Here is a 144,179-nt window from a genome sequence, read left to right as displayed (position 1 = left end):
TATTCATAATGCTTTTGGACTAAATGGCTACTACAAGTATATAATGGGAGGCCTCAGTACGATAATCAGTTTATATGTCATTTGCCATTTACTTGCTGTGTGTACCAGGCTATTAAAATTTAACACTTAGGGTACTGTTTACCAAAAATGAGACCACTTAATAGGACTTACACAAAAAATGAAACCCATTTTCAGATTCCTAAGAACTTCACATAAATTGAGGGGACAAAAGTGTGAGGCATTTGAGATTAGAAGAATCTTTTATTTAGAGAAAGAATGATCCTAACAGGGAGCTTCTTGACTGTAATACGTCACTTATCCCAAGGAAAAAGGTGGGATTGCTGTTTTTTATTTCCAATCAGAGAGGTGATTTGAAAATAACTCTAAGAGCTTAATGTGTCCCTTGAAATTTGGAGGAGCTAAAGGGGTTAAGTTTTGAGTCACACCTGTGGTAGCTAATGAGGAGAGAAGTTGAGAGAATCAGCAAGGGGACTTCAGAATAGAAGTCTGATATATAGGATGTAGTAGCTACACTCCCAGATTCTTGTGGGAAAATGAGTGCATAAATGTTCTTGGTGGATTGGGTGTAAGTCATGCATATGCCTTGTGAAAGAGGCATGTTACTCAGGGCTGAGTAATGAGGAGTAAGACACAATCAAAAGATACTGCGGCATTCACTTCAAGAGTTCAGCAGATGAGAACTTCCAGCTAATGCGGGGAGGGGGACGAAGGGGTGTCCTCAAATCTCTACAGGAGTGATTCTTGAGTGAAGGAGTAAGCTTAAACTCCTGCTTAATACAGATGGTGAGACGCCAGCTCTGGACATTACCAAGCAAGAAAGAATATTGTTACACATCATTTTTTTCTTCTTGCTCCAACTGTGAAAAGGTAAGAACGCTGAATCTACAAGCTGGGGGAGAAGCTGAAACACCGAGTGTAAAATGAAAGCGGAATCAGTTTATAGCAGATCTATGCCTGGGATGGGAGGGAAGTCTCAATTTTAAACCAAGTTCTAAATTTTGAATCTTGCATATGACTAAGCTTTGTAGTCACTAAGTTGATATTTCAGTGCCTAAGAGTGACCAGAAATACCGTGGAAATAGCCAAGTTTTCATTGCCAAGGCAGGCTAATCCACTGAGTAGCTTTAAAGGCAGAATGGTCTACTGAGTAGGCAGTTCCACTGAGATTAGAGCTCATAAGTCATTTCTTGTTAAGAATTCCAGTTACACAAGTTGTATGACCTTGGGCAGGTAACAATTGTTTTGATCCTGTTTTATATCCATAAATGGTGACAAATGTCGTGACAAGCCCCAAGATCTGGTGACAGGAAGAAAAAAGCCTGACAACATTAACAGAGAGACAAATTAAATACCTACAAAATCCTTTAAAAAATTATATTTTATAATAGAATAATCTGAATGAATTATAAACAGAAATTTCAAGCAAATAAAAAATATTTTACATTTGTGTTTTAAATAATTCATAAAAAACATTTTTACTAAATATAACTTAATACAAGTCATGAATCTTATAGTTCAAGCAATTCTACTCAAACTATAATCTTACATAGGAAAAATCATTTTTGAAATAAAATGCAAAAATATATAAACATTTGAGTACTGTGAGAAAAATTTAGTGAAAGTGTTAGTACAGTTTATATCTTATTCACCAACACCCGAATAATTTGAAAATCATATTAACAGCAAACAACATACCACAATATATAGCTCTGTAAAGAATTATGTCCTATGAATCTGGCAAAAAATAGTGGTATTGCTGCATGCACATGACTCAGGAAGTCCATCAGCAAGGTAATTTGGTTTTAGTATTCAGAAGTAAAGATAAAGTTTCCATAGAAATGTCTCACTGTTGTCACGCTGTTGCCTATAATCAGGGATATAATAGAAGCTATTATATCCCGTTAAGAAGGGAAACATGATTGTTTGATTGTGATAGATACAAGTGACTTTTTTTTTTCTCTTTCTCTTTTTTTCTTTAAAGTGAGCTAGGTATATGGAGATAGGGTTCCCCATTTTTTATTGGTCTTGACTACTGATAATTCATCAGTAGAACAAAAAGCTGAGTTCTCTGCTTTCCATAGGAGACAGTCAACTGTATATCCTACTGAATAGGACAACTGTAAAATTTAGAGTTCTAAATATGAAACTATAGAGTGACAGCTAACTTTATTATTGGAAATTATTGATGGAAAAGAGGCACTTGACAGCTTAGTGGAAGAATGTATCAAATTTCAAAAATATCATTAAAGGAATTGCTAAAAAATTGTGATATGTATGAGTACAAGGCAAAAAATATAAATATAAGCTTACAAATATAAGGAAATTCCGTTATATTTCAACATCTAAGATAGTTTCTAATATGTATATGTAAATATGGTATTCATTGTGAGTATTCAGCAATGTAAAAATGTTTATTTAGGGCTTCCCTGGTGGCGCAGTGGTTGAGAGTCCGCCTGCCGATGCAGGGGACACAGGTTCGTGCCCCGGTCGGGAAGGATCCCACATGCCGTGGAGCGGCTGGGCCTATGAGCCATGGCCACTGGTCCTGCTCATCCGGAGCCTGTGCTCCGCAATGGGAGAGGCCACAACAGTGAGAGGTCTGTGTACCAAAAAAAAAAAAAAAAAAAAAAAAGTTTATTTATTAAAGTGTAGTAATATATACATTTAAAATACAATATTGTGAAAAATCTCTGTACCTTCCTCTCACATTTTGCTATGAACCTGAAACTGCTCTAAAAAAATAAGGCCTAAAAAAATTGTGGAGAAATCTAAATATTCTGGAACTGCAGGTTCTTTCTATTATCATTTAGGATTCCTTTGATAACAATGGTAAAAAAATCTCAATTGAAAATATTTTAAAGAAAAATATTAATATATCTTCTACTGGGGCCATTTCATAAAAAGGTGGCAATGACATGGACATAAGGGCCTGGTTATTTTATTTCTTTGGGCTTCTCCACTTCATCTCCACTCCATGGACAGACAGGGCATATTTGAACAGGGGTCCTCCTCATGGATCAATAAGACAGCTGCAGTTCCTGAAAATTTCTTTGTTAAGACCTGGAATGCACTGTTTAGAGAACAATGGGTCACGTGTCCATCCTGGACTTAGTCCATCACAACAATGGAAATCTGGAGTGCTGATTGGCCAGACTTAGGGACCTATGTTTTACACTAGAGTTGAGATTTAACCCAAAGTACATGGCCTGAGTGTGAGGAAGATGTGTGTCTCTAAGAGAAAGTCATGAAGCAGTCAACAAATAAAAGTCAATAAGTAAAGGGGGCAAGGAAAAAACTGTAAAGCAACAATTTACTGCTCCAACATTTTAAAAGTGATCATATCATTGGTATGCATTGGTCCAAATAGTTTATGTATATTCATGTAAGTTCTCTCATTCTATCCTAGAGAAAAATAAATGAGGTGGGTCTAGGTCATTGTATTATCATTTTTACAGAATGGGAAACTAAGGTAGGAGCATTTGTGTGGCTTTTACAAAATTAGATAGCTGGTTGGCAGCAGAGGCAGGATTTTAGTCAAGTCAGTCTGAACTCTATGGAATAAGCACTTTATATTACTCTGTACTCCCTACAGTAGGCATTGGATAAATTGCAAATGAAGTAATGAATAAATGAATAAGTAACTGCCTGAACTAAAAGGTTCAGTGTTCCTGAGGCGAACAGGAAGGCTACTGTCATGACCTCACCTAGCCCCTTGTTTGGTCATGAACTATATACTCCTGAACAGGACTGAATTATCATAACCTCCATCTCATTATGTGTGATCACTCTTGGGAGGGCATGAATAACTAAAGTTCTGTAGGATTGCATAAATCATCATGACTGACCAAAAACAAAATTGAAGGTCAGAATGTTAAGAGCTCCACATTAGAAAAGCTTTGAGAGAGAATTCTGCCAGACACAAATAATGAGAATATGATTATTATATATATTGTTTTTTGTCAGCAACATAAAGTAGATACACACTTATCCTGCCAACACTTATTTCATATTAATTAAGAATGTCAAGGTAATTACTCAAATAGAAGTTTTATTTACCAGATTACATTTACTTTCTTAATTTTACATTGTCAACAGCTTTGACCCAACAGGTCTTTGTACTACGATAATAACATTTAAAATGTATTGTTATATTGAGTATTTATATATGTACTTCCCAGCTTTATTTTGTTGCCATGTGCATGTTTTAACATCTGAAAACTGTAAACTGTGAGAATGCCTTGTACAATCTTCATTCTATTAATATCCTAACAAAGTTCATTTTCCATTGCATGTTTTAAAACTACTGATTTTACTGATTCCAATGTTTTGTATGTTTTTATCAAGTTCCATTCATGTTTTCTATACACTCAGACACATCTTACTTGCTTATCATGTAATTATTGGAGGGTGTTTATTTTTTCTCTATATTTCTAGACTTGCTTAATAGCAAGGGACATATAGGCACATTTATTAGTTAGTATAATGTTTCTCATCTGAACCATGGTGTTACCAATGCTGTTCTCACTGAGTTAATTTTGCATGAGGTGTTCTGTATGGTGGCAGCTGGCAAACTCTCTTGGTGCTCTAAAGTTGCCTAGTGTCCATGGCTTTTCCTTTCTTTCTATCATTAGATGAGTATGCATGAAACTTGGTGGCCCTTCATTTCTTATCTCTAATCTTCTTGTCTTCGTGTTTATTTTTCCTAGAACGGGAAATTTGATTGGATCATTTAGTGTTTAGACATTTCCTATATGTTAACTCTGTGTTTATTTTCACCTCCCCAATTGCAAGGTGACCAACCTGACAAGAAGGACCTTGTCTTTCAATAATCCCCAAAATCTATCCATGTACAGGACACCAAGCAGGGTCTCAAAATCTTTAACAAATGATTATAGACACAGATATTATAGGCTTCATAAACATTAAAGCATTATTTTAATATATCTTAACTTCTTTATGGGCACAGTTGTACTTAGAACCATGCTTTTGATTTGCCGAGAATCTATCTGGTAGTTTCGATGCTGCCTAGAGATGACAGTCTCTGAAAGCTTAGGAAACAAAAGCTTGGTTCTTAACATCAAAAGAATTTTTAGAACTCTAACACAAATGCTTAAAAAACAGCTCTGCAAAAACAATATAATTTCAAATCTAGTTTCTGATAAGGCCCATTGTCCAACAAGCCCTCCTCCTTTGCTGGAATATATGACTCTTGGCTTACACAAACCACCCAAAGAGAGATATAGTGCACACATTTTAACCTCTCATTTTCTTTCCCAGAACCTTACCTGAAGCTCAAAAGTATCATCAGAAATATTTGGCATCAATACTACTCAAGTGACTGATAACAAACTCCCTTAATGTCAAAAGTCATTCCATTTTTCTATCAGGAAGAATAAGGCCATACCTAAACATATTAAAATATTATTCACTTTGACAATAGAACTAGTTCCAAGACATGAACTATTGCTATATTAAGAAAGGAGAAGCAATCAGTATTTTTCATCGCCCAAGAATCTCTATACTGCAAAAAAATATCCATCACTTCTAATGAAATTGGTAAGTACCTAGGAGGCAAATGTCTTTTCTTATTTCTAGTGTGAAATCTGGGTTGAAATGAGCAGTTGTAGTTAACTCACATTTTCATTAACCAGAAAAATTCAGCCAACAGTGAAAACACTTATCAAAGCTTTTTGAAAATGACATGAAATTTTCATTAAGATTGCAAGGACTATTATTGTTCTATTTTAACTAGATCTGTAAATTGTTCTTAGTATTAAAAACTGAGAATAGAGGTAAATTTACTTTTATTTAAATTATACTGATTAATCAACAAAATGTTCCTTAGATCCATTTATCTAAAAGATAGTTATATAGTTGGGCTTATATGTGGTTTTTTTGTTTGTTTGGGTTTTTTTGGCTGCGTTGGGTCTTAGCTGTGGCATGTGGGATCTTCGTTGAGGCATGCAGGATCTTTCGTTGTAGCACACAGGCTTCTCTCTAGTTGTGGCGTGCAGGTTTTCTCTTCTCTATTTGTGGTGCACGGGCTCCAGGGCAAGTGGGCTCTGTAGTTTCAGCACCCAAGCTCAGTAGTTGTGGCGTGCAGGCTTAGTTGCCCCGTGACATGTGGGATCTTAGTTCCCTGACCAGGGATTGAGCCCTCATCCCCTGCATCATAAGGTGGATTCTTTACCACTGGACCACCAGGGAAGCCCTATATGTGAGTTTTTAAAACACAAATAGTATCTTTAATTCCTGCTTTTAAAATAATTATGTACTACAATTTATGCTTTCTTTACTGTGTAATTGGATTATCATTAGCTGGAGTGTCAACAGAAGATCAATTTTCTGGTGCATTAATCTTATATATTTTCTTTTTTGACAAAAAATTAAAGCCACATGACCATTTTAAACAGATTAAAATTGGATTTAAAGTTTTCATTAAAGTTTGTATGTATTTCTATAGTAGACAAATATTAAAGACCAATATTATATGGATTCATATATATGCTTGCAACTCCATTATTTTAAGATATTTATTTAAAATCAATTATAACTATCCTTTAATTGTAATTTTGACATAATTGGAAATTGCATGAATATTTTCAGGCTGATAATGTTCCTAAGGAGCAATTTACCAAAAAGTAAAAATGTCTTCAAGTATTGTTTTAAATAATAAAGTTAGTAGAGAGTAAATATTTATTAATCATTAAAACAAGTGCATTTGAAATAGGTCAAAATATAATATTTTATAATTTTTCAGAGAAAATAAATTGGCTCTAGATTATGCTTTGCGTGGCTAAATTTCAGTGTTTTAATTTTCCTTTATAACATTTATTTCAATTTTAAATAATACATTTACTGATCAATAACTTGATTAATTTCAGTCTTCTCATTAGTAAGAAAGCTACATGAGAGACAAGAACACATCTTTTTGTTCTCTATTTACCCTCAAAATTACACTCTACCTGTCACGTGGAATTAGTTTAATATATTTGATGAATAAATTAAAAATAAATGGGTAATATAATCTGAAAAACTACCTGACTCTCATTAAATGACTTGTGTATGACCAGAAACTGGTCCAATAGAAACAAATGTAAAACATATCAAAAGACAATATGAGTTTAATGAATTAATGAAAATATTACAGACAATTTTATGCTCAATATTATGTTTAAAGATAGGTGGATGGTATATAATTTGAGGAGAGATAAATAGATATAAATATAGATCAATCAATCTTGACACTTCTGGCCCAAATTTTCCTAATTTCACTTAATTTCCTAATTCCATTCTAATTTTTCTAATTTCAAATATGGTTTGAAATCTTGATTTTCTGTTTTTTTTTTTTTTTTTTTTTTTTTTCTTTTTTGCGGTATGCGGGCCTCTCACTGTTGTGGCCTCTCCCGTTGCGGAGCACAGGCTCCGGATGCGCAGGCCCAGCGGCCATGGCTCACGGGCCCAGCCGCTCCGCGGCATATGGGATCCTCCCAGACCGGGGCACGAACCCGTATCCCCTGCATCGGCAGGCGGACTCTCAACCACTGCGCCACCAGGGAGGCCCTTGATTTTCTGTTTTTATCATCCTTTCTGTACTACTAACTAGTAGTAATCTACAACAGTACGTTTTTTTACCTGAATGAGATTTTGCTTTATAATTGTCTCATATAAAACATAATTGTCTCTTATAAAACTTCAAAATACATTTTGATAACACAGAACAAGAAAAGATTTTATGGCAACTCTTTTATTTCATCATATTTGATAAAGCTTAAAATGTAGTATTTGGGAAAGATTTACAGTCTAGATGGATGTCAAAACTAAATAATTAATAAAATGATCATTTAATCATATTTGTCATAGATGGTCTTTGAACTATAACTGGTCTTTAATAGTGAAAAAAGTTATCTTGTCTTCTCATAAGATCTAACATTTACATATTTATGTAATTTATAAATAAGTATTTTTGGAAGGATATATGGATATAATTTACTTTGTCACATGTTTTTTACAGTCACATTGGGGGTTAGAACTTCAACCTATGAATTTTGGAGGGATATAATTTAATCCAGAACAATATTCAGTTAGCTTTATTTTCCCAAGGGGTGGCTTGTAAGGATTTCAAATGTGGTTTTTGTTATGGACGTTCTGTTGTATCGTTGTTGTTACTGTTTGAGTATATACATTTCAGCCACCTAGGTGTAGCTATTGACCTATAACAATATTATGAACAATGTTTTTCATAGTGCAGCTGGCACAGTTTAAATGAGTTTGCATTTTTTTTCAAATGACAAAATATAAGTTAATGCTCTGTTTGCTGATTTCATGACTAATAACATTTTAGTGTGAAAATATAAACACAGTCTAACTTGGCATGTAACTAAACCATTGCTATGGTAATGATATTATGAAATATGATCACCAATGTTTTTTAAAATCATTAGTCCATTTATTAAATTCTATAGTACAATGTATTTCCAAGTCTATTCATATATTAATAGATCACTGTTGTTTTTCCTCTGCTGTGAGGAAAATGGCAGTCAAAGAGGAATCACAGAGTTTTAACAATATTTCTAGTGTGACATGGAATTAAAATGATCAATACAATTCTTAACACTATATTTTCACATTAAATGAAATACTAAAGTTTCAATTCTTGGATTATCTCCTGACAGTAATGGTGCCAGATTGCATTCTGATAATTTTCCACCATGGTGAATAAATATTGTCAGTCAAAATGCTTCAAATGTTTCAGAAATTCAGAGTTTTATGACAGGGTGTGTCTACAGGATGTCACAGTTTCTATATCATATAACTTGGTTCTGTTGACAGTATGCTGCTTATCATTCAAGTCAATATGTAAAGGGTTCCTGGAAGCTGGGCTTATGAATTTTTTTCCTGCTATGTTTTTTGTTATGGCAGAAAAGCATTTATAATTTATTATATACTTTATTAATATTATAACCTTTCCTTATAGCTTATGTAGAATTATATATTTTGTACTACATGAAATCATTTGACAATGACAGTATTAAAACATGATTGTCAGATGTCATTATAAAAATCTTAGACTTGAAATGGACTCTAAATATCATTTATTGAAATATGTTATCTCATGAACAATTAAACTTCATAACACTTGTAGTATGATGTCATGGAAAGAACAATGAACTAGAAATAAGGAGAGCTGAATTCTATTCCTTCTCTACAAATGATTAAGAGTAAGACTTTGGGGAAAATGGTTTAACCTCTTTGAACCTCAGTAACCTAATTTATCATTAGTATTACCTAGTTTTCCAGCTCTCAGTATCAGTAAACTTCATAGCAATGATTTTCTATATTCATACCAGTCACTGATACAGTATGGAAACAGTCAGGGCCCTGGCTTGAGATCAGTGTGTCTTCCCTTCACTACCCCATTCCCTTTTACCAAGAGGATCTTCTTTCCTTCTTCCCACAAAGGACTTCTGGTTATGAACACACCTTGGATTCCACCTGGAAAGGCCTCTTGGGGTTCTAAGAGTTATTTGTTACTGCCAGGTATTCAGTGTCATATGTTATAAAGATATACTTCAGGTTAAAAGTATAGAGTATGTATGTCTTTATGTATCCACACAAGTGCATGTGATTTCAATATCCTGTTATCAATTGATCATTAAGTGGACAGTGAGGTAGACTGTATTATATCAGCTGGGACAATTTTTTCAAGAAGAGAAATAAATAAATCTTTTCCTTCAATGTTTCAACTACTGAAAACTCTGAAGAAGGGAGCCTTTCCAAGAGCAACTATTTGGACAGTAAAAATTTCACACCCTAATTAGGACAAGTCAGGTTGTTTATTAGAATACCTCAAGCAGTTGAGGATGATGTCAGGAGGTTCACACATTTTGCTATTTTTGAAAGAAGAGGCTATTTCAGAAGCAGGAGACTAAATGATGTCTGTATATCTCTAGGGGGAATTTGATGTGTTTTAAAGTCTGTGATACCTAAATATCACTTGGCTTGTTCAATCCTCCAGAATTAATTACTGTGAAAGTGAGTGCTGTAGACATCAAAGATCTTCCTGGAGAAGTCATTTCTCTCCTCAAAACATCTGTAAATACATATATTTTGCAATATTGACCCAAATATCTTTTGGAATATTTGGCAGTGATTCTCCATGTATCTTAGAAAATATAGTCATTTGGAAATTTTTTTTTTTTTTTTTTTCCTTTTTGCGGTATGTGGGCCTCTCACTGTTGTGGCCTCTCCCGTTGCGGAGCACAGGCTCCGGACGCGCAGGCCCAGCGGCCATGGCTCACGGGCCCAGCCGCTCCGCGGCATATGGGATCCTCCCAGACCGGGGCACGAACCCGTATCCCCTGCATCGGCAGGCGGACTCTCAACCACTGCGCCACCAGGGAGGCCCTGGAAATATTTTTTAGAAATTATTAGGTTTATCACTTAAGAATGATGAAGCTTGAGCATATCTTTTTCCTAAAGAAATAATCAATGTATTCTTAAAGAATGCTTTCATTGACACTTTATATGCTAAAATGTCAAAATAAAGCAAAATAAACCAAAAGTTTCAAAATTGAGAAAGATCTAAATGTGATATTAATGTTCTGAAGGTACTGTAAAAACTTCAGATACAATAAATCAAATATTGGACCCCCCAATTTTTAAGTCATTCAGTTGTGCATGCACGCGTGTGTGTGTGTGCATGAGCCCTGCACAATATGAGGGTAGTCAGGTTTTTTTTAATAACAAAACTTGTAGCTCTCAAAACTAATGAAAAATGGATACTCAAATTTAAGAAATCAATGTTTATTGGTAGAAGAAACAGAAGAGACAACGACTGCTCTTAAAAAGACAAAATTGTGCATAAAATGTCAAGGTGAGTAGAAAAATGCAAAACTTCCCCCTTTTCCTGCTGAAAAAGAGGCACTTAAACAACAGTTAAGGGTTAAAGGAGGGACAGACTATGTTACACACAGAGATGACATGAAACCCAGAAGAAAAAATTTTACAGAAAGTGGAAGAAGCAAATGAACACTATGAGTTTTATATGACAAATGTTGAAGAAAGATGAAAATTCTAGAAAATGCCAAAAATAAAATTTATCACAACTATGGGATATTATTTTTAGTGTAGTCTTTCTTTAAAAGCAGTTATAATTAATCTCTTCCTGATACAGCATGTGGAAGACGTATGTCTTCTATTAGTCAATCTCTCTGTGATTGAATCTAATTTTATGCAGAATTTATTAGGACTTAAACAAACTCTGAGATGGTAAAGTTTATGAGCTTTTAAGTCAACACTGAGCCAGAGATTACTATGTATTTACTATAATTGGTTTCCTTCTCTACTTGGACATACAGCTAATGTGCATTTCCCAATTATTCTTGCAGTTTGGTGAAGTCATATTACCAAATTCTGCAACAAAATTTCAGCAGAAGTGACATATACCACTTCTAGGTTTAGCTGATAGAAACCTACCCCAGACTCATGTAGTACTCTATTTTTCTCCATGTTTGGTTAAATGTAGGAGAGTTTCATGTCATAGAAGATGGCAGAGCTCATAATGGAAGGAGCATGGGTTCCTGAATGACTTCCTTGAAAATAATATTTTCTACTAACCATCATTAGACTAGCAATGATATAATTGTGTAGAATTTTGGATAACCCAACATTAAGATAATGGTGGTTTATCAATCAAAGCAGTGACATGTCTATGATGCAGAGTCCAGGAGGAAGCAGTGAGTTGAAGCCTTTGAAATCTCCATTGTCAAGTACAGGAAATTATAATTATATTAAATATAGTTATAATTAAATATAATTATAATTTCCCAAAACATTTTCAACAGGGACTTTATCCTCTTCAGATGACCTAGATGGAAACATGAGTATTGTAGTCTGGCTTAAACATTGTGGTATCTGAAAACCACATCCCTCTGAATCACTTAGAATAACTTTGTCCAATTAATCCACAAACCCATCAGATTTGTTAGGTGAAAAACTTTGAACTTTAACCCACTGCAGAGAATTTTACAAACTAGGAGCAGAACGTGAGGACATTTCTCTCTCTCTCTTTCCCTCTCTCCCCCCTTGCACGCTCGCATGCACACACACACACACACACACCACTAAATTGGAAAATTTTGCTGTTCCAACAGCTATACAACAAAAGAACTGAGTTGCCTAAACTGTTAAAATTTATACGGATGTAAGCTTTAAACCATCAAAAAGTGTACTTCAGAAAGAAAATAAAGATATGAATGCACTTGATTTCTATCACGTGAATGGAATCAAAGTAGTAATAGTCCAGGCTCTTGAAATGGATAAGATGTAGTAAAAATGTCAGAATTTAGTGCATATGATATTAGTGATGTTTTAAATTGCACATTTGTCATATTTTAATAACTTGTTTTTCCTCGAAGTTAGGAGTCAAAATTCAAATGCAGAATTATACAGGAAACAAGATAGCCTTAAAGCTAAGAAACAGCTATATATATATATATATATATATATATATATATATATATATATATATATATATATATATACAATGAATTCAACAGTTCTTATTAAAATTGAAGAAGTTCTTTAAAAACTCACAATGACAAACTCTAACAGTCTTCAAAACCTTACAGTTCATTTTTCTCAAGTTTAAAAACAAGCAAAAAAAGGAACTTGACACTTGTTAAAAATATTAAAATAATATTGGGCCACATGTGATGTAACCATCCACTACTCAGTTATAACTTTATCACTCAACTGTCAAAATCAAGTTAGATTGCTGAAGCTTCTTGTAATTTGTTCTGATAAAATCCTTGATGTGTTTTTCAGTCAATTGTGATCCTACTGCCAGATACTTAATGCTCGTTTCCTATACTTTAATCATCATCGGAAGAGAGATGCCACACAGCATAGGTAATCATTGTTATTTTTTTCTTCAGAGACAAGCAGCCTAATAACTCTTATTGCAAACAAGATTTTCTACAGCCCTAGATTATTTGTGGGGTTAACTCACAAAAATCAAAATACAGGAAGCCAAAATACAGGAAAATGTTTCTCCAGTTGACACTGTGGCTCTATTTTTGGACTGAAAGAATTAAATTTATCCCATCAAAAAGAAAATAGATGTAAAACCAATAAATAAGTAAAATTAAAATATATAAAATACAATGATCAAACAACCAAACTTTAATTGATATCTGACAATAGGTTACTTTACCTAAGGCATTTTCTTGTGAGAAACGGCAGCAAAATTACAAATCTAATTTCAGATATTTGTGATAAGTATCCTAGTATTTGAGGAGTTGTTAGAAATCAGTCCCTTCTACTATTGTGTTTTTGATAGGATGAACAGACTACAGAAAATTTTAATTAAAACAAATATATTTGAGATAACTTCAAAGTCTGCCATAATTTTGACCAGTATACTCCAGAAAAAATAGATAGAATGAATTTATTCCAGTAGAAGAGATCCAAGAACACTAATTGCTGCAAGCTTGGTCATCTAGAAGCTATGTAAACAGGCTGAACAAAAATGTCCTAAAAAAGTCCAAAAATGTCCTAAGACCTTCAATCATGCTAGGAAGTCTAGAATTATTTTTTATGATTATTTTCATTCTCATCTTTTTTACTTTTCATATAGAATGGAGAGACATTCTCTAATCTCCTAACGAAAAAAGCTGTTCATCCCAATTTTCACTATCTCAACATTCTATCTCATGTATAGATTTTCTTTGTTTGCTTTCTTAGCCTTTTTTTTTTCTTTTGGTCCCATTGTGGGGCATATGGGATCTTAGTTCCCTGACCAGGGATCGAACCCATGCCCCTTGCTTTGGGAGCCCAGAGTCTTAACCACTGGACCACCAGGGAAGTCCCTGTCTTTTTAGTCTTAATATACTTACTGCATGTAAATGCATGTGATGTGGTATACTAAAGGGTGGAGGCCATATCTATCCCGTTCATTGTAGTAATCCATACAGCCTAGTAAAGTATCTGACACATAATAAGCAATCAATATTTGATGAATGAATGAATGCATGAGTACAATAAAGATAATCTAAATGAACACAGTGTAGCAAATGTTAAAAAGAAGTTCTAACATTGTAAATAAATGGAGAAAAATACTCAAATCAGGAGAAAGGACCTCTCTTTGTAAATAACTACAAAACAAAATCATTAGTTACTACTATGTATTTTTGGTCACCCAAAATGCATTACATATTAGATAACCACTCATCAATTTTCCCTTAGGATCCATTATTATAGGATTATTCTCACCCCATACATAATTTACTTTCTTTTTCTCTATGATAATCCTTTCTTTCTTTAACTCTGATAACTTAAATATGTTTCAGTTTTCAGGTCATTGTACTATCTACAATTTATTTGAAGAATACTATGTAAACATCAACTAATACAATTATTCTCTGTTCGCTCTTTTCTCTACTCCATTTAAGAGAGAAAACCTGAAAAGGGTTTGAAATAAAGAAATGTATGTTGTCATTATGTTTCAAAAGGCAGCTCATTTTACTATCCACACAAACCTACTGATCAGGATTGTTTTTTCATCTCCATTTTGATTACATATGAATATTTTTCATGTATAATAACAGCTTCATCATATACAGCACACAGTAATTACTGCTTGAGTCTTTTTTTCTTTTTATACCTGAATTTATTTCTCATACTAAATTTTTCTTTTTTTGAGTAAAGCATTATATTCAATTTTTATATGCTGGCACTGATTACTATTTTCTTTGTAAATTGTGTATCCATAATATGTTAGAGATGGTTCTCATTTCTTCCCAACAATAATTTTTTTCAAATTAATTCTTTAATTAAATTTTTCCTACTGTACTGAGAGTCTACAATGACTTCATACATACATGAATCTGTGTGAATAGTAGTCTCTATTTTTTATACTAAATGCAAACACACACATAGATACTGGCTTATAGAAAATCTCAAGGGGAATGATTGATGAATAAACAGGGTTAAATGCAAATTAAATATAGAATAATAAGCACTAAAGTTAACACTATAAATAATTATTCAAACCCCAAAACATCCAAAATCATTACATGGACCACATCTTTCTCATTCATTAAATTTTGATGGTGTAGGAGACATATCCATTTTTATAGAAGTAGCTTTCATACATCCCTTTTCAGCCAATTCAGCTGAAATACAGTTGTTATCCATCTGAAAGAAAATTGTTTCTCTTATATTATTGTTAGTGCATAACTAAATATTTTTCTCTGAAAGAAACTATATTGGAAGTTAATTGACATACACTTATTATTATGATCAAGATTCTGTATGTGAGATTAGTAAGTGTTTCTTAACTATAGGACTAAGAAACCTGTCTAGGTTTCCTAGTCTTTTGTATAGCGAGAGTTTGAAAGTGATGCTTATACACCTATTTTATTCTTCCCTATTCTATCCCTATCCTGGAAAAGTGACAGATGCTTTGTTTCAACTGCAAGATGATTTTCAAGACCACAAGCAAAAGGCAGTCTTCAACTTGAGAATGACATTGCAGCATCATTTTCTCTTATTTAACAAAGTTCTCTTTGGCAGAGTTTCATGACAATCACAACTTTGTTTTTTGTATCTTTAGATGTGGAAGTCTGTTGAGTGACAGCGTAGAGAGATAGTAGGCAGCCAATAAAGATGAATTTTATCTGTCAAACTCCTTTACAAGCTGTTTAGGTAAGGAGATATGAATGACTTAAGCAAGTTAACAAAAATAAAAATTTAACTCAAAGAGTACCTTTCAATGAATATAATGTGGAAAGTGACAGAGTAACATTACATTAATAAATCTAATGTATTATATGAAGTGGAATCTAAAAAAATCTTTGAAATTAAGGAAATAAAATTATAAATGGATGTATATATGTATAGATATAGAGATAGAAGTATAATCTGTGTTGTTTTTACTGAAAAACCAGCCAGAACATGAGAAGGAAGTGCATGAGAATGGGAAATTACCCAGAAATTCACTGGGCTTGTACCTGCAATCATGACCATTATCCAAGGGAATGTAATGAATTTAGATCCCATTCATACGTGTCATTAAACAAAAAGCTCAGTATCATGGGTGAATACGGTAGAACCTCTCAGGGACAGTGGCAATAGGTTAATCTTTTAATAGGTAAAATCACAATTCTAGAGTAGTTTGTCAGAATCAAATGAGAACACAGCCAATGGCTTTGGGATAAGGACACAGTACAGTTCCTTGGAAAGACAGTAGTTAACTAAACAGGTTGCAATTCTTGGAATGGCTATTATACTAGTAAAAAACTGAAATGCAATTTTGGATGTAGGTTAAAAAATAGGCACATATAGATTCCTTATTTAATACATTTTTCATTCTGGCAAAATTTTTTAAAGATGTAATATCCGAAGTCTCAAAAGTTGTGAAGAAGTGGATATTCTAAGACCTGGGAGAATACAAAATATCATAAGTTTAGGGAGAATCATTTGGCTGATCTATTTAATGCTTTTAAATAGATATAGATATATTTTAAAATAGTTTTAGATTTACAGAAATATTGCAAAGATTGTACAGAGCATTCCCACATACCCAACACTGTTTCCCTTGTGGTTAACAACGTGCATGAGTATGGGACATTCATCAGAACAAATGCATCATTCTTCATCCATAATTGATCCAGAACTATTAACTAAAATCTATGTTTTATTCAGATTGCCTTAGTTTTGACCTAATTTCCCTTATGTGTTCCAAACTCCCAACCAGAATATCACATTACAGTTAGCCATCATGTCCCCTTAGATTATTCTAGATTGTAACAGTTTCCCAGACATTTGTTACTTTTGATGATCTTGACAATTCAGAAGAATACTAGTCAGGTATTTTGTAGATTTCCCTCAGTTGGTAATTTGTCTGATAATTTTTCTCATGATTAGACTGGAGTTATGTGTTTGGGGGAGGAAGACCACACAGATAAACTGCCATTCACACCACACCATCACAGAAATACATACAAATTATTGATGCTATTACTGTTGATGTTAACCATGATGCCCTGGCAAAGGTAGGGTTTGTCAGGCTTTTTTTTCCACTGTACAGTTGATCTTTTTATCCTTTGTCACACTCTACTCTTTTTTTTTGTAAGTAAAATCAATTTTATTAATAACGATCTTTCCACATGTCCAGAGCAAATAATTAATGAATTCCGAGGAAAAAACCTACATACAGTGAAATTAGAAATATCCCAGGATGATAAAAAATAAATAAATTAAATATGTACACCCACCTCCGAAAACCTTTTTTCTTCTGACCTTTCTTAGGTATCTTCTTCCGCTTCTTAGTACACTCTACTCTTTTAAAGAAACATCTGTATGAAGTTCACATTAAGGAATTGGGAGTTATGCAATCTTTTTGAGAAGGAGTGTTTATATAAAGTATTTGCAATTCTTCTGCATGGGGGATTTGTCTATTCTCCCCCATTTGTGAATATATCCAATCATTTATTTGTAATAATATGGACTCATGGGTATTTATTTATACATTAAGTTATAATTTAATGCTACTTTATTATCTTATTGCTCATATTGGTCTAGCTATGGCCTTTGGAGGCTCTTTTCATTGGCTCCTGTGTCCTTTTGACTCATTTTGTGTGTGTGTGTGTGTGTGTGTGTGTGTGTGTATCACTTCCTTACTTTATAGCACTATGGTATACTAGACACTCATCTTGTATATTTCTTTCCCTGACCTAAAATCAGCCATTTCTTCAGGAAATCTGATTCATTTTTTGAAGAATCATATTAGAGTTGGTATTAGAAACAAGTATCTGGGAACTGATGGTTACTACTGGGATGTTGTCTTGGGTTTCTTAGCAATCTGAGCAAGGAAATAGATGTGGAAATTACTAACTGGTGTATGTACACCTATCTATAAATATTTCTATATGTATCCATCTGCAAGTTTATTAAGCACATCATGAGTTCCTCCCATCTCAAATTCTATTCCAACTCCATACACATCATTCTCACCTTCTTCTCTGGCTTTTCTAAACCTCTAACTACAACAGTGAGAAACACAGGCCTCACCATCCAGCATCCACGGACTTAATTGTCAAATTTAAGAATACATATATAATGGTACCAGAATTGTTAAGCTGTACCCTATACAAAACAACTTTACAACTAGAGGACAGTGTTTATGGACAGATTATTTTGCCGTTAGCCTTACAGTTCCTCACATTTCCAAACTTACACAGCTCAGCATCTGTTCCCCCACTTCTTTCAGTGAGTTATTTCATACATTTGTGATATAGATTGTTTTATACAATTATTTTCTCCCAGGGAGTGACTGGCCTTTTCATTCTCTTAACAGTATCTTTTTCAGGGCAAAAGTTTTTAATTTAAAAAAATTTAATTCTACCAGATAATTTAATTTTAAATAATTTAATTTTAATAAAATCCAACTTATTTTTTATTCATGGAATATGCTTTTGGCATTGCAGCTGAAAACTCACCACCAAATCCAAAATTTCTCCTATGTTTTCTTCTAGAAACGTTAGAATGCTCCGTTTATAGAAATGGAGAACTGACCACTTTATCATTATGTTTTGCCTTTCGTTATCCCTGATAATCTTCATTTTTCTGAAGTATAGTATGCCTTTTCTTAAATCAATATAGCTATTCTAGTTTTCTTTTTATTAGTGTTTTCATGGTACAAATTTTGTCATCCCTTTATTTTTAACCTGTTTCTCTATTCAAAAGTCATTTATTGGTGCCTAAAGACTAGGTACTCAATTTTATTTATTTATTATTTCTACATGTTCACCAATCAATGCATTTTCCTATGAGCAGTCAGGAAGCATAAACTCCCCAGTCTCTTTGCAACTGGATGGATTCATGGCACTTGTTATGATACAGGAGACAAGGATAAAAGTAATGAGTGTAACTTCCAGGTCAGTCCATAAAATGTCACATATTATTCCCTAAGATTGTTGGATAGGTAGAAAAGAGGTGACTTCAAATTCCTAGGAAATGGTATAGCCATCTAGTCTACATATAATAAAATATCTAAATATAGACATTCAATTTTGCAGTGACATCCACATATAATACATTTGATACTGTCATATATGCCATAAGAAAGCTATATTAAGATGCTATCTGTCTCGGGCTTCCCTGGTGGCGCAGTGGTTGAGAATCTGCCTGCTGATGCAGGAGACACGGGTTCGAGCCCTGGTCTGGGAAGATCCCACATGCCGCGGAGCAACTGGTCCTGTGAGCCACAACTACTGAGCCTGTGCATCTAGAGCCTGTGCTCCACAACGAGAAGGAGCGATAGTGAGAGGCCCGTGCACTGCAATGAAGAGTGGCCCCCACTCGCCGCAACTAGAGAAAGCCCTTGCACAGAAACGAAGACCCAATACAGCTATAAATAAATAAATAAATAAATGTATTTAAAAGAAGTCAGGAGACACTTTCTAAAAAAAAAAAAAAAAGATGCTATCTGTCTAAAATCTATGTGTAAAGTTGATGCCAACGTGGTTATTTGTAAGCTCCTTTCTACCATATGATTTTAGCCAAGGCATATACCTTCCCTGGCCATTTGTTCTCATCTGTTAAATGTTGTAATTAGATGATATAATCTTAAAGTCCTTTCTAAAATTATTAGAAATTATAGTTTCAATTCTCTTAACAATTTCTTCCCACTTTTCCCCTAAATCTGCTTCATGGTATAGCAAGTTACTATGTCTGTGAACTTTGCTTGTTTTCTATATTTCCCAGCCAAACTATATAGCAAAGCAATTATTATGTAACAGATTTCTTCAGCAGGCATTTTTAACATTTTTATTTACAATGGTTTACAAGGGAAGCCTCAGAGAAGAGGGAAGTCTGTCGACTATTATGGCTGACTACGCCTATTCAACATAGCAATTTTGTTCTATAGGAGATTTAATTTTTTAATGATTTTACCAATAAATGAGGAAAAGAGAAAGTAAAAGAAAATAAAAGAAAGTAAGGGGAAACAAAAACGAAAAGTAAATTGAAGAAATATGAAAGAAAAGAGGAACAAAGAAAAGTTTGTATTATACCTTGCCTTGCTGCTTCCATATTTTGTGGTCCAATCATAATTTTTAAACTCTAGATCTTATTGGGCATGTAGATAAGATGTAGTAAAAAGGACAAAGATATCTTCAAATTGAAACTTTTATCAAATATTGACAAGTTCTGAAATTTCACTTTCTAATTTGTTAAGATAAATTTCCCATAGGATTGGTATATGATACACAATAGTGAGGGACTTCCCTCATGGCGCAGTGGATAAGACTCTGTGCTCCCAATGCAGGGCCCTGGGTTCGATCCCTGGTCAGGGAACTAGATCCCACATGCATGCCGTAACTAAGAGTTCACATGCCACAACTGAGGAGCCCACCTGCCACACCTAAGGAGCCCACAAGCAGCAACTAAGGAGCCTGCCTGCCGCAACTAACACCCAGTGCAACCAAATAAATAAATAAATAAATATGTTTTTTAAAAGGGCATACTAATACGTTTAAAAAAAATAGTGAACCCAAAGTGATGTGCTGTAGATATGTAATAAGTGTCCAACATCTTTAAGATAGTGCAAAGAATGCAGGACCTAATTATAATGACTGGCTTATATTCATGACTCTCACACTTGACTACAGTCTAATTTTGAATAATTTATTTAACTTTTTAAACCCAGATGGATGATTTATCAAATCTGAATAACGCTACCAAATCTAAGTCACCTTGATATTTTGAGGTCTTACCAAATGATCCTCAAAATTATGCACGTGACTATGCTTTATTCACTGTAATGTGCTATATAAATGCAAGATATTATTACAACAAAGCCATCATTTCAACTATGTACATGAACTTATTATGCCCTAATACATTTCAAGATAAGTTACAGCTCACAAACAACAGTTTAGCTGTGGATTTTTGGTTATTCCAAATCTTTGCTTTATAAAAATTACCTTTCTACCTGTTAACAATCCTTACCAAATATGTGTTTACTTAAATTTATTTCCTATTTAAATTAAAAGCAGTAATTGCCAAATTAACATCAAGACTGAAAAATTTGGCCATTGAAATGCACATAATACTTTATCTTTTTCAATGTTTCTTTAGTCTGTCCACCTAAGATAATACTTTTTGGTACTTTATGCTATGTGATTTCTTGCAAGTTAATTGTAGATTATTAATAATAATTAGTAATAAGCTCTTTGCTGACCACTTCTAATTATTTTGACTTTTGTTGATATATCTGAATTATAAAGTTTTCATGGGAATTGGGAATTAGAATATAATTAACTTTTTGCTTTCTCAGCAGGTCTAAACAGATAAAGCTGAATAGAGTTCAAAATTCATGGAACTTTTCTTTGAGTGATAGTTATTTTAAAAAGTAAAAAAGAACATCCAATTGAATGACTTTTTTGAATTTCTTACTATATTCTGTTCCTTAATTAAGTGTTCAGTCTCTTATTTTTCTGTGAAATTGGTATAATAATTTCTTTTTTGTGGTGATTCTTTAAGACAATGTCAGTAGAGGGTTTAGCACACTAACTTCACAGCACATTGTAAGAGGAAATGGATACATCAGACATTTGGACAAATAAATTAACTTCTGATAGATAATAAAAAAAACCCTGTTCTTGAAGACCTTGATTCTAATTTTCTAGTTTTCAATATTTAATACAGAAATATGCTTGCTATTTCTCACTCTAGTAGAAATATGGCAGCAAGACTGCTTTATATATACTTTTCTAATTAGGATATAAAGGGACTGTTCAAAATTTTGACAACCATGCAGAACAATAATCAATATATGACTAAAAAGTGATCATCTTTTCAATAGAAATTACAAAATATATGCTTACAAAACGTATTCAATGAATTAATATTGCATTCACTTCACAAGAATATTTGCCTTTTTTGAGTCTTCAATACCATACAAAGAATCATATAAAACACATATTTTTAAATTGCAATTCAAGTGCCAATATAAACCATAAAAAATAAAAGCTTATTCAGGATCATATATTTAAGTATTTAAGAAAATGAATCAAAATACTCTCCTATTCAGTGAATACTGTATAATAAGTTAACTTTAGTCAAATCTGTATTAAATACATGAAAGCCAACAGTAGCCTTGATCAAGATGTAAAACGCTACTTGCAAAATAAAATGATTTTTGCACTGCTTTTTCTAGATGCTGCAAGTACACCATGTCGTTAGTATATCCATGAGCACTGTGGTAAGTAGTAGTATTTATTCCAAACCCCTCCTCCCCCTCCTGCCCTTGCCATGCTTTCCATGTGGATGTAGTCCTTGCCTCATAGCCCATTGGGTCTGTACATGAAAGTTGTTTGTCCAGTCAAATGACAGAATGACAGAGCACTATTTCTGAGCATGTCTTAAAAGACATGCGAGTTCTGCCAGCCCTCTTTTTCTCCTACCATCCATTATAAGAAACCTATGCCATAAGGAGCCATTGATCCTTCAGCATGGGTCACAAAATAAGGGATGTGTGGAGAAGTCCCAAGCATAACCTGTGGGCTGCAGTCTAGAGACAATCCAAACTGACCCTACAAACTACCTTGAAGTCACAGATGACTCACAGACTACCGAGCAAGAAAGCAAAAAGCCGTGTGCTGAAAGCCCCATGTATGCGGGTTGCTAGTTATGCAGAATTATCACTGCAAAAAATTGTTTATACAAGTATTATTTTATAAGTTGAGAGTATGACGAGAGATAATTCTTAGAGAGTCTGGCTGAATATTTTAGTGGAGCTCACTGGGCAACACTATTAATGGAATCATAGTAGCACTGGTTCACAGCTATGACGAATATTAAAATTAACTAGGGTGGTCTTGGTGCAATTTCTGATCGCCTCATGGTGGAGTAGCTTCAGCCCATCCTTACACGCCCTGCCAACAAATTTATTTTCATTATTTTTAAAGAGTTCCAGGGAGGGGACCTTCAAGATGGCGGAGGAGTAAGACGTGGAGATCACCTTCCTCCCCACAGATATACCAGAAATACATCTACACGTGGAACAACTCCTACAGAACACCTACTGAACACTGGCAGAAGACCTCAGACCTCCCAAAAGGCAAGAAACTCCCCCACGTACCTGGGTAGGGCAAAAGTGACAGAGAATTTGTAAGAATATTTAATCCACTACACTTTCTTCCTATATTTCAATTTTACTAGAACGTAAGCTCCAATAACTTTGGAGCATAATAACTCCCTTTTATTTACTATTGTCCTAGAATAGTAACACTACATAAAAGACACAATGAATTTGTTAAATTGAATTTTTTAACATATAGAACTAATCTAATGCACTGGTATTGAAATTCTTGTTTAATTTTTAGAGTTATGATGATTCAGACTTATATCTAAGTACTGCATGTTACAATTTATGTAATATAATATCTAGAAGGTAAAATCTACATATGCAGAGTTGGAGATACTTCAGACAGCCACATGCAGTTATGAAAGTCATCTTCTATAATTGTGTAATGCCTAACTTTTGATGTATATGTTGGTAAATAGCCCAGGGTTTAAATAAACATTTGCTATTCATCTTAAGAAATTAGACCATTGATTTATAAACGTATTTATACAGCAGAGCTGCAAAAGTCATGGGTGAGTAATTGAAAAAGGTATTTGTTCTCTCTTTATTGAATACCATAAGCCATACATACACAATTCTCATGATTGCATATTTCAATTTTCATGAGAATATAAACAGAGAGATAATGAAATAGAATTGATCATTATATGTATCACTACTACTGCTTACAATAAACTATGCCGTGTAAAAAGAGGGAAATTTCCTCCAAGAAATAAATATATATAATTCCTTTAGAAAAGCAAATATGACACTTCCAATTTTTAATGTTTCATGTTTACAAATATGCAAACATTACTCCATAACCTCTACATGTTGTTTCTAAAACTGCAGGTAATAGCAATATGTAATTTTTTTTCAGGAGAAATACTAATATTTGCTTATTTTTTTTACCTTGGTGTATTGGAATTTATATGTATGTAAATGTATATATATGCAAATATATTTATGTATTCACACACATATACACATGCATACATATGTACCTATGTTCTTGATATACTTCTATTTATATTTACATATATTAACATACACACTTAATGAGTGAGAAAAGATTCATCACTATAGATAACCACCTAGGCAAAAATTCACCAGTATAGATAACAAGAACCTGTTCAATTAAAAACAATTCCTAATGTATACAGAATGAAATTAATGGAATTATTCAACAGCTGACTAAGAGAGACAATATTAGCATTAGGCAATGGAAAGAATGGAATTAGGACTCAGAGAACTTAAATTTCCTTATGTATAAAATGGAAATATCCATCTTCATCTCTCCTATTTAATGAGTTATATTAATAGGAGTTATTTAACAAGGCTATTTTAAAAATCCAATTACCAATGTGTGATGTGTGATAAAGAAACTTTAAAATTTTAAAGTTGTCATCAGACAACTGAGAATTAAGAGACATCTCCAAATGACTCCTAAATTAGAATGTACATCTTTGGAAAGATGTTTTGATTTGCACACAAGGCTATTCACCTTTTCACCAAGTCACTTTTCATATGGAGCAATGTCCAAGCAAAGATTTACCAGCTACAGTAAATAGAAGTAGCATAGAAAACTGAGACATATAATAAGTATACTTTATTTTTAATTAAAATTCTTACTTATTGGGCTTATTTTAGTACACCTGAAGAGCCATGTACTTTCACTCTTCATTTTTATACTTGTATTTCCACCTACGTTACTCTTTTGTTTGTTTCCTTCTGGAGATTGCTTTACTGTCTGACATCTTAGATATACACTGTTGTTTTCTAATATTTACCAAGATTTAAATTAGACTTATTTTTCATTTGGGACTATTTTCCATCTGGTAACTTCCAGTTAAGACTGTGTGAAAAACTCAGAACATGTTTTCATATTGCCTAGTATGCAAAGACATGCTAACATCTAGACCTTAATCTCTGCTAGAGTTCCTCTTTCAAGTACAATGAAACAGGGACTTTAAGTAATTATCTAGATAAGTTAGATAGACATTTGAGCTCTTTTGAGTTAATCCTCCAAGTAAAATATTCTGAAATTCATTCCATTTATGTTTAAATTCAGGAATCATTGCAAAGTGACTGAGGTTCTTTTATACGTTTGAGCTATTCAAGCCAAATAATGTTTCATTTGAATAATCTTAAAAATGTAATTTATTGCCTTTTATCATAATTGTATAAATGTTTAAATCAGAAGTCATTTGGTAAAGTAATTTGATGAATTTGTAGAAATGTTACAGCAAAATAACACTATTTAGATTGATGATATTTATAATCAAAAAGGATAAGAAGCCTCATCAGAAAGTTCCTAATGAAGTGTTAAATTGTCCTTAAACTTAATATTCTTCATCTCACCAATCACACTATCCAAAAACACGAGTCCCGCTATACCAATAGTAAAATTTATGCTCTATGAGTTTGTGTATTTTTATAAAGTCTCCATTTTTTTTATTGCTATAGAATTGCTTGGAGTTAATATTAATTCTCAATTATTATGAAAACCCTGTACACTCCATAAACTATCCCTGTATCTTAACAAATACATGCACTAGCAAAGAATCATTAATCCAATATACCTAAAAATAAATTTATGTGAAGGAGTTAATTAACGTGGCAGTATATGAAGAGCCATTTTGCTCTGTGTAAAATTGTTTTTCTAAACATAGCAAAACAATTCAAAGTACTTTGGCGTATAAAAAAGAAGGAAACTGCAAAAGATGAAGATGTGAAGTCAACAATAAAAACCATGTAAAATATAACAAAGTAAGTACTTTCAGGGTGAGGACAGACATGATTTACAGATATATATTCTTTTGTGTTTAGTTTGGTCAAAAGCTGAGTATCGATTCCTGCTTAGAATGGGAATTATTCAGGACACCAGAGTAATTTCTTAAATGGCTTTTTTGTGCAAGAAAATTAAGATATAACTTTTAAGGAGGAAAAAAAATGTCAGTTTAAGATGTAGAAAAGTAAACATTCCAGAATGTAATCTCTTTCAATTGAAAAAAGAAAGCAACGTTTGTATTTTTGTACTTTCGACTTCAGTAACTGTCTCTCTTCCCATAAATATTGACTGAGCATCTACAGCATGACGAGCAGTTTCACTAGGTAATGCCCGTCACCTGATGCATGCGGATACCCAACAGATGCAGTTCCAATCCTCCAATGATTCACAATTCAGTAAAATATGAACAAGTCAGTAAGCCATTAAAGCCACGGCAGTGCAGGGGGAAGAATCCCAGAGTGGATAAGAGGGTTCATGGAGGCTTCATAGAGGAAAAGCATCTAAACTGAGACTTCAAGAATGAGGAGAATTTAGCTAGATGAAGACTCCAAAGTAGTAGGTACCATTGGTATATCAAACATATCAATGGTAGCAGGCATGTTCATGAAACTGGACTTCCAAGTGGCAAGGGTAGAGGAAAGAGAGAAGAATCCTCAGATGTGAGTCTATTTATATATATGAATATATTATACTTTCTATTTTATGGCCAAGAAGTAAAAGAGTGAATTTTTTAAACAGCTTCCCTGGGCACTCATATGCATTGGCTTCTTCACCACAGAGATGGGGGAGAAAAAAAAAGAGGAGGAAAGTTGACTATAAGAATTACAACGAGGAAACTAGCTTAACAAACTTTATTGAATGGTAAGGTGTAAGTAAGAGTGGATCTTATTACGTTGTTATTTAAAAACGTTTGTTGTGGCTATTTTTACTTCTGTTTGCAACTTTATGCTTCTGTGAATATCTCTCTAAGTAACCTTTCTTTCTTCTCTGAAGTAAAGGTTCCAAAATAGAAATTATTTATTATTAAATGCCTTTAAAATCTCTGAATATGAGTCATAAATGTATATTCCAATACCTGTCTTTGAAAATATTTCTCTGTCTTATCTAGATACACTTGAAAGTATAAGAAGATAATCTGAGGAAATCAGATCATCTTGTGTTCAGTTTGTATTTTTAAAAGGTGAAATTTTTCTAAAGAATATAACTTCTTAGCATAAGAATGAGCAAGACAGTAATTTCTATATCTTTGGACCGATAAGTTTAATATTTAACTCTATATCTTAGACTTGATTTATGGTAACACACATCAAAATACAAAAGAAACCATGTGAGGCAACCAAACTGCCTAATGATAGGTATCAGATAAGCAAATGGTGTCTAGAGGTGCCTGCATCTGAATTCTGGTTCTACTAGTTACTGGCAAATGAGACTGTGTATAAGTCCTTCAAGATTTCTGTGCATAAGATTACTTTCTCAGTTTTTAAAATGAAGAAAATAATATGCAGGGTAGGTTTTAAAATTAAACTAATGCTTTTCAGTGAAGTGCCTGACTTGGTGTCTGGCACCAAAATATGTTGGTTCATCTCTTTCTTGATTGGGAAGATTATTATAAATTATCTATGAATTTCTGGAATAAGAACAACTTTTCTCAGTCTTTGAATTATCAGGCAATTAAATTATACATAAGCAGTCAATTACAATTTTATCCCTTTTAAATGAATACTTACATATTTTTCTGAAGAGGTATATGAGCTATATAGCATATTTTCTTCAAAGTTTTTCTAGCCATAAGATAAATTTTAATTATTTTAAAAACTATTAAAAGTTCACGTGTGATAAGACCAAGAGAGATAGTGTAAAGATTGTTAAATCTCAAAACATAATAAGAATAAATGAGTAAATAGGTTATAGGGAAGCAAAATTTGCCACCCTAAAATGTATCTCTTTGGGCTTCCCTGGTGGCGCAGTGGTTGAGAGTCCGCCTGCCAATGCAGGGGACACGGGTTCGTGCCCCAGTCCGGGAAGATCCCACATGCTGCGGAGCGGCTGGGCCCGTGAGCCATGGCTGCTGAACCTGCGTGTCCTGAGCCACAACAGTGAGAGGCCCGTGTACTGCAAAAAAAAAGTGTCTCTTTGGCATGAGGATTAATGGATTAATTTAGGCTGATTATTTTTTGAAGCAAAAGACTCAGGAAATGTTTCTTGTTATCTCCTCCTTAACTACCTAAAAGAATTTAAAGGTCCTGTTCCCAGAGCAGAGCTATATCATCAGTGATACCTGCCAAGAATATGGACTGGGTGTGATGGGAAAACTCTGCAGGACCTGAAGATCAGAGTTCACCCTGTGTCCCATCTTTATGTCAATTGCCTTCCTCCCTTTTGAAGTCCCAAACCACTGCCCCCAATATCCTCTTTTGTCTTTAGCTGAAGATGGTATTTAGGATGAGGACGTTGGCCATTTTGGTGAGTTACTCAGGTTTCCTGGGTCTCTCCCATGTATACATGTTATTAAATTTGATTTTCTCCTGTTAATCTTTCTCATGTCAATTTAATTCTTAGGCCAGCCAGAATAATTTGGAAGGGTAGGGGGAGATTTCTTCCTCCCCAACAAGGTAAACCATAAAATAAGTGTAGTCTAACAAAGTTCTAATTTTTCCTATAATAACTAATTTTGACATATCAAATTTTATTTTCTAAGAGAGAAACACAACTGCTTATCCTGACATTCAGGAATATTGATCACTTGCTCAACCTAGTTTTATTGTTTTATTACCCAATGTTCCAACTCTAATACCTGTTCTTTAGTCAGATGACTACAACTAATTGACCTATGTTGTGATTTTTGCCTAGTTTTGCCTATACACCTTTGGATCTTTGTTCACATGCTTCCTCTGAGACATATTCCCAGGATCTTTCAAGATTGTGGCCATTTTAAAATGTAACCTTAAGTTTTTGGCTCTCCCCCATTGGCAAGTATGCTTTATGTCCCTTCCTATAATATATTAGTCAACCATGTGGTTGTGTCAGCCAGTTGAGTACGGCAGAAGAGATTCTATGTGATTTCCAAGGCTGGTCATGAAAAGTCATGCAGCTTCTATCTGGTTCTCTTGAAATCTTTGCTGTGGCAAGTTATCTCTTGAGAAACTCCCTCTAAGACCAATAAGCCTACGTGTGAGAAGTCCAATACAGATGGAGAAGCCATGTGTTCCAGTCAACAATCCAAGGTGAGCAGAACTTTCAAGCCATCACATTCCATCCACCAGATATGTGAGTAAAGGAGTCTCTAGGTGATTGCAGCCCAAGGCCAGGGACTCATCCCAAGCCCTTTGTGTCTTCCTAGCCAAGGCCTTAGACACATGAAACAGAGACAAGCTATCCCTGTTTGGCCCCCTTCTCAAGAGGTGGGCCTCTACCGTCTAGGGAGATAATTTCCCCTAAAAAGTCTTACGTTTCAGCGTGGTCCAGGCCTTGTGAGCAAATGGCACTGAAAGGATGTTTGCATAACAAACTTGAAAGCTGTAGAGAATCTCTAAAAACAAGAACCTCCTGAAGGATTTAGTCTTAATGCCCTTCCCTTCTCCTTCCTAGAGATATTTGCTTATATCCCAGGGTAATGAACCTCTCGCCTGTTCCTCCCCACAAACAAGATTTACTTAATAAGTACATCTCTATCTTTCTGGAGGGGGAAGGGTAGGTGTACCAGCAACCTATATCTCCAAATCTCAGTTTTGGGTTTGGCTGTTATCTTATTGCTCTGTGGGGATTGGGACTCTGGCTGCTGCATTTTGCTATGAGTAATCAGCTGTCTGTTTCTCTGATCCAGAAAGGCTTCTGTCTCCTGCCAATACACATACTCACTGTGGTTAGGCTTGTTTGTTTTCATGTAAATGTAGTGAGTTTGAGGGACCTGGGAGCTGATCAAGGAAATGTATGTGACCACGAGGTGGCAGTAGCATACAACAAACTTTATTTGGGTGGTGTTTTGACAGGTTTGTACAGATGTGGAGGTAGGGGTGATGGTTCTCAAGGAGACCTTCCAGAGGTCATAGCATGGGGCCCACTATCCAGAAAATGAGAAAGGCAAGGGAGCTTCTGGGAGGGAATGAAATCAGAGAAGGGGTTCACCCGTCTACATGCTGTCAACTAACAGCATCATGGGGGTGTCTCTGGGTCAGAGAACTCTGAGGGCAGCAGTAGCTTGGGGTCATTTATAACCCTAGGGCTTATCTTATCTATGGCTAACAGATTTGAAGCACAGTTTCATGGGATATTCAATGTAGTTTCAAAATGGCTTAAAATATCTGCTTTTACTTGGGCTAGCTTTAAAACAGTTGGATTGTAAAAATTTGAGCTTGGTACTGACAGGTTTTTGAGCAAATGGGCCCCCCACCTGCTGTGAATTAAACGTAGAGCCAATATACAGGGATCATCTTTGGCTCATTTATATAACAAGTGGATAACATTTCAGACCTTCTACAGTTTCCAGCTTAATATACCCTTGACTTGAAACTGGATGGACTTGTGTCTGCTTTGACCAATAGACAACCGCAGAAGTGATGCTACGGTGCTTCTGATACTAGGCTATAAAAGGCCATGCAGTTTCTCCCTTGGTCTCTCCCACTCCAGATCTCCCTTTCAGAGACCAGTCACTACACTGTGAGAAACTCAGATCAAATGGAGAAGCCATGTGTAGGCTCTCTGGATGGCAGTTCCAACTAAGTCCTGATTTTGAGGCATCTCAGTCTACACAGCCAACATATGAGTGACAAAGCCCGCACATGATCTACTCACTGGCATTTGAGGGTTCCAAGCTGTGGCCTCATAAATCATATAGTGAGGAACAGAGACAAGACATCTCCACTGTGCTTGTCTTAATTCTTGCTTCAGAGTCGGTGAGTATCACAAAATGGTTGTTTATTAATCCACCAAAACGTGGTGGTGTGTTATACAGCAATAGAAAATTGGGGGAAAAAATGTAGATTAAATCCTATTTCTTTTGTGAACCTGTGCATAAGAATTTCTTCGAATGTGTTCTTGATGGTTTTTATTTTATTTTATTTTATTTTTGTAAAGAATCAATTTTATTTATTTACTTATTTTTGGTTGTGTGGTGTCTTCATTGCTTTGAGCAGGCTTTCTCTAGTTGCATCAAGCAGGGGCTACTCTTTGTTGTGGTGCATGGGCTTCTCATTGCAGTGGCTTCTCATGTTGTGGAGCAGGGCTCTAGGCACACGGGCTTCAGTAGTTGTGGCATGTGGGCTCAGTACTTGTGGCTCACGGGCTCTAGAGCACAGCCTCAGTAGTTGTGGCACATGGGCTTAGTTACTCCATGGCATGTGGGATCTTCCTGGACCAGGGATGGAACCCATGTCCCCCCAATTGGCAGGTGGACTCTCAACCACTGCGCCACCAGGGAAGTCCCCCTTAATGGCTTTTAAACTTCTAAAGCATCTATGAGTGGTTTCAACAACTATTGTCTTTATTATAGTTGCTATTTTACATGTGCAAATGCAAATATCTCTCTATATATTATATATTATTAGAGGGAAGACTATAGCAAATAGTCTCCTTCGTTGAGCTGTGCCAATACTAAATTGTAAGAGTGTGATAGGTTAATTCAAATAAAAGGAAAGGATTAGATAATGCATAGAAAATACTATGTGGAAAAGTGGAGAAAGTGTACATAAAAACATGACTTAAGCTAGCCTTTATTAATTGAGCAATTCAGTGCATTAAATACTATATATTTTGATAGCATCAATGCAGTTCCTTAAAACATATTAATAGCATATAAATAATACAGATGAATGAAATAAGGCCTGAGATGATGTTAAATATTGCTTCCTTTTCATGGCATAATATAGGGTTTGAAAATATATCAGTTAGTTTTTGAAAACACAACTATTTAAAGTATTGCCGTGTTTCACAGCTAGTTAACAGCAAAAATGGATCTGTTACCACTCTCTGAACTCCAACTTCATCCTTTTAATTTTCCAACTCACATCCAGAAAATATTTCAATGCTTGAGTTATTTTGGTTACTTGATTTGCACTTAAAAATAAATGCTATTTTCCTTCTTTATCAAAAGATCAAAATTCAGATAACTGATGATAGAAAATAAATTTAACATCATTAAATGTTAGAAAGAAAGTTAAATAGTAAAAGACTTCAATATACTATCAATACTTAAGAAATAGTGTGGTTAGACTTAGCTTTTCATTATTTTATAATATTCTCTTTTTGTATCTGCTCTGTTTTGTTTTGATTTGTTATTTTCTCCCATATCTATTTGCACTCTGAAATTATCTTCCTTTCTATCTGGAAAATTAATGAAAAAGGTACTCATTGGTCCATTTAAATAAATCTCCTTTGAACTCATGTTACTAAATGATGGCTCCTTTAAATAGGCCAGCCCCTTGAATTCAAATGGGAATACAGATAAATTAAGCCTTTTTCATTTAAACTCTGTTGACCTGATTCTACTATAATGTATTTTCGTAAACACACATCTGTTGTTTATCATGAAAGACAAAAAGTGTATTATAATTAGAAATCTGCCAGTAATTTATTTGCTCCCTAACCACCTGCTTCATACAGGATCATATTATCTTGTGATATAACATTCTTTTATTACAAAAATAAAGTCTATCCATGAGAACATTATCCCATGTTTTGAAAATCATCTTGGTTTTAGTATGATACTTTTCAACCAGTGCTTTTGCATCATGTTGGCAGTAGTTTTGCAAGCAGAGGCTTGTTTTTTGAAAATGTTCTATTATATGAATGATGTCTTAATTATATAATAAAACAACTATCTTGGTCAATCAGATAGCTCAGCCATTGTACTTTATTATTCCCTAACATTAAAAATATAATCTCTCAGAAACACTGTTTAATCAACTTTTCTTCACTGAAAAATTACCTTATTCCCAAACAAATGATTATGATTGTATCATTTTTGCTCTGAGTAGAATCCATTGTTAAGTTAAAATATAAAAATGTTAATGAATATGTTTAAAGGACTTGCTCACCAATAGAAATGGTATTACCTATTGAGTTTAGTCTTTAAGATTTAATAAAGCTAAATTATAGAACAGGTAGACTGAGCACACACTTAAAATAACAATATATAAGTGGATCACAAATAAAGAGAAAATGATATTACAAAGATAAGAAACATTTCAAAATTTTATATAACTAATCTAGAATAGTGTTTTCAGGCACTGGTAAAAACCTACAGAGAGTAAATTGGTTCCTTCAAAAATTCCAATTGATACAATATTTATAGCATTTACTGTATATTGCTTCCCTGACAGGTAAATTATGTATAGCTAGACAGAGACACAAGGACATTTTTCTGAGTTCTCTTTAAAAGATACTTCAGAGATATTTGAGAAAAGACACTGGATAAATCAAAGGTTCAGAACTTTAGAATTCAAGAATTCAAATAACTAAATGCAGAGCAAAATAATTAAATTTAGATTATATTATTTTTCTATTTGGATCTGTAATTTGACATGTGGAGGTGAGTGTGGAGACCAGAAAGTTTCATTCATGGGTAATGAGACAAAAGTAGTAATTAAACAAAAATAGAGCCAGGGAGTATGTTTTCTAGATATGATTTCTAAGAATTATAGAATTCTGGGTTTAAAAATATTTATTTCCCCATTGAATTAACTTGTCACATTTTGGAGAGACCATATATGTGTGCATCTATTTGTGAACTATCTATTCTATTGCAATAAAACTTATTTCTATCCTTGCACCAATAATACATTGCATTGATTAAAGTAGCTTCATATTAAATCTTGAACCCTGGTGGTGTAAGTCCTCATATATGTTATCTTTTTTCCCAATTATTTTGACTATGTTGGGTTTCTTTTACATTTCTGAATGAATTTTAGAATCAGCTAATATAATGAGATTTTATACAGATTATTTTGAATACATAGATTTATTTGGGCAAAATTGACATAATACTGTTGAATCTTTTGATATATGAACAGAGCATAGCTTTTCATCTATTAGGTCTCTTTTAATTTCTCCCCCAAGATGTTGTAGTTTTCAGTGTGAAGGTCTTGTATGGTTTATGCATTTGTAAACAGTATATTTTAATTTTCAAATTGCCTTATAAATTTAAAAATATGTAGAAATATAAGTACATAGAAACCCAATTACTTTTTTTTTTTTTTTGTATTGACCTTATATCTTATGTCCTCCTACACTGACTTATAAAACCTGGTATCTTTTTTGTATCTTGTGTATAGTTATATGCATACAACCACAACACAACATCTGCAAGTAAAATAGGTTTTATTTCTCTCTTTTCAATCTTTGTTACTTTTCTTGCCTCATTGCACCAGCTAGCTCCTCCAGTAAACAACTGGATAGAAATGGTGGAAACACACATCCTTGCATTTTTCCTGATTATATGTGAAAAGGTATTCAACCTTTCACTTTTGAGTATGACAATAACTGTGGAGTTTTCCCAAATACTGTTTATGAAATTTACTTCTTTTTAGAAGTAATTTAGAAATTTACCCCTATTTCTAGTTTTCTGAATGTTTTTTCCATGAATGTGTGTTGAATATTTTCAAAATGTTTTCTGCATCAATTGAGATGATTATATACTATTTTTCCCTAGTCCATTAATATGATGAATTATGTTGATTTTGAATGCTAAACTAATCTTGTATTCCTGGAATACTTGTTCTGGTGGTCCATTACTGAAAAACAAACCACACAAACTTAGTGTAATAAAATAACCATTTTAATATGTGTATCTTTGGCTAAGGAATCAAAACATGGTTCATTGGAGATAATCTTGTCTCTAAAAGGGATAGAGAAGCCAAATCAAACTCACATTAGACTCTGACATAAGTGAAAAATAAACCTCAATTGTATAAAAAGCTGATATTTGGAGGTGGTTTGGTATAGCAGTTAACTTATTTGTGGAAAATAATGTTAGCAATCCCATAGAGTTGTTGTGAGAATTAAATAAGTCAATAATTATAAGGTACTTAGACAAATGTGTGACACATGCAAAGCCCTGTCTGTATATGCATTTGTTTTATGAATTAAAGATAAAGCATTAAGTGCATTCTGATTTAATTCATTATATCCTTTCCAAACACGTTCTGCTTCGAATACGTATTTCATGTCAATTGCATCATCAATTTTAGTTCCAATATATTTCTTACATGTTACTCTTCTTTACACACTTACTGTCAAAATCCTAGGACTTCATGTAGGTCAGGATTTATCAGTCTTGGTACTATTAACATTTTGGGCCAGATAATTCACTTGCAAATGGTAGTGGTGGTCGTGTGGCATGGGGGCGGGGGGGTGCCCTGTGTATCATACAATATTTTACCACATCCCTGACCTCTACCCACTCACAGGTTTCCCAGTTGTGACAACTCAAATATGTCTTCACATATTGCCAAAGGTCTTCTGGGGAGACAAAACCACCCACAATTGAAAACCACTGGTATAGAATGAATAGAAAATAAAAATGTTTCTTTGTTTGTTTTTATGCATGTCACACATTGTGCTGTTGCCTATAACAGAAATGGCTCTAGCAAATTTTTAAAAAATATTTATTTATTTATTGGCTGCACTGGGTCTTAGTTGTGGCATGCGGGATCGAACTGACCAGGGATCGAACCTGGGCCCCCTACATTGGGAGTGCGGAGCCTTAACCACGGGAGCACCAGGGAAGTCCTGGCTCTAGCTAATTTAAACAGAAATGTATTTAATGCTAGGTACTTAACAATTGTTGAAAGGTGTACCAGGCTCCTAGGAAATATTACTGAAACAGCACTGCAAAACTTGTACACCAGGAATCTGGTGTCTCTGTCATTACCTAAAATTGGAGAAATCAAAACCACTGCCTCAGATGCTAGTTCAAGGTCATACTATCTCAGGCTTGATCAATGGTAGCAAAGTAAATAATCCATGCTATGGCTCTCACAGCCACAAAACCAAAAGACTACATTAGGATTTCTTGTATCACTGAGGAAAAAAATACTTCAGATGTCTCCACACATGACCTAACCACAGAAAGAGAAGATATCTAACTCTATCTCATTCTTCTATGTCACTAAGAGAACATGACTCCCATTGGCCTGTGCACTAGACCTGGGCAATCAGAGACACCGTACCCTCTCCCTGATCCTTGAAATGTATGTTCCACCTGCTGTTCCTTTACTAGGAGGTACTTCAAGGATGCAGTTTTCAGGGGACTTCCCTCGTGGTCCAGCAGTTAAGACTCTGAGCTCCCAGTGCAGGGGGCCCAGGTTCGAACCCTGGTCAGGGAACTAGATCCCACATGCCATGACTAAAATATACCGCACACAGCAATGAAGATCCCATGTGTTGGGCTTCCCTGGTGGCGCAGTGGTTGAGAGTCCACCTGCCGATGCAGGGGACGCGGGTTCGTGCTCCGGTCCAGGAAGATCTCACATGCCGCGGAGAGGCTGGGCCCGTGAGCCATGGCTGCTGAGCCTGCGAGTCCGAAGCCTGTGCTCCCCTAAGGGAGAGGCCACAACAGTGGGAGGCCCGTGTACAGCAAAAAAAAAAAAAAGATCCCATGTGTTGCAACTAAGACCCAGCACCGCCAAATAAATAAATAAATATTTAAAAAAAGAAAAAAAAAAGGATGCAGCTTTGAGAGAGTAATGTGTTATTGAGATCTAGACTGTATATATGACTGAACCCTGTTAGGGCTATATAAACTCTTAAGATTCTACATGAACTCTTAAGATTCTAGTGGGTATGTATGGAAATCTACCTTGCTGCCACCTAAGACAAACCTCATATATAAGTTTTATTGCTGATTAAAACTATCACCTACCCATCTGGAGTGGTCTCTTTCTTCAGTCTCTCCTTGCCCTCCATGAACAGGGGCCAGTTTCAAATTTTCCTCCAGGGAAATTCTGAGCTTATGAACCAACAATTGGCTAGCCAGCCAGGAGACCAAAGAAATAGGCCTTGGGAAAGAGGCATCTGTGGGGAAAATCCCATGTTGGCTGTTGACCTTTATGTGGGGAGGGGTGGCCCACAAGTTAGAAGCTTGTGGACCACCACATGAGTGTGGGGACACCCCGAAAATGCCAATCGTTTAATGCATTTGTTGAGGAACTGCACAGAGCACACTCTGGGCAAAGAAGCGAAATAAATGCCTACCACAGGGGATTGGCCTCTGCTGTGAGCAGTTTGGCTGGAGGCTGAAACTCGAGTTAGAAAATTAGAAGAAAAGCTGAGGTAAAGAAAGACATGTGGTTGTTCACCACTCTGTTAGCTTTAGGACTGCCAGACAAGATGGGAGAGCAGGATAATAAATTGGAGACCTTAGAGTGCCATTTTGCAAAGCTAGGAGGGTGCTAGCTGCTGTGGATAAAGATCTGCGTGCTTGTGACGAAGCCTGACTGGGACGCTAAGAGGTGGAATCCCTGGGAAAGGGAGGAAAGCTAAAAGGAGGAGGATGTGGTGATCGACAGTGAAATGGGTGAAGCCTCCCATGCCTTCTGATCTCTAATACAAAGGAAAGCAAAAGCACAGCAACAACCCCAGCCAGGGGGGCAGCTCACAATTCAAAAATGGCTCACGATGAGAGAGTATATGTCTGCTGAGCTTACTGATATAGCGGCCAAGTTCCAATAAAAGACCAGGGAAAGTATTCAGGCATGGTTAGGTCAGCTAAAAGATTGGGGGAAAGGGGGGGATGGCATTTTTCTCACCGGGCATGAGCCAGAAAAAATGAGCAAGATCACCGCATGCCCCGCTCTCCAGCAGTGCCTGCATGGAGCTCGGGGAATTCAAGGTGCTCTTCTCAGATAGATTGGGTTATTCTATCCCGCAAGGAGCCGTGACCCAAAGAGGAGGATCTCCCTGAGCACATGGGACCCTGGAAATCAAAAGAGGAGGCAAAACAAATGAGTAGGGAGTTGGGAATGAAACAGGCCATCTGTGCTCCTTCTTTGAAGGCCCTGATCAGGCCCCATTCATTGCAAGAATGAGAGACAAGGTACTCCAGTCCACTTCCAGCGCCTGATACCCATGTGGAACCCAGGTGTAGGACAAGACATTTATGATGTAAGAAAGTCCACTGCTGATCTGGGGAAAACTGACAAATCCTGGGAACTGGTACAAGCTGGAGGAAAGATCCAAGACAGAGGGGAAACTCGAGAAGGCAAAAGTCTATCCCAGTTGACTGTTAATGGGTCCAGTAAAAGTAACCTGGAAGCAAAAGTGATTTGACCTCACTGCCTCCAGGACCCCACCTGAACCGTTAGGCTGGCAAGCCAATGCTGTGTTGGTCGGCCTATGTTAAGACTTAAACCGAAACAATAGTTCAGACCTGCCCCTACTACCCCAGTGCCTCACTTGCTGCAGCAGAGACCTCAGGGATACAATCTTATTCAGGTGAGTGCCTCTCACACCCCAGGAATAGGATGCAGTCCCAGACTGTCTCCAGGTGACGGCCACTGGGGGCAATCAGAGGCCCCAGTTGAGCTCACTATTCACTGATCCCCCAGCAATAAACAAAAGATGATGTTTCTGGCTGACTTCAGAGCTGAATGTGCTCTAATACATGGTAACCCTCAGGACTTTTCTGGCCTCCTCAGCAGTGTACACAGCACTCCTCCAGGTAGAACCGCTCGTGAAGAAACAGCATATCATGGAAAACAAAATTCCCTTCCTATCAGTGGGTGGATTGAGAATATGTTCCTTTGACCCACCTCTGCCATGGTTCATATTCCCACTTTGACTAAGTGGCTTGTCCTTTTGCAGCAGAGACATACCACGTCTGCCAGCCCACTCTCTCTAGAAATAAGAGCTCTCCTGGGCCCTGCAGCACATGCAGATCCTCCAAAATCTCCACCCTATTCCACAACAGTGGCCCCTGCAGCCTGTAGAGAGGAAATGGGGGAAGTTCCTCCCAGATGCCTGATATACGGATGGTTTAGTGGGGCAATGTGCCCACATGGACCGCAGTCACTATTTAGCACACCCCTGACACCATCTGGATGGAAACAGGAATGAACCACAGCAGCCAGAGGGCTAAGCTCAGAGCAGTTTAGCTGGTGATTGATCACTCATTAGTCCTGGCTGTTACCCCTTTGCACTGATAGTTGGGCTGTCCTAAGGGATTAGCCCCATGGTTTGGACAGTTGGCAGCCAAGGGATGAATGATCATGCATAAGCCCTTATGAGATCATGATATATTGAAAGACATTTGGGTTTGCCTGTGAGAGCCTGAGGCAGCCTTCACTTTTCCACGACCCAGCTCATAAGGTGCTGACACCCCCCCTGGCAATTAGGAAGCTGATGCCCTAGCCAGGTACAAGCCCTAGCAACTGACCCTTCAGTAGACACAGTAGACACAGTACATAGGAAGAATGCCCACTGTAGTGCTCAGATAGGACGGTGTATTACCAAAGATGCCAGATTGCCTTTGAAATTCAGTTACTTGGTTAATGTAGTAACAACATGTCATGTGTATTCTAAACAACACCCAAGGTACTGTCAAAGAAGTCTGGGGCTGTCCACTAGAGTTCCCAACTGGTGAAGAATCAGAAAATTGATTATACTGCTCCCCTCACCCTGAGTGAGGCTTCTAAATATGCCCTGGTTTGTGTAGATCCTTCATCTGGCCTAACCCAAGCTTTTCCCTCCTGCTGTGCAAACCAGGCTGTTAGCATTAGGGAACTAGAGAAACTGAGTACCATGTACGGATATTCTCATTGGATAGACAGTGATTGGGGGGGTCACATTTTAAGGGTCACAATGTGCAAGACTGGGCAAAAACATAACATTGAATGGAGGTTCCATCTCTCCTATAACCTGCAGGCAACAGGGTTGGCAGAAAGGAAGAATGGAATATTAAAGCAGCGGATTAAATTACTAACAAGTAAAACCCTTGGCCAGGTGGACTAAAGTACTACCCCAGGCTTTAATACATTTGAATGGATCAGCCAACAGGGCCTGTTGTCCCATATGCCAGATGGGGAACCCCTACCAACATATCTAATATGGTGTAGGTATGCAGGTCGTGATAGGCAGCCACTATCCCAAATTTCACTGTGGATCAACGTGCTATGCTGCACAGAACACCGAGATCCATAACACCTGAAAGAGGCATAATTTACTGGAATTTGCAATGGGACATCTCACTGAGACGGGCTGAGTTACTTTGTACCCCTAGGTGAAAGGGGACTACTCAGTTGCCCCTGGGACCCCTTTGTCCTGATGTAAGTCAGACCTGTTGAAATGTATTATACCTGGAATGGAGTATGCACCATTGAAATAGGGGGAAAAGATGAAAGTCCTGGTCTGGCAAATCCTGTCCCCAGTTCATCTCCTCATGCCCAAGAGTGCTGCCTCCTTCAACTGATATGTATGGAATACACAACCAGGTCAAGTTCCTAAAGCTGCAGCCACACTAACATCTAAGGATGAGGCCACTAGTATAACTCTAATAGAAGGGGAAAACCTTCCCATACAAGTTCTTACTAAATATGTCTTTTTGACCTTCGACTTTCTGCAGTTCCTGTGGTGTCTGGTCGCAGGATGGGCAACTGATGGAAACACCTTTCTACAGTGGGCTCACTTGTATGCTCAACAAAGAAATCAATCCAACTATTCTGTATGAGGCAGCTATCCCTCTCTAACTCCCTGTCAGGATTGCCATGGTGGGTATCACCCCTCCAAAGAGGGGATTAAAAGTCACTAAAGCCACTAAGTCATTAAGGGAAAACCAGCTGGGACCAGTACTCTTAATTCATCTGCTATTATCAATACTGATCCAGAAAACTGCCCTGTGGCACACACTTTCAATAACACTGTGTTTGGTATTTTTTTTTTTTTCTGTCAATCGAGTTATACTGGCAGATGATCCAACTGTTGCCTGGAAGGGTCCTAAAAATACCACTGTCAGAGCCATGGATGGCTATGCTCAGACTTGGGGTAGGTTCATGTGGCTTACCCCACATTATGGACATTTAAGCACTCGTGTACCCTTATGGTGGGAAAGGAAAAGGAACTCTAAACAGAACCAACACACTTGGACCAAGTATATGAAATGAATATCACTGGAACTGTGTAGTTATCCTGTCACATAAAAGGACAGCAACTGGTGAAGGCAGGGACCATCAATATAGGAGTAGGGAATTAAAAAAAAAAAAAAAAGGTCTATCACGGGGTTGTATTAAATTATGTGTGTGAAACTTTTGAAAATTGTAAAGCACTAGAGAATTTAAAGAATCATTCAAGAAAAAAAAAAGTAAGAAAAAAAAAGGATAGCCACTGGTTTGGCACTGATTAGTGTGCTGCCGCGGTATTTACTGGGTATCTTTGACGGAGAAAACAATGGCTATGTGGAAAAAATCTTTAGCTGTGGTTTCACCTACATGGTTGGGCCTCTGCACCCTGGGTTTCCCACTGTAACAAAAGTTGCCAACCTCCCTCTCCTCAAGGTCAGGTAGGCACATTCTGTTTTCTATGATATAATCATTCGGCTACAATCGTTGTTCCCTCTATTGGCCTGGAGGACATTAGAGCACATAGAGAAACCCTTACTAAATTCACCCAGCAAGCCTTGAATGATAGCCAGCAAAGCCTGTCCTTACTGAACACTGGAATGTCTATAATGAGAACATCTGTCCTCCAAAATAAGATGGCCTTGGACATTAGTACTGCCTCACAACAAAGCGACTGTGCCGTTATCCAAACAGAATGCCGTGTGTTCATACCTGATGAGTCTGCTAATGTGTCATCTTTATTAAGTCACATCAGGACACAAGTGAACACCCTGAGTGATCTGACCCCCAGCCTAGGCAACTTAATAAATCAGAGGTTCAGATCACAGGGCTCTTAGTGGAAAAAAAAAAAAGTTACTCATTTTGGGAATCATTATCTTAAGCTGTGTTTTTTCTTGCATGTGCCTATAGTGTTGTATCTACATCCAAGGCAGCCAGAGAGCCACCAAATGAGCCACCTTCATGCTACTGAAACCCCTTACTGACCCTGCTCAGGGCACATTGTAGAAAAGAGGAACTGTGTAAAAGTGTAAGAGCTGGTCACAGTCCTGAGGTCCTGATTGAAAAAGGTCATCAAGAGGACATGACTGCAGGTTGACCCATGCGCTAGACCTGTGCAATCACAGCCTTGCGAGATTAACGTGGTGCTGAGACTGACTACATCGGGACTGAATACACGACTGAACCCCATTAAGGCCTCTAGATAAACAAGATTCTGGCGGGCACGTGAGAAGATCTTTTCTTGCAGCCACCCAAGACAAGCCTCCTATGTAAGTTCCCTTGCTTATTAAAACTACCACCTACTAATCTGGAGCATGGTTTCCTCTTTCTTGGGTTTCTCCTTGCCCTCCATGTATAGGGCTACTTTTAAATCCCTCTCACACCTGCCCTGGTACTCCTGGGAACCAACAACATTCCAAATGTATAGAGCTGTGTCTGCTTAGCAGAAGATAGGTCAAAGTGGAACTGAACTAAAAACTAGTCTGGGAACTGTAGTCTTTAGTTTTATAACCTCTAGCTTGAAGAAGGACAAAGTTACAATAGAGGTGAATGACCCACTCTGCTCTATCTGCCTGTTCAGTCCATTATAATAATTCATAATAAATGTTTACTTTACAATCTGAATCTAACCTATGTTTCCAGGCTTTTATCTACACTTTTCCCTTTATGAAACCTGTATTCTAGTGAAACTGCCTTTTAACTAGTCTGCATACACTCAAGAGTTTTCTGGAGCACCTATTTCGTATCTTTGTGATTTTGTTTTTTGGTTTGATACTTTTCTGTTACTTCGTTCCACTCAGATTCTAACCAACTTAAAAATACTTACTTTTAAGATAATGGATTAAATGTCATCTTATCTATCATTTCTTATTTAATTGTCCTAACAGAAAATATTTTATGACCTCAAGCTGTACAGATTGTTTATACCTCCATTAATAGAATTTATCATGTCTGCATTTCTCAGGTAGATTGTATCTTCCTTATTAGTGTGAATTTCCTAAAATGCATCCTTGTATGAAAATGTGCTGAATGAATTTATAAAAATTATTAGGAACAGGCTATATTGTGGATGCATTACCTTTATTTGCTTTATAGTGTGAATACATATATAAAAGCTAAACATTTATAAAGTAAACAGCTCATGATACAGGCTAGTGAATAATGTAATAATAATCTTTGAGTAGAACTCTTAAAACAACTCTTATTATTTAGATCCTGACTACTGCAACTGAACCAATAATCTAGAAGAGTATTAATGAAAGAAATAGTTTTTTTCTTTTACTGTTTGATAAAATTATTTTTTAAATATTAAAAATTAAAATTTCTCAAATATTTGCATACTACCTACCAGTCATCATGAATTCTTCAGTGTGGAATTTAAGAACAAATTTCTGCTAACTTATCATTCTGGTCACAACATCATGACTCTTCCCTGGTATATCAAAGTTGATCATGTTCCCTTATTTTATATTCCTATAGAATTATTTGTTACAATCATGCCTGTTATGGAATAAAAGGCTGCCAACCAAATGAGAAAAAACTGAGCCTGTTTCTCCATCGATTGCTGTAGCAGGGAGTCAGCTACCATCACTTGAGCTTGGCAGAGACTCGAAGGCAGGCAGGGAGTGGGAAAGCTTTATAGTGAAAAAAAGAGAAGGCTTCACAAATATTCTGATTAGAGGTTGTTAGCATAGTGGAAAATGTACAATTAGCTTTCTCTGTTCTTTTTCTGAGTTGAAAATGAAGGCAAAAATATGGAATTTGGCAGCTGTTGACCAAGTCCTGATTGTTCTGAGCATGCTGTTGCAGAAGTTGTGACTTGGCTTCCTGTGCTTCTAGGTGAGCATTCTATTGTCATAGATCATCTTGTCATTGTTTATTTGTATATTCATTCTCTCACTGTTGTAATTAACATGTTCTAACTTCTCCCCCTTCCAACTTTCATTTCTTCAACCAACAAATATTTATGGAGCACCTAGTATATGAATGACATTGTCAGGCAGTATCTATATAATGACAACCCTCATTTCATAGAGCTTACAGTTCACACAAATAGTGCGCCAACGTTTTCTCTTTAGCTGGCCAGGGAGGTGAGGGGGACTGGGGTTGAAGTATGGACTCAGATTTGACCTTGTAACTGGAAGTTAAAGATATGACACATCTAGTCAAGTAAAGGGCACTGGCCAAATGGGGAGCCCTCTGAACAGATAGATAGCCGACTTGAAGTCCGGCAACTAGAAAAGTTCTTTGTGCATTGGAATCAATGCTAGATCATTCATATGGATACAGCATGGTGGCTTAAAATGAGACTGTTGAATTAAGTAGGGTCAGGTCATATTTGCGGAGAATTTAAAGAACTAACTATTTAAAACAGAAGCAAATTTTAGAAAAGGGCTCACATTCAGATTGCATGTGGCTAAATGGCATTCCCCTGCAGTGAGGAATAATAAGTCATGGTAAACAGTGCTGGATATATTCCCTTTCTCAAACTCAAATGGTAGAGTCATTTTCAGATAAAGTTAAACACTTGGACCGGGAATATAAGAACTGACAAAAAATATATATTTTTCCACATGTAATGCCAAAGATATGTCCACGGATCCTTCCTGGAATTCTAACACTGGCTAATTTTATTCTTGATTCTCCCTATGTTTCCCCCAAATACTGATGCCCTCAATCACAGCAACTCTTGGAGTTGCTGGAGCTGAAAAGGATAAGCAAACACTATATTACCAAATAAAACAGACATAATTTTTACATGATCCGATGGTGGGAATTAGGCTTACACTGAGCTGTAATCATGTGGTAAGAAGTTCTAATCATTCAACAGCTAAATCCAAGTTCTGCCTACTAGAATCAGGCCATTTTAGTTCTGTAAATGTGCCTTTACAGCCTGATTTTAACTATGAATGCTTAGTACTTCAGCATGTGGGTAGAATACTTTTAAAGAAATGAATGAAAAACTCATAGATAGGAAAAAGGAAAACAGAAAGAAAAAAATCACCAAAATCAATGCATCCACCAATGAAATACTAGGAAACTACTAAGAAGAATTAGGTACAAATATTTAAAAATTGTGGAAGAGGAATTTCTGGTATATGGCATAGAATTTCTATTTTTACACTACACTGTAAGAAGATTTACTTTGTGCATATACAACTTTCATTATTAAAAACTATATTATGAAAAGAGAAAATATGTTTAAGAGGTATTTAAGTGATAAATGCTAATGGAAAAATATGCACAGAATGATCTCTTTTGTGTTAAAAAGGATATAAAATGTAGCTATGAATATATATATTGAATATACTCATATGAATATATATTTGAATATACATGTATATATATATAAACATAGATATGAACAGATATAGACATATACTTAAGTGGGCATTTAAAAAGGTCTGGGTTTCAAAAAATAAAAGCAAATTAAAAAATGTAAAAAGGTCTGGGAAAATGCAGAACAAACTATGGATCATGGTTACACATGGAGAGTGAAAGAATGAAATAGGGATTAAGGGAACTGGGAATGGGTAATTTTTAAGTTATCTCTATCTCTATCTTTGTGTTATTTGGATAATGCTTAACAATGAGCAATAATGTTCTATAATTTAAAATAAGGAAATGTGTTAAATCAGCATATTAAGGAAAGACATAATGTGATTAATTATGTAAAATTTCTGAGCAGAAAGAGAATACATCTATTTGAATAGACATCAGTGATACATTATAATGGGGTTTGGGACATAAAGAAAGTAAGGGATGAGACCATGGTGAGCTATTAAAGTATATCATTTTGTAGAATTTCAAGTGTGTTTGTTAATTTTCTAATAGAAAAAATTCTCCTAAGATATTATAATGATGTCTTCATCTTGAGAAAGGAAATCATTTCCCTGTGGTGTAATCTCATTTATGTTTTTGTTTATTTTATTTTTTTAAATATTCTTTAAAACTTTCATATATAAGAAGTAGTTGAAATAATTTACTGTTAGCATTTGACCTTGAACATAAGAATAAAACCCAAGATATGCTGTCTCTACTTTGTACACAGGGAAACAAGTGATCATATTTTAGTTATTCTAAGGAAATGATGCCATGTAAATACCCTTTCTTTTTATAGAAAACTACTGTATATGGATTTTTTTGACATCTTACTATAAGCTCTGGTTGCTTTTGTAGTGAAAACCTAGCAATTCATCTGAAAGGTCATTCAGGACTAGGCACAATAATTTCAGCTGATCAAATCAATTATTTATACAATGAACTACAGTATGGTTCCCTCTAGAAATTACCTTATTATAGCTACTCACTCCCACTGAACTCTAAGAAAAGTGACATTTTGAAATACAAAGCTTATTCTCTTCAGTGAGCTTAATACGTATCAGCATCTCTCTGTAGCTCTTTTCTCTATTGAATAGCTGTCAGTCAGCAAGACAGGGCCCATTCCCTAAGCACACTGCACAGTGGGTTTTCTTGACGTGATAGAAAATTTTCCAGTTGGCAAGAGTAAAGATTGAAGGAGGTAAAGCTTTGGACTCAGCATGAAGGGTAATAGAGCTATTAGCCAAATACCAATTCAGAGATGCTGGCACTACCCAACCAGGCAGCTAAGAAGGAGGTTTAATGTCCCATGGGGCACAAATTTAGGAAAGTGTTTGGCAGATTAAAGCATGCAAATAGAGAGGGGAACATCTTTAAAAAAGAGCTTTTGGTATGGAAATCAGTGTCATTTTAAATTAATAATTATACTTAGTATATAGAGAAGCTTTTTGCACAAAGGGGACAAGATATTGTACTAGTACCCAGACAATGGTATACTTACAAAAAAAAAAATCTTCTGCTACCATGCACTCTAGGTATAATAAAATAATCATATCTATGACCTCAAGGACCCTTATATTTTACTATATTCTCTGGTGTTGTATTTTTTATTATAACAAGACTGACCTGCCTAATACAGGCACTATAATAATCAATAATATTCAGGAGAATTCTACATCTGTGCCTATTTAATTTTTATGCATAGGTGAAACTGGAGGTTGCTCAAAAGACTTATATTTTTAAAATAATAACTTAAGAAACAAATGTTTAGACAATCATCAGAGCCCCATATCATGCTACAAGCAGGTATATCTTAGATGAAAAAAGACATTTTAAATGTGCTAAATCACATGACAAATTGGAGAGTGTATTAGTTATACAATGCTGTGCAAAAAATTTTACCTCAAAACTTAGCAGTTTAAAAAAACAAACCTGTACTATTGCACCATTTCTTGTAGGTCAGCAATCTGGACATAGCTTACCTGGTCCTATGGCTTAGTGTAGTCACAAGGCTATAGTCAATGTGTTGGCTGGGATTGTAGCCATCTCAAGGCTCACCCAGAGGAGAACGGGCTTCCAATATCTCACATGGCTGTTAGCAGGATTCAGTTCCTTGTGGTCTGGTGAACTGTGGAACTCAGTTTCCTGCTTACTGGTGGCTGGAGGCCACCTTTATTTCCCTGCCATGTGAGACTCAGGCCAGTTCACAATGTGTCGGCTGGCTTCCCTCAGAATGAATTGGCAAGGGAGCACAAGAAGGTAGCCACATTCTCTTTGTAACCTAATCTTAAAGTGGCATTCCATCAGTTTTGCAGTATTCTGCTCTGGCTTGTAGAGTTTCTGCTGAGAAATCAGCTATTAACCTTATGGGAGTTCCCTTGTATGTTATTTGTCATTTTTCCCTTGCTACTTTCAATAATTTTTCTTTGTCTTTAATTTTTGCCTATTTGATTACTATGTTTCTCAGCATGTTTCTCCTTGGGTTTATCCTGTATGGGACTCTCTGTGCTTCCTGGACTTGGTTGGTTATTTCCTTTCCCATTTTAGGGAAATTTTCAACTATAATCTCTTCAAATATTTTCTCTGGTCCTTTCTCTCTCTCTTCTCCTTCTTGGACCCCTATAATGCGAACGTTGTTGCATTTAATGTTGTCCCAGAGGTCTCTTAGGCTGTCTTCATTTCTTCTCATTCTTTTTTCTTTATTCTGTTCTGCAGCTGTGAATTCCACTATTCTGTCTTCCAGGTCACTTATCTGTTCTTCTGCCTCAGTTATTCTACTATTGATTCCTTCTAGTGTAGTTTTCATTTCAGTTATAGTATTGTTAATCTCTGTTTGTTTGTTCCTTAATTCTTCTAGGGCCTTGTTAAACATTTCTTGCATCTTCTCGATCTTTGCCTCCATTGTTTATCTGAGGTCCTGGATCATCTTCACTATCATTATTCTGAATTCTTTTTCAGGAAGGTTGCCTATCTCCACTTCATTTAGTTGTTTTTCTGGGGTTTTATCTTGTTCCTTCATCTGGTACATAGCCCTCTGCCTTTTCATCTTGTCTATCTTTCTGTGAATGTGGTTTTTGTTCCACAGGCTGCAGGATTGTAGTTCTTCTTGTTTATGCTCTGAATTTCCTTTTAGAAATTTTTGTAAGCAATTTGTTTGCTAAACAAATATTTCTAGAGAGAGAAGCTCTTTAGTACATGTATAAAAGTATTTTCCAATGAATAACAGGATAAATTTCAGTGTAGCAAAATACAAATTTAAGACAGTAATTAATATTTACATGCCTACCATTCTCTGTAGAATTAGCATATGTCTTTTTTGAATAATAATCATCGGATCTACCCTTGCTGATGGTGTCCTTTAAAATAAATAGTATTATGGGGGATGCCCTGATATTCAACATGGAATTGTCATTAGGTATTGGTTAGAAGTATACATGTGAATTATACAGGTCCAACGTGTATAAGAAATAGTTTGGTGAAGGATACCGATCATTAGAAATAGTCTCTTAAAAACAAACCATACTATTAGTATCTATTATGTTTATTAATTACAATATTAACATGATTTATAATATCATCTTCTGGGTAATGGTGGAGAATCAGGGTATCATCAGAAAGCCTCTTAAAAAATGATTTGTACACAGGTCAGAATTGTCATTATCAGAAAGTCTACAAATAATAAATGCTGGAGAGGGTGTGGAGAAAAAGGAACCCTCCTACACTGTTCGTGGGAATGTAAATTGGTACAGCCACTATGGAGAACAGTATGGAGGTTCCTTAAAAAACCAAAAATAAAACTACCATATGATCCAGCAATCCCACTCCTGGGCATATATCCAGAGAAAACTATAATTCTAAAAGATACATGCATCCCAATGTTCATAGCAGCACTATTCACAATAGCCAAGACATGGAAGCAACCTAAATGTCCACTGACAGATGAATAGGTAAAGCAGATGTACTACACACACACACACACACACAATGGAATATTACTCAGCCATAAGAAAGAATGAAATAATGCCATTTGCAGCAATATGGATGGGCCTAGAAATTATCATACTAAGTAAGCCAGACAGAGAAAGACAAATATCATATTATATCGCTTATGTGTTGAATCCAAAAAAAATGGATACAAATGAACTTATTTACAAAACAGTAATAGACTCACAGACATAAAAACAAACTTATGGTTACCAAAAGTGGGAGGAGGTGTACACTTTGCTGTACACTTGAAACTAACACAATGTTGTAAGTCAACTATACTTCAATAACAAAAAAAATTTAAGTAAAAAAAATTATTTGTAAACTATATACCTCTAAAATATGATAAGGGTAAAATAAAAATAGCATCAAATGTCCCCTTTACTGATTGTTCACATTATTTTTATGAACACATAATTACCTAGTATTTAATTTTTTTGCCTCATAAAATTATTTTTCTTTTTGACTTGTATCAAATGCAGCTAGGTAACATTCACTACTCATGAGGAATGCTCTAGCAAAAAACAAGAATGCATTACTGTAAATATACAGTATTAAATTTTTCAATTTGATTTTGTTATTTTTATGATTACGTAACTGGAAAAAAACATAAAAATTGTTAGATTTGCTTTAATGATTTGAGAAGAATTTTTTATATACATAATATAGGTTATTACAGATTCTTCCAGAACTGAAATGGTTGAAGAAGATTCACTATTTTAAGGTAAAAAACCATGTCAACAATCTGAAAATATAAATTTCAACCAAATATTGACTGAATTGTGTCAAACTCTGAATTTTTGAAACTGAAAGCATTTTTTATTCTATTAGAAATTTGCAGGCAATTTTCTGTTTTGTAAGTAGGTTCAAAGAACAGTTAATGCATGTGTATGAGTATGCAATTATTCTACTTTTTCTAAATTATAGTTAAAATGATTTAGTTACCTTGTTTACTTTTATAATTATTAGAGAGAAATGTAACTTCAAATTCTGCTGACAATCTATCACCTTGTATCTCCTAGTCTGGTACACAAATAAATATTTTTGCATCTTTCTCTAATTTTTTAAGCATTTTGGGGGCAAAAACCTGAATTAAATTAAGAAGACTATGTTTTTGTGCTATTATCTAGAATTTAAAACAATTGAATTAGACATTTAACTTAATCAGTTGTCAAGTTCAGATTTATTCACCTGAAAGGACTGTTTTCACCCAGTTTTCTCTTAGAGAAGCGTAAAAACAAAAATCCCCAAATAGGGGCTTCCCTGGTGGCGCAGTGGTTGAGAGTCCGCCTGCCGATGCAGGGGACATGGGTTCGTGCCCCGGTCTGGGAAGATCCCACGTGCCGCAGAGTGGCTGGGCCCGTGAGCCATGGCCGCTGGGCCTGCCGTCCGGAGCCAGTGCTCCGCAACGGGAGAGGCCACAACAGTGAGAGGCCCGCATATCACAAAAAAAAAAAAAAAAAAAAAAAAAAAAAAATTCCCAAATAGTGTTTTATAAAGAGTAATTAATTTATAATTTTCTTCTATAAAATTTATTAGACAGTCTTACCCTCCACCCTGTGGCTTTTGCTAATGCCAACACCACTACTTAGGAATTGTTAAATAGAAAGCAGATAATTAGTTCCCATTTCATCTATTGAAAAGGATCTGAATTTAACTTCTAAGTTATTACATTACTGTCACATTTACTTTTTTTTTTTTTTTTTTTTTTTTTTTTTTTGCAGTACGCGGGCCTCTCACTGTTGTGGTCTCTCCCGTTGTGGAGCACAGGCTACGGATGCACAGGCTCAGCGGCCATGGCTCACGGGCACAGCCGCTCCACAGCATGTGGGATCTTCCCGGACCGGGGCACGAACCCGTGTCCCCTGCATCGGCAGGCGGACTCTCAACAACTGTGCCACCAGGGAAGCCCTGTCACATTTACTTTTAATTAAGCATTTTATGCTAACTCTGATTTCATAACTTTCTGTTATTAGCATACCAATGTAAGTCAATAACACATTCATAATGCTCTTTAAAGGACTAAGTTAGACTGTCCATGGACTAATGAGTAGTAAAAAAAAATCATGCAATTTCAGTTGCCATAAGCTTTCCTACAACTTACGCATTTCTGGAATAGAAACGATTCGGAAGCTCTTTTGTATTAGATGAATCATGAAGTCTGAAATAATCAAATGGATACATACATAGAAAGTCCTATAAAATTAGGAAATAATGGGATATTAACTTAAAACTTAAGCTGTTGATTTAGGAATGGTTATTTAACACTTAAAATTATATGAAAAATAAATAATAAAGAAGGTTCTAAAGGGAAATATTTGTCTTAGAGTTTGGCTGAACATGATTTATGAAATGTGAATTGTTCAATCAAGTCATTTTATCCTATTAAAGTTTTTGTCTAGGTAATTGGTTTTCCAACTCCTAAAGTTTTATTTTCTAGGCTTTTTTTTTAATAATATGTAAGTGGTTTTTGTTTGTTTCCTGTAAAAGAATGCCAAAGAGATCAGAATGTTTCCTCCCTGAAGTCCACGGCAGCACTTTCAATTTCCAGTATCAGATCTTGATGTAGTTAGTTTGGGTTATAAGTTAACCCAAGAAATTTCTCCTCCTTGGTACAATTTCATCCATGTAACATGTGAGACAGACCAATCCTTGACTCGATGATGATCTTCCTACCTTGTCTTTAATGTGTCTGTTTCACTCACTCATTGATCATTGAATATTACTTCACAGTAGAAGGGGATTAAGTGGAAATTTTTCTGGCAAAACATTTCACAAAACACCTTTTCATTTATGTTTTACAATAAACCAGTTAGAAAATAGATATTTCATAAAGACTCCAAGAAAAGAAGCCCTCTTTATAAAACATTCTCATATCATCTAGGCAAAAAACAACAACAAAAAGAAGGGTTTCTATATGTTCTGTCAAAGTAAAACTAAGTCTAAGACAACATTTTAAAAAGTATGTTTATCCATAAATTGAGACAAGGGAACCCATCTGCCATTACTTAAGTTTCAGGAGGGAAAGGAGACTTAACATTTTATAGAGTGAAAAGACAAACCTGAGATAGTCTCTGCTTGGCAAGTATTCTATTAAGTTGGGATTTTGGGTAGTGCAGGCTACTTCCTTCAGTCACATTTGGCAGTCCTTGGTTGTCTGCATGCACCCATGGGAACACTTTGGGATATTTCAAAAAAGGGAAGATCGTTCAATGTTAGGGGTTATTGGACAGTGAAGATATTGAATAATATCTTCCAGACCGAGAAGGAAAATATCCTTTGAAAAACAAAGCAGGCAAGTTCATAAAGTGCAGTTATGAAGTTTGTTGTGGGAGAATTACGTACAGGAATTTGGGCAGATGATCCATAGGCCTTCTCAGCTGCACTCCACACTGCCAAAAGGGGCACAGGGGGCATTTAAAGTTGCCAAAGAGTAGAATCTGACTACTAAAGGAGAAGCGTGTTTGCACTGTCAGGAACTGTTTTTGGGGTTTCTTTGCTACCCCTGAGTGTCTCCATGACCATTATTCCTTGTGGGCCATTAACCATCAGCATAAGCAAAAAGGCATTCTTCCAGTTTTCCTATCAGATAAAGGCAAGGGTAGAGGGACTTACCTGGCTTAGGTGCATTCCTCGTGAGTAGGCTAAAGCTCAGGTACAGGGAAAAGGGAGTGGGGTAGACCTGCTGGCATAAGATAGAGCTGACAAAATGGAGTCAGTGTGGTTCAGGCACACAGGGATGGAGAGTTTTCTGTGGCCAGCTATTTCCTAGAACAGTTAAGGTCATTAGAGTGTTTTGTGTTTGTTTGTTTGATTTTGTGGTCAGACTGCCATACTCATAAAGGTTCTTATTGGAAGGATAGCTATGATGGCAAGCAGATTCTCAATACAGGTGCATTTTCTTTCCAAGCATTCTTCTTTAGGGACAATACTGCACCGTGTCTAGCTCTAAAGGTAGCCCATATTAAAGTCATCACTGGTCAGTTTCTTGTAAAAGGGGGACCTTATTCGAGTAAATGCAGGATTTGTAAAAGGATGAAAACAGACACTCTAGAGGATTCCCAGTTTTCTCCTTGCCTTCTACCATTGCCACTTTTTCTTTCTTGGTTGTGATCTACCTCTCCTGCCCTGTGAACTTTTACTGGCTGATAGTTCTCCTAGGCTGGCAAAAATAGTTTCCAGAAAATACTGTTTTGATGGTTTTCAGCATCGTAGCAATGATCCCCAGTAAAGGGCAAGAGATTAGGACTGATTTTCACCTGCAAGTTTCAGCGAAAGTCAAAAACTGCTGCTTAAACCAAAACCACAAAAACAAGTATTTAACTTTCCCTGTGCTGTTAACCCCTGACCCTGCTTCAGTGGGGCAGCTCTGGGTCTTCAGGTGCTCCCAGGTGTACATCAGCTGAATAACCCTTTTAACCTCTATTTGAGTTACTAAAATAAATTTCTTTCTGATAGGTACGTAAATTCTGTCCTGTCCTTCGGGTAGAGATTTTAATTGACTTTCTCCCTACTATGGAAAAAAAAAAAATTATTCCCATTTGCAATTCATCTCAACATTCCTTTACTTCATATACATTTGTGCTGTTTTGACTTTTTCTTTCATTATAACATCTGCCTGTTCTCTCATTATATGAGTAAAATAAGTAAGTTAATATGTGTTCATTATTATGCTGTATGCAAGATGTGATTTTATCTTTTTCTTGAAAATTATCTTTTAACATCTCTTTGTGATCTTTTTAAATATATCAGAACAGTTCCCGAATACATAAAAAGTCTTATTTCTTTAAATGCATTTAAAGGATCATTTCATGTATGAAATTCTTGTACAAAAAGCAAGGATGGGAAACAAAGTATGAATGTTTATGTCAGAGCTTATTAGGTTGATAAAGACAAGCACGCAAAGGGACAGAGTATGTTCCAGTAAGTGGTGTCTTTCAGATGCTCTGAGTTTTATTTATTGATTTCCTAAAAATTAAAGAGGGGAAATGGATAGTTGAGTAAATAAAACTGCTGCATCCAAATGGCCCATAGTCATGCAAAACAGATAAATACAATATACAGGGAGTGAGTTCATAATAGTTCTACCACATGTAACAGCTGTGAAGAAAAAAACAGTTGCGACCAGAGTGGATAGGTGGATAGAAAAAGATAAAGACATGCCGGAGAGCTCGTGCTGAGCAGCAACAAAGTTAGGATGGGAAAGGAATCTGTTCCAACTATATCACACTCATATCTCCATTGGGCACTATTTCTCCTTCCAATATATAATACCCATGACAGGGAAATACGATCACCCATTGTCAGAGTCTACTTGTGCTCTCGAATAGCAATTTTTCCTTTTCTGCTAAACCCAAAGTAAGTACTAAGCTAACAGTTGTTAGGTACTTTTTGCACTTTTTGTAATCTGAAAAGTCTTTCCAACTCCTAAAGTTTCATAGCCATGGGGAAGTATTAAAATGTTGAATCTTAAGATCTATGTACTAAAGGTTAGCCTGCTGTGGAACTGATTGCTATAGATTTTCCCATGGTTTGCATGGAAGAGTTTCATCATTTTGATGCATTTCCTATCATTAGAGTATGTCCTCAGAATTTGCTTCACTATACAAATAGAGTTTCTATTATTCTTACAAACACTGAAGATTTATATTAAACTATTCAACATCAAGGGATGTCTGTTATTAGCTAAGAGGGTAAACGTCTCTGATTTGAGGTAGAACAGGAGTAAATAGGGAAAGGTTACAGGAAAGGAAAGAAAAAGAACAAGTTTAAAAGGAAGGAATTTAATAGAGTATAGAGGATATTAACAACAAACACAGTGACAACAACACACCAACAAGAAAGCATGTATTGATTCATAGCTTATCTCAAATTATAATTAATTTGCTCTGGTTTGCAATAAAATGCTAAAATACATATTAGAAGGCCAGGTTTCTATTCCAGTTTTATTGCTCACTGGCTATGTTATTTTTAACACGTCACACACACACTTTTAGGTATTGTCTCTTCAGTAGTAAATACTAAGGTTGAATTGAGTAATTCCTAAAGTTAAAGAGCGGCATTAACTATGATAAAGTTTTTATCTACTTGCGACAAAATTAGAAAAGCAGTATACTTTATTTCCAATAAAATTAAATATGTTAAATTTAAGAAGTTGTCTCCAATTATGAAAGTGTATCTTCCATATTAGATTGAGGTTATATAATTGAGGAATAGGTTTGGCTGCATGTTAAGTTTGAGATATTTATGAGATATGTTAGTGGAGCTGTCAGTGTGTAGTAGGACACAGGGTTTAGTCATAAATCACATAGTTTTAAATTCCTTGCTCCTATTCAGTTTTCTTTATCCAACCAGTGCTCTGAAATGGGTTCATCCCATTGGCTCTTAGACCTAAAATTTGGATAATCCACAAATATAAGGGAGAGTTATTAAGGAATACAGGAATACTATATATTCATTTTTAGTGTTCATCTGTGAATCTACATGAGGTAGATACAGGATGTTTGCTGGTTGGCTGGATTTTCATGAATAGATGATTTTACACTTCTAATTAGAGGACACTGATATTAACCTAGTTCACTGAGACCTGAAGAGAGTGAATCCTTCCTTTGCTTTCAAGGTCACTCCAGAACTCTATTCAAGTTTCACAAGTGGTGATAAATACGCTTTTGACAATTTCATTCCCTATATTCCATTTGGTGTCTATCCTGAGTAAAAGAGAAGAGAGAAAATATTCTGAAGAGTAAAAACAAACTGGCATCAAATGTCTGTCCTAAGGCATGAAGAATTAATGTTCTCTCCTCTTCTGTTCTTAAACACAATAGCTAGATTCCATTGCTACTTAAACTACTCCTGTGTGAAAATTACCATCTCTTTGCTTTCTACCTCATATAACCAACAATTAATTCAACAATTATCTACTCTGCACCTATTATGTTTTCGCCAATATGCTAAACATAGATGAGGCAACAATAGGAACTGTGTAAGTTTTCAAGGACCCTGGAGCCTAGTGTGAGAAACAGGCATAGTAAAAACTAAGACCTATCGTATGTAGCCTCTAGCCAATAGAATTAATTACTGCGGAAATACCTGGGAGGAATGTTTATTTGACACACATCGTACTCATTCTCAGATTTCCTCTATCACCTATCTCCTGTTTTTTCTTTCTTAGTGAAACATGAAACAAATCACCCATCCAGGTCTAGATTTGGATGAAATCTCCTACCACAGGGTGGCGTTTGGCTAACCTCTAAGGGGAAAGAGGATGTAATCTGGAATGTAAGCTTCCTATGACATACTTAGACTAAGGCAAAAGAGGGATCAGAAAGGACCGGAGCTGGTTTGCCACCCCCAACCCCTTCTCCTCTATGGAATACTGCTAGGTGTAATTTTCTGCTTACAAACTTTCCAGATCAGCTTACATGCTGAGCAAACATACCAGAGAAACCGCTTCCTGTGCCTTTTTGAAGCTCATACTGAAGCAGTAGCCAGGCAGGTAAGGTTATAGCACTGTCTCACTGCATTTATTTCCTTCCTTCTTTTCTCCTAACCCTCACCACCCCAGCATTGCAACTCCCAACGTATTAACACTTTAAACTCTGCTTCTGGATCTGCTTCTAGAACATGTGGGTGATTACTTGTGGTTAACTTTGCTTAGGGATAATCATGGTTTTCCCACATAGGGAACAAACTAATGTTCGGCCTAAAAGTCAAATAAAAAAATATTATATCAGCATCATTTTTAATCCAAAGAAGAATCCAATTATTATAAAATCAACAGTGAGTCATATTCAAACAGCATTTTCAGTAGGCCTCAATTAGGGGACAAATCACATCACAGGCCATATCTCTGTATGTTCTTATAAGGTTGTATTAGGCACAGTAGCCACATTTAGGAATTGAGTAGAGTCTAAAACCCAGCCTCAATCATATTTGCTCATCAAGCCATTAGTTCTGGTTTGGAGCAGCATCTTCTCAGATATATTTCATTAAATACACTTGATATGGGAGGCTGGCAGACCTGTCTATGGGATCTCCTTCTATCCATCTACACTGTTATAGGAAAAATTAAATTTGAAATTATTATGACAAATAATTCCAAAGGGAAAAGAAGTCATACAATCTGTCAAAATTTGACTTAAGATATTTGTAAGATAGTCAATTGAAGTGAAAATAACTTGAGTTATTGAAGACTGTAGCCCCATACTTTAGTGAGAAAAAGGATGAAAGCAAAGGAGAGAGCCTTTTCATCAAAATTGGGTTGCTCAATTCTCCTTAAAAGTCCTATTTCTAATGCTTACCAATACACACAGTTTATCAGAGAATGTCTGACATATAACAAATACTTAATTGGACAAACAAGTAAATGTTGACAGAACAACAGTCTATATAGTCCACTAAATAATGCAATATTTTTAAAGAGAAGGACTAGTTATGTGGCATATCTTACCAATCAATAAAAATTGCAACAACCTTTGATAAAGTTTTTAATAATGTCAAAAGACAAAACTAAAACAATTTAGTAACAAGGAGTTTGATGTTCTTTATTCAAGGGAAAACAGTCCATGGATTAGGGGAGTACAGTGCCTCACAAGTAGAGCCCTCTGCCTGAGGGATTTGGGGCAAGAGTGAGTTTTATAGAGCATTAGAAAAGGCAATTCAGACATAGGGCATAGTTGGCTAGGAAGTCAGGGATTTCAGTATAAGGCTAGCAGGTCCTATTTTCCAGGGTAAGAGAAGCTGGCTAAAGCTGAGTTAGAGGATTGTGATTGGTGTATGTTAATGTTTCCTGACAGGTATTTCCCAAAAGTACAGGCTGACTTAGGTTTGGATTTGTGATGTGTTAGGGCCACTGAGGCAGCCTCCATTTGTGGGTCCTGATATATGAATTCACTTTATCAGTAGTAAGAGACACTCATCCTTCTTTCTACTGTCTCTGGCATTATAGATGAGTAGGTACTGTGAAAGGGCTTCACAATTAAAAGAAAACCCTGAAAAAAATCACACCAGACATAATATTTCATATATTGCCTGGCTTAGCACAAAGTAAGCTAAATATGCACCACACTCCTTACCCTAATTACATCAGCATACTTTGAAAGTCTATCTATGATTTCAGTTTTAGCAGTTTACCCAGAATAGATCAGAATCTGAAAGACTGACTTTCATTAGCCAAACCCAGGGAAAACTGACTATTAAATCTGTCAGGGCATACAGCTTGCTAGTAAATGAAATAGTTTCTGCTCCCTTTCTTAAGTATCAGGCTTTCAGGAAAGTGATGGGGTAATTAGGTGTTTGTGTGCTGTTTATGGAGTTAATATATTGAGATGGTTTATCTGGAACATAAATATTCAGAAGTAATTTCTGTATTTTTTGAATTTATAACTTTATTCTTTCTTAGTCTAAAATATCCTTACTTGCTGCCGGCTGAGAAAGATAGAAAAATATTAAATAGAATATCACTAAGATTACAGCAGGATTTCTATAAAGAAGAATGATTGAATTACAAATGCACAGAGAGAAGTTTCTGCTAGTGGGTGGTATTTGTATTTTAAGAGACAGCACTTCATGGATCATAGGTTCAAGCAAACACTCACTGTGCTAGACATTAACTGCCACTTAGCAATAGTGATAGAGAAGTAGAAAACATCTGGTTGTGGATAATGAGCCAGAGCTTCTCAGTACCGTTGGACGCTAATAGCATTGGGCAAAGGTCATGGTGGAAGGCCATCTGGCTCCCTGTGTAAAGATATGTAGAGATCTTTTCTAGCGCTGCAAATCATTAGCATATTTGTAAGCAGCAGCGGGTAAGAAAATCTAGTAAGTAAATATGTAACCACCAATTTTAAATATTTAACATAAATACATTTCATTAGCATTGTGGCTACTAAATATTAGATTTCTATCACAAACTGTTGAAATATGAATTATGCCTTAATAATATGCAAATTCACAAAACTATATTATGAATACAAGACAAATCATTGCTCATATACATTTAAGTTATTCGGGCAGAGGAACTATGAATAAAAATGTAACTTAGAAGAGGTTTGCTTTCAGCAAAAATGATTTTTCTTTCCTGATATCTCTTTCTTACCTTCATCATATTTCTATCAAAAATTCCTTGGGCTTCCCTGGTGGTGCAGTGGTTGGGAGTCCGCCTGCCGATGCAGGGGACACGGGTTTGTGTCCCGGTCCGGGAAGATCCCACATGACGCGGAGCGACTAGGCCCGTGAGCCTTGGCCGCTGAGCCTGCGCGTCCGGAGCCTGTGCTCCTCAACGGGAGAGGCCACAACAGTGAGAGGCCCGCGTACCGCAAAAAAAAAAAAAAATTCCTTAATGAAAAACATATGCTATAAACATATACTATAAATTTAAATATCATTCATTTCCTTTCTACCGAAAAACAAGACAAAAATTATAGAGTATCTACCATGTGTCAGATGTCGTTCCTGGCATTGAGAACCCAAGAAAGTTAATGTCCTGAAGAACTGAGAGTTTAGTTGTAGAAAAGATTGCAGAAATGTTAACAAAAGACTATTTTTCAAGGTAATATAATGCATGCTTTAATAGAAACATGCACTGGTCCTTATGGGAGAATACTCAAGGAAAATTTTACAAGAAAATATGTTACCCAAGATCAGCCTCATGTAATGAGGAGGCACTGACAAATATTCGTTGCTTGATCTAATTTTAATCAGGCTCCTGAACCTTCACCTAGGCCCATCTGTGGACGTTCTTGTAAAATGCAGGTTTAACAAGAACCCTGCTAAGTCAGTTTAGCAAGAATCTCCCTGCCCTTCATACCTGATCACCCTTGGATTGTAATTAAAATTTCTCACTCCCCACTCTTGGTATCTGATCACCCTGACCTGTCTTCAGCAGGATCCCTACTAGGTGAGTTCAGCCATAATCTACCCCACCCACGCATCCATTTTATGTTTCCTCTTAGTAATTTTCCATACACTAGCTCTCTTGCTTCTTGGCTATAAATCGTCACTTGTCCCTGTTGCATTTAGAATGAAGCCCAGCTCTATACTGGGCTCTATTTTCCCCTAGCATAATAGTGCTGAACAAAATTTGCCTTCTCTGCTTTAACTTCTGTCCAGTTATGATTTTCTTTGAAAACAGGCAGGTAGAAAGGATTCTGTGCATTCTGTGCCAGAGACAAAAGGATAGAAGCAAAAGAGAGCATAGCCATTTATGTAAGCAGTGGTGAAACTGCCACTAAAGAGCTCATTACACCCTTGTTTGTCATGATAACGAGCTAGATTTTTTTCTTGAAAGCATCAGAAAAAAGCAGAATGACTTTAAAGTCTTGAAAACGGTTTGTTTTAGAGGAATCATTGACAAACAACATAAAAAATGTATTGCTGGACTGCCAATCTAAAGGCTTTACAGTCATCTAGGAAGTAGTTGTGGTAGCAGAGGAAAGAAATATTGATGATCTGAACTAAAACATGGCCAGTGAGAATAAAGAAGAGGAGGTATATTTGAGAGATATGGCATTCTGGAGTTTATTAGACATTCATTGGCCTGAGATATAGTTAAAGGGATCAATGGCATACTGTCATTAATTATAGCTATGGCTGTAGCTAAATGGGTAAGCTTGAAACTGGAGGGAAGGGGGCAGGGCACAACCTTAAAAGAATGACATAGCCCTTGAGGATATGACACAAACCTGTTAGAACCACCTAGGCCAGAGATGGTGGAAGATTCTACTTCCAGTAGAACTTGAGCCTCATTATACACTCTTAATACATTAGCAAGCTAAATGATGCACCCACCAGCGCCATGACCTTTCCAAGATCGATATCAAAGGTCAAAAAGTGGGAAGTGGCCAAGTTGCTGGAAATCTCCACCCCTTCTCCAAAATAGTTGGAATAATCCTCTCACTTATTAGCTTATGAAAGTAGCCAGCCCATAAAAACTAACCACCCCATATTTTGGGGTCTCTCATCTTCTGAGATGGCCCACACTCTGTCTGTGGATTGTGTTTTTCCCTTGGCCGCTCTCACTTTCTGAGACAACCCCATACCCTGCGGCCTCTCTCACCTTTTGAGACAGACTGCATTGTCTATGGAACGTGTATCTCTCTAAATAAATCCACTTCTCACCTATCACTTTGTCTCTCACTGAATTCTTTCTGGGACAGGACATAGAGAATCTGAGCTTAAGTCCCGAGACCAGGTGTGTGATCTCAATTAAAAGACATTAGATTCAAGCCCCAATCTGGGTTGTGTGGTTTCAAGCTAACTAGTGAGAGTAGCTAGAAGAAAGGCAAGTCTACAGTGACCAGTTATCCTAAGGGATAATGCAAGAAAAATCCATGAAGGAACAGAGACAGAAGAGGAAAATTAAAAGACAGTAGGAAACTGCTAGAAGGAGTGGTCAATGTACCAAGTATTACAAATGATTCCAGCAAAACAAGGGTTGCACATAAACATTGGGGCATCCAGGGCTTCCCTGGTGGTGCAGTGGTTGAGAGTCCGCCTGCCGATGCAGGGGACACGGGTTCGTGCCCTGGTCCGGGAAGATCCCACATGCTGCCGAGTGGCTGGGCCTGTGAGCCATGGCCACTGAGCTTGCACATCCGGAGCCTGTACTCCGCAACGGGAGAGGCCACAACAGTGAGTGGCCCGCGTACTGCAAAAAAACAAAAAACAAGAAACATTGGGGCATCCATTAGGATGCCAAATTGAAGTCTCACTTTGTCATGTCCTTATAATTGAAATGTGTATGAAAATATAGAAAGATATGCAATATTGAAAAAATCTGGAAAACTAGAATAGCCATCAGTAATTCTCCAGACTCTGAAGATAATAGTCACAGAAAAAGATTAAAAAAGTAAAAAAAGGGCATTTAATGAAAGAAAAGGTCAAGAAAGATGTATATCTCATCTGTAATTACTGTTAATTCCTAACTCAGACACATATGGCTTTCATTACTGAAATTCAGTAACTTATATTTCTTTTTTTTTTTTTTTTTTTTTTTCGGTATGCGGGCCTCTCACTGTTGTGGCCTCCCCCGTTGCGGAGCACAGGCTCCGGACGCGCAGGCTCCGGACGCGCAGGCTCAGTGGCCATGGCCCACGGGCCCAGCCGCTCCGCGGCATATGGGATCCTCCCAGACCGGGGCACGAACCCGTATCCCCTGCATCGGCAGGCGGACTCTCAACCACTTGCGCCACCAGGGAGGCCCTATATTTCTTAATATATATTGTAACTTGTTTTCTGAGTTGTCTGAGCTGTATCATTCTCCCCCTTCAAACTCTATCACATCAATACATACATTTCTATATTTAATGCATGTCTATAATTTTTAGTACTCAGAAACATCAAGTTTAGGGCACAAATAGACATGCAGTCGTGCATTACATGCATTACAGCTAGTAGTTACAAGAGGCAGAGAAGGAAAGGGGTTAGGAGCACTGCATTGTGGGAGTAATTGTCTGTAGAGTGCTCCTTCTGACAAAGGCAGAAATACAAGTGTTTCAGGTTCTCAGCATGACACCCCACAAAGCCAGAGATTCAAGGAGGGAGAACAGGAGATTCCTTTTAGTCCAACAAAATCAACTAGATGAATGATAGCCAGACATCAGAAATTTGGTTAGAGAGGCAACAGACCAACACACGTAATATATCATGCTAGAGTTCTGAGTGGTGCCCCAGCTCCCCTTGTTCCTTCGTTTTCAGCAAATTATGATTCATCCCAGCTTAATGGGTTAGGGTGTCAAGTTTGGACTAACAATGTTTAATCTGCTCAGACAATTTGTAAATTATCAAGATTTTTTGAAGTGTGGGTTTTTAATCCACTAGACTGTGATAAACTGTTACCCTAAGTAACCTGGACCTTTAGATACCAGTTAACATTAGTGTGAAGTTGCCAGAGTTAGCATGACATTAAAATTGTTTATTTTATTGTTAGCTCATTTAAAAATTTCTAATTGTGTATATTTTGTTTTATGTTCATAATAAAGAAGTAATGTTTTTCATATGTAGGAAAAATTATGAGATTTTAGAGTCCACCAAAAGGATTATTGAGTTTCCTACCTCACGTAGCTTTCAGGGTTGTATCAGCCTTACTTTGTCTTTGAGAAATGCAAATAATTCTTAACAGTAAAAATGCAAATTAATTGTGTCACTTGGAATGCAACTGATTATTTCCAGTGGACAAACTTATGCTCCTGTATTTATAAGTGCACTTTATTTTTTTTTATAAGTGCACTTTATAATTCCTATTGACCTTTTTATATGTGATCTTTTGAATTTTCCTTTGGACTGGTTATAACATCTTAGTGCTTCCCTAATTAAGTAATGAGGCAAGAAAATGACTGACGTGTTCATTTTATATTTGTATGAGAGTCATTATTTTATCCATTGTGAAAAATTATCTTTTTGATTTAAACATACATATATGTAGGTACATGTATACACACACACATAGTTTATAAATAATATTCACTTATTGGCACTGTGCATTAAAATAGTTTTATCTGTAAATGCATAGTAAAAAAGGTAAGAAAAACATAAAATATAGACTGAAAATACCATAAGGCAGAGAAAAGAAAATCATGCAAAAAAGTTCACATAAGTAGGACAAGTGAGAGAGTTTTAACCTTTAAAAATTGGCATTTTTGGTTAAGTAACTGGAACAAATGAAACTAAAGAAGTAATTGAATATTTAATAAAATAAAATAAAACTATTAGAAACATCTGACCCTGAAGATTGATAGAGCTCAACATCCGTCAGAGCTTATTATAAAATGAAACTAGCATCTGGCAGAAACTTTGAGTTTTAGGATAAAATGAAATCCTAAGACAAAAGGACTTTAACAATAAAAATTTAAATATATAAGATAACCATTTGGTTTTCTCTTCTATAACATTGATAATAGATTAATTTTTTCAGGATAATAAATTAATTTCCAAAATTTCTTGAGAATTCTTTTTAGGAAAAAGATTATGAATCATACAACACAATATACATACATGTGCAGTATGTATAAGAATTAAAAATATATGCTATCTGAGAAGACTATGTGAAAAGAATCCTTGAAGTTATTAAACAAATTTTGAAGTTCTTTAAAAAACTGGAAATGTTTTAATGTTGAACATTAAAGTCTTTAGTATATAATCAATCATAAATAATGAATTCTGATTTATAATATTAAATAATAATTTTAAATTAAAATACTAATGTAAACAAAAAAATTTAATTAATAAAAGTAGATTAAATTAGTTAATTAAAAGACAGATAAAAGTATAAGGTTAAAGTTAATGGATTAATATTTATCTATTAATCAGTTCCTATCATATAAAGTACTTGCTTATATTTTTAAGTCTATTGTTGATATTAATAAATAAAATCTTTAAAATGGCCTTATAATCATACATAAATGATATTTTAAAAATGAGTAGTACACAACCAAAGAGATTTGAAATTATGCTTTTATGTAAATTACTTCTACATATAACGAAAGAACTCAAATGATACAGCTTCACTTCTTGATACTTTGAGGAATTTGCAAAAACAGATTAAAACTTAAAACTAAACACTCTTATTAAACAAATACATGATGCATACAATGTATGCCACATCAGAAGGTAAAGCCAAAGTAAAAGTCTTTTTTATAAGAAAATAACAGTAGATAGATAAAAAAAACAAAAACATAAAACAACCAAAAATGCAAACCAAGGTAACAGTAATATATTCAATGTGGTAAAACACCCTTACTAGGCAAGAAACTGAACTTTCAGGTAAAGATAAATTAAAAGTTAGAGCAAAACATATCCCCATATAAAATTTAATGAAATGTAAAAAATATATATAAATATAATCTTAATACATAAAACATAAAAGCAACCCTAAAATTAAGAAGTAATATGACTAATATGACGAGCTTGAAAAATATTTTTCAAGGAAATTTGATATACAGTTGGATTGAAATTCACATATCAACTAGAGGAACAGAAAAATATAGTGTCATCATTTTTCTATGTAACTTTTAAAGAATTCTCATTTACTACTCACTGAATATCCATGAGCTTGCCAGCATTTCCCATTCTCGTCATAGTTAGGCAGTCCAGGAATCTAGTTCTGGGATATGGGTTGTGAATGAAAGGGCATCATTCCATTTCTAAACAGAAGAATTTAAGACATGCAACCCTTCTAGCTCTTTCTCCACTGTGTAATTCAAGGTGATCATGGGTTATATGCAGTGAAGCTGGAGCTTCTATTAGTTTGGGTTTTAGCATAGTAACGTAATGGGTTAAGCAGCAATTCGTCTTTACTATTTGTTCTCTTCCAGAGTTTTACTCATTGATGGAACACTTAACAACCATTGACAGCCTTAGCTATCCTATGTCCATGATAAAACCCCGTCTTGTACCCTAATTGTCAAAATTAGGGGACCAAAAGAGTAGATAAGAAAATGATCTTTGAAACTGGACAGTACTAAACTGAATATCCACGGTGTACTATTTTCCTGTGTGAGGTTTTTAATATTTAAATAAGAATTTGAATAAATAAATAATTGCATTGCTGGCTAAATAACAAAAACAACTTTTCCAAAATACATAGGCCAGTATTTAGCACACAGCAGGCAATAAATAAATGTTAATCCTCATGCTTCATTCTAAATCTTTTCTTCCTACTGAGTTTCCTCCTCAAGGGCTTAGTCATGATTTTGCTCTTAAAGGAAAACCTGGTGCCTGGATCTTTTGCCTTTCCAACAGATTTCATTAAGAGAGCACTGTCTTCCAACACACCCCTGTCCCTGTACTCTACCCACTCAAATAAAAGCTCTACCTGTTTCCCACCCTGGAGCTCCCTGATGCTGTCTGGCTGTCACCACTTCTCATTCCTCTCTACAAGAAACTTATGCAGTCCCTGCTCTCCACTTTCCTCTTCCTGTAGGGCATCTCCACTGTTTGTTCTCTGACATCCCTAGACTATGCCATCCCACTGAAAATTCAGCTCTTGTTAGAATATAGATGAGGGGGCATACGGGTAAGATTTCATTTGGACAATTTTGATCTCATATAAAATAATATTTAATGACACCAATCCATATATTTCTCAGGTAATTAAAGATTTACAAAATTACTTCCCCTAAATGGGGGGAAATATTTAAATAATATCATTAAGATAAATGCTTTTGCCCCTCCTTCCCCCATTTGGTGCTACAAAAGCCTGAGGCTTAAGGGATCTCACTGCTTGAAAGACATATTATTTCTTAAATATTTGCTGAGGTCATTGTTTTTTCAGAAAAGGCATTTCTGGTCAGCTATGTTGTCTTATGAAGCAATATCATTTATAGTAATCTACAATACATACTCTTTTAGCCATAATCAAAACACTCTTCAAACAGAATGCACATCAGTTCCTTAAAGGTTAACTTCTAAAAGTTCTTCATCATTTCAAAAAGGAAGTGCTATAGTGCATAAAAGGTCACAGCAGTTTCTGTTTAAGTCTGCACAGTAAAATGCTCTTTACAACATGAGCTAGCCCTCTATTTTTTGATACATAGTTTAGCTGCATAATTTTCAACTTTACTAACCACTTGGTTGAAAACATAATTTTGATTTAAAAAATTTTGTTACATAGGTATTTTAAAAGTCTGTTAAACTACATATTTCCCCCCAAAACTTCCTTCATTTATCTGATATGAAAAAGAGTGACATCAACTTCTTAGTCATTAATTTTAGATGATCTGAAGTTGCAAAATTAGAATACAGAAGTATATGTGTAAAGGAAGAATCTGCCTTAAACTTAAGTCATATCAACATGCATTCAGGATGAAGACATTAATGAAATAGTTGCATCCAAGTCTAAAAGGAACAAAGAAAACTGGTGAACTAAGTTAAGGCGGAAAAACCTACATGTTGATTTTAAAAGAAAACCTAAATATCAGCAATAAAAATAGATCATTTGAAGTTCAAATTTGACCAAAGAGCACTTAATATTTTTCTCATACTTGGAGTGTGTCAAGAATAAGATAGGCATTTCAGAATAAAAACAGCATAAATTGCATGAAGGCTTTAAGAATACACTTGACATGTTTGGCAAAGATTTGATTCAGTTGATCTCTAAGATCATATTAGAGAGGGAACAGTGATAAAATTTAAGAAGCATGTTAGACTAATCTGTTATTAAAGATTGATCTAGGTGCTTTCTGAAATACAGATAGGAATGGACAAAACTGAAAGTCAGAAGGCTATCCAGAGAACCATTTTAGCAATCCAGGCGTGGAATAATGAGTTAATAGACAAGACAATGACAGCAGGAATTGGGAAAAATTGATTGAGCTATCCTGCAAAACAGTAAATTAAGTGTCTGATTGGCTACTTGAAGAAAGGACAAGGGAAAATTCAACCTCATTTGGTAATGTCTAACTTTAGGATACATAATAGTGCATAGATGGAGTAGTGAGATGGAGCTGTTTCTTTTGAGGAAAAGGTATTTATCTTGTTTAATACATGCTGAGTTTGAAATGACATGTGGGCATTTAAAAGAAAGTGTCCAATAAGGAGATTGTGAAGATGAAACTCCAGGAGACACGTCTGCTTGTGTTCACAGATACTAAGGAAGGAAATGGTGGTTGAAAAGAAAATGAAAATTTGATAAAGAAAGTCAAATAATTAACTAGGCAATGTCTCAAAGGAAGCAGAGAGGATTTAATAACAAATATTGGCAGCTAGCCCTGGAAAACCAAAGAGACACTATTCTTCATAGGTATATAAAAAAAAAGGTAAAATTGGAAAGCTGTACTCTTTAAAAAACAAATTTAACGCCAACTCTACCTGTTTCACATTTTGGTTTTGATTAGAATTCTTTAGAAGAGTTTTAGTTCACAAAAACTTGAGCAGAATGTATATACCCTCTTATCCCCACAGACATATACAGTTTCCCCTACTATTAACATCTTGCATTAGTATGGTGCTATTGTTAAAACTGATGATCCAATATTGATACATTATTATTAATTAAAGTCCATAATTTCATTAGGGCTCACTCTTAGTGTTATACACTCTATGGATTTTGACAAATGCATAATGACAAGTATCCATCATTACAGTATCACAGAGAATAGTTTCAGTGTCCTAAACTTGCCCTGAGCTCCACTTAATCATTCCTCCCCGAAACACTGAGAATCACTGATGTTTATCCTAATTTTACCCTTACAAATATCATATAGTTGGAATCATACAGAGTGTAGCCTTTTCAGATTTACTTCTCTTAAAATATTCATTTAAGATTTCTTCATGTCTTTTCATGACTTGATAGCTCATTTCCTTTTATCACTGAATAATACTCCATTGTCTAGATGTACCACAGTTTGTTTTTCCATTTATTTAGTGAAGGACACTTTGGTTGCTTCCAAGTATTGGCAATATGAGTAAAGCTACCATAAACATTCATGTGCAAGTTTTAGTGTGTACAAACGATTTCAGCTCATTAGAGTAAAAACCAAGAGGTGCAATTACTGGATCATACAGTATGGGTATGTATAGCTTTGCATAAAACTGCCAAACTGTTTTCCAAAGGGGCTGCACCATTTTGCATACCCACCAGCAATGTATGAGAATTCCTGTGCTCTACATCCTTGTCTCTTCTTGAGGTTGTTGGTGTTTGGGATTTTGGCCATTCTAATAGTTATGTAATGGTATATCATTATTTTAAATTGAACTTCCCTGATGACATATGTTGTGGAGCATCTTTTCAAATGGTTATTTTCCATCTCTATATTTTTTTTGGCGAGGTTTTCGTTCAAGTCTTATGCCCAATTTTAATTGAGTTATTTGTTTTCTTAATGTTGAGTTTTAAGAGTAACTTGTATTATTTTGGATAACAGTCCTTTATCATGTATGTCTACTGTAAATATTTTCTCTCAGGGTGTGGCTCATCTTTCATTCTCTTAACAGTGCCTTTCACAGAAGTTTATAATTTTCATAAAATCTAGCTTATCAATCTTTTCTTTTATGAATTGTGCTTTTGGTATTGCATCTAAAAAGTCATTGCCAAACTCAATGCTCCGTATATTTTCTCCCATGCTGTTTGCTAGGAATTTGATAGTTTTGCATTTTACATTTAAGTCTATGATTCAGTGTGCAATTTAGAACTTATGAATTGTTTATTTCTGTAATTTTCCATTTAATATTTTCAGAATGTGGTTGATCACAGGTAACTGAAGCCACGGAAAGTGAAACCATGCATAAGAGGGAACTACTGTAAACCCTAAAGCCTCCGGAAGGAATGGGGCTACATCAGACTTCATTTCAGCATTTTAAAACAGATTTTTGACTTCTGATCTGCAGAAATGTAAGCAATTAATGTGCGTTGTTTTAAACCACTATGTAATAACTTGTTACAGCAACAATAGGAAACTAATTGTATATTTTTCCATTTCTTCCACTTCAGCTGTCATCACTGGATTATGTATTGTGAATAAATATTGAGACAAATAACTGGAAGCATTTATCTTCCAAAATTCAACCATTTCCCTCCATGTGTGTATGTGTTGTAGACATACATACATCCATGTTTTGATAGGCAATTTTGTATATGTACATATATGCATATATGCATACATACGTGTGTAAGGATACACGTATAACATAACTGGAAAAAGAAACTTGAAACTTCATTTAATCAACATTTCAATCTTATTTGAATATATTATGTAAGAGCCTTCCAGTACATCATTTTTCAGTGGTCCAAGAAATTTTAGATATTACTTGAAATTTAATACTTGAATATATTTTCAGAATTTACTGCAGCTTAGTGAAAAATTTTGAATATAAATCTGTGCTTAATCCAATATTCATTGCAATCTGATGGTTCAGTTTAGGATTATATGTGCAAAGCATGTTTTAAGATTGAAGATAAAAAGGTAGAAATATATGTTGATATATATTTCAGTATACATTTGAATGGAAAGTGCTTTTCTCCCAAATGTCCCTAGGTTTAAAAACTTACAGTAAAATCATTCTGTTGTATTTTATAAAATCTAATAAAACTGTATTGAAAATAAAATTATTGAAAAAATACTTTATTTGTTTGAATTAGTCCATAATAAATGATAGATATAATAGATTTCAGTTCATATTATTTTTCTACTAGTATTTAAAACTTTTGGAGAAACATATTTAATTACTAATTATTAATATAAATAATTACTGAGATATTTTCATTCTTTCATTATAAATTTCCAAAAAGCATATTAAGTATGTTTACTTTAAATTAAGAAGTTTGATAGTAATTTTTCCAATAATTTTTGTTTTTGTATTACTTTAGGATATAATTCCTCTGAATTATACTTTAGAAAAATAATATTCAATTTGGCACCTGCAACAAACACCCAACAGCATACAGCTCTGCAATTACAACAATTAATTTTTCTCTCGTTTACCTAAGAATTCTTGTATGACATAAAAGATATGGTGATAAGTACATTATTGACCCATTTCTGATCCCAAAGTGGAAATTTACAATATTTGCCCATTTTTTTGCTGAAGGATTTTTTAGATATACTTTATCACATTAAGGATGTTCCCTTGTCAGAAAAAATGGTTAGCGCATGGCCCAAATAGCCTTTTGGCTGGGAGTACTGGGGCTGATAATTAAATCCTGCAATCTTCTCCAGAGCATGGCATTTGGCTAAAGGAAGCTGCCAATATATATATATATATATATATATATATATATATATATATATATATATATATGAAAGAAAGAAAGAAAGAAAAGAGAAAAAATAAAAGAAAGAAGAAAGAAAAGAAAGTTATGTGGGAAGTTATGCTCCCTTAGGTGGCAGACAAGGGAATGATATGAGGACTGAAGCCCAGACATCTTGCTTCAAAAGAGAAAAATCAGTTTTACTATTTATATTTCAGAAGCTACCTGTGAATGATACTAAAGCTAAGCTTTACCAGAGATCTCATTTTTGCTCTGCCCTTTTTCTTGCCTTTGTTCTCTCTTACAGGATTTTCTGGAAGAACAGATTTTCAATAAAGCACATGCATATGAATCCCTGCCTCAGGGATTCCAGGTCCTTCTAGGGAACCTGACTTAAGACAACTTATTTCATTTTTGCCGATTTTGCATTATGAATGTATGGTGAATGTACATATTTTCTGTTCTGACACAAGGTGATAATTATATTGTTTTATTCCTATTGAATGAATAAAAAATGTGGGATTGTGTTAATTTTTAGATGATAAATAACTCTTTATTCTAGAAATTAGCCCGACTTGGTCATTGTCTTAGTCCATTTGGGATGCTATTAAAAAATACCATAGGGCTTCCCTGGTGGCGCAGTGGTTGGGAGTCCGCCTGCCAATGCAGGGGATGCAGGTTCATGCCCCGGTCCGGGAAGATCCTACATGCCGCAGAGCGGCTGGGCCCGCCATCCATGGCCACTGAGCCTGCGCGTCCGGAGCCTGTGCTCCGCAATGGGAGAGGCCACAACAGTGAGAGGCCCAAGTACCACAAAAACAAACAAACAAACAAAAAAAAACCCCATAGATTGGGTAGCTTATAAATAAAAGTATTTCTCCCAGTTCTGGAAGCTGGGAAGTCCAAGATGAGGGTGCCAGCAGATTTGGCATCTGGTGAGGGCCTGCTTTCTGCTTCATAGACTGCCATCTACTCGTTGTACCCTCACATGACAGAAAAGGGCAAGGGAGCTCTCTGGGCCCTTATATAGAGGACACTAATCCCATTCCTGAGGGCTCTGACCTTAGGATCTAATCACATCCTAAAGGGACCTCCCCCAAATGCCTTCACATTGGGGATTAGGTTTCAACATGAATATTAGGGAAGACACAAACATTCAGTGTATAGCAGTTCATGATGTATAATCTACTTTATGTATAGCTGAATTTGATTTACTCATATTTTATTATTTTTGCATCTATACTAATGAGTGATACTGCCAGGCAATTGTCTTTCAATAATCTTGTCTTTTTATTTTAGTTCAGGTTTATGTTGGCATGAAAAATATTGTTGGGAACTTATTTTCTACTTCTTAAAATAGTTTCTGTGAGAATGTTATTTCTTTCTAAAATTTTTAAAGAATTAATAGTAATGTTATCTGAGCTGTGGCTTTTTTATTGTGGGTTTTCAAAAGATATCATTACGAAATCTGTTACTTTCAGTTATAGGAATGTTTCCATTTTTAAATTTCTTCTACCACTTTTGGCAAATTTTTTTCTAAATGTACATTTCATCTAAGTATTAGAATATATTAGAATAAATATGTTGACAATACATATCTCCTTAGTATCTACAACAGGCAGAATTCTCAGATGGCTGTCCCGGATGTGTAGGCCATGTATAATCCTTGTTGCTTGAGTGTGAGTAGAAGAAGTGATGGGGCCAAGACAAGAGAGTCATGTGGGTATATCACTCCTATGATTAGGCTATTAATCAGGAGACTCTGAATTACTTAAACAGGAGGTTATTCTAGAAAGGCCTGGCTTATTAGATAAACCATTCTTAAAAAGGTAAAGTGACAGACTTTCTCCTAATGGCATGGAAAAAAGCAAACAATCATGTTGTAGAGAGGCCCACTTTGCTGGGAATGGTTATTAGCCTCTAGGAGCTGAGGACCCCAGACCCACTAGAAGTAAATGAATCCTTTCAACAACCAATGAGCTTGGAAGAGACCCCAGTGCTCAGATGACACCAAGCTTAATTTTCAGGCTGGTGACATGTGAGAAGAGAATCCAATTAATGCCTTCCCAGATTTCCTATTAATTATGAGATAAAGGATTTGTGTTGTTTAAGCCTCTTAGTGTTTACCACTTCTTAGCAGCAATTGAAAACAAAAATGTTATTTGTTCAATTTTCTACAATTTTTAAGTTCTTACATTAACCAGGCTTTAGCTACAAATTACAAGGTTTGATAGACCACAATTTATCATTTATATATAGTTCAAAACATTTAATCCCACAATTTCTTCTTTGACATACTTGTTTAGAAATATAAAGATTTAAAAAAATATATCCTCCTGTTACTGATTGCCAGCTTATTTCCATTCCACTATGAACATATTTTCTGTATGACTTTAATTCCTTAAAATTCATTGTGACTCAATACATGTAGCCCAGGATATACTTTATACATCCTTGATAAGAAAATGTATTCTATAATTCTTAGAGATACTCTGTGTCACTTAGGTCAAATTTGTTAATTCTGTTACTTAACATTTTTCAATCTGTACTGATAATTTTCTTTTCTGTTATAACAGTTACTAAGGGATGTATGATAAAATCTTCTACTGTGATCTTGATATTCTACTCCTCTTTTTAATTCTGACAACTACAATTTTTATATCCATATAAGTGCATACTAATTTATTATTTGTATTATATATATTCATATTTTTACTTTCTTCTTTTTATTTTTCTTTTTTTTTTATTTTTTATTTTTGGCCATGCCTCATGGCTTGCAGGATCTCAGTTCCCCAACCAGGGATTAAACCAGGGCCATGACAGAATGCCCAGAATTCTAACCACTATGCCATCAGGGAACTCCCCATACTTTTACTTTCAACCTTTCCTTATCCTTATATTTAAGGTAGATTTTCTTTTTATTACTGCCATCAAATCTACAAAGTAAGATTAATGTTGATGCTTGAAATGGAAGAAATTCATTTAAGCTTAATTTAACAGATTCAGCTTAATACAGCATCACTGAAAAAAAAAATGATGACTCATAAACAGGTGTTTTTCATAAACCCCTTGACAATCACAACTTCCTCTATTTGAAGTCATATAATAACACTCTGATATGGCTAAGACATTATTTCCACAATCACACACACATTCTCACACAGAACAGAATATTTGGATGTGGAACTTTGGGTTACATATTTAGTTGATTTCAGCTATGCTATTGCTTATTCCTCCAATGTTAAAAAATAATCTCCCTTTTCTTCTATAAAATTTTAGCTCCATTTATTTTCTGAAAATCACTATTAGAAGTGACTCATAAGGCACATGTTGAAAATAATTTTGCCTGCATTTTACTTTTACTTATAGTAAGAAATAAGGGAATATTAGCATTATCCTTGCATTTATCAGAGTAAAATTGTTCCCTTTGTTCTCCAGTGGCTCTACTGAGAGGTCTTTCTTGGTTATACCAATGTATGAAAAGGAATATCCATTATTTTAGGTGACATATGTAATACAAACTTTTGGTTTTAGTATCTTAACAAAGTTTGTGTGGCTCCTGTTTTACAAAGGAATTCCTCAGAAAGGAGATTGACCATTCTTGGGTGAATGTAAGTTCCAATATGGGAAAAGACTGTGGGAGTAGGGTACAAAAAAATGTGAGTGTCAACTTGACTGAGGAGAGAACTAAGTTATCTTCCAGAATCAGCCACTGCAATGCATGGTTCTGCCATAGAAAAATGACAAATATCTAGCATGTATTGAGTTCTTGCTATGTGCTAAGTGATGTTTAAGTGATTTTTATATGTTAACTCCTTTAATTCTGACAACCCAGTGAGATCAGTAGCAAGATTATTTTAAAACACAAGGGAACTAGGTAATACAAATTTTAAATAAATGTCCTAGGTTTTTATATTTTTCTTTTATTTAAATCACATCTTTAGTATTGAATTATTATTACATACTACAGTGATTAACACACAAAACTGTGAAGTGAGACATAAGTTTTAATCACAACTCTGCCATTTATTAGTGTGACCTAGTTAAATTAGCCGATGGACAAAAAACAAACAAACAAACAAACAAAAAAACATAAGAAATAAAAGGGACTTGAGTTCCCTAGTGGTCCAGTGGTTAGAACTCACTGCTTCCACTGCAGGGGCCACAGGTTTGATCTCTGGTTGGGGAACTAAGATCCTGCATGCCAAGGTGTGGCTAAAAATAAAAAATAAGGGGAGGGCTTCCTTGGTGGCGCAGTGGTTGAGAGTCTGCCTGCCGATGCAGGGGACACGGGTTTGTGCCCCAGTCCAGGAAGATCCCACATGCCACGGAGCGGCTGGGCCTGTGAGCCATGGCCACTGAGCCTGAGTGTCTGGAGCCTGTGCTCCGCAACAGGAGAGGCCACAACAGTGAGAGGCCCGTGTACCGCAAAAAATAAAAGTAAAAATAAAATATAATAAGGGAAGAGGGCTTGTAGGCTTATTTTAAAATATTTGAGTGAGGAAAATAAGATATTTAAAAATTTCCCCAATAAATATTAATATTTCCCCAAACTAATTGAGCAAATAAAAATTATGATGGCTTTAAACAGAGTAAATTGAATTAAGTTTTGGTGCTTTAAAAGATATGTAAATTATAGTATGGTAAAAGTTAAATAAAATGTGCAGTTCAATTTGTGAAGTTTCTATTGGTATATATCTCTAAGCTCACTGATCTTTCCTTGGCAATGTCCAGTCTACTTAAAAGTCCATCAAAGGCATTCTTTCCATTAGTGTTTCTGATGTCTAGCACCTCCTACTGATTGTTTCTCAATTTCCATCTCTTTGCTTACATCACCCTACTTTTCTTAAATGCTGTCAATTTTTTTTCCATTAGTTCACTTAACCTATTAATAGTAGTTATTTTAAATTCACATATATTGTCAGTGCACGGCCCTATACAACAACTATATGCAGAGAAAAACTTTGTAGTATAACACACATGACATAATACAGTGAGCATAATTATGTGATTATTTGTAGTATACCACACATGACATTTGTAGTATAACACAGTGAGCATAATAATTGAGTATAATTAATATTTGGTAATAATTATGTCTCAACATTTTCACAATAAATTATTTTAGAGAATAGCAAGATCAGTTTAGACACCAATTTTGAAATAAAAATCTAATAACAGAATGGCTTACTAAATTAAAGAATCACTTCAAATAGTATCTTCTGAAGGTCTATAATATTCCTCATATTGTGTTAAGTGTTAGGTCTTTTATAACCTCGATGTCCTATTACTTTATATCTCTAATAAATTCATAATGTTTTGAAAAAAATTTACAAAACCTGAAACTATTTTTCCTCTCTTCTGTTAGTGTCTTAGGCTACTCAATAATGGAAAAATAGCGGCTTCCCTGGTGGCGCAGTTGTTGAGAGTCCGCCTGCCGATGCAGGGGACACGGGTTCATGCTCCAGTCCGGGAAGATCCCACATGCCGCGGAGCGGCTGGGCCCGTGAGCCATGGCCGCTGAGCCTGCACGTCCGGAGCCTGTGCTCCGCAACGGGAGAGGCCACAGCAGTGAGAGGCCTGCGTACAGCAAAAAAAATAAAAATAAATAATGGAAAAATAAATCAGAACAATGAAAATAAATAGGTTGTCTGTTTCTTCACATGTAAATCCTCTCATGAATCACTTGAGACAAGCGTTTTTTTTTTTAAAGCAATTGATGAAATTATTCATTCATCACAGTGCATATGGTAATGTATGAACAATATCCACGTTTGATTCAGGTTTTCAGGACCTCAATGATTCCATGCAAGAGGCAAGGTCAGAATTCTCCATTTTTCTAGTGGTGGCACACTGTCACTACCTTAGAGATATTGGTGTGAGTGTGATTTGGAACTCGAGGCTGTCATTCCTTTATTTGTTAGACTTATCAAGTAGCAGAATTCAATCATAGTTTCAACTTTGTTGTATCTATAAACATTACATTATGAATCTGCATCCCACTGAATACAAAATAAATCTGAATTATTTATATAAAATTAACAACAAAGGACAACAGGACATGACTTCTCTGTCACAAGAATAATGATTTTGATATTTGTTGTAAAGTAGAATTTTAAAATTACTCCATCTTTACACTGCATCCCTTCACTTCATAATTAGTCCTATAGACATGCCAAAGTATGCCAACCCAGACACAGAACAAGGCTAATTATCTGTGAGAGATTGAGGCTCACCAACTAGTTGTAAATTTTTCCTCACCTGGGTCAAAGGGCCCTCAAGAGGTCAAATGATACCGCCACCAAAACAGCACATGGAAAGAGAACCACACAGAATGGTCAAAGAGGTCATCAATGATAATAAGTACAGAAAAGTTAGGGTTTAGGATGAAAATATTGCCAAGTGATGAGTTGCACAATTGCTGACATGGCACTTAAAGTTGAGCACCTCTAATTAACTGCAGGGGTGAAAAGGAGCCATAGAAAGATAGTGGAGGAGGAATAAATCATGGGCCTCTAAGAAAAACATTGTTTTCTTCATCAAAATTCTTTTACTTAAATTTCCTTCTGTAGAGTCTTAGGGATGGCAGAAGCCACCTAATTAAAAATTCATACATTACCTATTAGTCATTTTTCAATCACATTATATAATGCCCCTGGAAAAGAAACTTTTGATAATGAATATAGTCAACCAATTAAAGTAACCCAGAAATTTCTTTGATTTACAACAAAGAAACCATACTTGACAATGAAATTAAAACTAGTTGATTTGCAGTCTCTAAAACAATTTCAATCATTCTGTGCTTCCTTTAATGCCACTTTCTGTACTTAAATTGGGTGTATCTTTATCAGGAGAGCTTGTGAGAAGTAAATTGAGATTATGACTAATCTAAGTGAAAAATACCTATTAAGAAACGTGGGGTTTGTCTCATTTCCATTACATTGTTATTTGAAAAGGCTTCTGTTTCCTCAGGAAAGGGTAAAAGGACAAATAATTGGCATTACATGCAATCATGAAAAGCTGTACTAATTTTTCAAAGTCTTGAAAAAGCTTATGGAATTCATTTGAAATCTGAGCGATTGAAAAGGCATTTTCTCCCAAATGATCAATTTGCCTAACTTGTGTTCATTCATACTGTTGAGAACATTTAGATGATGATAATCAAAATAATGAGTTAGAAAGTATTCATATAATTAGAAATGCAGTCATATAATTTTGCAAGTGAGCAATACTTTGAAGAGCGGAGATTTAAGGTAGCTCTTCCCTTTGCATAATAAAAAAAATCAATTAAATTTATTACAAATAATCATCATAATCTACTAGAATCTACTTGATTTTTTTTTTAAAAAAAGGTTTCAGGATAATTATCTTGAATCATGGGTAGGATTATAACAATCAGAAAAGGGAAAGGACATTCCAGGTTAAGGAGAACAGGGACTTTTTAATGAGTGGAGAGACATGGCATAGAGGAAGAAATTGAATGATAAAAGACCAGGATTCTAGATCTGGCTTGACCACCAACTTGATTTACGTCATTGAGAACATGCCTTTATCCCTCTAAGCTTAATGATATTTGGCATTTGTAAAATAATAAAAATAAAACATGTAAGACCTGTTATTTACAATCCAGGTTTTTAATTATCTATGAGCATATAGGCATATTCAAATTTTATTGAAGTCAAATTTCATTGAAGAGTGGGATAGAGTTAGTGGCATCATGGAAATTAAGGCTAGAGAATTATTGTAGAGTCATGTTGGGAGGCTCATGTATGCCAGCTGGAGTGAATGTATAATCCTGTAAAATAAGTAAAACAAAAAATTTCCACCAGCACATTCTCTCAATAGAATCAAAAAGATCACTGACTATCTATAATGAGAAGCACAAAAATCATATTAATAGTAAAGATCATCTTTCTCACACTTCTGTTGATGTTCTCCTAACATTGAAGGAATATTAGGCTTTAGTCCAAAGGAACCCTCTGAAAGGAAAGGGCTTTTTTCGTATGTTTGGGTTTAGCTTAAAAGTCATGAGACCTTTCACTACACATATCATAATATACCCATAGTTTTTAAAATGACAAAATATTTTCCCCAGAAGCTTTGAGGTAAATTTATCCTCTAGAAACATGGAACATGTTTATTCTCTGGCTTGAGTTAATGCCTCATATGTCATCTCAAACTTCTGGAGATGTGTCTGTTTAGGCAATACAGGTCTAAATTGTGTGTGTGTGTGTGTGTGTACATATAATACACATACTGGTATGTATTATTAAATTACAAAATGAAACAAGAAAATGTAAAATAATGACCTCACAGTCACTTTTGCATACTTTATCTTCCTCTAGGTCCTTCTGGTGTGTTATACAATTGTGCTAAGTCTTTAAGATTTAAATAGACACAGTTATAAAGCAACTGGTTTTCCTTTGTATGAGGACAAAGCCAACTTATACAAAACATAAATTGATTTAGGGTCATAGTTTTAGCTAATGTGCTTTAACCAACCAATCTGTAAGTGTGGCTATAAATCCAAAACTTGAATAAAGAAATAGCTCAAGTTGAACACTGCTAAATACATTAATAGAAAAGGAACTCATAGCACTTAATCATGAAAATTAACTAATCCTTTACTCATCTAGGAATTTCAAGGCAGTAGAAAAATAGTGAACTAAGAAAATTAGTTCACTATATGTTTATATATACATATATATATGGATATGGATATATATCTACATATATGGACATATAGAGAGATATTATATATGAAATATATTAAGGAACATTTGAAGAAAGCTTTATAAATAACCATTGCTCTTAAAGTGGTACTTTTCATAAAAGAAACCTCACTTCTAGCAAAACTATATCATAAGATATATCTTCTCACATATAAAGAAAAGCATAATTTTAATGTTTACATTTTCACCAGATGTTAAAACTTTATTAGATTAAAAAATTAATCACTCTACAAACTTTGATAGACCAATCAGAGAAAATGAGTAACAAAGGAGTTATTTTTTAAATAGCCTTAATAAGACTAGCAGCAAATTTTATATATAGTGAACTTCTAATTTGAACTAAAAACAATGTTTCCAAACTGTGAACAAGAGACCTCATGTTCTTGGGGATTTAATATAATACTTTTTACTATAAAATTAAAAAAAATTATTGCACACCCACTGTATGATTTGGACTATTCTAGCATATTCATACATGTTATTAAAACTCACCAACTCTTTGAAAGGTAATTTTATTCTCACTGTCATGATGAGAAGTTATTCTAACATATGTAGATAATTTACCTACATTCACCCACTGACTAAGCAACAGAATTTTAATTAGTTGTTGAGTCTGTTTGAATAAAAGCCCCAAACTGTCCCACTATAACTTGCTGTCTCTCAAACTATAGGAAATGTTAGCATTTGGGGAATGCTTTTCATGATCTAAAATAGTCAGGAAGCAATTGGTCATTGGCTGTGAACGACAGAAATAGTACCAATTCTTTGCCTTCAATCTCTGAAGTCAGGCTACTTCCAAAGCTCTTTGCATGGCCCATTCATGCTCTTCTCAGATAGTACAGCTATCCTGGAATCAGATCTTTTAACAGGCAGACTTGATTTAAAGGTTTCTCTCCAAACTTTTAAGGTGAAAGAGAACATTATGCAACCTTAAGTGCTAAGACTTTTGCAGACTCTGTCCCAGTATTCCAAACCATAATTACTGATAATTTACTATGTAAGGAAATGGGGGTAAGAGAAAAGAATGAGAGAGGTAATCCAGTCCAATGGACCACTCTAAGCTGATACACTTTCACATTAATGAATCTGTTTCTTCCCCCTCCAAATTTTTCTTTAAAATTTGTCCTGCTTCTCTCAGTTGACTTGAACATTCCTTAAGTCATGAATTTTCCTACATATAGAGATCTGTAACAAATATGTTCTATAGTGGGTAGGATTATTATTTCAATAATATTAACAGTTAGAAAATCTTTATATGAAGGTATGATTTTCTAAATCTAAAGCAATTTCTTCCATAGGGATAAATATTTGCATAAAACAGTTAGAAGATAGATGTTCCATAAAGCTAGCAATTTATTAAGCATTTTTTTTCATTCTAGAAAATTTTATTTTTGGTTAATTAAAAATGTATAATGTATATTGAGCAGACAACATAGGCTCTCTAAAATGAAAAGAAAATTTGCTTAAAATTTTTCTGTATTTTGGAGAATCTCTAATAAATAAAAATATTTTCCCATCTCTAATTATGTATCATTTATTATATAGGCTACCAAAAAAGAAAAAAAAAGACCAAGGTATAGATTAAAAAAAATTGTAAACTTAAATTCTCTACATAATAGAAGAGATCTCAAAAGTTTTGGTTTTAGGACATCTTGCAACTCAACAATTATTGAGGACACCAGAATACTTTTGTTTATGTGAATTATATCTATTTGTATTTACTGCATTAGATATCAAGAATTTTCAAAATATTTATTAGTTCATTATAATTAAAAATTATACACTAAATTATATTTTTATGACAAATAGCTATTTTATAAAACAAAAAGTGATAGGAATTGGAGTGTTTTACATTTCTTGCAAATCAATTTAATTTCTGGCTTAAGCATCAGCTGGATTCTCATGTTTACTTTGATATTCAATTTACTGAAAAATCACGTCATGTAGACTCTGGAAAAATCCACTGTACACTTACTTATATGCCCTATAAATCATCCAAAATGATCCTTTTGAAGTGGAACTGTGATCTCGTTTATTGTCGCCTGGCCAACTCCTCAGTTTTTTAGGTATTACATGAACTATGCACACTTCTGTAGCAGTGTAGAGTTCCATCTTAGGTTCTCAAGTGAAAGAATAAGTTAAAAATCAGAGTAAAAATTTTACTTTGAAATTTTCTTAGTTGCATACAATCAATGGTAACACAACTTTGGAGAATATAACTTGGTACAATAATTTATATGCACATTCAATTTTGGAGAATGTTCAGCTACACTGAATGGTTTAAACAAAAGCAAATATATAAATAGGTGATTGAATGTTTAAAATAATCTGTCTTAATATTACAAAATATTTACTGGTGAATGGGTGAGATAGAAAGTTCTAATGTATTGATACTTGTCTGCAGTATATATTTCATTACATTTTAGTATTAAGTGTCTTTAAACTTCATGCAAATTAATGGGATTCTTGTTCTTTTTGTGACTTACATTACATTGGGTTTGAATCCAACTTGTAAGTTAAATGCTCATACGATGAGACTTCAGTTTAGCAACTCTTTCTATTAGTTCCAATATTATCTTGCATTTCCCCCATGGTAGATAGTACCTATGTCACAACTTGTATTACTATGTTTCACTTATGTGTTTTTTTTTCTTTGACTGAAAGATTAATGAGGCCAGGGTCTGTGTGTGTATGTATGTGTGTGTGTGTGTGTGTGTGTGTGTGTGTTTATATGTAGACACACAATATATACACACAGTTTATTTTTTTGTTACTATAGGACATCTACTAAGTTAGGCAGAGAATACAATGATGAATTAGATTGGTAAGAGCTCTGTTTCCATCAAGCTATGGGCTACCAGCAAGAGAAATGTTATAAAGATATTTACAAATAATGAAATAATTTCAAATAATAATGAAAGTAAATAATGAAGTAATTTCAATTCCTATTGAGGATGAACACAGGATACTAAACAGATTTGAGTAGGTTTATATTACAGTAACAATAACAACAACAAGAAGAAAAAACCCCACACATCCGAGTACCTTAATACAGTCAAATTTAGTTCTACTTGGTTAGATTTTACCTTAAGAATGGGGAGAGGGGTCTCTATAACATGTATTTACTTGGATCTCTAAGCTGACAGAGAATCCAACATCAGGGACATTGCCTAATATCAATAAAGGGATGACTTGTAGACCATACAAAGGACCTTAGACTTTAATGATAGTTGGTAACAACTAAAACATTGTAAGTAGGGGAATTGCTCTAAAATCAATAAAACTTGTCAGATTGATAAATATGAAGTGTTCAGGGAGGGAACATGTGAAAAATCCAGGGTTTTTTCCTTATCTGCTAGATAGGAAATGTTATTTATTGAGATTAGAAAAACTAAAAAGGGAGTATTAACTGAGAGTGACATAAATTCAACATTGGACATCTTTAGTTTACAATCCCTGGAGACATCCAGATGGAAATACTGACTTGGCAGGCGGAGATGTAATGCAGTGTGGCAGTTAAGCATATGGGCTTTTGAGACCAACTGGATTATTTGAATCTCATCCCACCAACCTAGCTATGTAACCTTGTATAGGTTATTTCCACGCTCTGTGCTTCAGTTTTATTATCTATATAATGGAATACTCAGTATATCTACCGCATTGGACACTGTAAAAATATATGAAAGTTACTGGGAACAGAGTTTTATACATATCAAGTGTTAAATCTGAGTGAAGAAGACAAAGGAACAGAAGAATGAAATCAGGGCAATTGATGTAGAGAAGATCAAGGGGGTAAGTGTACCATGAAAATAGGGAGGTGAGGCATGGTTATTTAGCCTTGACCATCTCTTGGAAGAAATTGCGAGGTTTCTCTTTTTTTTTAATAAATTTATTATTTTCATTTATTTATTTTTGGCTGTGTTGGGTCTTCGTTGCTGCGCGTGAGCTTTCTCTAGTTGCAGAGAGCAGGGGCTACTCTTCGTTGCAGTGCACGGGCTTCTCATTGCAATGGCTTCTCTCTCGTTGTGGTGTACAGGCTCTAGGCACGTGGGCTTCAGTAGTTGCAGCACGTGGGCTCCGTAGTTGTGGCTCACGGGCTCTAGAGCACAGGCCCAGTAGTTGTGGCACACGGGCTTAGTTGCTCCATGGCATGTGGGATCTTCCCGGACCAGGGATCGAACTCTTCTCTGCTGCACTGGCAGGCAGATTCTCAACCACTGTGCCACCAGGGAAGCCCGCCAAGTTTCTCTTTTAGAAAGAACTGTGAAACTCACTGTACTTATGTTTTATTATTTGGCCAGCTTCTATAGTCACTCCATACAGTTTTCTCCTTGTTTGCTTTTGGAGGCTGCAAGCAGAAGTTTATTCATATTTAACCTTAATCTGTACAATACTTAAGGCTCCTATCTCTGACAGATACCTGTTTTCCACTGAAAATAAGTTAGACTATTCTATACCGGCAAAGCATCTTTATTTTGGGGAACTCAACCTAATACTCTGTAAGGTGAAGACAGTACATCAGGCTGCTTTTAGAAACTTCATCTCAAGAATAACATGATCTAACACATGAAAAATTCCCACATCTCTCCTGAAATTCACTAAATCTCCCATGTGGAGGAATGAATGAGCCTTACAGGTACTTTTAGTAAAGTAGGAAAGGTATTTTTAAAAATTCCCATCTTATGTAGTGGGGTAATAACGTGAAGAAAACAGAAGGGTTTACTTTAAACTTTTCAAAAATTTGTTTTTAGATATAACATTGGTTTATTATAATTTTTATTAAAAATACTTTCACCACTTCTATAAGATTTCAAAGACCTTGGACAATTTACCTCTATTTGCTTGCTTACACCTTATTGATATTATGTGTTTTAATCTCTAAAATGGTTTTAGACAGGTAGCTAAGTACTGGGACCACTGCTATCCTTTGAAGTTCTAAGATGACTGTCAGAGCCCCTGCTTCAAGACATAGAACTTGAAGTTAAAAAGTCCAGGCCATGGGGCTTCCCTGGTGGCGCAATGGTTGAGAGTCCGCCTGCCGATGCAGCGAACACGGGTTCGTGCCCTGGTCCGGGAAGATCCCACATGCTGTGGAGCGGCTGGGCCCGTGAGCCATGGCTGCTGAGCCTGCGCGTCCGGAGCCTGTGCTCCGCAATGGAAGAGGCCACGACAGTGAGAGGCCCGCATACCGCAAAAAAAAAAAAAAAAAAAAAAAGTCCAGGCCATGTACTTGACTACTACTGCTTCTCTGTCTTCATCTGGGTGGCAGTTACATGGGTAGGCTCATTTTGCAAAAAAATGCATCAAATCTTTAAACTTAGAATTTTTGCATTTTTCTGCACATATGTTAGCCTTTGGCAAATGTTTGCTTAAAAAGCAGTCCTTTGGCACACAGTAAATTAAGGTAAGTATGTTGTAAATGGTAGGGTGTGTCAATGAGGCATTTCACATTCCAATTTGATGGGCAACCAATTACTTCCTGAAAAAGGCAAATTTTCACAATTGGAAAAGGAGGACAAAGTACAGTTAGTCGGTTCCAGTTGCAAACAGGACGTATTGCCAAAACTAAAACCTACTTCAGAACTGTGTTCTCACAGACAATGTATTCTCAGTAGAATTCGGTTTAGGTTCCATTCCACACCATACATATTTTGTCACTTCATTGCTCTCCATTCCAACTCTTTATTGCAATATGTGTACTTACATGAGCATATTGTATTTATTTTTACCATATGCCCAATATTTGCCACAATTTTTCATACTATTAAACGCCATTAAATCGATGTAAAATGTGGCAGTGTTGGTTAAATGTTTTAAGCTTTTGGGAAATTTCCCCTTTCTCCATAGTGGCAAGTTCATCAAACACTATTTTTATATCTAAATATGTAATCACAGTTTTTAAAAATAAGCAAAATAATACCTTATACCTTATTTAATAAATGTAATTCTTTCATTATTATAAAATATTAAACATTATTAAAAAGTTTATATACTTGTTACATGTCAGACATGTAGGGATAAAATATTCTAAAGAAATGGATCTTAGTTTACACTTCAAGGAGAATATCACACTGTGTAAAGAATCTGCTCATTTAAAATGTAAAATATTTTTAAATGTCATATCATGTTCAATTTTCAGCTCAAACCTTTCTATTACACTCAGAAAATTTAAGGCCTTAACATGTCTTCTGAGATCTTAATCTGGCCATCTGCTAGTTTTTGACTTTATTTCTTCTTCTATACTGTGCTCTGGCCACATAAGCATCCTTCCTCATACTGGTCCATGAGAAACATGCTTCTATCTCAGGTTCTTTGCTCTTATATTTCTTCTACAGAAAATTCAATTCCCTTAGACATCCATGTGTCTTATTCTCTCACATCCTTTGGGTCTCTACCCCAGTGATCCCCTGAAAACCCTATGTGGAATACCAATCCCTGTGTACCCCACTCCAGTCTCTGTTCCCTGTACCCTGTCTCACTTTTCTTTATAGCACATATTGCCATCTGGCATCATATATTTGTGTTTATGTGTTTACTTGTCAGTCTCCTAGTTCTATTCTGTCCGGATAACAGGGATGTTGTTTTGTTTGCTATTGTGCCTCAGTGCCTAGAATGTGGCAGTCATTAATTATTTTTGAATGCATGAATCCATTTGCTATAATTAAGATAATTATAGATTTACAAAGGTTCTCCTCTGGTGTCCTATCTATCTGTGTAGGCTGCTATTCCTAGAATAACTTAGATTTATGGCTTATACGGGGCTCAAGAAACAATAGTGAGACTCCAAGGAACACTAGGTTTGCAAACTAGTCTTTCTAGAACATTCTTATACAATGTTAAAGTCATTAACTTATTCTATTACTTACTGATATATAATTAACAAGCTAGCCAAATCTATCAATCAAGCATTACCTTGATTGATCTCCAGCACCTGTTCAGTTGATTTCCCTCCCAAACACAATCAATATTTGCCTCTCCCACCTTAAATTGAAATTGGTTTATACAAACCAAATTTACAAACTCTGTCTCTCATATCTACCTGAATTATCACCTTCCCAGGCTTTCATCTAGAGTCTGTCAATTCATGCTCATGAAAGATCCTAATGAAGTAATAAAAATCCTGAGAGCTTCACCTTCATCATCTCCTTGAGACCCACTGATCTAAAGATTGTTCTTTAATCAAAATTTTGGACATTTAGACACCCTATTCCTCTTGTGTTTATGAGCTAAATATTTTTTTCTTTAAAAGTACTCTCTGACATTTTATATACTGAGCTCACTAAAATCATCCATTATTTAAATATACCAATTTTACACTCCATCCTGCCCCATGCTTTATGTCCCTGTTTTCTACAGCCATCCAGAGAAACTAAAGAAAGTCTTACTTATCATGGGCCTGCTTGGGCAACCTCTAATTTGTGTCACTTACTTCAGAGTCCTAACCAGGGAGATTTTTTTTGGAATGCCCTTCACAATGTATTTCATACTGGATTCCTTTCGTATGATGTTGGGTCCTGATGAACAGAACCGAACAATGCCAAGTTATGGAAAATAGAACAGTCTCTTTCCATACCCATCCCAAACCCTTCTAGCATATCTGCTTGTACTGTAAATGCTGGAAAGCTACAAACTAAATTTTCCAAATTTACTTGGAGCTAGCATGCATATATGTTACCTAGCTTCAACAAAGCAGAGCAATATGAAAAGGCATCTGCTCCCAGAGAGAACACATCTTGTGAGAGGTTTTTCATTCTTCTGGGGCAGCTGTGGCAGAGTTTTGGTGACTGGTCTCTGTCATGTGGCCTCTTTAGCATCTTTAGCAATGGTTTCTGTGTGCAGTTTAGCATTTCTCCTGGCTCCATTAGTTCCTGACTGTATGGCATAGAAAGTTGATCCCTGGCTTCCTAGAAATTTTTTTAAGATAACTACCATCCCATAAAATTCAGATGTGTTTAAACCAGCTAAAGAGGATTCTGTTATCTGCAACTAAGAACCTTGAAAGAAACAGAAGTACTCTTAACTACCTTTCCTGATCATCCCCTCTTAAATCTGTCTTCATCTTAGTTATATATGCATACAAGTTAAAAAACAGTAAGTTTTGATACTGATTTCCTACATGCAGTTTTATGAGGGTAATTCTCAATACCTTCCTAGATTTGGTCTAACACTGCACAGTTATATAATTTGGCTGACTGTGTTGGAATTATAGGGATAAAAATTATTAACTTTAAACTATTAATGAAAGTTGTCACTCTATGTTAGCATCCATTCAGATCTGAGGGTTTATGGGGGGGGTTCTCTTTTGATAGTGAAATCTTTAACATTTCAAATAATTAGAGTTTAACTACTGAATTTCCAGTCTTCTTTCATTCTTGAACTGATTGTCTTTATTAACCTTAAAGCCTTTTCCTAAACCTTAGATATCTGTGGATATAAATTATCTTGCAATTTCTTTGCTTGGTGCCCAAGTTCTTTGTTCTCTTTCTGGCTACCCTAATTTCCAAGGCAGTCATGGTACAAACTTTCTTTGCTCTGACCTTTGTAGTTCTTATAATTTCATTTATTCTTTCCACAAACATAAATACACTTCTTAAATCACTGTTTACATGGTACTGTGCATACTACTTAAAATAGCAATTCACATTTGATTCCATCTAGAGCGTCTTTCCTTCACCAATTTGCAGAACATTTTCGTATGACTTTTAATTCTACTCTAAGACCCCTCCACATCAAATTCAGCTTATGAGAGTAAACTAAGTCCTGTATCTGACACAAATTGTCTTCACCACTGTACCCTCAATGTGAAGAATACAGGAAGAACTCAATAAACATTTATTAACTAATAAGCTGAATTGTTTTTTCTCTCAACTAGATGGCTATTTCATTTTAAAAAGAATGAATTCATCTACTTTCTCTTCTATATATGGCCACCCCATCAGTGGGCTCTTTTTCAGATTAGTCTCACATTATAATCACATGAAACTGTATTGAGTGATAGTTCTTGATTTTTAACTCTTATCTGTGAAAGAAAAAAAACTGGATGACAACCACTATAGTTGGGCTTAGCCTTTTCTAAGAGCTCTGGAGGTGGTAGGCAGAACATAAGAGAAGACTATCAGGGCATAACATTTTCATGGGACACCACCTACATTAACAAACCTCACACATATACACTATATAATTTTTAAAAAGGTGATTTGGATTTGTAATGTTAACAGACATAAATTGGTGATACTAGAATTCATTTCTTTAAGCAAAAATAATATTAAATAAGTACCCACTCTATAGAGGTATAACTATGGGCATCCAGTTTATGTTTAACAACAACAGCAATACAAAGACAGGATTCTATATTCATAGAACTCAGTATAATTGAGGACAGACTTTATCAAACATCATAGAGATAAGTGCTGCAAAAACATGATGCCATGAGAACATATAATAGAGAAATATGAACTAGTCTGAAAGTTCAGGGGAGGCTTTTTCTGAGAAAATAAAAGGTGAGAATAGGTTACCAAACTTGAGGAGGGAGAGTGAAATGTTTCAGGAAATTGCACAGTCCCAGTGGAGACTGAGACGTTTGGTACTGGAGGAAGTGAAATGGCAGAGCAGTAGTTTAGAACAAGGGAAAGCAGTGAGAGATGAGCCTAGATACGTAAGCAGAATTCAGGTCATGCAAGACCCTGTCGGCTATCGAAAGGATTTTAGTTTTCATCTTAAGAATAACAGAAAGTTGTTGAAGAATTTTAAGCATGGATATGATACAGTTGGGAAATGTTTGAAAAGGGCATTTTGGTGTGTACTTCTGGAAAGCAGAGTAAAGGGTTAAGAGTTAATGTTTGAAAAACAGGGAGTGTTTGCAGTGGTATAAAATATAACAGTTTCTGACATATATTTATGAAATCCTAATTCCCAATCAATGCTCTTGCCTCTAAACTAGGAAACATTTTAGTTGAATTATAGTTTACGTATGAAATACTCATTACTTTCATTTGTTTTACTGTAACTATATACCTCAAGTAAAAATCTCTGATTTAAGAAATAATTCTCATATTCTTTTCAATTAATTAATGAAGGATTTATACTGACTGGACATTTTGGATGCTTACTTTATTACTCATATATCCCTGTGTTAATATGTCATTTTAACATCTGAAATAAATTTTGAAACTTAAGTCAAATTATAGTTTATGCACTTAAAAGTATAGATTCTAGAGTAAAATCATATAGATGTGTTCTCAATATGGTGAGTACAAATGCCTCAAATGAATAAAATTGTAGGTGCAGAATTTTAAAAATATTTTAATTTTATATTTCATTTAGTAGTTTTCTGAGTAAGTCATGACTTGAAATATATTGTAGAACATGAATTTCATAGCTACTAGTTTGCTTAGACACAGAAAGTCACCTTAGATTTCCTTCAATTATGCCAAGTGGGTCCACTGGAATTTTGGAATCCCACTCTATAACAAACAATGTCTACTATTTTTTTAAACAATGTCTATTTTTATATAGGAAAACTGATGAGGCTTTGAATTCAACATATGCTGTATTTCAGGAACATGCATGGTAAAACTATGAATCAGATTTTCAAGGACTTAAGTCCTGTGGCTAAAGGAAAAAAAAAAGTTTCCCTAGTTTCCTGACACTGAGTTTACTTGAGTTGAACACCTTGAAGCTGTCCTTTTCTTTCTTTGAGCTTCCCCAGTATTGTTAGAATCAGCCAGGCCATGAGTCTTGTGTTCCTCACATCCTTCACGGACCTAAGCCTTGCTTTCAACACTGGTATCAATAATCATATGGGTCACTGTTTTCAGTTTCAGAGACTACTCTTCATTTATAAAATAATTTTATATAGGATATTATATAAATTACAGTCTCCCAGATGACCATAAAACCTGGCCAAAAGAGCTGGGAAAAATTCCCAACACACCCTTGGACTACTCCAGTAAAAATACCACTGGCACTGCACTCAGCAATTACTACCCAACACAACTTCCCCATATAGATGGGGAAGTGAATTATTTATCTTCAAGTTAATTATTTTCTATTATTGTGCTATAAAATAATTTCTATTCAGAAATGGCTTGCTTCATCATGCTCCCTTAGCTGATCATAATTCCAGACCTCAGACTTCTGTATAAATAAACTACTACTCAACTGTCTTAGTTCCAGTGGCTTTGATGCCATCAGTTTTTTCTATGTAGATGATTATATCATTTTCAAATAATGACATTTTCATCTAACCCCTTTCAATCCTTACACTCTAATTTTTCCTCTCTTCATATTTCTGTCTTCTCTTTCTCCCTTCCTCCCTTCCACATCCTTATACCATAAGACATTCAGTACTAAGTTAAAGAGTGGCTATGTTAATGAGGATCTCTGCCTTCCTCTTGTTCTTCAGTGGAATGTGTCTATATAGGCATTGGTACATAACTTTTTCCATATTAGGAAAGTTTCCTTCTTTATATATATTTTTTAAGTATTGATCTTGATCAAATGCTTTATTTACAACTGCAATATATACACTTTCTTCTTTATTCATTAATGTGATAAATTAAAATGTCAACATTTCTACGTTGAATCAGCAAAGATTTTTAGGGATAACTCATATGATTATGATGCATTAATTTAGTACACTGTTGGATTCACTTAAGTATTGTTTAATCTAGGGGTTTTTCATTTGTATTCATAAGAGAAACAGATATATAATTTTCTTTTTTGCATTGTCTTTATCTAGTCTGAGATTGTACTTAACTTCATAGAGTGAATAGTTACCTTTAGCTATTTCTCTCTTCTTCTGGAAAAATGCAAAAACATCCTCTTACTTTGGAAGTTTCTAGAATTTGCTGTGTCTTTGACAAACTTAGATTTTAATATAACATGCTGATTCTATACAGATTTCCTTTAACTAGGGAGTTTGGCATTCTGTAACTTGTTTCGCTATGGGGATGTTAAACTATTAACTTTATAAGTTTATTATCATTATTTCTTCAAACATTGGCTCACATTTTGGTATTCTATGTCTAAATGCTGACAATTCTATTTCTAGCTCCCAATTTCTTAATATTTATCTCATTGTCTTTTCTTGTTGCCTTTCCATTTTTCTCAATATGATTTTTCAGCTCATTTACTCATTCCTTAACTGTTTCTACCAGCATTTCATCTCACCTACCATAAGTAAAATTTCCACTTTACCTTTTCTGCTTTTTTAATTATGAATATTCTCATTAACAAACTTTCATAAAATTTATTACAATTAATTTAAATTCTTATTCTGCCTGTTCCATAAATTCAGCATCATGTGTTACATTTGTTATTCTTCTTTATAGTGGGTTTACTCCTCAGATATTATTTTGTCTTGTGAGTTCATGTTCCCCTGATGGTATCACCTAATCTTTTTGGTAAATGTATTGCAGGAGGTAGGTCCTAGTTATGTCCTTCCCAGTGAACTTAGAAACATAGAGGGGTCAGCTCCAGGTTCAAGAATCTCAGGAACCTTCAAAACATTTTGATTAATGCCATGTCTTACCATTCTGCCTAACCTCTCTTTCTGTCCTCAGTTCCTCCTTATATCCTGAATTACAGGGTCTAGGTTAAGTTTCTGTATCAAGTAGACCCAAAGTTACAATAACTTCTACATAAGAGAATTCTGTTCCTTTTTCAGTTAATAGTCAAATGGGAGTTGTCTAGAGCTAGTGAAGATATTTCTTCACCACAAAGTCATTGAAAGACTAAGGATAAAAGGAGCCCTAGGTCCAAGTTAGCTGCTACATGTGTTTTTTTTTTTTTTTTTTTTTTTTTTTTTTTTTTTTTTTTTTTTTTTGCGGTACACGGGCCTCTCACTGTTGTGGCCTCTCCTGTTGCGGAGCACAGGCTCCAGACGTGCAGGCTCAGCGGCCATGGCTCACGGGCCCAGCAGCTCTGCGGCACGTGGGATCTTCCCAGACCGGGGCACGAACCCGTGTCCCCTGCATTGGCAGGCGGACTCTCAACCACTGCACCACCAGGGAAGCCCTGTGTTGTCATTTTTATGCCAGCAAGAAATGGGAGCATGGGAAGGACAAGAAAATTTTCTTTATAAAAATAGAAACTAGATGCTGTAAACATTATTTCCTCTTACATTCCACTGACTGACCAGAATTGCATCATATGGCCACATATCACTGCAAGGGAGCTAGGAAACACAATATCTGTTTGGGGAGTCTTGTGCCCTGCTACAATTCAGGTGGCTCTATTATCACAAGGAAGAAAGTCTGATAGATTCTAGGAGATAATTAACATTTTCTTATTTAAGAAAAATTACTCCTAGAAAAAGAAAAACCTTTGTATCTATACAAAGCAATTCAGGCCATGAGGGCCTATTCTTAGGACACTTCTGGAGAGTTCTGTGGTGATGGCAATCACCAGCATTCCCAAGATAATGTGGTTCTGAGACCAGAATTAGAAAAAAACTCTCTCCCACTCTCGTCTCCTGCTGCAATTCACCTTTCTCCCAGGATGCTGTTAACCCACATGCTATTAAACCCTCTGCCTGCTCTGATCCCTCTTCTCTTCTCTCTCTCCCCGTCTCTCCATCTTTCTCTCTCTCTCATACACACACACACACACACACACACACACACACACACACTTATAGACATCCCACTTCACAGTAGCCTTTGATCTCTCAGGTGTCTCACTCTTTAGTATTAATCCTTCAAATCTATGCTTCCCTATTGCTTTGTAATTTTTCTGGAGTGGATTATATGGGAGAAACCCAAAAGAATGTCATAGTTACTGATTTATCAGATATCAGAAGCCCACTGATTCATTTGCCTAATATTTCAAGTTTTGAAAAATTAAAAATATCTATATACATACTGCAGAGAACTTCAAAATAATTTGTAGAAAGTTAAACATTTTATTCATAAGCTTTCAATAACTTCTGAAAGCTTATTTTATCTCCAACCAAATGGGTTGACACTTTATTGACATAATCATAAATAGAAATATTCTATCAGATGAGTGGTGAGTCATGATCATTACTAAAATAGGTAAAATTAAAAATAATTGATTATAATTTTAGTTTTAATGAAATGAATAAAAGTTGGGTTTAGTCATATTTTGAAAAAAAATTCTAGCATTTTATATTGAAATTCAAGGTCTAAAGATATGATTAAGTTCAGCATTTTATAATGGAATGACAGTAAGGCCAAAGAAAGATTATTCCTCATAGGATAATAGTCACAACGTTAATTAATAGAATAGTTCTTAGACTTTGAAAATTATGCTCATTTTAAGCAAAAATTAGAAGATTACTTTCTTCCTTATCTTCCTACAATTTTTTATCTCCATCTTTCTGATGGCGTTTTTGCAAACTTAAAAGAACTATCTTTCCTCAAGCTTTTGATAGTTTTGTCTTTTAATATATTAAGTAATTCCCAAATAATCCAGTCTTGGTTTAAAATGTTAAATCCCTAGTGGTTCATGGAAGCCTGTAGCTCTAGTCAGAAATGGAACTTTTAAACTAGAAATCCAATGAGCTTGTTCTATTGTGTGTTTGTGCCTGTATTTAACTTATCCACTTCCAAGTTAAATAATTTAGGCTACCCCAAATATTTCCCCAGGCCCCCCTGAATAGTCAAATAATCAGATCAAGGCAGATCAAAGTGTTCTTATTCTATTGTACATTTTACCTTTGTTTTTCCATATCCTTTCCTATGGATCCTAGGCTGAATTGGTGCTGAAAATACATAGATTATTTGTAGGCATGCCTGCTCCATACTGATTTAAGTCACTGCAAGTTTATTGTCTGATTGTTTTGACTTTAGGTACAGACACACATAACTGCCTACAAAAATGGTTCCTCCATTATTTAGCAACAGAGCTGGACATAGCCTCTTTTGTACCTTATTGTGAATATATGCATTTATTTTCTTGCCAATGGGGTATGAGAAATGATGTCCACTTCTGGGTCATGGCTTCATAGGAATGTACATGTCCTTTCCTCCTTTTCTTCTATACCCAGTGGCCTGGAGATGGTACAGAATAGTTGCCTATGAAATAGTCACCTGGAACACAGAGATGTGAGTCTCCCTACCAACTCTAGACTTACTACTTCTGTTTTTTTATGTGAAAGATGAATAAATTTCTATATTGTGTTTGCTACTATGTTTTGGGGTCTTCTTTGTTATAGCTACTTGTCTGAACACTAGCTAATATATTGTGAAAGCTCAGTCAGATGTCCTTAGTGTTGGGACTATGCCTAAACATGATATCACCAATGACTGCTTTGATTGTTTTGCAATTGCTCCCTTTAATCCCATTTCTGCCTACTACTTCATTCCTTCAAAAAATAGACACCCAAGCATATAAAAACAAGGCAGGAATTTTGTTGCTTGGTAACTGAGATATCAAGGATAGTTTTAACAGCAAAACCAACTAAAGTCTGAAACAATTCTCATACTTTGGCATGGTGCTGAAGTCACAAATAGAAGAAAAACTGATCAGCAAGTGTAAGAAACACAAGGGGAGGGAATAAGCAGTTTTTCCACAGCAGATTTTAGGAAATGATATGATCATTACAGACAAGAACTCATTCTAGGCTAGTTGTTTATTTCCTTACTTCTATTTCATGACACAAAATATAAATGAGTATGGAGGGACCAAGAAATATTTACAAACACAAACTGTGTGAAAGTTTAAAATCACCTATTCTGTGTTGATATATTAACTAGACTATGTCAAAAAAATTTTGACAGGAATCAAATAATTACAATCTTGTATTCACAGTTTAAAACTCTAATAATATTTACACATTCAAAGGCAAAAAATAACTTGAACACACTTAGGTAAAGAGAAAGTGCACCTTTATGAGGAATTATAAAATCACCTATATGATCTCTAAAGTCCTCTGGGGTAGAGAAAATGTTCTTCAGATATAATGTCATAAATTAGTATATTGTGGCTCAAAACATGTCAAAACCACCACACTACCTGTGGGGTAATAGGAGAAGATTATAACTCCAAATTATATCAATACATGGAAAAAACTCATTTACTGAGCATATTATTTTCGAGGGACTATAAAAAATAAAGTGACTAATATAGTTTCCCTGGTTTTTAAGAATTAAGAATTTAATCTGGAACAAAATCTGGTAAATAATTCTTATACAGAGAGAATGGTCAAGTGATAAATACAAGTTCCAATACAGTAACTTGCAATTAATTCTGACTGGGAGATCAGAGAAAGCTTCATGGATGATGTGTCTTTTTATTTCAGTTTTAAATATGAGGAGGATTTCAACTGGGGGAGACTGGAAGAAAAGATGACTCCAGGTAAAAAGAAATATAATGGAAGAGTATCAAATAAAAAATAAATTCAAACTTATATAAGAAGAGACTTAATTCAAAACAACTACTCGAACAGGGAGAATGGTTTAACCATAAGATGTGCAAAAGCCCGTTGAATCAGAAAGCGTTCTTTAATAAGGAGTGAACGAGGCAAAAAAGAAATGGGTGTGGGGAGTTAGATGAGCAGGTGTCAAGACTGAACAGTTGATGAGAATGTTTCTCGTTGCTGTCAGGGAATGCTCTGGAGGGACCATTAAGGATATGGGCAGTCAGATTTTAGTTGTCTGTGATGAAAAATCCAGGAAGGAGGAAGAAATACTGGAAAGATTAGCTTGGAGAATAGTAGACAGATATTGAAGGGAACTGAAAGAAGTAAAATTTGATAAGTGTTATCAATGGTGCAAGGTGACAGGATCCACTCCAATTTACAGGTAGGTAACAAAACGGGTTTTACCAAGTGAAAGAAATATTCATTTGAATTTCTACAAGAAAAGACAGTTTGTATATACATCAGTTACCTTCAATTTATGAGAAATAGCAAAAGTAGCCCAAGACAATGAACAGGACCAGAATATGATAACCCAGGAAGACATGCTATACTGTAGTTTTCTATTGAAATTTCTCTCTATAGACACCCTTTTTTTTTTTTGGATCAAAGATAATCTCAAGGAAAGATTACTCTTGATCACAAAATAAGGCCAGTCTCATTAAATTTGGCCTATTTACATAGGTCCAGCAAGAATGGTAATTTCCTATATATGCATACCTCAGAGATATGGATGGTTCTGTTCCAGATCACCACAATAAAGTTAATATTCCGAAAGTCAAGTCTCATGAGTGTTTTCATTTCCCAATACATGTAAAAGTTATGGTAACACTATACTATAGTCTATTAACTGTGCAATAGACTTCTGTCTAAAAAACAATGTACATACCATAATTAAAACTACTTTATTTGTAAAAAATTGCTAACCATTATAAAAGCCTTTGGTGAGTCAGAATATTTTTGCAATATTAACATCTAAGATCACTGATCACAGATGACCAAAACAATTATAATAATAATGAAAAAAGTTCAAAATATCACAATAATTACCAAACTGTGACAGAGAGACACAAAGAGAGCAAATGCTGTTGGAAAAATGGCACTGATAGGCTTGCTCAATGCAGGGTTGCCACAAACCTTCAACTTGTAAAAAACAGTGCAACATCAGTGAAGCACAATAAAATGAGATATACCTGTATAAATCTTTTAAAGTTTTCTTTGCTAGAAGTTTTCATAAGAAATATCAAATTGAACTTTTAATAAAAGTCTCAAGGTTAGGAAGCTAAGCCGAGACTTTGCCATCAGTTTTCACCTGCAATACTCATAAATTTGGGTGAATTCTTCCTTTCCCTAGGTCACCAAAATATCCTAAGATTCCTAGGTTTTCCAGGAAGTGATCTTCCTTATTTTACCTATAAGACTGGGAATACTGTAAGCCAGATACCTGGCCAGTTTTCCCAAAAGGGCTTTGTAAGCATTGGCTCCATTAAAAAAAAAAGAAAAAATCAACATAATTTCCCTAAAACTATCTGGTCACATCTGATTAAATGAGCAATATTCTCAAATGACATTTCAGTAAAAGCCTGGGCTGTATAACCTATGTTTCTAGTTATCTCCAGTCATCAAGGAGGATAAATTCTCATTTAACCCATGAATATCTACTGGCATAAAAATAAGAATATTAAATAAGAGTTTCTGAATTCTGTACAGTTGAAAGGGATAGATAATCTTCTATTTACAAAAGCATTGTCTAAAAGTTGTCATGAGTATACATAACTTAAGAGAAGAGAGAAAGGTGTTTCTTGTATTCAGAAAATAGAACATTAAAGCATCAGCAATACTAAAAAAAAACTTATCATTTTGATCAGTTAATTCTGTACCATGTAATCAATTCTTATTCCATTCAACAGTAGGTTAGCAATCTCCTGAATCTATCTGCTCTCCACTAGAGTTCTGGAAATCCTGACTCAGTCCAATGGTATAATCTTGCAGTTATTTAAGCAATGCCATCAGAACCGTATGCACAAGAGTCCCTGGTATAGTCTGTTTCCATAGGACTCTGAGACAGTCATCCTTTATTAAAGATGAAACATTCTGGCCTGTATCTGATTTGCAAGCACTTTCAGGTAACCATCAGAGTAAAACAAAAATCCTTCTGTAAATGACAAAAAGCTAAAAATTTCTGTGGTTTACTTATTATTGATAATTTTCAGAAGTAGAATATCTGCTGAGGGTTCATTACAAAAATAATATAACTGACAAGGACATTTTTGAGTCATTCAAAACAAAATAAAGGCAATCCAAAAAGGGTTTAGACAAAATATCTATAAATATAGAGAACCTTATTTTCAAAGAAGAGTGGATATTATATCTAATTTATGAATATGGAGGAATATAATCTTTACAGAGAAAAAAACTTCAGATATAATGTATATTAACTCTGAGATTTAACATACCATGAACATATCATATGGCTAGACTATATAAAAAATATGTCAGTATTATCAGGAATAGAGATTAAGTCAGTAATATATCCTAAACATCTGTATATTAACAAAATGCCATAGATAAGTGATGAGAATCCCCAGTTGAAAACCACTGATCTAAAACATACTGGATTCAAATAAAAGGGGTAAAATTGAGTTATTAAAAAAATGGAAAAAATGAATTTTGTTGTCTAATATTAGGCAAAGCAGCACTAAGACTCTGATAAATAGAAACATAGGCAGCAATGCATTGATAATCTCTATATAGAGATCACACACTTTCTGAAATATTAATGACTTTTTATGCAAACAACAATTTAACATAGGGAATGCTAAGCAACTCTTCTGATTTGAGAACACTTCCCATTCAACTCGCATCATATCACATACCTTAATTGTTTGTAGTACCTTTTCTACAGGATGAAAAAACAATTCTTTTGTGATTCTCCAGGGACCTCTGGGAAATCTCATATGCAGTTTTTGGTGCAAAATATATCATTTAGGTTTTGTTTGGGGAAAGCAAAGATCTCAAAAGTTGTAAGGAGATCTGAACACTTGATTAAAGACGATCATAAATTAGTGAGAAAATACATGGCTATCTATTAACCAAAGGGTCCATAAAGATTTTAAAAGTAAACACAGGAGGTATATGATGTAAAGAAACTTCGTTCTTCTTAAGGTAAAAAGACTTGGCTCTCTTTAGTAATCAAGGCCATGATAAAGTCAACGTAAAGCACAATAATTTTTTCTGATAAGACACAGAATTGTTGCCTTCTAGGCAGGTTACTCAGAATGTAAAGACAAAACTTTTAAAAATTCTTAATAAGAGTACACCAATAATCCAAGAAACTTTTATTTTAACAGAAAACCAAATTTCAGTTTTGAATCAGTATCATATTTGATACTAAAATTCTTTTATATAAATACACCAATAAAACTTTAGCCAGCTAAAATAAAATCCCCTTTCTGCAAACTTTCTACAACTTTATATATATATCTTGGAACAAGCAGTCATTTTACTTTGGGACAAATTTTTTTTCCTTAACAAACACACATTCTCTATACCTTGCATGCTAAAGCTGTCCCTTTCTCCCTGTAGATTCTTATTTACATATATTGATTACAACTTATGACTGCAGTAACTTCTACTTCACAGAGAAAACTATCAGGTGGATAATTATGAACCGTCACACACAATATTTTGTAGCACACAAGCAGAGTTTACAAATACACATCAAGTTTTTATAGCCATTATTTACATGTAGTACAACCTCTTAATTTGGCCAAAATTAGCATGTTCATTAACAGACTCAGAATATATATCTGGTATATTTAGTATAAAAATAAGAGGCAAAAAATATATACCTGTTGCATTTGGGTTAGTTTCTATAAAAACACTTTGGAAAGTATTAGAAGTTGAATTTTCTTACTATCTGGGAATCACAGGAAGATCTCATTTTTGTGTTTATCACTAAACCACTAAGAATAGCCTTCCTTGAAGAAAAAATTTACATACAATAGTTTGCTAATACCATTTGAGGGTTAAGAAAATGTTCAGATATACATTTGTGTATAAATATACACATGCACATTTATAAACATTCAGATATAAACAAACAGAAAGCGTTTCAGTTTTTGACCATAATTTCCAGTTTTTAATTTTAGTCATGAGTCAGGCATAAACACAGAAATACTAATCTCACTGTCTTATATAAAGGCTCTGGCTCCACTCTTTGCTCCACCTGTACATTTTCACCAAGATCGTGTTTTTTTTTTTTTTTTTCCTTTTGCGGTATGCGGGCCTCTCACTGTTGTGGCCTCCCCCGTCGCGGAGCACAGGCTCCGGACGCGCAGGCTCCGGACGCGCAGGCTCCGCGGCCATGGCTCACGGGCCCAGCCGCTCCGCGGCATATGGGATCCTCCCAGACCGGGGCACGAACCCGTATCCCCTGCATCGGCAGGCGGACTCTCAACCACTTGCGCCACCAGGGAGGCCCCCAAGATCGTGTTTTTAAGCAGATGGGATAAGTTAAGGTGACCTAGCCAATACGAGAGCTAAAGTGTCCACACCAATACTGAAGAATATCTTTAAGATTTCTTTTGCCTTGATGTGTAATCTCATGAAGGCTGTGGACTCAGTTTTGGGTGATCGACTGAAAAGAAAGCAAACAGCAGTTTGGGCATCTCCAAAGCCCATCTAAGTAGATAAAAAATTCAGCATGTTTCTATTTAGCTTTTTATGCCTCAGGTGAATGCATTTAGGGTTCCTGGGCATCTCAAAAGCTCCTGGCATGGGGAGATGGCATGACGCTTGAGTACTTATAGGAGTCTGTGGGCCCAGAGAAAAGGAAAAGTCTGGCAGAGTGGATAGATGGATGCAGAAAGAGGTAGGGATGTTGAAGGAAATGAATTAAGGATTCAAGGGAAGGTCAAAGGTTGTGAAAAGGAGGAAGGGGGAGCAGAGATGATGGTAAGAGAGGTCTTAGAGGAGCCAGCTTGAGGACATGCCAAGTTCCCAAGAGGTCGCTGAAGTTCTGAATGACCTTTAATAAAATGTTGCCATCTTTGAGTATATTGAATTGAATCAGTGCCATAATGGCGATGCATGCAGTGAGAAATGAAGGGTGCCAACAGACTGGAAGTTACCCATGGGATTAGATCATTAAGTCTAGATACTGTCTTAAAAGAGCTAGAGAAAAGCTCCATCCAAATACTCCCTTGTAGGATCCCCATCCCAGGAGCCAAAGCAGCTCACCCTTCATCTCTGAGTGCAATCCTTAATTCAGGAGCTGAGGGAACACTCTTGCTCAATTCTCATAAAAGGAACAAAGGAAAAACAGAAAAGGCCTCACAGGCCATAAATAAATAAATAAATAACAACTTCTTTGCCCAAAAGAATCAAAGCACATAATTCCTTATGCTTTTCTACAGATAAGACATCTAGAGTACCAGATTAGAAGTGTAACTCACCACCACGGATCCTGATTTTCCTAAGCAGGAAAGGGCACAAAGTGTCCAAGAAGCTGGCATAAAGACCTGTGAGAAGACAGTGAGGGGCATAGAGGCAGTCAGTACTCCATCCAAGTCTCAACATCAGAAAATTATCAAATAAAATAAAGAAAATCTGGAGGAAAGACTATTTTTCAAAATCTACTGTAAAAGAATGGCCGTCAGACCTGCAGAAGTCTCCACAGTCAGAAAGAACCGGCTTTTCTTTTACAGGGAGGAGTACACAAGGCTAGAAAAACGAGGTGTGGGGATGGGGATAAGAAGGTGGCATGACTTTTGATTAGGGAAGTTTTTCTCTGAAGTCAGATGATTCTGAAGTGTGGCCACTAAAGGAGTTTTTCTGTTTCAATGTTTGTTTAATCTCAGGGGCAAGGGCAGATTCAGGGGTCTCTGGGGAGGAGAGAAACCTAACTAAATTTTGGGCATTTTGTCCAGATTGGTCAGGGGACACACAGTTCAGCTAAACACTTATGAAACAAAGAATGGGAATTTGGAGGGTCTGTGCCTGGCCTCATCCTAGGTAAACAAGGACATTATCCTCAAGACTTATCTAATTCACCTTGGAAAGGATGTTTCTTTGCAGTAAACCATTTCCTTGAATTCAGAGTGGTAGAAGTTTCTAAATCATCATAGTTTTCAAGGAGCACAGGGCTTGGTAAATGTCAACATTGTCAAAAGTATGAGGAATTAGGAAAATGTGTTTTATATTCTATTACTATTTAAAACATCCAAATGGTGTATATCTTCTTAATATGCCATTGACTATCTTAAAATCAACAAATTCTTATAAAATTAAAATATGTCTGTCTATAACACTCAGGTTTAGAAAAATAACAAGGGAAATTTAATGAATAACAATAATTGACTCTCATAAATATCCAAAAATTTTAAAAATCACAATTAAATATAACCAAATGAAGAAGTTAACATAACATTTTAAATGGTGAAAAAAAAAAAGGTTGAAATCACTGTTTCTATGGCTATATGCATACTCACTAGAGAACTGCATCAACTTTTTCTTGAAATTCTCATGAACTTACAGAGATAATAAAACAGTCATGGCTTTCAACCTTAGGATTAGTTTCACTTCCAATCTTGCCATTCCAGTGGCTTTAAGCATAATGAAAACTTTAACAATAATTAATGGATCTTTAAATTTTTTCTTCAATTGAAGGCATATTCTAATTACATCTCTGGGGTAGAAGGAGGGGAAGTGTGCAGAGAAGAGATGTACATGAACTCAACCATGATGTGAGCACCTATGAATAGCTCTTTCCAGGCAGAGCACATAGTTTTCAAAGGCTTGATATTAATAGTGATTTGCTCATAACAATGTTTACTTCAATTCTGGGCCTATGACTAAACTTTAAAGCATGTTCTTCATGACTAAGAAGACAATTATTCTGTCAGGCTCACTAAGTATCATGAGATATTTGATTAGCAGGTTGAAGTTTTATTAACTATCTGAAAATGTTATTTCAATTACACTTTAACTTTTCATTATCTTGACTCCTAACAATGCCATATACATCTCCCATTTCAATTCTTTTCCCTTAAGTCGTATCTGTCCTTTTGTTTTATTTCAAGCAGTAAGTCTATTAAATACTATGCAGAGTCCACAAATTGCTACTAGAAGTACCTATTGCCACTCAAACAATCAACATTAGATATTTAAATCTGAATATTTGGATATGGTATATACTGGCTCCAAAATGATACTTTCTATAACTCTTTTTACCAATTATGGAAATAAATAATTTAGAGAAAATGATGATAATTGAACATTGGAATTAGCATCAGTAATCTCAAATAAAGCATAAACAATATTTCTTTCTCAATAATTTCTTAAAACCTTCATTGAGAAGAACATTTCAAATTTCACTCCAGTTGATAAAAAGCTTTATGGAAGAATGACTAAAACTCTTTACTTGAAAATTAAAAGAATGTAGTATTTCTGGTTTTGCCATTTCCTGATAAGTAATCTTTCTCAATCGTTTATTTTTTAATATATGCCAAATGGGGTACAATATCTAGTTGATAACACTGTGAATACTAAATCGAAACATATCTGTCATACAGCCATTGAGATAACTTGTAATATTAATGACATTAGTTAAATATTATATATCCCAAAAGTCCTATTTAATTTTTAATGAAAAGAATGTAGTTAAATATTTGATTAAAATGGTTGTCTCATTAAATATAATATTTAAATTATAAACTGGTCATTCTTAATCAGAATTCCCAAGTGCTTTTGAGGCTGAGCAGGTCTGAGCAGATTTCCCCTAAAACTGCAGTTCTAGGTACAAAAACTGGCATACTCTTTAACATCCAAATCACTGTAAATGCTCCTCTGCTGTCATTATAAATGCTACTAATCAGAGTCCATTCATTCTTTTGTACAGTCACAATACAATATTCTGTTTTCCCATTGTACTCTTCCCAACCCTCAGAAACCCTGACATGGCCATCTGGCCAGACTTCTGCTAAAGTGACAACTAGGGATATTGTAGTCCCTGAAAGGCACTTGAAATAGCAACCATGGCAACTAAACACCATGATCCAAAACTGGAGTCTTCATGGACACAATGAAGACAACTTCCGGGCAGTCCAAACCTTCCATAATGCCCAATAATTAGCCCCAATACTGCCAGCCAATTAGTGGTATTGAGATTTGCCTTTCCTGATGCGGGACAGAAATTTTTTGAAGTTTTAAAACCTTTAAAGACTGTTTAAGAAGCTACTTTATTTTCTCTAGCGCTTTATCATAGAGATTACATTGGATTAGGTTTTTCCTTCGAGGCAATAAAATTTATGCACAGTGCTCAATCTTTGGTTCCAGAGGTTTTTATTTTCTTTTTAACACCCTACACATTCTCACACATGTTCCACCTGCTTAGACTGCCTTCTTCCAGTGCCATTCCATCTTGTGAACTCCTATTCAACCTTCACATTTTGGATCAAATATCTACTTATCTGGGAAGGTTTATATGAGATCTCTAGACAGTTTCTGTAGCATTTATCATTCCTTTATAACAGTTGTTATATTTCACCCTGTACAATGGTGATGAGCCTATGTGTTCTTTTTTTTTTTTTCTTTTTGCGGTATGCGGGCCTCTCACTGTTGTGGCCTCTCCCGTTGCGGAGCACAGGCTCCGGACGCGCAGGCTCAGCGGCCATGGCTCACGGGCCCAGCCACTCCGTGGCATATGGGATCCTCCCAGACCGGGGCATGAACCCGCATCCCCTGCATCGGCAGGCGGACTCCCAACCACTGCGCCACCAGGGAGGCCCGAGCCTATGTGTTCTTTGTATCACACTTGAATCTTCATACCTACCACAATGCTTGACACAGAAGATCTTAATCAATGTTGATTTAGGAAGTATTTATTTAGAATTTACTACATGACACATGCTATTTTAGATGCTTCAAATAGAGCATTTAACCACACAGCAGTTTCTTTGTATGTGTGTTTGTTCGTTTTAACCTCTATGGAGGTCCTGGCTGGCCTACTCATCCCAGGGACCCTACCATTTCCCTTTTGTCAGGGTGAGATTCTAATGGTCCTTCTCTGTGTGAAGTTCTGATGAGTCCCTTGGGATGTATAACTTCACAGGTTGGAACATAGGATAACCTCTGGTCCTGAGACCATGGAGTTAAATAGGAAAATACAACCTTTCTATTCTGAGTTGTTCAAAAAGAACAAAGAAATGCCATGGAAGAAAAGATAAAAGCAAACACAGTCACGGTCAGTCCAGAGACCCTGGCTGATTGGTGAATACTGCCAGGCAAAAAGTTCTTCAGCAGAGAGCAAATTTCTCCTAAGGCAAATGTTCTAAACTGAAAAATGATTCAAATAACTTACAGAGGAAGTAGAGGAAGAAAACATCTGCATGGACCCTCCATACATAAAACAAGTCATAGAGGTGTCAGTCTGATGGAAGCAGACAGGAGAGAGAAAACAGCGCTACTGCCTCCCTACCGTCTCACATCCTGAAAGTCCACCATCCTTGGGGTGGACAATCAATATTGGAAAATCATGGTGTATGATTTGCATTTGTGTATGAACAGAAATAGGGTTGTTAAAGGGGTTTTGTTAACAGGTGAAAATGGGACCTTAGTTTTGAACATGTTAAACTGTCTTGTTGGTAGACTATTCTTGTATAAACTAGAGACTTTTAATCAATCTGATACTTCTGTAAAATCTCCACACCAGCTGTTCTTGACTAAGGTGTAATGATGCTCTTGAATCAGTAGAAGTTAAGGGGATAGAATAGCTGAAGAAAATATGGAAGGGGAATGGGAGGGAGGGAGGGAGGGAAGAAGGGGGCAAAGGAGGAAGGAAGGAAGGGAGGGAGGAAGGAAGGAAGGAAAGGAAGGAAAAAAAACAGAAGGAAAATATTAGATTTTGTGTGAAGCTGGATAGGGAACAAGATCATAAATAGATTCTGCATATCACAACTAAAGATCCCACATGCTGCAACTAAGACCTGATGCAGCCAAAAAAATAAATAAATAAATAAAATTTAAAAAAATTAGTCAAGAGCATAGAGAAAATAGGGAAAGAATAATTTGGAAAATAATTTCCAGGGGTCAGGCAGGTAGAACTGAACGTTCTCCTAGTTCTGACAGTAGCCCCCATCCCTAGGTAGGGTCCAAAAGTCACCTCATTAGCACAACAAAAGACACCATCATAGCTTGCATCATAGAAAATTCCAAGGGTTTTAGAGCTCTGTGCCAGAAAGTGGGAATAAAGACCAAATATACCTGTATCATCTATACCTATATCTATATCTATAATTTTTAAATCACAATATCACACCTGTGTTGCATGCAGTCTCTAATTTTAGTCCTTCTCTAAAGGGCTTCCCCCTAATTAAGCCAGCCTACCCAGGATACTCTCCTTTTTGAAGAACTAAAATCAACTGGTTGTGCAGGCTAATCAGAAACATACTATAAAGGGAGTTCTGTGGTTTGTATTTCAGCCTAGTCAAGCTGATACATCACAAAACAATCAATCTAAATGCACAAATACTGGATGTACTGGAATAAAACTTCTCAGAAGCATCCTTGACACTGCCTCAGGCAGAGTGAGGCACTCACGTCTCCTCCATCTGCTACTGGCTTGTATATAGAGTCGATCATTGTTGTTTGCATGAGTTAACGTTGTATAAACTTGCTGCAACCACTGAATTAGTGAATATTGAACCATTGCTCCCAGGAGAAACACACGGTTAGGTTCCTATGAGCCTCTGGTCTCAACAGTTTCATCAAACAAAATACTATTTGCTTTATACATGTTAATTTGCAGTGCTGTTGAAAAACAAGCCAGTCTCATCAGTGTGGAAAATAGCTTTCCCAAATAACCCTTTCTCTATATAATGCTTAGCAGGTATTTAAAGAAATTCTTTTTCTACAGCTTCTTGATCTGTAGAACCTGTCTTGCTTTTCCTGAACATTTAACATTTTCCATGCTGTTTCACCTTTTGAAATGTGCAAGCCAGCACTAGCCAAAAAGAATTTGAAATTTTCCTGATCTTGGGTAATGCCTCTGTAAATTTCTTTGGCTTTTAATGACACAACAATGTTATTAATTATGCTATTTTTCCTCACTCATGACATCTTAATACACAAATTTAGCCAGTTTTCCATCTTTTCTGTAGCTATAGCATGCCCTGCATACCCTTTGTAGCCATGGAAGTAAGCTATCTGCTTTACCTACGCTGAAGATGCACATTAGTGAGACTGGGACTTAGAGTGACAGTTGCTTGAATATGGTCCATGGATAATACTGCAAATGAATACCAAGCATGAACATTTGTTAAACCTCATAAAATTTGTTAAACCTTTGTAGAAGCATTTCCAGTGGGTGAGACCACTCATATCACCTCCTTCAAACTGAGCAGTAGCACATATGTCCTGTATGGGTTTCAGATACCACTGGAGAGTGTTGAAATCTACAAATATTAATGTGAAGAGGACTAGAAGATAAAGCTGTACACTAATACAAAACTACGTCATTTTTATTAAACATTAGTCAACAACTTATCCCTGTCTCAACATAATACCTTGAAAGGTAAGTTGTCTAATGGTATATTTTACACAGTAATTTCCAGTATATCACACATGCAATAAAACAAGAGTGACAAAGAAATATATGTAACTCCCTGCCTACCTCAACCTAAATGTAGGAGAAAGTGACAGAACTATTAAAATCCAGGGACCAGGGATATTTTAAACACCCAATTCACTCAATTCTATTCACTGACACAATTGTCTATAGAGTCTCTGCTCTCTAGACACACATACAAATTAGCTGCAGAAAGAACTATTGAAGCTGAAGAAAATTGTCTTCTATCTTTCCTGGGCAAAAAGGGAATAAAGGTGTGACTGGTATTCTACACAGGAACAGGAAAGTCAAGTGTAGTTGTTCTAAGCTATTATATAAAAATATGGTTATATTTACATGTGTAAGTGCACATTTCCAAGATTTTATTTAGAGTGAATATAACACTTGGTAAATAGAGCTGATATTAATAAAAAACATAAATATAATTTATGTTATAGTAATTGCTTTTCCACCTTTTTTCAGAATAGCATACATCTTTTTCAAGAAAGAGCAATTTGGATTTATTTTGAATTTTTTTCTATTATGAGAAAATCACCTGCAATTTGAATGTATATAGTAGGACTTATTCTTGAAGAAATGTTTTAAGGTGGTCAAAGTAGGTTGTGGGTAGCTGAAAAGAACAGTAGTTGGTTGGCTAACAAAGGAAAGGACCAGAAATGTCCTGAGTGGCACAGTTTCAGAGATTCAGTACAAACTAACTGTCCCCCAAATACTTCCCCACTAATATTTTCCATACTATCCAGAATTTCATTCATTAAAGACATTGTTTTGGGCTGAACCATTGTGTTCAAGAGGTCTTGATTCAAAAATATGTAGTAATAGTAGCAGTAATAACAACAACAACAATAATAAAATGATGTTAACCTACCATATACTGGGCATTCCTGAAGTTCTTTATAAATCTTTTTCCCTCTACCACATTTCTTTCCCCATCATCACTCTCAGCTAATGAATTTGCTTTTCATTTCAACGAGGAAACAGGAACAATAAGAAGAGAAACCTCACATGCCTCAACCACTGCATCTGTCAACTGAGCTGCATCTATACATTCACTGTATCTGCTATCCTGTTCCCATAGAGACACTAACTTTGCTCTTGCCTGAGTCAACCTCTTCTCTTGAGATACTAAGATATTTCCTATGCATGCCCCCTTTTAAGGCTATCCCTCCCTTCGCTCCTACATAATCAATGTTTCCCTCTCTACTGAATCTTTCCTTCAGCATACAACCCTGCTGTTATTTCTTCTATTAAAAGAATTAAAATTCTTCTTAATTTCACAACCCCTTCAAGTTACACCCCCATGGCTCCCCTCCTCTTTACAGTAAACACTGATGATTTTCCACTTCCTCTTCTCGTCTTCCCTCCTGAACTCATTCCAAATTGACTTTCACACCCACCCCTCCACCAAAATGGCTAGGCTGAGGTCAGCAATGACCTTTACCTTTCAAAACCCGGTGCTTAAGGATTCTATCCAGTGGTCGATCCAGTGATGGCATAGTCCCTATGCTGTTTCAACTAGCAACAACATTTGCCACACAGAGTTTATCACTCTGTCCTATCTACCTCCATTCGTCTGGGACAGCACACACTCCCAGTTTCCCTGCTCCCTTCTCTGCCCTTGTCTTCTTTGTTTCCTTTGCTGGTTCCTTCTAATGGAAAATACTGCTCATCATTTCATTGCCCCGGAACTGAGCTGTCATCACTTACGGTTTCTCCCTCTTCTCTCTTGGAGATCTCATACAGACTCATGACTTTAAATATTATCTATATACTCCTGACTCAAATCTTTCTCTCTACACTCTACACCTCCTCTTGAACTCAAGTATTAAATATCTAAGTGCTTAGTTGACACCATCTTTGGGCTGTCTAACACTATATACCATTGCTTCTCTAAAACTGAGTTGATTACCTCTAGCCCAAAACCTGCTCTTTTCACAGTCTTTCACATCTCAGTAAGTCTCTACTCCTGGCTTCTACTTTCTTAGGCCAAAATCCTGTATCCGTCTTTCTCCCACATGCCACATACATCAGCAAATTCTCTCAGATATGTTTTCATCATAGGTGATGAAAGAATCTGAATACTTGCTACAATCTTTGTCGACACCCTGACCCAAGCACCTATCAGTTCTCACCTGGTTTATTGCAGTTGCTTCCTGTTTTCTGCCTGTGTCACACATACCTCCACCAGTTACATCTACTGTCCATGCAACAGGTAATCAGAATGATCATTTTAAGACATAGTGTATGTCATTCCTCTTATCAACACTATCTTCCTAGTCCACTCAAATCTACAATCAAATCTTTATCTCCAATATCTTTAGATACCACTCAAAGTACAAGAATAAAGCCCAAGATCATCTAGATCATTTGTATGACCTTCCTTAACTTATCTGCTACCACTTTCTCTCACATCTATTCTAGCCACACTGGCTTCCTCTTTGTACCTTGAACATCCTGGGTCAACTTAAGCCTCAGGGGCTTATAACATTCTAACCCCTCTGCATGGAACACTTGCTCCCTAAATATCTGTTGGCTTGCTATGTCATTTTTGTCATCTTTTCCCAAATGTCTCTTCAGTGGGGCTGCCTTATTTAGAATTGCACTCCTCCACACACATACACCCCCTTTTTCTTTCCTATTTATTTTTTTTCTACAGAAACTCTCACTGTCTGACATACTATTTATTTTACTCATAGATTTGTTCATCTTTCTTCCCCTACTACAATGTAACTTTTATGAGGGAGATGGTTTTCTCCTTCTGTTTGTTGCAGGATATTGGATAGGACTCTGACATTTTGCCAGCACTTGATAAATACTTCTTAAACGAGGATGATGATGATGATGATGATAATAATGATAATAATAATAATAATAATAAAAATAATAGGTACCTCTATATTTCCTGTACTGTTTTTACAGGGTTATTCAGTTCTCTCAAGAAGTCTCATGGTAGGTATTGCTATTCTTACTTACAGACAATCTCAAAGAGCTTAAGCAACTTGAAAAAGATAACAGCAAACAGGGTGTAAAATTTTGAACCCAGATTATGTGTGTGAATGTGTGTGTGTGCCTGTGTGTGTGTGTATTTGTAGAGAAAGAAAGTGAAAGAGACAGAAAGACAGAGAGAGACAGAGAGACCAAGGCTGCTTCTCACCCAGATTCCTCTCATTCTGAATTAGCAACTTTTTGCAACGATAGGCATTTGTTAGTTAAAAGAGTGGGCTTCCCTGGTGGTACAGTGGTTGAGAGTCCGCCTGCCGATGCAGGAGACATGGGTTCATGCCCTGGTCCAGGAAGATCCCACATGCCGCAGAGCGGCTAGGCCCGTGAGCCATGGTTGCTGAGCCTGCGCGTCCAGAGCCTGTGCTCCACAATGGGAGAGGCCACAACAGTTAGAGGCCCACGTGCCACAAAAAAAAAAAAAAAAAGTTTTAGGCCATAATCTTAGTTCTATAATTCTGAAGCAAATTTTCTTCAACTCTTCCTTCTTCTTCAACTCTTCCTTCTTATTTATTCACTTCTCCTATATTTACTTCTCCTTTACATATAAACAGAAAATGAGCCTAAAGAACAAGTACATGATGGCTTTAGACAACGTGGGAGTAGAAGATAACTTTAAAAAAAAACTATGAAATTAGAATTCTCAGATACATATTAAAAGATATTGTATCGGGCTTCCCTGGTGGTGCAGTGGTTGAGAGTCTGCCTGCTGATGCAGGGGACACGGCTTCGTGCCCCGGTCCGGGAAGATCCCACGTGCCGCGGAGCAGCTGGGCCCGTGAGCCATGGCCACTGGGCCTGGGTATCCGGAGCCTGTGCTCCGCAACAGGAGAGGCCACAACAGTGAGAAGCCCGCGTACTGCAAAAAAAAAAAAAAAAAAAAAAAAAAAGGTATTGTATCCTTAAAAGCAGGAAGAGGAGAGCAGGACTCAATTGAGCTGGTTTTCAGAGTAATAAGTGCTGTTGCTAACTTCTTTCTAGCTATCAGGAAAAATGGTGTTGTTGCATTAAGTAAATACATAATGGTATCAATTAATCAATGTAATTTGAGGTGTGCATGTGTTTAGTGTCAAAATCAAAACAAAAAGTCTATGTCCAATTTAGAGGGGCCCAAAATTACTTCCAAAAAAGTAATTGTCATTAAATGATTTACTAACAAGATTAATACATTTTGTTGAGCAATGCTTTTATAAAACAGGCTTTTAATCTGTTGTTCTACTTCACCATAAATTTTTAAAAATATGATTTAAGAAACTGTTATTTCTGTATTCTCAGCAGTATTTTAAATAATTTATTACTTCCATTATATTTGTTTTGAGAGTAAAATCTACTGCCCAATATAGCCTTTATATCATTCTTTGTTTCAAGAGTTTATATCTTAGTGTCGCGTATAAACCAAAGTCCATGAAATCTCACAGTGATTATGCCAACTCAGCAATATTTTGTTGGCACTTATTTTTCTTTCTTTTTCTTTTCACATGGGAACTTTACAACTTATAAGGTGTAAAGAATTTTTTTAAATCATTCTTAGACTTTCAGATTAAGATTCTGGAATGCACACCAATAGGCAAATGTTCTTGTAAATTCCCACTGTAAGGGAGGTACAAGGTCCAAGGGGGAAGGGAGCACACAGTGAAGGAATACAACTGTATTGTGGCAGGGGATTTACACACCAGGACTTGGGTGGCAATGGGGGTGAGAGTGGGATGCCAACAGAAGCAAGTGAATCAGTAGTCTCTACTCTTTGTAGAAGGCTTATGAAACACCTAGTTTGAGGTTAAGTGTGGAGGTGAAGAATTAAGTATGAGACTGAAAAAATAAGGATTAATTAAAGATTCTTCTGCACAAAAGATGCTCCACAAATTATTTCATCTTTACTTTGCACTAGAAGCTCTTACATATGGGGAGGGGTGCAGTCTAACAGCCAGCTCCCTGCCTAAATACATTCAGATAAAAGAGGTGGGCTCAGGGTTTCCCTGGTGGCGCAGTGGTTGAGAGTCCGCCTGCCGATGCAGGGGATGTGGGTTCGTGCCCCGGTCCTGGAGGATCCCACATGCCGCAGAGCGGCTGGGTCCGTGAGCCGTGGCCTCTGAGCCTGGGCGTCCGGAGCCTGTGCTCTGCAGCAGGAGAGGCCACAACAATGAGAGGCCCGTGTACCTCAAAAAAAAAAAAAAAAAAAGAGGTGGGCTCTCACACCCTGCTTTTGTTTTCATGATGTGTTCCACCAGGGGGGAAGAAGTTTTGGAAAAACAGTTATATGTATATGGCAGCACAGGAAATTCCCCTTGACTGTACTGTGAAATTCTGTTTAGTCATTCATTCCAGAAAATGAATTAACAACCAGGATTTATCACATTGGTTTGGAACACAAGCCACTTAAAACACAAAGACCAAGAAGGAGAAGCCAACCCTGATGTATCAGAGACAACATGGGAGTAGAAGATAACTTAAAAAACACTATGAGACTTCCGGGTAAGATGGCGGAAGGGTAAGACGCGGAGATCACCTTCCTCCCCACGGATACACCAGAAATACAGCTACACGTGGAACAACTCCTACAGAACACCTACTGAATGCTGGCAGAAGACCCCAGACCTCCCAAAAGGCTTGCCCTGTACTCCACGCCCCTCCCTCCCGCCCGGCCAGAGTGAGCCAGAGTCCCCGAAGAGGCTGCTCCTTTAACCCTGTCCTGTCTGAGCGAAGAACAGACGCCCTCCGGTGACCTACACGCAGAGGCGGGGCCAAATCCAAAGCTGAGACCCAGGAGCTGTGAGAACAAAGAAGAGAAAGGGAAACCTCTCCCAGCAGCCTCAGAAGCAGCGGATTAAAGCTCCACAATCAACTTGATGTACCCTGCATCTGTGGAATACATGAATAGACAACAAATCACCCCAAATTGAGGAGCCAGGAGTCAGTGCTGTGCCTCTGAGGTGGGAGAGCCAACTTCAGGACACTGGTCCACAAGAGACCTCCCAGCTACACATAATATCAAACGGCGAAAATCTTCCAGAGATCTCCATCTCAACACCAGCACCCAGCTTCACTCAACGACCAGCAAGCTACAGTGCTGGACACCCTATGCCAAACAACTAGCAAGACAGGAACACAACGCCACCCATTAGCAGAGAGGTGGCCTAAAATCATAAAAAGTCCGCAGACACCCCAAAACACACCACCAGACGTGGACCTGCCCACCAGAAAGACAAGATCCAGCCTCATCCACCAGAACACAGGCACTAGTCCCCTCCACCAGGAAGCCTACACAACCCACTAAACCAACCTTAGCCACTGGGGACAGACACCAAAACCAACGGGAACTACGAACCTGCAGCCTACAAAAAGGAGACCCCAAACACAGTAACATAAGCAAAATGAGAAGACAGAAAAACACACAGCAGGAGAAGGAGCAAGATAAAAACCCACCAGATCTAACAAATGAAGAGGTAATAGGCAGTCTACCTGAAAAAGAATTCAGAATAATGATGGTAAAGATGATCCAAGATTCTATTTCCCAGATCCAAAATCTTGGAAATAGAATAGACAAAATGCAAGAAACAGTTAACAAGGACCTAGAAGAACTAAAGATGAATCAAGCATCGATTAAAAACACAATACATGAAATAAAAAATACTCTAGATGGGATCAATAGCAGAATAACTGAGGCAGAAGAACGGATAAGTGAGGTGGAAGATAAAATAGTGGAAATAACTGCTGCAGAGCAAAATAAAGAAAAAAGAATGAAAAGAACAGAGGACAGTCTCAGAGACCTCTGGGACAACATTAAACGCACCAACATTCGAATTATAGGGGTTCCAGAAGAAGAAGAGAAAAAGAAAGGGACTGAGAAAATATTTGAAGAGATTATAGTTGAAAACTTCCCTAATATGGGAAAGGAAATAGTTAATCAAGTCCAGGAGGCACAGAGAGTCCCATACAGAATAAATCCAAGGAGAAATACACCAAGACACATATTAATCAAACTGTCAAAAATTAAACACAAAGAAATCATATTAAAAGCAGCAAGGCAAAAACAACAAATAACACACAAGGGAATCCCCATCAGGATAACAGCTGATGTCTCAGGAGAAACTCTACAAGCCAGAAGGGAGTGGCAGGACATAATTAAAGTGATGAAGGAGAAAAACCTGCAACCAAGATTACTCTACCCAGCAAGGATCTCATTCAGATTCGATGGAGAAATTAAAACCATTACAGACAAGCAAAAGCTGAGAGAGTTCAGCACCACCAAACCAGCTTTACAACAAATGCTAAAGGAACTTCTCTAGGCAAGAAACACAACAGAAGGAAAAGACCTACAATAACGAACCCAAAACAATTAAGAAAATGGGAATAGGAACATACATATAGATAATTACCTTAAATGTAAATGGACTAAATGCTCCCACCAAAAGACACAGATTGGCTGAATGGATACAAAAACAAGACCCATATATATGCTGTCTACAAGAGACCCACTTCAGACCTAGAGACACATACAGACTGAAAGTAAGGGGATGGAAAAAGATATTCCATGCAAATGGAAACCAGAAGAAAGCTGGAGTAGCAATTCTCATATCAGACAAAATAGACTTTAAAATAAAGACTACTAGAAGAGACAAAGAAGGGCACTACATAATGATAAAGGGATCGATCCAAGAAGAAGATATAACAATTGTAAATATTTATGCACCAAACATAGGAGCACCTCAATACATAAGGCAAATACTAACAGCCATAAAAGGAGAAATCGACAGTAACACAATCATAGTAGGGGACTTTAACACCCCACTTTCACCAATGGACAGATCATCCAAAATGAAAATAAATAAGGAAATACAAGCTTTAAATGATACATTAAACAAGATGGACTTAATTGATATTTATAGGACATTCCATCCAAAAACAACAGAATACACATTTTTCTCAAGTGCTCATGGAACATTCTCCAGGATAGATCATATCTTGGGTCACAAATCAAGCCTTGGTAAATTTAAGAAAATTGAAATTGTATCAAGTATCTTTTCCGACCACAATGCTATGAGACTAGACATCAATTACAGGAAAAGATCTGTAAAAAATACAAACACATGGAGGCTAAACAATACACTACTCAATAACGAAGTGATCACTGAAGAAATCAAAGAGGAAATTAAAAAGTACCTAGAAACAAATGACAATGGAGACACGACGACCCAAAACCTATGGGATGCAGCAAAAGCAGCTCTAAGGGGGAAGTTTATTGCAATACAATCCCACCTTAAGAAACAGGAAACATCTCGAGTAAACAACCTGATCCTGCACCTAAAGCAATTAGAGAAAGAACAACAACAACAAGAAAAAAAAAACCCAAAGTTAGCAGAAGAAAGAAATCATAAAGATCAGATCAGGAATAAATGAAAAAGAAATGAAGGAAACGATAGCAAAGATCAATAAAACTAAAAGCTGGTTCTTTGAGAAGATAAACAAAATTGATAAACCATTAGCCAGACTCATCAAGAAAAAAAGGGAGAAGACTCAAATCAATAGAATTAGAAATGAAAAAGGAGAAGTAACAACTGACACTGCAGAAATACAAAAGATCATGAGAGATTACTACAAGCAACTCTATGCCAATAAAATGGACAACCTGGAAGAAATGGACAAATTCTTAGAAATGCACAACCTGCCAAGACTGAATCAGGAAGAAATACAAAATATGAACAGACCAATCACAAGCACTGAAATTGAAACTGTGATAAAAAATCTTCCAACAAACAAAAGCCCAGGACCAGATGGCTTCACAGGTGAATTCTATCAAGCATTTAGAGAAGAGCTAACACCTATCCTTCTCAAACTCTTCCAAAATATAGCAGAGGGGGGAACACTCCCAAACTCATTCTACGAGGCCACCATCACCTTGATACCAAAACCAGACAAGGATGTCACAAAGAAAGAAAACTACAGGCCAATATCACTGATGAACATAGATGCAAAAATCCTCAACAAAATACTAGCAAACAGAATCCAACAAGACATTAAAAGGATCATACACCATGATCAAGTGGGGTTTATTCCAGGAATGCAAGGATACTTCAATATATGCAAATCAATCAACGTGATACACCATATTAACAAATTGAAGGAGAAAAACCATATGATCATCTCAATAGATGCAGAGAAAGCTTTTGACAAAATTCAACACCCATTTATGATAAAAACCCTGCAGAAAGTAGGCATAGAGGGAACTTTCCTCAACATAATAAAGGCCATATATGACAAACCCACAGCCAGCATCATCTTCAATGGTGAAAAACTGAAACCATTTCCACTAAGATCAGGAACAAGACAAGGTTGCCCACTCTCACCACTCTTATTCAACATAGTCTTGGAAGTTTTAGCCACAGCAATCAGAGAAGAAAAGGAAATAAAAGGAATCCAAATCGGAAATGAAGAAGTAAAGCTGTCACTGTTTGCAGATGACATGATACTATACATAGAGAATCCTAAAGACGCTACCAGAAAACTACTAGAGCTAATCAATGAATTTGGTAAAGTTGCCGGATACAAAATTAATGCACAGAAATCTCTGGCATTCCTATATACTAATGATGAAAAATCTGAAAGTGAAATCAATGAAACACTCCCATTTACCATTGCAACAAAAAGAATAAAATATCTAGGAATAAATCTACCTAAGGAGACAAAAGACCTGTATGCAGAAAATTATAAGACACTGATGAAAGAAATTAAAGATGATACAAATAGATGGAGAGATGTACCATGTTCTTGGATTGGAAGAATCAACATTGTGAAAATGACTCTACTACCCAAAGCAATCTACAGATTCAATGCAATCCCTATCAAACTACCAATGGCATTTTTCACAGAACTAGAGCAAAAAATTTCACAATTTGTATGGAAACACAAAAGACCCCAAATAGCCAAAGCAATCTTGAGGACGAAAAATGGAGCTGGAGGAATCAGGCTCCCTGACTTCAGACTATACTACAAAGCTACAGTAATCAAGACAGTATGGTACTGGCATAAAAACAGAAATATAGATCAATGGAACAGGATAGAAAGCCCAGAGATAAACCCACAGACATATGGCCACCTTACCTTTGATAAAGGAGGCAGGAATGTACAGTGGAGAAAGGACAGTCTCTTCAATAAGTGGTGCTGGGAAAACTGGACAGGGACATGTAAAAGTATGAGATTAGATCACTCCCTAACACCATACACAAAAATAAGCTCAAAATGGATTAAAGACCTAAATGTAAGGCCAGACACTATCAAACTCTTAGAGGAAAACATAGGCAGAACACTCTATGACATAAATCACAGCAAGATCCTTTTTGACCCACCTCCTAGAGAAATGGAAATAAAGACAAAAATAAACACATGGGACCTAATGAAACTTAAAAGCTTTTGCACAGCAAAGGAAACCATAAACAAGACCAAAAGACAACCCTCAGAATGGGAGAAAATATTTGCAAATGAAGCAACTGACAAAGGATTAATCTCCAAAATTTATAAGCAGCTCATGCAGCTCAATAACAAAAAAACAAACAACCCAATCCAAAAATGGGCAGAAGACCTAAATAGACATTTCTCCACAGAAGATATACAGACTGCCAACAAACACATGAAAGGATGCTCAACATCTTTTCTCATTAGAGAAATGCAAATCAAAACTACAATGAGATATCATCTCACACCAGTCAGAATGGCCATCATCAAAAAATCTAGAAACAATAAATGCTGGAGAGGGTGTGGAAAAAAGGGAACACTCTTGCACTGCTGGTGGGAATGTGAATTGGTACAGCCGCTATGGAGAACGGTATGGAGGTTCCTTAAAAAACTACAAATAGAACTACCATATGACCCAGCAATCCCAGTACTGGGCATATACCCTGAGAAAACCATGATTCAAAAAGAGACATGTACCAAAATGTTCATAGCAGCCCTATTTACAATAGCCCGGAGATGGAAACAACGTAAGTGTCTATCATCGGATGAATGGATAGAGAAGATGTGGCACATATATACAATGGAATATTACTCAGCCATAAAAGAAATGAAATTGAGCTATTTGTAATGAGGTGGATAGACCTAGAGTCTGTCATACAGAGTGAAGTAAGTCAGAAAGAAAAAGACAAATACTGTATGCTAACACATATATATGGAATTTAAGAAAAAAAATGTCATGAAGAACATAGGGGTAAGACAGGAATAAAGACACAGACCTACTAGAGAATGGACTTGAGGATATGGGGAGGGGGAAGGGTAAGCTGTGACAAAGTGAAAGAGAAGCATGGACATATATACACTACCAAACGTAAGGTAGATAGCTTGTGGGAAGCAGCCGCATAGCCCAGGGAGATCAGCTCGGTGCTTTGTGACCGCCTGGAGGGGTGGGATAGGGAGGGTGGGAGGGAGACGCAAAAGGGAGGGGATATGGAAACATATGTATATGTATAACTGATTATATTTGTTATAAAGCAAAAAATTAAAAAAAAATCTTCTTAGCTAAAAAAAATAAATAAATAAAAGATTGTACTGGAAGCTCTAGCTAATGAAATAAGACCAAAAAAGGAAATAAAAGGCATACAGATAGAGAAGGAGGAAATAAAACTATCTTTGTTCAAAGATGATATAATCATTTCTGCAGAAAATCCAAAATAATGGACCCAACACACTGGAATTAATATGTGATTATAGCAAGGTTGAAGGATACAAAATTAATATTCAAAAGCCAATTCCTTTCCTACATACCAATGATAAACAGTGGAATTTGAAATTAAAAACACAATACCACTTACATTAGTACTCAAGATATGAAATAGGTATAAATCTAAGAAAATATATATAACATCTATATGAGGAAAACTACAAAACTCAAATGGAATCAAAGAAGAACTAACTGGAATGATACTCCATGTTCACAGATAAGAAGACACTACTGCTAAAATATTAGTTCTTCCCAACTTGATCTATAGATTCAATCCAGTCCTGATCAAAATCTCAAAAGTTATTTTATGGATATTGACCAACTGATTCTAAAGTTTATGTGGAGAGGCAAAAGATACACAATAGCCAAAAACAATACTGAAGGAAAAGAACAAAGTTGGAAAAGTGACACTACCCAAATTCTAGACTTATTATAAAGCTGCAGTAATCAAGAAAATGTGGTATTGGTGAAATAATAGACAAATAGATCAATGAAGTGGAATAGAGAGCCCAGAAATGGGCCTACATACATATAGTCAACTAACATTTGTTTGGCAAAGAGCAAAGGCAATACAATGGCACAAATATAGTCTTTTTAACAAATAGTGCTGGAAAAATTGGATATTCACAGGAAATAAAATGAACCTAGACACAGGCCTTACACCCTTTGCAAAAATTGACTCAAAATGGATCACAGTCCTAAATGTAAAACATAAAACTAAAACTACTAGAAGATAACATAGGAAAAATCCTATATGACCTTGCATATGGCAATTGCTTTTTTACCTACAAGAACAAAGGCACAGTTCATGAAAGAAATAATTGATAAACTGGATTTCATTAAAATTTTAAACTTCTGATCTGTGAAAGACAATGTCATGAGAATAAGAAGACAAGTCACAAGAGAAAATATTTGCAAAGACACCTCTGATAGAGAACTTTTATCCAAAATATACAAAGAACTCTGAAAACTCAATGATAAGAAAATAAGCAATCCTATTAAAAACTGGGCCAAAGACTTTAAACAGACACCCCATGAAAGAAGATATACACAGAGTTAATAAGCATATAAAAAGATGCTCTACATTATATATTATCAGGGAAATGCAAATTAAGAAAAAATGAGATACCACCAAAATGGTTAAAATTCAGAACACTGACAACACCAAACACTGATAAGGATGTAGAGCAAAGGAGTTCTCAATCATTGCTGGTAGAAATGCAAAATGATACAGAATTTTGGAAAACAGTTTGGCAGTTTCTTATAAAACTAAACACACCTTACCATGTGATCCATCAATCACAATCAATCACACTCTTTTGGTATTTACCCAAAGGATTGAAAATATGTCCACACAAAAATGTGTGCACGGATCTTCACAAGCAACTTTACTCATAATTGCCAAAACTTAGAAATAATAAAGATGTTCTTCAGTAGGTTAATGGATAAACATCCTGTGGTACATCCAGACAATGGAATATTATTCAGCACTAAAAATTTTTTTTTTAAATTAAAACTAAAAAAAAGCTATCAAGCCATAAAAAGACATGGAGGAAACTTAAATGCATATTACTAAATGAAAGAAGCCAATTTAAAAAGGCTACATAGCAAATTATTCCAACAATATCACATATGCAAAAGGCAAAATTATGAAGGCAATATAAGGATCACGGGTTGCCAGGGGTTTGGAAGAAATGGGAAGGGATGAATAAGCAGAGTACAGAAACTTTCAGAGCTTGAAAAATATGTTACCATAATGATGAATATATGTGATTATTCGTGTGTTCAAACATATATAATACCAAGAGTGAACCATAATGTAATCTATGACCTTTGGGTGATTATGATGTGTCAATGTAGGTTCATGAATTGTAACAAATGTACCACTCTGGTGGGGGATGCTGATAATGGAGGAGGCTATGCATGTGTGGCAGTAGGGGATAGATGGGAAATCTCTGCATCTTTTCCTCAATTTTGCTGTGAACCTAAAAGTGCTGTAAAAAAAGAAAAAAAGTCTTAGAAAAAAAGAATGAACAAACAAAGAAAGCCACTGAGCCAATTGTGATTCTAAGTGATACATTCTCATAACAAGAACCTCTTCTCTACTCAGGCCATTCTGTTCCATGTCTTCAGTATATATCTGCAGTGTTTATTGCTAAATGTTCTTTAAGTTAAAAAAATCCATTTATTTCCAGTTCTATTATCCTTTCCTTTGCAAAGATTTTCCCAGTTACGCCAGAATTTCTCTCTCCTTTCTATATGCTCCTATTTTATCTGTAATGTATGTCACTGGTTTCCAAAATGGTGACTAAAAATCGGTTGCAAAAGTAACTTATTAGATACAGAAAAGAACTATTAGAGGTTTAACTTACATGTATGTTTCTTATTAAAGGTAGAAGAAATAAAATTCTACATTTGCTTATACATACAAGGATTCCACATGTCAGATGCTCAGTTGCTGTGCATCTCATATGGTACATGGAAAATTGCAAGAAAGGAATGGGAGCTCTACCATATGGAGGGGTTGAATGCAGGTTCCTCCAAAGCTTATTTTCTTTCAGTGTTTTGAAACCTATTACAGTTAATATGTAGTGTAAGTACATAATGTTGAAGATCACACCAATAAGAAATACAAAAACAGCCACTAGAACATATACTTGTTGTACTTTAATCATATTTCAAGATTAAAAAATGAGATCTGATAAGAAGACTGACAGAAAATTATCAAGCCTAGTTGAAATATGGCCTCCAAATTCAAAATAATCAGGAGGATTATATGCAATTAAGATCTACTTCATAAAGTACATTAACAACCTAAATATACATTTTTTACCATTAAGTTATTGTATTTTTATATCTTCAATTTCTAATTTCTATGTATTTTATGAAACCCATATGTGTTAATACAATTGTACACATACAGACCTTATAAATATATACATATATACATATGCATGCTAAGTAGTTTTATAAGGTTACACAAAAAATTGGAAAATAGTGATAAAACTGTACTTTTAAAATATATTTCTCCATTATTTTAACATCTATTGGTATAATATGAAAATTATTCTTATTTTTCTTCTGATTACCCTACCAAATCTAGGATTCTGTTCTGCATAGAGTAGATGGTCAAAATATATTATATATGATTATGGTCATTAGAAGGCAAAATGTGAATGTGCTTCGGTGATAACTGACATTTAACGGTTTGCATTTCTGATAACAGCACTGTCATAATTTATCAACAATCAACTTTTGCTTTACCTTAACCAGGCTGAACGAATAAAGAAAAAAATATATTTATGCACAATGAGGGTCACATGTTTATTTAGAAAAACAAATAATCCACTCCTTTCATGATGCTGATTCATAATAGAATTCCTGATCTATACCCTTTGGAAAGGATTTACATTTTCTAAGAAGAAAATCAACCTATCTCTAAGATTTTCTTCCATTATGAACTTATTTATTTATTTTTTTGGGGGGGTACGCGGGCCTCTCACTGTTGTGGCCTCTCCCGTTGTGGAGCACAGGCTCCGGATGCGCAGGCTCAGCGGCCATGGCTCATGGGCCCAGCCACTCTACAGCATGTGGGATCTTCCCGGACCGGGGCACGAACCCATATCCCCTGCATCAGCAGGCGGACTCTCAACCACTGCGCCACCAGGGAAGCCCATGAACTTATTTTATATTTCTTTCTTTCTTTCCTTTATCAAAATTTTATTTATTTATTTATTTATTTATTTATTTTTGGCTGCATTGGGTCTTCGCTACTGTGCGTGGGTTTTCTCTAGTTGTGGCAAGCGGGGGCTACTATTCCTTGCGGTGCACAGGCTTCTCATTGCGGTGGCTTCTCTTGTTGCAGTGCATGGGGTCTAGGCACGCGGGCTTCAGTAGTTGTGGCATGTGGGCTCAGTAGTTGTGGCTCGCAGGCTCTAGAGCATAGGCTCAGTAGTTGTGGAGTAGGGGCTTAATTTGTTCCACGGCCTGTTGGATCTTCCTGGACCAGGGCTCGAAACCGTGTCCCTTGCATTGGCAGGCGGATTCTTAACCACTGTGCCACCAGGGAAGTCTCCATTATGAATTTAAAAACCACAATAATCTAAAACTGTAAAATGCCTGTTTTACTGAGAATTTGTTTCCTATTTCTAAAAATAAAGTTAGAACATACAATATTGCAACAACTGTAGCTCCAGGAAAATATTGGATTTTATTGGCTGAGGGTGGAGGGGTTTTTTCCTTTGTCTGTCCCTTTAGAAATTTCCAGTTAGCTGGCTTCTTCAGTGCCAAGTGTGCAATACATGAATCAATAAGAAAACCAGGTAATTCACCACCAACTAGTTCCTTGGGTTTACATCTGAGGGTCCTTATCCAGCCTTCTCTCCAGCTTTCACAGTGTTCTTATGTTTATTTTATATATAATTTAAAGGTTTTTAGTTATACTTAGTGGGAGGAATGGGAATAGTATATCTATTCTGTCTTCTGAGAGTAGAAGCATGGTAAATACATTTCTTATTATTAAAGATGCATTTTAAACAAAGGATCCAGAAAAGTTCAAACAAATGTTGAGTGAAATATAGATTGCAAAATAAATAACAAATAACAGAGCATCTACACTCATGAAATAAAATCCTCAGAAAAGGCAAGAGATTAGAAATACATGGTAGGTGATTTAGTCCATGACAGATAGGTGAATGAAAAAGATGACTTAAGGGGCTTCCCTGGTGGCGCAGTGGTTGAGAGTCCGCCTGCCGATGCAGGGGACACGGGTTCGTGCCCCGATCCCGGAAGATCCCACATGCCGCGGAGCGGCTGGGCCCGCGAGCCATGGCCGCGGAGCCTGTGTGTCCGGAGCCTGTGCTCCGCAACGGGAGAGGCCACAGCAGTGAGAGGCCCACGTACAGAAAAAAAAAAAAAAAAAAAAAAAGATGACTTAAGAAACCTAAATAAGGTAGTTAATAAGGAAACTATTATATATATAATATATATATGCAGAGACATATGTTGCTTTATTGTGCTTTGCAAATACTGCATTTTTTTACAAATTGAAGATCTGTGGCAACCCTGAGTCAAGAAAGTCTACTGGCACCATTTTTCCAACAGCATTTGCTAATTTTGGTTTTTGTGTCACATTTTGGTAATGCTCACAATATTTCAATTTTTTTCATTATTATTATATTTGTTACAGTAATCCGTGATCAGTGATCTTTGGTGTTACTATTTAATTGCTTTTTGTTTTGTATTTTTTAAGTAAGGTATGTACATTGTCTTATTAGACATAATGTTATTGCACACTTAATAGACTACATTATAGTGTAAACACAAATTTTATATGCACTGGGAATCAAAAAATTCATGTGACTTTCTTTTTGAGGTATTTGCTTTACTGCAGTGATGTGGAAGTGAATCTCTAGGTAGTCATGTATATATTTATATTTATATATATATATCTATGTATGTATCTATATATAGAGAGGGAGAGAGAAAGAATTCAGAGAATACACTTATTTACTGGCACCCTTAAGATATTTTCCAAGATATTAGTATATGCAGAAAAACTCAATAAAATCTCAAAGTTAACTGAAGAAAGACTGTAAATAAAATGGAAGGGGGAACAGGTGAAGGGGAAAAGGTCATTAATGAGCTAAATTACTTATGTTTATTCATGGATTTCCTAGAAAATGCTTTCATATGATAAATTAAGCAATAGATATATAAACAGCGTTGGTACTCAGGAGACAAATATATTGGCATAACTTCAGGACTAGTGAGCATTCACTGAGATGCGGATGTGCTTTTGCTGTGCTGGTTGTTGAGAATATTGAATATTACCCTGCAGTATAAGTGCATTTTTTTTTTCTCTTTTTTTTTGCGGTATGCGGGCCTCTCACTGTTGTGGCCTCTCCCGTTGCGGAGCACAGGCTCCGGATGCGCAGGCCCAGAGGCCATGGCTCACGGGCCCAGCCGCTCCGCGGCATATGGGATCCTCCCAGACCGGGGCACGAACCCGTATCCCCTGCATCGGCAGGCGGACTCTCAACCACTGCGCCACCAGGGAGGCCCCTAAGTGCATTTTTTAGAGTTATAAAAACCAGAATAGAATAGCTAAATAGAAACAAGGCTCGAAGTGGTTATCTCTAAGGAATATTATTTATAATTTTGCATACTTTACAGTTGGTACTTTTCCATAGTGCTTCAATTCTTATAACCTTGAGGCTAGATTGCTATAATAACTTTTAATAAAAGCATTGCTCCCATAACCAAACTTGAGCAGTTCCTCTATACTCACCACACAGACTTCTTTAAACTTGTCCTTTAACATGTTTACTTTTCTGAGAATTATTTAAATATCAATTCACTTAAATTATATTCTTCTCTTCAAAATTTACTATTAACTATTTATATTTAATACAATTTTACTATTGCCTTCCTTATTAAAATACTAGCTTCCATAATTCTGTTTTTACATAAACTCTAGGGATTTTGAAAAACAATTTACTTTTTTTGTAAATATTTCTAAACGCTAATAAATAAAATTATTGTACTTTATATTCAAAATTGAGCTGGAAGAAGCACTAAAGTGTTCAGATAGAATAAGACCTGGATTTGGCCCTGGATCTTTCACATTAAGTCACCTTATTATCATTTCAACTCTGTATCCCTGCTTCTTCTGGGGAATATTAATAATAATAATGGCTATTGCATGGTGTTATTATAAATATTAAATATTTGTATCCTTTGGAATCACTTGTAAAACATAGAGTATTGGGTGTCTTCTTCTGACAAGATGCATATTACTTGCTAGGAACACACAGGTTAACAGGCAGCACATCCTTGGAGCCATGTATTCATATACAAAACCATACACTTTAGAAAGCCCTCCTATGCTCTCCATGTATGCTTCTTTAACTTTGCCAGTTTTGTCGGTAGCCAGTATATTGAATTTCAGCTAGCTGTGCTACCAACAGCAGTCACATCACATTACAGTCTTGCATTGGTACCTTCATCTTACTTTATAGTAAAGAATATGCCTGTGTCCTTCATTATGCAATCCATAATTATCTGAAAATCAGCAGCCTGCTGTTGATGTTAGCAAAGGAAATGAGGAAAGAATAATATTCTTTTCTTCTCACATGCCTGGAACACTCTTAAGAGACATCTGATGTGATTGCCAGTAACAATCTTACACTGATACTCCTCTACACTGCTACAGTTTAAGCCTTAATATTTTTTTATCCTCCCTGCAAGAATGAGCTTATTGATGCATCTATTAAAACTGCATGGTCCTTTATTCTGCTCAACAGAGATGATGTAAATCATTGCACAAGTTTTAGGTCAACTGTTTTTTGTGGGGTGAGATAACAGTGCTCTTTAATTAAGAGCGCTTATATATGTGGCATCAATATCAAGATGGCTTTCTAGTCACTGGGACTTACAAAATCATCACCTGGGAAATCATGGCTGGGAAACTGGTCTCAGTAACATAAGACTTACTTGAATTATACCAAAGTTACCAAGTTGGGGAAAAACAACAGGTTGTTTTTCTGAATCATGAATCATAAAAAAGAATCAGATAACAAGTGTTTGCTATTGAAAACTACTACATCATCCTTCTGTAATTATAATATGCAGGTTTAAGTGGATCCTCATATTTCTCTCACATAGCCAGATCATCATCTTTACTTTTGACTTCTTTTAGTAGATTCTAAAATGGTCTACACCTTTCATTTAAATATCCTTTATTGCCATTCTTTCATGTCAGCCTTACAACTTTAACACCTTATTTCACATTAATATATTTAAATATTGGACTTCTGACTTATCGATTTTACGTAAATATTGTCAGATGTACACTTTCACAATCTCCTTAGATGTGATCTTGTTCCTTGTGTTTTTATCAACTCATCACATATCTTTTATTTTTCATCTTCTGTACTGTTTTGAGCTTTATAAAAAATGGTAGACAATTAATTAGGTATTAAAATATGCAATACTGTATTTTATCTAGCATTTATGAAAATTTTAAATTTATACATGAAAGGTCCTGGAAGGACAAACTATCGAATGCTTAAACATTATGCAAGATTTAAAAATTGGTCCTTTTAATAGTTCTGAAGTATTGTTACTCAAACAAACTGATTTATTTGAGATACATACCCGCAGGACATGAGAAAAGATGTTTATATTACAGGCATACCTATAATAATAAGCCTCATGTATATATTGTATCAGCAGATAATGAGTCTCTACCAATATGACTTCTGTGTTCTCTGACCAAAGTCCTAAATTAGGAACATTGTACCAAGAGGCATCTCATATAGCCAACAAGCTTGTTTTTCTTTTTGTTCCCCCAAATGATTTTTCTTTTGGAACCACTGTTCTCTTGCAAACTGACTAATATAATAAATTACATAAAAGTAGATCATCAATTTAGATTCTTTGAATTCTTAAAAGAAATGATACTTTTAAACTCTGAATTACTTTTGTAACTGCTGTAAAGTTATTTCCTTTTAATCCTATAGCCTGAGGCTAAACGTTTCACATGTTCTCTTTACATAGCAAAAGATGACACTCTTTCTCTGATCCCTAAGTAACTGATGGGTATGTCATGTTAATGCCATGTGGATGATCGTGTGAATAAATTATAAAAAATACTATGCTCAGAGGACAATCTGATAGCATCACAGCCAACTTCATCATTTATAATTTTTTCTCATTTCCAGATATTTTAATGTATTCTTCCTATTCTGTTTCTTGTGATGTTTCACTAGTTTCATTTATTTAATAACTCCAAATTTGGATGTAATTTTTTTCAGTGTTTACTTTTTCTTTATATTTAAAAATAAGACATGTTTGAAAGTAAGATGGGTTTGGCTATGCATTTTGGAACTGGGCTTAAAATGTACATCAATATGATTGGATTTTAAAAATCCTTATAGGATTATTATTAATTCCATAATGTGCTAGACATATTAACATGACCACATAGTAACTGCTTTCTTTTATTCACCAGGATTATCTTAATTATATAGAGACATGAGAATCAGGATTTTGTATACAAAAACGTGCTATAACTACTGATTAAATTATTTTCAGTCAGATCAAATTTGTTCATATTCATAGAGCCAGAGCTTTGAGGCTATCTCTATTTGTGATCTATTTCACACGAAAGTCCATGTGAGTGCAATAATGAGGGAACACTTCATATGCCTTTCAACCTTTGAAAAGACTTGTGTGAAGAGACACAAAGGAAATCTCTTATACAAGGAAGTAAAGAATGATCTAATTCAAACTTCTTTTATGTGCACTAATGCTTTGAATGTTTGAAAACTATTATTCCATATGATTGTTAAAATAAAAGAGCTATTTCATTAGTAAACATTAAAAAAACATGTGATATTTCCATTCTACTGCAATCTTAAATAAACATGACTGTTATAGTCCCTATACAGACTTGTTTCATTGCTTAAAAAAAAAAAAAAAAAACTCCCTAAATCACCAAGTCTCCAAGCAACACACATAAAAAAAAATATTTGTGCTGCAATTTAAATGGACTAGTAAAAAGAACATTCAACCATTTGGAACTGAAATATTCATGAGCTACTCAGAGAACAATGAAACTAAATATCTTCAGATGTCCTAGAGGAACAAGTGTCAAGGAAATACAAGAATAACGAGAGACTATTCTATTTTAAACTTTCTTCTTTTTTTTTCCTTTTTTTCCCCATTAGATGATTTTATACAATTTAATCTTGCTACATTATGAATAGGATGTGACAAGCTCACCATTCTATGCTAAAAATTCTCTTAAAGCTTTTGACATTGTTTAATTCCACACTTCTAGTATTGGAACTTTAGTGGGCTCAAAGTGTTTAAGTGGGTAATTAGAATTATGGACAAAATTTTCCCTCTCTAGGTAAACACTAAAGCATATCTTATGGCATACATTTGACTTAAAAAAAAATCAACATCTACCTTAATTTTTACTAATTTTTTTTTTCGGTACACGGGCCTCTCACTGTTGTGGCCTCCCGTTGCAGATCACAGGCTCCGGAGGTGCAGGCTCAGTGGCTATGGCTCACGGGCCCAGCCGCTCCGTGGCATTTGGGATCTTCCCAGACTGGGGCACGAACCCGTGTCCCCTGTATAGGCAGGCAGACTCTCAACCACTGCACCACCAGGGAAGCCCTACTAATCTTAATAGGATAAAGACTCAGATTTTTGGAAATGATAACTTCCATTATCTCTACAAATATTCTTCTGCAAATACTAATTACTCTTTGAGTTATTTCAACATAGTTTTATTTCTCCATTTAAAATTTTAAATCATCTACATAGTTTTAAAGATTATCTGTTATAAGTAAACACATAAAAAGGAAACTTTGAAAAGAGAATTGATTATTTGGAAGTTTTAATCAGATTGTAATTCTTAGTCAAAGAGGATGATTTTTAAGTGAAAAAAATGGTCTATTTGAAAACAAGATGACGGTGTGTTTTTTTCATATGCTCAGTGACATTTAGAGAAAGCATATGCATGTAAAACTTTTTGATTATTTTACTATTAAAGCTGAATCCATGAGTCAATTCCCCCTACGCACCCTGTTTCAAATACACCTTCGTTCCTGTAATGCCTTTCCTAGTCAATTTTACTACCAGTGGTCTTATTAATGCTAAATCTTCACTGCTACTCACCTTGATAAACCACCATCATTTTCCAGGCTACATGCAACAGTCACAATCATTATTCGCATGGGGTTCAACAGCCTCCAAACTGATCTCTTCACCACCACTTTAATCACCAACAAGCTAATCCTTTCACACAGGACACAAAGTGTTCACTTCAAAAAATATGTATGTATATTAGTGTTCACTTAAAAAAATATATGTATGTTGTCTCAAAACTCACCTAATTAAAAGAGTTCACAATGTGATAAGAGACCGTTCTCCATGATGTGTCTGCAGGTCTTCTACTTCCTTTTGTTCCTGATTATCTTTTCAAGGATGTGTGTAGAGCAAACAGCCTGGGAAGACAGCGATAGGGTCTTCCTCTAAAGGACAGGGGAGATTTATTTTCTCCACAGAATGGAAAAGATAATGTCTGCTACAAAGGTGAGTCAGGCTTGTCAGCAGCCTCCTTTTGAAAGGTGGGGTTCCCTAAACTTGGGGATCCTTAGCTGTGACACAAACCCACTGTGTGGGCAGCATCCACCTGGGCCTGCTCTCTCATGGCCCCATGGGACTTGGGAGGCATGAAAATATGAAGCAAACGTTGTCTGCTGTGCTAGAAGTCAGTTTTCTGCCTCAGATCCAGGAGCTTCAGATGTTCTGCCAGCTTCCACACAACTGCCGTGGGCTCACATGTTAGCTCAAGAGAAGGAGGTGATCTCAGCCCCTTCACAATTCTTGACCATTTGCAGTTAGAGTAAAATTCCAGTTCTTGAATTTGATGCTTAGACTGTGTATTCTCAAATCTTCATTTGTTTCTTCCTCTGACTCACCACCAGCCCCATCAATCTTACTTTAGCTTCTTGAACCTACTAAATGTTTTTTAATATCAGTGAAGTTCATCACTGTGTGCCTTCTGTCTCACAATCTCTTCATTCTAAACTTCACCTATTTTTGTTTTATTCACCTACCATTTCTTGACTCTCCAATATACATGATTAATCTGCCGTATTAACTTTCCAAGTATTTTGTTCTTTTCCTTTAGAGTGTCTTTTCCTTTTTAAAAAAACTATGTATTTAATATACCAGGGTTCTGCTAATCAGAAAATCCCCTACAGGTTCATGCTTGGAACATTTCTGTCTGAGGATATTATTGTCCAGCAACTTCACATACAGTTTTTAAGTTGCTACCCTCTGTTCATAGAGATTTACACATTTCCATGTAGGTTGTTCATAGGTGATAGGTTACATCATTCGTGAGGAGGTGGGGGGAGAATTGGAAACCCACTGGAGGACAGTTTGTCCTACTGGTCTTTTTCACTACACCTCTTATTTCTCTGCGGGAGATGGTTTTACCTTTAGCACCTACCTACTCTCCCTTTGCTTTCGGGGTTTTTTTGGTTTTTGCATCTCTTCTTCCTTCTCATCCTCTAGGCCTTGATTTATCTAGTCTTTCCAACCAAAAACAAACAAACAAAAGCCAGTTTCTTTGTCTGAAACTTTGTAGTTAGTTCTGACCTTGTTTTCCATCCTCCAGTGTAGAGGCACGGAAGGAAAATATCATCGTATTACAAGTGTGAGAGGTAAGGGAACATCAGGGATATTAGTTGGTTACTACTTAGTAATATAACCCAGGCATATATATTTCTGTTTTCATTTTTGCTTAAAGTTTGTTGCTCTGACTTAGCTTCCGAGGGAATGTACTCTAACTGTTTTCAACTCTATGCCAGTGCTAAGTACAGTATCAAATACAAAGAAGGCACAAAAAATGTATATGCTGAATGAATTACTGCAGAGTCCCCTACATGGTTTCTCTGCCCTCAGTCTCTTCCCTCTTCAATCCACTGTGAACAATTCATACACAATGATTTTTTGGAATGAAAATATATTCTTAGGCATCTGTTTAAAACATTTAAAAGATTTCACACTGTTATGAGAAGTTCCAGCTTTTTTTCCATAATTTAAGAACTTATGCCTCAACTTCTCTCTCCATACTCATTGGAAACCATCTTCCTCCAATGCTAGGTGCCCCCCATGGCACCCTGAATGTATCTTATCTTTGTACTTACTGAATTGATTATATTTGCTTTTTCAGTTTTGCGTTTTCTCTATAAGGACACATGTTTATATATCACTGTATCCCCAGCACCTACCTCAGTCTGAGCCCAAAGAAGACGCAAATACATATTTTTGAATGAATTAATAAAGCAATCCAGTAGCTCTAATGCACTGCCTTTCATAAAGCAGATGATTAATAAAATCAATTCAGCCCCTCATTTATTTATACATCTGTAATGCTATATAACCTAAATTTTAATTTTCCAAAGTAAGACTGTGGCAGTGATAGTTGTCACTTACTGCCTTCATCTAAACTTTCTTCCCTTATACACGAACAGCAGCTTCTACTAATTTGAGTGGCCGCTACACAATTTAAGATACCTTCACCCATATTGCAATAACAAAATAAACACAATATTAATACTGTAATATATGCACAAAATAAATATATAAATAGATATTTTACACCCCCAGAGGCTTAAGGATATCAAAGTTGTTTTAGTACACTATGAAAGTGTGAGTTATTATAATTAAATGACCAACTATACCATTAAAGAAATGCTGTATATAAATTCCAGGATTTCTTTCAAGTCTCCTGAATTAATAAATAACACAATAAAAGGCTCAATCTTTTAAAATATGCTATGAAAAATGCTAAAAATATCTTCCAATAATTGCACATTATTTAAAAGAATTCTATCTTGCATATTGCATATTGTTTAACACAATTCTACATCATTCACATAATACAAATCATCAATTACATGCTTCTTTTTCTGCCTAATGGGAATTTGTGAGAAGACACCACAAATTTGTGAGAAGACCCCCCACGATGTGGGGCAATGCTATGATAATCAGGTTGTACAATGAGGATAAATCATTCAGAATCCACTTACGATATCATAGGCGGCCACAACAACGTATTTGATTTTATTGCCTAAATATTCAGAAGAGTAAAGAATCAACAGTGTCTGCTATTGTAACTTAGGCTACAATAAATATTGTATATTTTCAGTTATGCTGTTCTCCCTGTTAAGTTGGATACTTACAGAATGGAATTGGCTTCTCTGGAAATATAATCAGGAAAAAATTCAACTGAAATTGAATTGTCTCAATGGAAAACTCCTGGAACTGCTTTCATGCTGAAATTGAACAAACTATTTTTGTGTTTCTAACAAAAAAAAGAAAAAAAACCCTCTATTACAGACACAACAATTCTTTACCCACCTAGGAGAATATCTATGGCACACAGACTGATGTCTGAGGAAATAACCTCCTAAGAAACAACATCACATGAAAAGATACAAATATTTTGCTTACTAATTAAAAGTTATTTAATTTTTAAAATAACCCCATTTTGGTCAATCCTCCAATTAGTTTATTTTTATCACTGCATTTGGATATGAAGAAAATGAAATAATCTGGGCCTTTTTTTTAATATTATGTCTTTATCTTAGAATGAACAAATCTAGGGACTTCCCTGGTGGTCCAGTGGTTAATACTCTGCACTCCCAATGCAGGCGGCCCAGGTTCAATCCCTGGTCAGGGAACTAGAACCCACATGCCGCAACTAAGACCCAGTGCAACCAAATAAATAAATATTTTTAAAAGTTAGAATGCACAAATCTAGTGATAATTACCTTCTCTCAATTATGATAAACTGGACAAAACATAACCCAACAACCTGGCAAAAATAATAGCTAGAGATAAACTACTGTAAGGGACCACATCTTCTTTCCAGTAGGGTCTAAATTAAGGACAGGACTAACTCTGAGAATAGCTGACATCTCCCTTCACTTCTCACTATCAGTGGATAAGCAATTACTGTGGAGAGTTCTGCACGTATGTGGAGGACTCAGGTTGTGAATAGGTAACAGATTTTTCTCACCTGCTTGTTTGCTTTAGGGTTTACTTCCATCAGGTAATTGTGTCAGTCAGAGAAGGTGAGGCAATGTGCACACACACACTTGTTTATGCCTATACCACAACTAAAGTCCATGGCTCCATGATAGGTTTGCAGAACCCACAAAACTCCAGAGCATCCTACTTCAATGCATTTCCATTTTATTTACTGTGGAGACTAGACAATTTATTTTTCTTCTTTATTTAACTCATTTATTCAAATCCCAACATTTTCCTCTGATTTAATCTTTTATTCCATTACATAAATACCTCCAAATGCCTCCCCAGTTCTTCTTCCCTAAGTGGAATTAAATCATCTATTTTTTGATCCCTTATTGTTTCTTACTCACTGTTATGTGACTATTTTAACCATAATTTTATTGACATGAAGAGTGTGTCTCACTTCCATGGCAACAAGGAGAAGGGTCTGGACAGTGTAATCTCATTTATATTATGTAATCCATTTAGTCATACTTAAACTCTAAAACTGTGTTCATGGCTCATCTCACTCTTGTAATTACAACAGTGCAAACTCTCCGCATTTGTGCAGTGTTCTTCTTGTACTGATTTTACCTGTTGAGGGCTAGACTGAAACAGGGATTAGAAACATCTCCTCCTCTTTTCATATATATACTATATATATATATATATGTATATATATATATCAGAAAATGTTTATATCTCACATTTCTCTATCTTTATCTTGCCTTGTGTTTTTAGCGCATCCAGTATAATGATAATATGTTAATATTAGGAATAATGCATGTCCTTGTTTTACTCCTGAGAGTAATAGGAAGGACCTTAGTATTTCCATCAGGATTATCCTGATTTGGGGGTTGAAACTGATACATTTTTAATGTTAAATAACTATGTATCTAATCTTGATAAATTAAGTGTTTTTAGCAAGATTGATTATTTAATTTGGCCACATTCCATTACAGCATCCATGGAGATGACCGTGCTGTCATGTTACAGTGGAGGGGCTGTGGAGCCAGTCACTTGGGATTCAAAATCCAACTTCACCATCTACTGGCTACACAATCTTTGTAAAGCTACCTACCCTTGCTTTACTTTAGTTTCTTTCAGTTTTCTTTTATAAAATAAGACTTATATGGACCTACCTTATAGGATTGTCACGATGATTAACTGGAAAATGCTCAAATAGGGCCAAGTACATGGTAAGTACTGTGTACATGTTTCTGTTTATTATTATATGTTCTTCTTACAAATACAAAAATAATGACTATATAAATATATTTTAATAGTTAACCATCCTTGCATTTATGTAACAAATACTACTTGGTTATTATGAATTACCTTTTTAATCAAGTAATGAATTCTGCTGTTAATATTTTACTTAGAATATTTGCATCAATATCTATATTAGTTACTTAAAGCTGTTATAACAAATTCTTAAAAACAGGGTGGCTTCAAATAACAAATGTATTCTTTCACAGTTCTGGGGGCCAGAATTCTGAAATCAAGGTGTTGGCCTGGCCACACACCTTCCAGAGACTCCAGGGGACACGTCATTCCTTGCCTCTTCCAGCTTCAGGTGGCTCCAGATGTTCCTGGGCTTGTGGCAGCATAACTTTAATCTCTGCCTTTGTCTTCACATGATCTGCACCTCTGTTTCTCAAAATCCCTCTTGCTTTGCCTTATAAGGATTTAGGGGTCACTCAGATAATCAAAGGTGATTTCATATCTAGATCCTTAACTGAATTACATTTGTAAAGGTCCTTTTTTAAAAAAAATAAGGTCACATTCACAGTTTCTGGGTAGAAACAGCGTTTTAAAAGTCACTACAGTATTCATAATCAAGATTGTAACTGTATTTATTTGGGTAATATTTGTCAGGTTTTGGTCTCAAAAATATACTTGCATTTAGAAAATTCAAGTATATTTTTTCTTTCACTGCTTTGAACAGTTAAAGTAGCATTTAAATGAGCTTTTCTTAAGGAGATGTATTCTATGAAATAATTTATGCTTTATGCATTTTATTATTTTTTTAAGGCATCTCTTACACAAAGTTTTCTGTTACTTTTTTTGTAATAAATCTTAGGCCATTTCTTCAATGGTCTGTTTTGTTAAGTAATTCTTTCCCAGAAAATTTTCCAATTTGCCCAAGGTTTTCAAATTTATTTACATTGATTGAGCCGAATTATATATTTAATATTTTAATTTTTAAATAAACTCCTCTATTTCCCTCTTATCTTTTCACCTTTTATCTCAATATATTCCTTTTTTAAATGGACTGGATAAACTATTTTATGGGTTTTTTTTTCCTCCCCAAAGATTCAGCCACACTGCCCTTCTCAGCATGAAGACTGGTATAGGTAGATCTTGATGCAAATTAGTATTCCGATAAAAGTCAAAATCTGAGGTGGAGGCACTAAAGTGTCTTCAAGCATACACTTGTTCATCCTAGTCTTTTTGTTTCAAAACCCAGTGGTAATGAGGACCCAAATAATTAGTGTCACTTCAGAGATAGTATTCAGTAATTCCTGAAAACTCTGTGTATTTTCCTTTCCATAGCATTTATTCATTATGAATATGAACTGGACATCCCTTTTGGAAAGGAAATTTATACCTAAGGTACATATTTGTTACCTATGGTTTATAGTTCCAGAGGCTCTGAGTCTGGTTGTTATTTTAGGTCTGGGAAATCAGAGAAGCAGTATCATTTTATTGTGGGGAAGATAAAATGTTCACCAGATGTAGAGTATTTTGTTCATTTCTATTCTGTTTGTTCTTTTTAAATTATAAAATCTATTAAGACCTTAGCAAGCTGTCAATGTATTTCAATACTTGGTCATCATGAAGATCCTGACCAGTTGAGCCATTCTCATTTTCATTTAGGCTCTGTAGACCTTTTGAGTACCATGTTCACCTGGCTCAGGTTTTAAGAACAGGCACTTGACTACTGCTACTCTGGATCTCATCATCATCATAAAAGTTAGGGGGATTCTTTTTTTAAAAAATATTTTTGAGTATTTTCTTTTTTTAAAATTTATTTTATTTAATTAATTTATTTATTTGGCTGCTTTGGGTCTTCATTGCTGTGTGCGGGCTTTCTCTAGTTGTGGCGAGCGGGGGCTACTCTTCAGCTGCAGTGCGTGGGCTCCTCATTGCTGTGGCTTCTCTTTGTTGTGGAGCATGGGCTCCAGGTGCGTGGGCTTCAGTAGTTGTAGTGCATGGGCTTAGTTGCTCTGTGGCATGTAGGATCTTCCCGGACCAGGGATCGAACCCATGTCCCCTGCATTGGCAACAGATTCTTAACCACTGCACCACCAGGGAAGTCTGGGAGATTTATTTTATGGTGACATCTTCCAGGCTGTAGAAGACATCTACTATACAGTGCTCTAAGAATGCTGGCATCCATCTTATCAATGGATTTTTCCATTCCTTGATGATGGTGGTTCACCTCACCACTTCTTGGGGACAAGGATTCATAATAAAGAGGAGAGTGAAAAAATCAGAGAAGAAAAATTTCTTCCAAAATTTTTATCTTCCTAACCTTTTAGATTTCTGTTTCTATATTATACCAAGACAATTCTGGCATTCAGACTTTATTTAATTTGGGCTACTATTGAGTCATAAATCAGCCAACCAGCTAGGAAAACTCTTAAAGACAATATCAAACTTGTAAGTTAAAACATAAACTTACCATCTTTGATAAGTACACTCATGTTGATACATTCAGCTTGACATTCCCCCCATAGGGTCTTAGAAGCCATCTCCATTCATTTCCCCAGGTTTCTATATGTATCAACTACTTCCTTCCTATTCAGATGTTGTACTCATTATCCTGAAATATGACAGGATCTACTCTAGTTTTAGGTCTGGATTCATAAATGGTAGTGTGGTTAGACTTGATTAGAATCAACATCCAAATAAAGGTCAGTGTATGAATTAAGATTATTAGAGGATCTTTACCCCAAGGGATTCTAGCTTCCTCAGACAGTGATGCTTATTTATGCTGAGAAGATACATTTCACAGAATTTGGAACTTTTAGGAACTTGATTTTATCTGAATCCCTGAAAATTACCCTTTTTCAATTTTCCAGGTGCCATTCTTTCTCTACCAATACAATAATATCTAAATAAGAGACTCGGTGAGCCTATAAACCCAACTTAAGTTGTAATTTGACAGTCTGAAAGGTCAAATGTGTCTTAGTAGGGTAAATCAGTCCCTAGGTTGAAAATGATAAAACTATTATTTTTAAGGCAAACCTAAAATCTTTGTCTTTTCTGGACATGCTTTGAGCTCTGTATATAAAGCCCAAACATGCTATATTCGATGTAAGCCTTCTTATGTGCAGTACAAAAAAGAAAGTCCTCCTCTTAATCCTAAGAATCTTAATATCTCATGTAATACTCCATTTCAGCAGCCATTTGATCACTCATACACTTGCTTTAAATAAATACCCCATTCTAGAACTCACTGTTGGTGGAAATGTAAACTGGTGCAGCCACTATGGAAAACAACATAGAAGTTCCTCAAAAAATTAAAAATAGAGTTGCCGGGCTTCCTTGGTGGCGCAGTGGTTGAGAGTCCGCCTGCCGATGCAGGGGACATGGGTTCGTGCCCCGGTCTGGGAGGATCCCACGTGCCACCGAGCAGTTGGGCCCGTGGGCTGTGGCCGTTGGGCCTGCGCGTCCGGAGCCTGTGTTCCGCGGTGGGAGAGGCCACAGCAGTGAGAGGCCCGTGTACCAAAAAAAAAAAAAAAAAAAGAGTTGCCGTATGATCCAGCAATAAATACCACTCCTGGGTATTTATCTAGACAAAACTATAATTCAAAAAGATACATGCGGGCCTCCCTGGTGGCGCAGTGGTTAAGAGTCCGCCTGCCGATGCAGAGGATACGGGTTCGTGCCCCGGTCTGGGAGGATCCCATATGCCGCGGAGCGGCTGGGCCCGTGAGCCATGGCCGCTGGGCCTGCGCATCCGGAGCCTGTGCTCCGCAACGGGAGAGGCCACAACAGTGAGAGGCCTGCATACCGCAAAAAGAAAAAAAAAAAAAAAAAAGATACATGCACCCCTACGTTCATAGAAGCAGTATTCACAATAGCCAAGACATGGAAGCAACCTTAATGTCCATTGACAGATAAATGGATAAAAAATATGTGATACACATATACAATGGAATACTACTCAGCCATAAATAAGAATGAAATAATGCCATTTGCAACAACATGGAAGGACCTAGAGATTATCATACTAAGTGGTGTAAGTCAGACAGAGAAAGACAAATGCCATATGATATCACTTATATGTGGAATCTAAAATATGGCACAAATGAACTTGTCTACAAAAGAGACTCACAGACACAGAGAACAGACTTGTGGTTGCCAAGGTGGGGGGTGGGATGGGGGAGGGAAGGAGTGGGAGTTTGGGAATAACAGATGCAAACTATTACATATAGAATGGATAAACAACAAGGTCCTACTGCATAGCACAGGGAACTATATTCAATATCCTGTGATAAACCATAATGGAAAAGAATATGAAAAAGAATGTGTATACATGTATAAGTAAATCACTTTGCTGTACAGTATAAATTAACACATTGTAAATCAACTATACTTGAATAAAATAAATTAAGTAAATAAATAACCCATTCTAGGGAAATACACATTATAATTCACATGTCTGGTTTTTACTGAATTATATGAACTAATAATCAGTTTTACTCTGGTGACATGCTCATCACTGTCTTCAAAATTAACCAAGACAATAACACATACCAGATTTCTATTTTTGCAGATATGGTTCCTAGAACAACTTCTATCATAACTTTATCAGAATTATATCTAGTAATCAGAAACAAGTCCAATATTTCAATCTGAAAAATATTAAATACAGGGAATTACGTGCTTACAAAACAGTTGAAATGTCAAAAGAGAGAAGGTCAAGAATCTTGAACTTCCAACATTTCAGGGAACTTTTGGCCAATGGTCACAGCTGCCTTTAGCACTGAGGTACGAAATTCCTCAGGAAGTTCTCAGAAGCCATTGCAAAGCCACAAAATGTACTGAAGTTTGCACACAGATCTGCCTTTCTCAGTCTACTGAACAATTCGGCTCTGTCTTCCATATCATACGTGTATGCCTCTCATTGGAGGAGCTTACACTGAAACAGAGAATTCTCACCAGTAAAGTTCACAGGCGCCTGACCCTTGTGATAGGAGAGCACATAAGAGTTTTCAAACATGGTGTTGCATGTCAACTGGGAAATGAACACACATTTATTTTGGTGTCTTGAGATAACACCTATCTTCCAGCCTCACTAACAATTGATGTTGTAGGATAGAAGTTTTTGTGCATTTCTTTAATATAATTTTTATGATTTCCTAGAGGAAATCATAATTTATTTAGTTCTGTTCATATTGGAACAATTAATATCTTAATATAAAATACTGCATTTCTTAAAATAATTTCTTCTAAATATATCTAATTTGTAAGGATGTACCTAAATAACTCTTTTTAAACAAGGTGAACCATTGATTTTAAAATTAAGTCAGGGGTTTCCCTGGTGGCGCAGTGGTTAAGAATCTGCCTGCCAATGCAGGGGACACGGGCTCAAGCCCTGGTCCAGGAAGATCCCACATGCTGTGGAGCAGCTGAGTCTGTGCACCACAACTGCTGAGCCCACACTCTAGAGCCCACGAGCCACAACTACTGAAGCCCACATACCTAGAGCCCACACTCCACAACAAGAGAAGCCACTGTAAGGAGAAGCTCGCACACCGCAACAAAGAGTAGTTCCCGCTCGCCACAACTAGAGAAAGCCCGTGCACAGCAATGAAGACCTAACGCAGCCAAAAATAAATAAAAATAAATAAATGTATTAAAAAATAAATTAAAAAAATAAAATTAAGGCAAATGCTTCATAGTCCTTACACTGGATATCAAAGTTCAATACAATGAAGACATAATGTAAAGTTATATATCCAACTTGCTTATTGCAACCACTTAGTGGATAAAGCAAATGGATTGTGTTTAAAACAAATTATTTACTAATGACCACAGAATATCAGTTATTTGGCCACAAAAAAACAGGTCAATGTTTCCTTACAAAATATATGTCATCAACAAACTAAATCTTAGATATCACTGGTTCAAATAATTTATGTAAAGCTTAGTATTGTGCTTCATTTAGACAACTAATCAGAAATATGGAATGAAATTTTAAATACTATCACTGATATTAATGAATACTTCTACTGAATATGCCTTGAAATTTTATGTGTTATATAGTAACTAGAATTCAGATAGCCGCTAAGCCTTTAATGATGGCACTTATTGGAGGAGAAAACTGGCCATAATGATTTTTTTTAAGACTGAATGTTAGAGCCCAACAGCCTGAGTTCAAACCTGAACACTGTCACTTACTGTGTAACTCTTGGTAAACTGCTTACAAATCAGGCACCTCACTTTTCTTCATATGTAAAATATGTAGGAAAATGTTATCTACTTCATATTGCTTATATGAGAACTAAATGAATACATAGAAAGTGGTTACAACATTGCCTATTATGTAGTAATAAGCTCTAAAAACATGTTAATTATTTTATTATAAGGTGGCAGTAACAATAATAATAGTAGTAAATTGTGCCTATTGCTTTCATAACTTAAAATTTCACTATACAGAAACATCTATATTACTTGCACTGAGAAAAATCCCACTAAAAAATAGATGCCTGAAGGTGAGTTTAGGCTAAACATGTAGGCTAGTTCTGAGAATCTGAGGAAACTTCTGAATCATTTCTTCTAAATGTAAAAGACCTGTCAAGCTGGGCTGAAAAAGTTTACATTTCCTTTTCAAAATCTCAACTTTTTTCCAAGCAATAAACTCACTGGAAACAAACAAATTCTTCACAAATCTATTCACACTATAAAGTGTGTTTGAGTATATAAGGGAAAGAGAAAGAGCCAGCAATAAAGATAGAGTATGACAATGACACGACAGTAAAACAATAAAACCAACAAAGAAAAAGAGAGAGAAAATAGATTACACTTCCAAGATTAACTTCTTTGAAAGATTTTAGCGTGACATTTATAATGTGCATGCTTATCTATTTTAGGTTACAATTTGTTCTTTCTTCTTCACTGTATTTATGTGATAGAAGAGATTTTATATTTTCATAAAGCATGTCTTATAATTTCACTATTCAAACATATGCTCCAAATATCACTCATTCTTAGAAATTTTCATGTAATAATAAGGATGACATTCAAACTAATTCATAGCAAATATTAATAAAGATTAATGTGAGTCAAATAGTCCAGATATAAGGGGAACGTTGTGATCAAATTTCATCAACCAGCCAGACATACTGCAGTTCAGGGATCGTTTGTTTGATCCACTTCATCATCGTGTTAAATATTATTAACATTCAAGCATATACGATTTACTTCCTGGGTCATTCACTAGGAAAACCCAAAGACACAAAATTCACTGTTTCTCTCCAAAAGTAATATAAATCACAAATAAAAATACCAAAAGCTAGACACTTGCACAAGCAAAAATGTAAAGTGTCATTATGTTTGCTTTCTAAATTACTTTTCATATTTCCACGGCTCTCTAATCCCACTGAAATTCCCTTAGGTCAAAAACTATTCATTCCCTCCTAAATAACTCTAAGAGCAGCCAGACTCATCTCCTCCCAGTTATGATGGTCAGAAAACTAGTTTTTCTTTGAATTCCTTCTGATCACCCACCTTCCAAACATTAAGTGTCATAAGTCTCAGAAGAGAAAGGAAAATATTTGGAGAAGTAATAAGAAAACTCTCATCAAATTTGATAAAATTTGATCTACCAAATAAGATAAAAAGAGCCATAGAACATGAAATAGATTAATAGTAGAGAAAATCAGTGAAATCTAAAGTTAGTTCTTTAAAAAGATTTAAAATTGCTAAACATATGGGGAGATTAATGAAGATAAAAGAGAGACAACAGAAGTTACCAAAATTAGAAATGCAAGAGAAATATAACTGCTGATTCCACATATGTTAAAAAGCTAATATGGGAATATACAGACAATGCTGTGATAATAAATACTGCAAACTTGATGACAAATATAAATTGCTTAGTAGATGCAAGTATAAAACTTAACCAAAAAATTAGATCTTAATTACATTAATTATTACAGAAATTATACTTATAATTAAAAAATCTTCCCACAAAGAAAATTCCAGCCCACATGTGTTCACTGGTTAGCTCCATCAAACATTTAAAGAAGAAAATTGCATCAATCCTACACAAACTCTTTCAGAATTTAGAACAAAAACCAATACTTATTCTTCACTTATTCTGTGAAGCCAGTATAAACTTGATTCTAAAGCCAGACAAGGACATTGCAAGCAAAATAAAAGTAAAAATAAAAATAAAAAATTACAGACCAATATTCCTCTAGAACACAGACACAAATAGATAATATAAATTTAACTTATCTTTAGCTATCTAACTCCCCCATTCCCTTGGAATGAAACTTTGCTTTTCTACCAAGTACCTTTAATGGAGTTTTAATTTTTTTGTTTTTTAACTTTTTTACCTTTTGATCCCCTTCACGCATTTCTCTCACCACCCCCCAACCTGATACCTGTGGTAAGCATAAATGCACTCTCTGTATCTATGAGCTTTTTGTTTGTTTGTTTGTTTTTTAAGATTCCACATGTAAGAGAGGTCATACAGTATTTGTCTTTCTCTGTCTGATTTATTTCACTTAACATACTGCCCTCAAGGTCCATCTATGTTGTTACCTATGGCGAGATTTAATTCTTTTTTATGGCTGAATAATATGCTATTATGTGTGTGTGTATAAATATATATCACAATTTCTTTATCCACTCATCCATCCATAGACCCTTAGGTTGTTTCTATATCTTGGCTATTGTAACTAGTGCTGCAATGAACATGTGGGTGCACACGTCTTTTCAAGTTAGTATTTTAATTTTTGTTGGAAACTTAGGGAGTTTTATATGTATATTCCTTTTATTAGAAATTATATTTGATAGGTTAATTTTGCCTCACAATAATTTTATTCAGAAACCAGCTCTCAATTGTATTAACTTTATTTATCATGAACTGAACCACATCTTCTATGTTATCAACTTTATATCACCTAAT

This window comes from Mesoplodon densirostris, chromosome 1 (genome assembly GCF_025265405.1).
Source record: "Mesoplodon densirostris isolate mMesDen1 chromosome 1, mMesDen1 primary haplotype, whole genome shotgun sequence".
Taxonomy (NCBI): Eukaryota; Metazoa; Chordata; class Mammalia; order Artiodactyla; family Ziphiidae; genus Mesoplodon; species Mesoplodon densirostris.
The sequence above is the reverse complement of the archived record's forward strand: the minus strand, read 5'-3'. Positions refer to the sequence as shown.